At 31.8% G+C, this 144,179-nt stretch overlaps 1 protein-coding gene and 1 non-coding gene across 6 annotated transcripts; one reads left to right on the top strand and one right to left on the bottom strand.

Moving 5' to 3' along the window:
• Nucleotides 1-4,371: 4,371 nt before the first annotated feature.
• Trnaa-agc (transfer RNA alanine (anticodon AGC)) lies at nucleotides 4,372-4,444 on the top strand. Its single transcript has one exon. It is a non-coding gene; the product is annotated as a tRNA-Ala (tRNA).
• Nucleotides 4,445-43,928: 39,484 nt separating this feature from the next.
• LOC139519906 (5-hydroxytryptamine receptor 1-like) lies at nucleotides 43,929-142,551 on the bottom strand. 5 transcript variants are annotated; one of them, XR_011663749.1, is made up of 5 exons: nucleotides 142,230-142,482; nucleotides 109,422-109,446; nucleotides 62,531-62,636; nucleotides 46,865-49,577; nucleotides 45,476-46,509 (listed from the first exon to the last, which is right to left on the bottom strand). XR_011663749.1 is itself a non-coding variant. In XM_071312204.1 (4 exons), exon 4 carries the CDS (start codon nucleotides 48,869-48,871, stop codon nucleotides 47,462-47,464), a length of 1,410 nt encoding a protein of 469 aa, XP_071168305.1. In that variant the 5' UTR covers nucleotides 48,872-49,577; nucleotides 62,531-62,636; nucleotides 109,422-109,446; nucleotides 142,230-142,551; the 3' UTR covers nucleotides 45,476-47,461. The 5 variants fall into 5 exon arrangements, 3 of the variants coding, with proteins under 3 accessions (XP_071168306.1, XP_071168305.1, XP_071168307.1); XR_011663750.1 differs by lacking the exon at nucleotides 142,230-142,482 and having other exon boundaries at nucleotides 43,929-46,509; nucleotides 109,422-109,998; XM_071312204.1 differs by having other exon boundaries at nucleotides 45,476-49,577; nucleotides 142,230-142,551.
• Between the last annotated feature and the right edge of the window lie 1,628 nt (nucleotides 142,552-144,179).

Here is a 144,179-nt window from a genome sequence, read left to right as displayed (position 1 = left end):
TGGTCGTAGTATGAACGTAGTCAGGTCGTAAGAAGAGCGTGATGAGGACGGCAAGGGCGTGCTAGAATCGTACTTGGTCGTGAACAGCGTGGTATAGTCGTAGTGGAAGCGTAGTTTGGTCGCGGTGAGAACGTGATGATCGTAGTGAGGTCGTAATAACGTCGCAATGAGATCGTAGCGCCGTTTCACTGAATAGAATCACGCTTTCGCTACGCTCTCACTACGATGGTACAGCGACCTTTGCGATCTTACTACGATCTTAGTGCGCTCTCACTACGCTTCTACTACGAACTGATTTGGCCACGACCGCACCACGATTGTTTTGAACATGTTCAAAGTTGGCCACGCTCATCACGATCTTGAAGAACTCACCACGACCGTGATACGACCTTACTGCGATCTACACGATCGTACTACGATCATCAAAATTTTCATTTTTTCACAGATCGTAGTGCGATCGTGGCCTAGTGGGACTGGGGTATAAGAAACTGTGCTACGATCTCATTGCGACGTTATTACGACCTCACTACGATCATCACGTTCTGATCGCGACCAAACTACGCTTCCACTACGACTATACCACGCTGTTCACGACTATAGTACGATTCTAGCACGTCCTTGCCGTCCTCATCACGCTCTTTTCACGACCTGACTACGTTCATAATACGACCATTATTCTCATTGTCTGTCATTTTCCCATAAAATATATTAATTCTCTCCAGGATTTGTTTGTTTGTATGTAATTGGGACTTCTTGTCCATTTTCTCTAACGGCTCAACCATGCTTCTTGTTTTCAAAAAGATTAGAACGTTGGTTTTCCCGTTTGAATGGTTTTACACTAGTAATGTTTGGGGCCTTTTATATCTTGCTGTTCGGTGTAAGCCAAGGCTCCGTGTTGAAGGCCTTATCTTGGCCTATAATTTTTACTTGGATTGAGAGTTGTCTCATTGGCACTCATACCACATCTTCCTATATCTATTGACACATCTGTTTCATATCCGCTATCGTTCACTAAAATATCGTCATTTCAGCTTTATGGACCAGCAATAGGTTAACGTTGTAATTTAGGTCGGACTGGTCGGTCCGACATCTCTACTTGATCAATATTAGTTACTATTAGATATCCATCTGCCTCTACATCAACCCTAACACCACGCCCACCTGTTCTAGTAGATTTTGGTGGCTTGATTGTATTTTTTTCTCTCGAGAATTCTACGTATTAATTAGAAATAAAACTGAAGGAATGATACTGTATTGATATGGAACACGATGTTGACGTTATTGCTGAGAGCGTAGTAAGATCGCGGTTTGAACATAGTGTAATCGTGGTAAAAACGTGCTATAATCGCAGTAGAAGCGTGATTAGATCGTGTTGCAATCGGATAACTCGTGGTATGGTCGTAGTGAGAACGTGATGAGCGTAGAAAGATCTTGATAAGCGTAGTAAGGTCGCAGAATAAGCGCGGTGATAACGTGTTATAATCGTAGCGGGATCGTTGTAGAAGCGTAATGAGGACGTAGTAGCATCGTGAAAGCAACGAAAATTTACATTTTCATGCCGCTCATACCGCGACCTCACCACGATCTGAATTTAATTTAGATCGCGGTGAGCGTGGTGCGATCGTGGTCTAGTTGGACTGGGGCTTACCATAGACAGTATGTGTAAAGTGATATTCAAAAAGCGGTAAAAATCTTAAAACTAATCCGAAAGGTTCCAAATTTATTGGTGTTGTTTTCATATCTAAAGCATTGATTTGAGACGAAAATAGAAAAACATTTTTTTGGATTTTTTGAGATTTCAAAAAACACTTTTTTCCCAAATTTTGAAAAAAACAATATTTCAACCCATTAATTACAACATGAACATAACTTGATTAACATATTGAATATTTTTAAACAAACTTGAAATTTTATTTAGTACATAGAAAATTATCTGTTGATTTTTTATTCAACTTTCCGCAAAACTAATTTGCACCCTATTCTCGTTTACACGGAATTTAGATACTTTCCGACAAGTTTTGATTTTCATTATTACATGTGCATACATTGCAAATGAAAGCTTTTTAAAATAGTATATCTCATTTTGTTTTATATTTAATACTTTTTGATAAATTTTATTTCAGAGTCGTGTATCGTTTCTTTTGTTGACTAGTTTATATATCACCGTGAGCAAATTAAGTTATTTTCGCAGATATTTGTCTTATTGCGTTAATCTTCTTTACTTTACTTTAATGCGATTTTTTGCCGATTTAAGTTAATGTAAAATAATACCAAAGGGACAATCAACATCTCAAACCATGAACCATGAATCAAACAAACTTTATTAAAACCATGAACAGAATAAAATTAAAGTCCAAGAGACGAACAACAGTCCACAAAACACAGCACAGCATGAAAACGATCACACATAAGGTAAACTATGTTTGCATATAGAGTAAACGATGTTTGCACATATAGGAACGATGTTTGCCCATAAGGTAAACGAGGTTTGCACAAAACGTATAAGTTGTTTGCACATAATGTAAAAGGCATTTGCACATGACGCAATGAATGCTCACAGAGAGTATCAATTGTTCGGCAAAACGCATAGGAACTATACCATGATGTGTTGTGTTTTTTCACTGGAGATACATATGTATTAAAACAACATAACACCAAAAGACAATAATATCATGAGGTTTACATAGAATAAAGGTGTATCAAAACTAAACCTTTAGAACATTCGGCATAACAATCACATTTTAGACAGGACGCAATTTTTAATAGACAGAACATAGATGAAATAGGAGAGAATGTAAAGGTGGTTGATCATAAAGTTTCGAAGTATTCACAGAATATATAAAAGTAAAAGCATAATGTAATGCATATTTTACACCACAAACTTTTACTACTGTTTGACCAAACAAATAACTAATTTGACATAACACAGAGATGCCGTGTCATGAAATACAGACATTTGCACATAACATAAAGAAGAAACGACAGGCCGTAAAGACAAAGCGACAGAACACATTAAATATTTACACTATAAGACAGTTCCGGCGTTCCATAATCACTGCCTAAAACAATGATCTTATGAGGTCAGGAAGGGTATTTAACTTTTTCATTTCACAACTGCTTATAGTGTTTTACACACACACTGACCTGCTTTTGTTTTTAAAAGCTTATGTCGAAGCATCTTTTATTCAAATAATTATAGAGATTAAATGTCCATTCGTTTTTTATGCGTTTTGTTATTTGATTTTGCCATGTGATTATGGACTTTCCGAATTGATTTTCCTCTAAGTTCAGTATTTTCGTGATTTTACTTTTTTCTAAACACATTTAATATGTCTAACACAATTTAAAACTTAACAAGAAGCAGAGCATTATATTTAGTTCGTTTATATCTCGCTTTAGACCAAGCGTTTCTAAACAAGGTTACTTATTTCAATGTTACCTACGATTTAGTCGCAAAGTCATGTTTGCATTCAAACACGATTACAAAAAATAAATAAGTTTGACTTCGTAAAAAACATATTGTTACCTCAATTAGGTCGTATATATTCTTTTCGAACTTTAAATATCCCTTCTTTTATTATGGAAAATCATTCTCGTTCCTAATATTGACAATTAGCAATGTGCTATCTTAACATACAATAACAAAATGATCGCAATTTGCAGATGGCAGATTTTTGGGCACCGGCAAACACTTCAATAGAAAGCTGTTCTATGAAAAATTATTAATAATTGCATCATAAAATTACAAAACAAATATTCCTTGACCTAAGACATATACATTTATCTATATTTTTAGCATAAAAATATCGATTCCCAAAGATATATTTTGCTTTTGGAACAATTTTTTATTTTTTTTAGGATTTGTGATGAATTTCAGTTTTCAGGAAATATTGCGCATCTAACTTTACATTTTTTGTTTGATTAGGAAATAAATATCATGTAATTTAAAGTTCATATGATCTTTTTGAAAATTTTATGGTACAAGAATTTGAAAATGACTTTTTGTTTAATAATCGCTAAAAATTGGAATTTTTGGTCCCATTTCACTCTCAAATATGACCATTGTTCAAGGGATTTTAGGGAATGCACATTAGCGGCTTTTTATGCATGTACCACGTTTCAACCTAGCTTATTCATTTTGTTTTAACGACCGACCACCAAAGCAGTTGTAACTTGTAGGCATATCACGTAATTGTGCTAAATATAAATAAATCTTCATTAGATCCTTGATTGCCTTTTCCTTGATCACCTATTTCTCATTGTCTACAAATGTAGCTCTCGAGACTACTTCGAACTGTAGTTAGAACCGATAAAGTGACTGAATCACATCTGTACGCATAAAGCCGTTATTTAATGACATATTACCCAAGAGGGGGACTAGCTCACATGGTAGAGCGCTCGCTTAGCATGCGAGAGGTACCGGGATCGATGCCCGGGTCCTCCATTAATTTTTGAATGTCGCCAATACTCAATTTTTCGGTAGTCTTTCAGCATTGAAAATGAATAGAGTCTGATATGAACGAAATAAGGAAATTGTGTCGATTCGAGTGTATGTCCTGCCCTTACACATGTTACAAGAATTCTTCATTCATTGACATTCTCATGTTTATTTTAATGTGATTAGTTCGACTCGTTCACCACATTCGGGATATATTATAATAATGAGTAAATAATCTGTCATAAAGGATTACTGATGCAGTGATGGTCAGGTTTAGTTTATCTTTGCGTCTTTTTTCAAAAATATGCTCATGAATGCTTAAAAAGTAGACAAATTTGAAGGTTGGGAACGTGTTCAAACTTAACTGGTCGTCTGGTGAAATGAACTGGAGATGCTACGGCATAAACAATATAACAGTTGGATTGGTTTCAAACCCTCACACAGGTATTATCCGGTGTTACTATACCGGTCAAATTGACAATTAAAGAATGCAAATCCACTTTGACCTTGATTTAACAGAAAATGCACCGTACGAATTTTTTTTACGACCGGGCAAAACAGAAAGTACAGATTATTATCTTTCGAATGATATATAATAAAGCCGTGTGTTAGGTGGATGTATTAAATCGTTAACTAAGCGTCTTTTTGAAATAAGACACTCGCCTACAACTGCCTAATTTATAACGCAACAATTTACGACAGTCATAACCAAAGTCAACCACTGAAGTGTAAGATTCTGATTTTGTTCAGGCACATAAAAAATGTAGCAGGGTAAAACTTGTTTAAGACCTTTTAACCCAACCCTTAACCTTGGACCGTATAGTGAAACAGCATAACAAAATATAAACTGTATAAATGAGTTGAAGCTTGAAATCATTTTATGTTTTTTGCGGTGCATATACTCATTGCGGATACCCAATATCCATCTTTTTTTTTTATTAAACTTTTAAGTTCGGTACGGCACTATCATGTATGGTCTGGAATTTATTGTAGATCATATCATAACGTTGCTATTCTTTTCAGTCTAACTAGGCACTTACAAATCACACAAACATTTAGTGTCGTTAATTTTTGTAATTTATCTGTTTATCGAAATACATTAGAACTGACATTTGAAACCTCTAAAATGTATTGAGTGCCTCGCATAATCATTCGTTGATGTCAGCTTTGCTTTTTGTTGTTTATTTGTGATTTTGGTTTTAAACAAGACGACAGTTTTAATAACTTGTCTTTTAACATTTTGTTCTTGTATTAATACTTTTATTTGGCTTTAATCTTCATATTTTATTTTTATCATAGATGCGACTTACAAGGGAAGGCTTCGTTCTTGAGTGTCATGACTAAGGAATTGTAACAGTAAAAAATAGCGTAAAAAAGTTACACTAAAACTTGAGTGTGGAAACAAACTGTCGGAAAACAGGAAGTATGAAATATTGCTTACAAGTTACAGTTAGGTTTTTTTAGACGGACTGAGGAACAAACGGGATGACGGTTGCTATGCCTTGATTATGCCATTGGAGACGCAATAAGTCATAAATGTATAATTGTAACATATTAGATAAGTATCGACTAAACACACGAGTCAACAATGTACCTTTTTCGTTGTATGTATTGAATATGATGAGTGATGATGTGATATTAAAATCATGCACATCATACATAGGAATGATGTAAAACCGAACCGAGCTATACCGATTAAAAAAAAAGAAAATGCATAATACTTAAGCCTCGGTCACACCTTATTATATCTCTCCTCGATGTTGCCTATCAGCGAATATCCAACAATATGTGGTCATATACCAATATTTGTTATCTATCGGGTCTCAAATACAAATACTACCAGGTGACCTGTACGTGATTGCATCTCCCCTTCTTGATGTGTTTCCATTTCTTAACAGGTTACAGCCAATACAATCTCAGCCACACCAATCACAACTCAAAGTTGTTTAGTAATAAATTTAAGATGACCGATTGAAAGTTATTATATGCATAAGATTGAGTGCCAATGAGAGAGTAGTATCATATATACAAGCAATTATCAGACTCACATGAGTGTACTACTATATTTGTTAACATCACAAGTACATGAAGTGATGACAAGGACCTCACGTTAATAAAACAGAAATTCATTAAAAGGGTTTTCGTCATCGGGAAACTATTCACACCTTTACTGTATATAAAAAAAAGATTAAGTCACATTATTGTAAGTACTCAAAATAGATGTTTTATTTTTCTAGTTAGGGTTTGATAATGCATGTCGTGTATCGATCTGATTACTGATGCACACCATGATGCCGTGAAATGTATTCAGATATCATGCATAAAGACATACATTATCATTACAGAAAATGTCACATTGCTAACATACATCAAACTCCCAAATCATTGAATTCTATTTATTTGTAGTAATCATCATAATTATGAAAATTAGATATACCAATCGAGGAAATGCCGTATTACCTAAAATACTGTAAAACATTTAAAACAAGATACCATATTAAATGTAATAAAAAAAATCCTGAATTTAGTGTACTTTACTAAAAATAAAAAGATACATTTGCCGAGAGACATCCTCTCCAAAATTATTTTATACGAAAATAAGGAACTGTGATATGGTTGCCAATGAGACAACTATCCACCAAAGTTCAAACGAAGTGGATTTAATCAATTAAGAAAAATATGAAAATAATACATTGAGAAAAAAAAATTTATCAGTTTTAATTATTGGTACATTTTGAAAAAAAGTAAAAATTCAAATAATGAATCTTAATATTAGAATAATTGTCATTTGAATTTCTTTTTGTTTATTTAACTTACTTTTTTTAATTTTAATAAACACACTGTTCTGAAATTTAATATAAAACATCCAATCAATTCTAACAAATAGGATATAAATGCAACTGTTCAGTAGTCAAGCTTTAAATATGACACAATATGAACAGTCATCTGCATCCAATCTAGCATTTTCTTCAAATAAACAATAATGCAATGAGAACCTTACTGCATAGAAGGACCCCCGCACCAAAAATCAACCGAAAGGATGGCATAACAGACTTAAGAAGAGACTTAAACATGCTCACCCAAACATCTACGAGATCATTGAAGTGAATGAAGAAGTCCAAAGCACTAATAGAATGTAATATTATCAAGTATGCAGCAGGAGGAGCCCGTCCACAACAAGACGACGATACAGAGTAAAAGACAATTAAATCCAACTACTAATAGACAGATACCAAAAAGGACTCATCAACGTTATAGTTTACTCAGATGCAGCATCCCATCATCTATTTCTGGGATAAGAAAATCCTTAGTTTTTTTTTTTAAATTCAAAGTTTTGTAACCGGAAATTTTTAAAAATGACCATATAACTGATATTCATGTCAACACCAAAGTTCTGACTACTGGGCTGGTGATACCCTCGGGGACGAAACGTCCACCAACAGTGGCATCGATCCGGTGGTATAAATAATTATCAAAGGTACCAGGATTATACTTTAGTACGTCAGACGCGCGTTTCGTCAAAACTAGACTAACCAGTGACGCTCAGATCAAAATAGTTATAAAGCCAAACAAGTACAAAAAAAGTAAAATCACAAAAATACTGAACTCAGAGGAAAATCAAATCTGAAAAACCCCAATCACATGGCAAAATCAAATGACAAAACACATCAAAAACGAATGAACAACAACTGTCATATTCCTGACTTGGTACAGGCATTTTCAAATGTAGAATACGGATGATTGAACCTGGTTTTATAGCTTTAAACCTCTTACTTTGTACGACAGTCTCATCAAATTCCGTTATATTTACAATGATGCGTGAACTAAACAGACATAATAAATAAAATAGTCAAAATATGGGTACAGCAGTCATCATCGTTTTACAATTTTAAAAGAAACAATTTCTCGTATTTGACGTCAGAAAATGTATACGTCAAACATTTTTGTCGTTCAATGTTTAAACAAACAATTTTAAAGTTTCACACGGGCAATGTTAGAGTTAAAAAATCAAAAGTATGTAAGAATTAATTACAGAAATAGACCGAGATTTAAAATAGTCCATAAGTTCTATAGAATTTATAAGAATCCACAAATGGTTCATTCCACTAAGTGATTAAATAATTTTGACGTTTGTGGTCCCACGTATTTTTTGATTTATAATAGAAATAATAGAAACTTGAAGAGCATTGAGAACCCAAAATTCCAAAAAGTTGTGCAAAAAAACAGACGCATTTGAATAATAATACCTTTTAATGTACAATTTTCTCATATTGTCATATTTTGGACATTTTAAAATAAAATGAAACTCGATTATCGCCCTGGTTACATAAAATACATAATCTTTCATTTCTTGATTTTTTAGAGATTCTACTATGAGTGAACACAATCAATACTTAGTTGAAAATCTAAGACATTGTGGACTTAATTCTTTTTTCAAATAAAACTGCAATTGAAAATTATCCACAAGATGTTTATAAATAGTGCATTTTGATGATGAATCGAAAAACATATTTCTTTCCTGAGGAAAATGGTCAATCAGTCTTTGTTTAAATAAAATTAAAAATACTTCTTCGCATACAACATTCTGTGCATACCATAAAACCATGCCTAAAACCTAAGCTAAGCAACATACATTTAACATTATTAACCAATGATGACTTATTTCCTGATTCTCACTCATCATACATATCATTATGGTTGCAGTCTTGTAATTGATTGCTCCATAGGCTTACATGCAAAACAGCTGATCTTCTTCATGCATTTAGTAATGTTATACTATGATATCTTGCAAAAAAATGACACCTTGCCACGAAGAATTAAAAGTTAATCAACCTCAATGTCAAAAGTGCCTTTTTTCTACTTTCTGATTGCTGTTTTCATCTGACCGCAACACTTCTAAACATGGGATCCTCCCATCTTTCTGTTTTAATTTCTAAAAAAAGATGCAATATTTGTGTTACATTTACAGTACATTCAATTCATCACGAAGTTTTAATCAAACAGTTTATAGGCAGTGAAGAATTTTTTTTTTGAAAAGTTAGGATTATTTTATTACACTTTATGTTTTGAAATGCACCGGAAACTGAAACTGTAGTACAAGACTGGTACCTTAATTATATATAGCACTATTAAAGAATACAATTTCTCGTCCGTAATAAACGAATCCAATATTTTGATCTTTTTACTTTACGTGTAAGACTTCCATCATGTTTGTGTCCACATGTGTTGTTGAAATTGCAGATTTTTCATCCTTTTAAGACGGGGCCATTCGTGTCGTTCCGACAAATCTAGTTTCACAAAATTTTCCACATACACATTAGATAAATTATTTTTAATAGCCTATTACGGAGATTAGAGAGAAAGTTTACTTAAGTTATACGTAAGACCTTCTATTTCAAAGGAATATGCCGACATATATTTTACGCACGGCTACGCTATTTTAAACTATTTTTGAGTCTCATTGGAATATATTGATTTGAAATAATCCAAAACACAAGTAGTCATTAAATTAAGCCAAAAATATTTCCGATCTGCCTATTTTTGGACATCAATAAGATCGTTTTAAGGTTCCGTCTACCTCACAAAATCTTGTTAGACACTATAATAACATTGAAGTTTTCGTTTTGTGTATTAAGATGTAACACGTTCTGGGATAATTAACCAATATAATTCTATTATTAGCTCGTAAAACCTGCATTTAAGACGTATCACATATTCAATGTGTAATTAAGTACTGTATTATGTGAAAAGCATTGATGGTCATTTACGCTGAAGTTATTGTTTATAAATTTTTTTTTTTAAAAATCCAAGTTTTATATTATTTTAATTGAATTTTATATTTGTTAGAGATACATACCTATTTCCGGCCTCGTAAACGTTAGTATATAGCATTTCAGTGATAAGGTTAGTACTTGTTAGTGCACAATATTTATTAAACATTATAAACATTAGAATTCAAAAGCGTAAAGATTACAACGGCATATTACATGATGACTTACTTTGGAATTTTGATTACTACTTTGTTAATTTTTTTTTATTGTACGTCAATACGTCGATTCAAGAGATGAGTATCCTACATGTAACTGAAATTACGCACTCTAAAAGCGGCTTCAATAAATATGATAGAGAACCTAAGTTTTCAACGCCCTCATGCAAAGTTAACCATACATTGAATTGGCTAAATTCAGTTCCTTTTTCAGCTCTAGTTGTTTCGGGTGTTAATAATCCTTGGTTTTATAATATTCGGCTCTGAACGTTCCTGTTGAAGGTTAATCTAGAAAAGACCATTGGACGTTTGGAATTTATAACGTGTTTTTTTTTAATAATTTTACAACACATTATAAATACCTATGCGTGTAGAATTCTTCCAAAAATACCAAGGTTTGGTTTGGCTGTACCTGATTTACCACACACCCTAAATTTTCTACAAGTAGCATATTGTTATAGTGGCTCTTCAGATTTAGTTGAAATAATCCGTATTCATACTGCAGAGTGCTCGTTTAACGGATACGCTGTCATACCCGTTAATTATTGGGTTTAATGGAACATTTAACGGAGACGTTAACGGGTGCGTTAATTAACGGAGGCTTTGTGAATACGAAATAAAGTTAGCGGATATTTAACGGCAATGTAAAGAGTTCGGTAGCTAACGGATGTTAAATGTGAATAAGCTCCCTGTAAATTCAGATACGATCTGTTATATAAATGTTCCAGACCATATGAGTATTTGGACCGTACGCGTACGGTCCGGACCAAATACGTATACTCGTACGGTCCGACCATACGCGTACGGTCGGACCGTATGAGTATACGCGTATGGTCCAGTACGAGCTAACCATACATGTCATCATATGGGTTAAATTTAAACAAACGTTTATCACAATCTTTTTTTTTTTTAGTTTTACAAATTGTTATTATTACAATTAGATGGATTAAATGAACAAACGAACTATTGAAATTAAATAGTTTTTTAATTGTATATCTGAATCCTATATATTTTGGGACTCTCACCCTGTAAATTCAGATACGATCTGTTATATAAATGTTCCAGACCATATGAGTATTTGGACCGTACGCGTACGGTCCGGACCAAATACGTATACTCGTACGGTCCGACCATACGCGTACGGTCGGACCGTATGAGTATACGCGTATGGTCCAGTACGAGCTAACCATACATGTCATCATATGGGTTAAATTTAAACAAACGTTTATCACAATCTTTTTTTTTTTAGTTTTACAAATTGTTATTATTACAATTAGATGGATTAAATGAACAAACGAACTATTGAAATTAAATAGTTTTTTAATTGTATATCTGAATCCTATATATTTTGGGACTCTCACCCAAGGTGACGCTTGCTTCCACAAGTAACGTAATTTTTTTACATTTAAATGTTTGCAGTTTATGCATTGTCCTTTGCATTTACATTTTTTGGTAGATTTGCTAAATATTCGAAAACAGTTGTTCTCTCACATTATGTTTACTTCCGATATCTTCAATTTCAGTGATCTTATTCAATTCACGTTAAGTATTACTGATTGACATACTTTATACAAGAGATTAACAGATTTAAATAGCGTGAATCTGTTAAATAGTTAAAATAAAAAGTTTTTATTTCAATTACAATTGCACTTTTTTATAACAATTTGAGAGTTACGTTATGTTTATTTGTTATATGCATTTGTATTTAATAAACTTCACCAACTTCTTAATATTAGTCAGACCGTACGCGTACGGTCCGACCGTATGAGTATTTTGAAAAAGTACGCATACGGTCCAGACCGTACGCGTACGGTCCAAATACTCATACGGTCTGGAACATAAATATATTAACACCTACCTATAGTTTTTGTAAGTTAAATTTATTCAGCTTGGTCCACTTCATCTTTATTAAAAGTATGAAAACAAGTTTAATTGTGGAACTGTAATTTTTTTTACCAAAATAGCCCAAAAATAGGTAAAAAAGTGATGAAAAGTCAGAAGAAAATCATCAAAATTGGGTACTTTCAAAGGGCCGTAGCAAAAAAGGAAGTGCACCATCATATGATTTTTTCTTCACCAATTATTTTTTTAAAGTCTTATAAACCCAAAATTGGATTAAGAAAAAAAGTTTAATTCTAGAAAATTTTGGCTTCTCACAGGTGTACATCCTTAATCTAAACTTTTGTAAAAAAAAATATTTCGATAGTACCGCTTATTCTCCTATTAGTTCAACAGAAATGAATTTTTTTTTAAAGGGGGATTGTGAGCTTAAATGAACGGTGACACCATTTTTTAAATTTTATTTTTCTATTAAGCATATGATAAAGTAAATTTAAAGAAAAAATATAGCGAAATCCTATATTAATAAAAATGATTTATACCCGCGAGCCCCCTGAACTAAATATGTCCGTTTTTGATTATTATCTTGAATATTATTATAGATAAAGATAAATTGAAAACTGCAAAAATGTTGAGCCAAGTAAGGTCTATAAATCACTTTAATGACCAAAATTGTCAATTGAGTTCTTAAAGAATAATTTTACACAAATTGTTTATCATGTTCTCTACAAATCTTCTACTCTGAAATTTCTAAAAAAATTCCTACCAAATTAAAAGCTGAATGATTCTTGGGGTATCTAAATAAAGTAAGTTTTTTTATTTTCTGCATGTCAAAAAAAAACATGGCCGCAAAGGCTAGAAATAGAACATAGGGTAAAATCAGTGTTTGACTCTCAAAAACTAAAGCTTTTAGAAGAAATCAGAAAAGCAGTTGAAGTATTCATTCTGCCCATATCTAACTGCATGAAATTTAAAGCCAAATCGGGTATCTAATTTTTAGGTTATTGCTCCTGAATTTATGATTTTATGTACTAGTATATTTTGCAGTTTTCGGTCATTATCTTAAATATTGTTATAGATAAAGATAAAATGTAAACAACAAAAATGTTCAGCAAAGCAAGATCCACAAATAAGTGTTATGACCAAATTATCAATTGAACCCCTAAGGAGTTATTGCCCCTTAAAGCCATGTTTCGTTTCGTTCGCTTACTTCTCCTTTGAAAATGCTGAATCAATTTTAGCCAAACTGTAGACCGAATGAGTTTTTGAGTATCTAAGGTTGCAATAAACAGTTAGGAAAAATTTCAAAATTTGCCCGCATAACTTTTACCAGCCCCTTTTCATTCAGTGCTTTTTTGCAATATTAAGCTTACTGTTTGTGTCATATATGTGCATATGTATGTAATCAGAATCTTCCATAGATTTTATATTCAGTATGTAGAATGGTGAAATATAATTATATTTGAGTGTATCCATGGCAACAACTGCATTTATTTGCTATAAAATATTGATCAATATTGCAAAAAGGGGGGAAAAGATGTCACATATTTCTCCAAAAATTTGGCTAAAAGTAGAATTTCAATCGCTTGAAGTAATACCTTATCTGAAGCAGTTTACATATATCTTTCAGAAAATCCAATGAAAACCATATGTCTTTCATCTCATTTTTTTGTAAAATTGCGTCAAAAACTTCGTGTAGAAAAAAAAATAATTCCTAACTGTGTATTGCTACCTATTATAACTATTTTTATATTATTTTCCTTGTATGTTAAGAAACATATCAACAATGGCTGAAACGGAACATTGTGGTAAAACGCACTTTTTTTTTGCTTTTGAAGAATATATGAACAGGTTATGAGTTCAGGTTCTTGAGAGCCTCATGTTTTGTTTAAATTGTTTCGCTTGATATGTTTGAGCCTTTGATTCTGACAAATAATAACAGACTTTCCAGTTTGAATTTTCTTTTTAAGTTTTTTGTTGTTGTTATTTTGCTTTTTACAATTCACGTTTCAGAGACTGTAATAGTTGATGGTACAGTATGGGATTTCCTCATTGTTAAAGGCTACAAGAATACTATCTTAAATGCACGTCATGTGGATACGTGTATAACAGTCATACCACATCATTGATTTTACATTGTCTGCTTATGTTTTTTTGAAGACACTCTATTATGTGAAATGGTGATTTAAAGTTTCCACTATCAAATAAAAGACATCTTAAACACTGAAAACGATAGTACAGTACAGAGCACTGTTACGCACTAAGTCCATACCTTAACACCTTTGTTATAAAAAACAAAATTTATATATGATACATGTTACATTTTTGTAACATTAAAACTTCATTAATTTCAAGCTGTTGTGCTCATTTGTATTTATTTTCTGCAAATCAACCTATTTCCTTGTCTTGCGTTATTAAATATGCATTTCCTTTACCGGATAAAAAGTAATCTATTGTAAAGGAGAACTTAAATAACATTAATGGTACCAATTTTACTGCACCATATTCGCTATTTCTTAGTAATGCTGGAGGTAAAAATATTTGAAAGTCCAAAACATAATGCAAGCGTTGAAGAGATTTATATATCATTGCTAATATACACTTCATTTGAAATTTTGTGGATAGTTGTCTCATTTGCAATCCTATTACATCTCTGTATTTTGTATTATAGAACAAAAAAGAACCATACGTAAAGACAAGCGCTAAAAAGAAATCAAAAGGAACATACATTTATTTAGCTAAAACGATTACAAAATATAGTACATGAGCAAATTATCAAAATGGTACTTTAAGGTAGCACAATACAAGGATTTTTCATCCCCAATCAGACATCTTTAAACTGGGTGTAATTCCACTCATCTTTCTTTAAATTTTATAGATGAGGTACCAAAAGAACAAAGAAGGATTAATCTTTCAAATTGTGATAATTTCATTATGCCATAATTATGACATAATGAATTGTTATGTAATTAGTTGCCATATTGTGATGTCCTTACTTGAATGAATTTAGCTTCTTTGTAATTCATAGCATCCCAAAATATTTTATAGATTCTTGCACAACACAGTTTGACCTCCAAAACGGTGTCTCAGATTTTTGCTATTGTATTTCATTCTCTCATAAATCTTAAATGAAGTTTGCAACATCAATTCATAAGAGACAACTAAATTCAATTGGGTATAAAATTTGTTCTATTGATGTTTTTGGAAATCGGAGACACAGTTTTGGAGGTCAAGCTGTGTTGTACAAGAATCCATAAAATATTTTGGAATGCTATGAAGAACAAAGACATTAAATTAATTCAAGTGTGGACATTACAATATAGCAACTAATTACATAATAATTAATATGTAATAAGTATGTCATAATGAAATTATCACAATTTGAAAGACTAATTTTTCTTCTTTCTTTTGGTTCCTCATTTATAAAATATAAAGAAGGATGAAATGAATTACATCAGTTTAAAGTTGTCTGATTGGGAGTGAAAAAATCTTGGTATTGTTACCTTAATAGTCAACAAAAGAAACGATACAACTTGAAGGCATTGTTATTTCCATTTATAATGAAATAGGATACATTGTTCCAAGATAAATACTTACCGAATTGGTCTAAACTAATATTTGCAGAGTGATAATTTCTTATCAAAACTATCGATTTAAGGCAAATACGCGATTTTGTTGGGGAATTTTGTTATTTCAAAATCGTATTTTCATCCAAAACATTACAAATATCGATAATAAAACTTTAAATTTAAACAAGGTCTGCTTAAAATTGTGAATGCCTTTGTAGATATTTCAATACTTAGATCTCATCTTCGAAATGTTGAGTCGACTTTTGTCATAATTTTCCGCAAAATAAATTTGACCCCCGTGGTCAATAAGACGATATTTCCTCTCTTTCCAATTTGGTCAAGATTCTCTTAATTATATGAATTTGCTTTACAAATGAATGTTTTTCATTGTATAATTTAACAGTTTTTCCTATTCATTGTATTTTTGTTTTGTTGACTAGTATATAAAAAACATGATAAGTTATCATTATCTTGAAGCTTGACCTAATTGATTAGAAATGCAAAACAAAACGATAATTACGTAAAAGTTTCACTCCTCGTACTGTGAAAAATCAAAATTATCTTAATACTTATGAATATGAACTGTAAACTGGTCGTTGATTTCAGCTATCACTTCAAAGCTCATCCTTTATTTTGACCAGTTTTTAAAAAAGGAGCATGCTGATCAACATAATATGACAAAATTTAAAAATACGTTACTGAAATGAAAATTTACACAGTTACCATACGAGGACTGTACTAAAGGCGTGTCAAGATTGTTAAATATCTTATTGTTTTGTGCGTTTGTCGTTGTTGTTGTTGTTTGAGGGGGGGATTGTTTTCTTTTAAGATAAATTATGATAAATATTCTTATTTTCAGGAGAACAAATCCTTGTTCAAGAGGGAAAGTGTTTCAATTAAAAAACAAAGGGTAGGGGAAATTTGATAATATAAACATTCAGTTTTCAACAACAAAATATTATTCGAGATTGAGGTAAAAGAAGCTTTAAGCCTCGGTCACACCTTACCGGATAGCTCTAACGGACGCCTAACGGATATCTTTTTTTCCATCCGTTCATGTCCGTTAGACGTCCGTTCTTATCCGTTAGACATCCGTCCATATCCGTTGCATGTCCGTTAAGTGTACGTTTTATCCGTCGACGTCCGTTCTGTCCGGTGGAAAATTTTGAGCATGTTCAAAACTTTGAACGGACGTCCAACGGATAAAATGTCCGTTGAACGTCCGTAAGGTGTCCGTTTTGTACGGTAATCGTCCGTTTCGTTTCCGTTTTGTATCCGTTACGTGTCCGTGATACATCCGTTAGAGGTCTGGAAGATAAATTCACCAACGGACTTCTACCGGACATTTAACGGATAAAACGGATGTTGAACGGATGAAAAACGGACTTCTACTGGACGTATAACGGATAAAACGGATGATGAACGGATCTGAAACGGAGAAATGCCAATGATTGGTATGTCAGATTTCTTAAGGTTTATGAATTCTTATTATTCATAATCGATCTTAGAGTATAGGCACGTCTTCACAATCAATCAGTTCTTAACCAGGTCAGACACTGCCCTTTTGCGGAATTTTGAAGAACAAAGCAAAACCAGTTACACAGAAATATTTTGAATATTTATGCGATTTACATGTATTATCATTGTCGCTTTTGATTTTCCGTATATCTTGTTCATCCGTTTTATCCGGAACGCTTCCGTAATGTCTCCGTTTTATCCGGTACTCGTCCGTTGGGTGTACGTTCGACATCCGTTCTGTCCGGTACGTGTCCGTTTCTCGTATGTTGCATATCCGGTGTGTGTCCGTTATGCATCCGTTACACGTCCGTATTATTCGGTCAGTACATCAACGGACTCCCAACGGATAACAATTTTGTCAACGCACAACTTTTATATTCATCCGTTAGGCGTCCGTTCGTGCTATCCGGTAAGGTGTGACCGAGGCTTTACGGATCAATATATAATGATCCAGCTATTTGGTATTAAAAAGAATGATTTTTGAAAGTCGAGCAAAAAGTAATGATTTTGTTTACAAGTGAAGTTGTATAACAACTTGATTTGACATTATAAGTATGACTACTTGTACCTGTAATAAAAAAGTTTAAAGAAGCAATAGCAGTCGAATTAATGTTCACCGATTTGACTCAGATTTTCATATTCAATTCATAAAAATGTACAATATTTATCCAAATTAAAAAAGGTTTAACATAAATAATTTGCAAGGCATGGGGTTAATAATATGAAGCTTCGTGTATTTTAGTCTAGACGCCATCTTATTAACTATCGGGTTCACCTCCGAAGACCTTCGATGATAATATAATTGATATAAACATTAATAAAGATAAATATATGAATTGGATTTCTCTAGGTCTGTTAAATTTCATATCATGGATTAAAAATATATGTTCACCATCGTATTTACCTGTATACAAATGAGTTTTTGTGGATCGAATATGTCAATCAAATGATTTACCTTGTTTCACTTTCAATGTTGACATGCTTTTCCTTTTAATGACGAACACTCACAATGCATGCGTTATCTATCTCTAGCTAAGGGGTTAAATTAAAATCATCTTCAATGTGTTTTAGCATATTTTGAGAAATTGAACCATATTGGCTGCTAACAGCGACTTATTATTTTACTATTTCACTTACACTAATGATTTAAAAACAATATCATACTTTAGATATGTTATATATCTCGTAGCTAGTGCATCTTTGAACACCGGGTGTTCCCAATACCTTTTGAATGGTGCAAAATATTATCCCGAAGGATAAAATTGAGAATGGAAATGGGGAATGTGTCAAAGAGACAACAACCCGACCATAGAAAAGACAACAGTAGAAGGTCACCAATAGGTCTTCAATGCAGCGAGAAACTCCCGCACCCGGAGGCGTCCTTCAGCTGGCCCCTAAAGAAAATATCTATACTAATACAGTGATAATGGACGCCATACTAAACTCCAAATTATACACAAGAAACTAAAATTGAAAATCATACAAGACTAACAAAGGCCAGAGGCTGCTGACTTTGGACGGGCACGAAAATGCGGCGGGGTTAAACATATTTTTTGATATCTCAACCCTCCCCCTATACTTCTAGCAAATGTAGAAAATTAAACGCATAACAATACGCACAGTAAAAATCAGTTCAAGAGAGTTGATCAATTTATAAACAACAGGTTGTATTTCTACATGGCCGACTTGTCAATTACCTGAATGGAGGGATATTAGTTACTGATTATCCCACTGTTTGTTCTCCATTACTTTACAATGTGTTTACTTGTAAATAGGTGTCAAAATGAGAGCACTGAATTTACGCCAATTTTGCATTTGGGCTAATAAATGAAACTGCATTGTCGTCATTTTACAGGTAACATATAACGGAATAGTTTAATTATTCATTGCTACATGTATAAACATATTATGATCACATATTGAAAAAAAATGAGTCACATTCATTTTAATGTATACCCTATACGTTTTATATGAAGGATTGAATAAATACAATATATATATATATATATATAATATTATAATATTATTTCTGTGACTGTATCTTGCATTAATTTGTAGGATTTACAGTAGATAGTTGTCTGATCTGTAATAATTCCATCTTCATGCCTTATAGTTATATATCATGTACTGTGTTACGACGCTGGATTAAAACTGACGAGGAAAAGTAACACCCGGCAACAGAAAGCTCTTTTTATAAGAGCATATGTGGCCGAGTGGTCTAGCGCGTCGGGCACAGTGCAAGTGATTTGGTGCCTCGATGATATCTCAGTACATGAGTGCGAAAGCAAATTTACAAATCTATCATTGTTGGGCTTTTTTTAGACGAATTAGTTGGGCTGATGTTTAGACGAATTATATATATATATATATAAATATCGTGTACAAGTTGCAATTGTGTACAGGTTATAACATGCACAAAAATAGTGTAAACGTTATAATTTGTACAATGGCAAAATTCAAGTTATAACATGTACAAAAGTACCTCGTTCATGTTTTAACATGTACAACATATTGCTTAAAATGGTTTTAACCTGTACAAAATTTGAAAATAATAATAAAGCAGAATATACATTGACGATTGAAATGTATCAAATAATAAAGAACAATAATCAAATGCCAAAGAAGGGGCATTATTTACAGCATGCATAAAATGCTACATTTTCATAAATTTTAGAAACAGTTTTTTTTTTACTTGTTGCTACAAGACAGAGACATGTGATACCTTTGAGTTACACAAAACTTTCATTCTTCTACATTTACACTTACCAGACTTTACAAATGTCTGACAATGCACAAAACTTTGCCCTTCACTTTTTGACATCTTACGCACCATCTCTCTCAAATTCATATCACTCATTGAGACTTCAGACACATTTAAAGTAGCATTTGCAAGAAATTAAACCTGGTTTCTACATAAGTATCCCTTTAATTGTCCAACTAAGTCTTTAGTTTCAATTTTATAGCCGCCATGTTCATTCACATTCATCACCACGCCTGTTATGTTTTTCTCATCGGCAGGGCCCATGTCAATGGACGGAATAGGAATGATAACGTTATCACCTCGGGAGAGAGCAGTTTATCTAGTTTTTGAGTTTATGTTAAGGCATCAGCTTGTACCTGGTGGCAAAAAGGGCCCACTTTCGTGCACGCTTGATGTCAATATTTGAAATTTGAAACAAAACCTCACTCGTGTGCTTTATCTTTTCATTTTGCCATTTGATTAGGGACATTCCGTTTGGAATTTTCCTCTTATTTCAGTATTTTTGTGATTTTTCTTCTTAATAACCCACTCTAGGCATTAATTATAAAAGGTTGGAATGAATAGGACAGATTGCCCAATATGTAGTGTCCCCTCATCTATTATGTTGTTCCGTAGTATCAAAATACTGCCACATGTGACTTAATTAGTCCCCATCATTTTTATTTTCTAAGTGTAGAGCAGCTCCTTTACGCATTTATAAGGGATCACTATATATAGTCCAGTGGCTAAGTCTATTATTTTTGTTTCTTTTATTATCCTATTATTACATTTCTTATATTTTCTTGAAAGCTACTAAGCTACAAGTTTTCATTTTCCTATGATACCTGAAAGCAATGCACCTTTTTTTTCATTGTTGATGTTTGTAAAGCGATTTATAACTGCTAACGGCCATATTATTTAGACTCTGATGGATAATTATCATCGGCATTCATACAATGTCGACTTATTTTAGTACAGAATGATTATTTGGAAATCATTAAGGTTCATGTGGACGCTTTGGCTAATATGGCGGCGTTTTCATCTCAAAAGTTACTCTTAGTACAGCGAAACCTGTGAATCTTGAAAATTTGTAAGGCATAGCATGCCCTAGATAAATAAGATTCAAATGCATTGTATGTTTTAGAAAATTTTAAACTTAACTTGATTTTACAATACATTAATTTTCGTCCCTGTAGAAGATGATAAATAAAATTGAGAAAGGAAATGGGGAATGCTTCGTCAAATTGACAACAACCCGACCATAGAGCAGACAACAGTCGAAGGCCACTGAGGTACACAGTTTAAACCACTACTTATTGTCAGGTATCTTTGGTCCATCTATTGTCAATCAATACAGCTCACTTCAATTATAAATTGTTGGGGAGTTCCCATCTTCGCCAACTCAGGTAATTTTGGCACCTTCTGCAGGAATGGAAAAGTGTACTGCAAAATCCTGTTACGTTTTTATTTTTCTAAAACACAAAAAATGTTTGCAATTAATTTATCTATGGCATGCTATGCCTTAAAACTTTTCCATATACACAGGTTTGTTTGTACTCAGAGAAAATTTTGAGGAGAAAATGCATTCATTTAGACGAGGGGTCCACACGAACCTTAAATCATTTGGAAAACAAATATTCTGCAATGATTTACATCGTCATTTTAAGATTTCAGGTTATATACATGTATATACATAAACAATAAAATTTGGTTGTAAAATGGCAACCATGTTTGTAATTGTCAACTGCCATGACTTTCTTGTGCAAGCAATTCATTTTGATAAGGTTCCCAGAGTTAAGTATGTAGATGTATGTATTGATTCCATATTTATATTTATTTTGGGGCTATCAAAAATAAACTATAAATAAAAAAAATATGTTTTTGTTATTAATTGAATAATAACTTATTGCAATAATACGAATAATTCTGATATGTGATACTTATATTACTCTATTAAACTTTTCTGAAATGACATAAAAAAGAGATATTTGGTAAAAGTTCACAAATTTTTTGTATCTCAACCAATTTAGGCATAGGAAACTTAAAGCGCAGACTGATAACTCAGAAATGATCACGAGGTATTATTAATGAAAATAATGCAATTGAATTGATAATCGCAGTAATAAGAACATGCATTCTGTTTTGATAGTTTAAGTATTTTTCCGAAATCGGAATACTAAATCTCAGGTTTTTGACCATTCTTCAAACAATTTCTGAATACACTGTTTTTAAGTCAGCGGTGTTTTCTTTTGTGTTTCAATTGCCTTTGCATTTAAGAGCCGTTAAACACGAATTTCAATTAAATTTAAAGTTGATTCAGTATATTTTATGACATAGTAACACTCTTATTTAAAAAAAAATCATATGCAGACTTTATTTACTGATCAGCTTAACTAATCGTGCAGTATTCAATTAATAATTAAATCAAAATACTGAACAGCTATTTCGAGGACTTTTGAATTGAAATTTTAATTTTAAGAAAAAAAATTAAAAAATTTGCAATGACACGAGAAATAATGTGAATTGCATGGTATCATATTGCTTTTAGCTTTTTATTCAGTTTTCTTACGTACGGTTATCTATAGTTGTTAGTTTCCGTGTTCCTTGATCTCTTGTGAAGAGTTGTGTCACCGGCAATCATAGCACATCTTCTTTTTCATATTCATATGTTTTAGTTCCTCTTTAATTCAACCAATATCAATATTTACAGCTTTGTAACTTAAAATATCAGTCACTTCTGGTCAGTTTATTTTTGTGCGTAGTTTTTATAATTTTGACCCTGCAAAACAAATATAAATAATCAGTACAAAGAAAGATAATTCTTACTGTTTAAGATGGAAAAAAAACAAATACAGCCCTCAAATTACTGTTATGTCCTTCCGGAAAACTGTTTCTATTTTTGTTTAGTTATAAAACTGTATGTTTAAAATGTAAACCATGAGAAATTTTCTCATCATCAAGTATGTGTTAGCAGTTTTTGTATTACATTATCGTTACTTTTGTTGACCCAAAAATTTTTTATCTGTTTTCTGTTGATTCCTTTCACTTAACGTTTTTCGTTTACTTTTACTGTTTTGCAGTTTAAAAACATAAAAGTCCACTGGTTATGATTATATAATGAACAAGTATATACTGTTTTGTAAAACTTTATTGAAACCTGTTCTTTGCAAACTTTTCAACAATATTTTATGTTCTGGAAATTTTCATGAAATATAGGTGAAATATATTTTAACTCCAATCTTTAAGAAAGGAAATCCTGACAATCCTGGAAACTACAGAGGTATTTCGTTGGTGTCACATCTAGGAAAACTGTTTTCGTCGTTGATTAATTCAAGACTTATAACATTGTGCAAGATTAATAATACTCTGACAGATGCACAGTTTGGATTCCGTCCTGGATACGGCACTTGTGATGCCATCTTCTGTCTTTATTCTTTGATTTCTAAGTCATTAAGAAAGGGTAAACGCTTATATTGCTGTTTCATCGATTATATTAAAGCGTTTGATAGTGTTTTTCGTGTAAAGTTGTGGTTTAGACTAGTTAGATGTGGAGTCACTGGTCAACTTACTGTAGTTAAATCCATGTATTCAAAATTGAAGCCTTGTATGAAGTGTAATGGAAAATTCAGATTTCTTTAAATGTAATACTGGCCTTGATGCAAGGGGAATCTATCCCCATTATTATACTCGTTGTATGTTAATGATATGGAAGTAGAGCTAATTGGTAAATATGTCAGTCATATCAATTGAAATCCTTCAATTTATTTCTACTTGTGTATGCAAACGACACTGCTTTATCTAGTGAGAACATAGATGATTTTCAAAATATGATAAAAGCTGTAAACTCTTCTGCAAAGAAATATGAATTATATATTAATGTCTAAAACTGAAGTAGTCATGTTTAGAAATAAAGACAGTGATGTCAAGAAAAATGTTTTTTTTTAATAACAACCAACTTGATATATGTGACAGTTTTGTATATTTAGGTATCCCTTTTAATTAGGTCTTTCCACCTTTCCGTGGAAAGACCTATTGAATTTGTTCTGATTATTATTTTTTTTTTCTTCCGCCTAAATTTTTTTCTTGCGTAGTATTGATGTTTCAAAAGATGTTGCTTAGATATTTGGAATATGATGTTGTATAGTTTATACGCTTTAAAAATTTACAACTGCGTAACAAAATACTTTACGTTGTAAGAGTTATCTCCAAAAACACTGTTTTTCTTGTGGCCACTATTCCTTCGCAACCGTAAAAGATTACGACAAATTTATTTTACCAAATTACTCGTTACTTCTTCAGGATTAGGATATTCATTGGACTGAAGTTATCCGGAGACTCCATATGAGAGTTATTTCCCCTTATGCATTTGATATAAGTGATATGCGTTTCTAACTGGTAAACCATCAGTGATATAGGCCTAGGGTCTTTGGATTTAAGTTTCTTGGTCCAAAAAAATGAAAATAAGGTCAAGGTCAAAGGTCAAGGTCATATTCTAAATTTTGATTTTGGCTTATTTTCACTTATTTTCAACAACTGTGAAAGATATTGACAAAATATTTTTACCAAATTGTGAGTTGCGACATGTTGTAACTTCTAAATTTTGGTTGGAAGGGTGCGTAAACAATAAATGAGAGTTTTCGCCCATCTTATATTTAAAATCATGTCTAAAGTGATATAACTCATTTACCATACATATTACAGACCTAAGATCTTTTTATTTAAGGTCCTTGGTTGGTGACCTTGAAATTGAGGTTAAGGTCAAAGGTTAATAGGACATTCTAGATTTTGATCTTTGCTTTAAAAATATATTTATACATTATAAAGTCATAGGAACTGACATTTTAGATTGATTTTTAATATTTTGATAATAAAATAGATCATTACTTGTGGAAAGACCTTCAATTGTTCTTTGAACATTTGGTTTTTAATAAATTTTTTTTTTCTTCCGCCTAAATTTTTTTCTTGCGTAGTATTGATGTTTCAAAAGATGTCGCTTAGATATTTGGAATATGATGTCGTATAGTTTATACCGTTTAAAAATTTACAACTGCGTAACAAAATACTTTACCTTGTAAGAGTTATCTCCCCAAACACTGTTTTTCTTGTGGCCACTACTCCTTCGCAACCGTAAAAGATTATGACAAATTTATTTTACCAAATTGCTCGTTTCTTCTTCAGGATTATGATATTCATTTGGACCAAAGTTATCCGGAGACTCCATATGAGAGTTATTTCCCTTTATGCATTTGATATAAGTGATATGCGTTTCTAACTGGTAAACCATCAGTGATATAGGCCTAGGGTCTTTGGATTTAAGTTCCTTGGTCCAAAAAAATGAAAATAAGGTCAAGGTCAAAGGTCAAGGTCATATTATTTTCACTTCTTTTCAAATACCGTATGACATATTTATGAATAATTATTCATAAACTATAAGTTGCAACATGTCCTTACTTGTACATTTTGGTTTAAAGGGTGTGCATACAATAAATGGGAGTTTTTGTCCATCTTACATTTAGAATTACGCGTAAAGTGGTATTACTCATTAACCAAACATATTAAAGACATCGGGTCTTTTGATTTAAGGTTCTTGGTTTTTTACCTTGAAATTGAGGTTAAGGTCATAGGTTAATAAGACGTTCTAGATTTTGACCTTTGCTTTAAATTCATATAAATACATCATAAAGACATAGGAACTAACATTTTAAACTGATTTTTCATATTTCAATATCAAAATAAATCTTTACTAGTGGAAAGACCTTCCATTGTTCTCTGAACAATTGGTTTTTAATTATAATTGTAGCTTTTTACATACACAAAAAATGTCAACAAATCAAGGAAGAAAGGTTGTTTTTTTATGTAGTAAAATTGTAGATGAATATTATAACTGTGAAACTGATACCAGACTCATAAGTATCAAATAAGGAGAGTAACACAATGTTTATATCATTGAAAAAGCTTCAAATTATCTGCCTTTGGTGCATTTAAACTTGAGATAGCTTTGTTAACTCATCGGTGACTAATACTTATTATTATAATTTTCAAATAAGATGTACTTAGAGGTTGCACTTTGTAAATACAGCTGTTTCTCAAACCACGCCTCTTTTGGGGAGATTTAGAATACTAGTATTAATAGAAAATTAATTTTGTTTACATACTGGTTCAGTAAATATACATGTGCATATTGTTTACATTGAAATCTGTGGTAACCCTTCATTCGAGGTAGGGTTAGTTAAGAAAATTAGTGTAAGTGACCTTTGAAAAAAAAATGTAGTGCATATGAAGTTTCAATTCTAGGATAAGATTTTTTTTCAAAACTTCAAAGTAAAAGTGGTACAGTTTTACATGTTTAAGCCGTAAAAGGAGTTCCGATGGGAAATTACATTACAGAAATGCAACCTAGACTAAAACAACTGTAAAATTTAGGCGATTTCTGTAATTTACATGAACGGTGACCCAATTTTTTTATTTTATTTTTCTATTAGGCCACACCAATTTAATTTCTGTTCTACGGATTTTTGGACTCCAAAAATTGGGGCGAGCGAGCGATTTGAAAATTTTATTAAAATAGTATTTAATTTGCAATTTATTTAGGCGAAGCTTGAAAAGTAAAGGCGAGCGATTATAATTTGTTTTTGTTAACATAAAATAGTAGGGTTTGACAATATTAAAACTTGATTTATCACTTGTACTTTGACTTTTCTTTAATTTATGAAGTATTTTCCCCTGTTCACTAAGAAATAATTAAATAATAAAATCTGGTTTATGTATGTGTGACTGACAATGAGACAATTCTCCATCCAAGTCATAATCAGGTTTAAAACAACCCCTTAATGTTATAAATATCCCTTATATGAGGGTCAATATAAGTTATAATATATTTTTGTAAAAAAAACTTTTTAAGACAAAAGGGCTCATGATTTCCCAAAGAACTAAATATCTATCTGGTATTAAATGGTCAAGACATGTCCAAGAATTTTGTAATATTCCCGGACTTTAACCATTTTAACACATATACTTTAACAGTTTATTAGTCAAAATAAGTGGACCCCTCTTTTAGAAATGTTGTTTAAAATATGATGTTATTCTCCTCTTTTTCAGTTAAAAAAAATTTAAGTTTTCAAAGGTTTTGTATAGTAGCAATATACAAATCCTTGGTATTTCTATTTTCTTTTCTACAACAGTAAAATTACCCCTTGTCTGAGGGAGGGTTGTTCCCAACCTGATAATAACAAACACACGTCAAAGTACGGTCTTTTACACAGGGCTTTGGTCCAGACCAAACAGCAAGCTATAAGGAACCCCAAAATTATAGTGTACACAATTCGAACAGGAAAACCAACGATCTAATTCATATATCCAAACGGGAAAATACTAATGAACCACAACAACTAACGATAACTGCTGAACGACAGGCCCCTGGATCAATCAGGACAGGTGCATAAACTTGCAGCGGCTATGGATTATAGTTTTGTTTCGCCAGCATACAATATAATTGCAGTTGAAGGCAAATCCTTCAGAAGTTCTTTGTACTTTATTCTAACAACGAACAATTTTTGATAGGGAATATAAGTAAGGAGGATAGAAACCAATGTTTTGTTCTGTACAGGTATTTCCGCTGTTACATATTTATAGGGAAAACGGTACTATTTATTCTGCCATAGTCGACAATACTAATAATTTCTAATTTGACCACTTTTTATAATAAAAACCTGGATAAAACAGTTATGTGTTGTGTTAGTATACTGACTGTCTTTAAAAACGCAACACTCATTTTGTAGATTTTTTTTCACCAAATAATGTTTGATCCTCATACAACTACTATTCATGCTCATCATATGTCTTTCCCTTTCGAAAAATAAACATCTGACTTACCTGTGGTTATTGAACATACCAGATTTTTTAGATCGAGCCAATAAAAGATTTTTTCCGGTTTTTTTTCTTTGTGAAACAGTTCGTTCAATCCTTGGACACACTTTAATCATTTAAAAAATGTTGCATCTTCATATTGCCAAAACTCAGGAATGAAAAGCTGAATCAACTGATTAGAATTCTGCAAACAGGAAAACGTGAACGTGCTGCAACACAAAAAAATGACGTCAGAAACTCATCTTACTGTCCTTCCGACAATGATACCGGTAGACTGGATTTATTGAAGACCATCAAAGACTAGATCAACATGTAGTGACAATGCAACGTCAATAGAATTTGATTAGACAACAATTTGTGAAACAGATCTACGGCCGCAACGTCAACTGCTAACCAAATTGATGAATGAAATTTTGCACAGATTTATGCCATAAATGTTTCCCATTAACTGAACTGGCAAAGAATCGACTGCAGAAAAACATTTAGAGCCTTAAAGTTTAAACCGCATAATTGACAAAACACATTGTAATGGGTGGAACAACGGAAAAATCAGAAGGTGCAAAACAGAAACCAAAACGTGCCGAACAGAAATGGTTGACCTTTCTGACAATCATTTTGGCGTTTGTTACAGGCAGTCATTGCTTTTGACGGTGACACGTTCATTGGTAAGGGGAAAACCAGGGTTTCAGTGTATACCACAATATTTGAACATCGAAAATGACGTAATCAATTCAACTTTCGAACTGCATTTATTTTTCAAACATTTAAGTAATGACAGAACTTTCTATTCATAAGTTTGTTTACAAAAAAATGCATAATTAAAAATGAAAATTGAAAATAATCTAGTGTTGCGTTTCTAAAGCCGGTCAGTATACTTTATTATTCTATCTTAAAATTTGAAGCCAAATAGTATCATGACCATTTTCCAACGGAGCTTGTTTATGTTATCCATGCCCACTGTCATTTTGCAGCAAATTTATAAAATTTTGAAAGCCTTTTCGAATAATTCTCTAGGTTTTAAAATTTATATTGTAAATATAAACACTGCAGTTCTTCATGGATAAATAAAAAAATATATTGTACCCTTACATCCAATCACGGCGCTCCTAAGTTGACTTCCTTCACCTGTCTTGGGTACACAAAAGGCCAACTAAATGCTGGGAAAATGTAATAGTACCGTTTTCCCTATATCGAAGCACTCCCACTTTGGATACATTGGTTTCATGCTGAAACAAATATTCTCACAGATATTCACAGTGTGATGGTGTGTTTATGGTTTAAAATCGTTTTATACAGGTTAGACTGTGATTTTAAAAACAAATGTTGATATCTGTTTTACAAAAAAACGGTGCGGGAAATGGACATGACTACATTTCCGGATGCGGGAAGCGGGAATATAAAACAAATAAAAAAAATCTGTTTTGAAAAAAATAGGTGCGGGCGGGTCCGTCGAACAAGGAATTGAATTGGTGTGGCCTTAACTAAATGATAAAGTTAATTTATAAAAGAAGAAAAAAATAGCGAATTCCTATATTTAAAATAAATCGATTTATACCCGCGAGCCCTCTTAAGTATACAGTTATCAGTATTTAATGATTTTAACCAAAACTGATTCATTTATCTGTGTCTTTCATAAAACATTGGGTAACGTCCCAATTCACAGTAAACCATGTTGTTAACAGCAGTTTTTCGAACCATTAGAATTCGTTTTAAAAAATATAAATTTACTTTCTCTATATCATCAGCTTTATGATCACCCCACACTTCACAGCTATAATTAAGAATACTAGACACATAAGTATCAAATAAGGACTTAGCTCTTTTCAATTTTTTGATGCACGAATCAAGTTCTTTCTCTGTAAACGGAAGATCTAGTTCCTCAAAAAACTGTTTCCGGAGTATCACTCATTCAAACATTCACTTCGGGAGGTTTACACATACGTTTTTTAAAATGTTCCTCGAATTGGTTCAATGAAATGTTATTTATAACCCGCTTTTTACGTGTTTACAAATTCTTATGGAAATTTTTGGATTTTTCTTCCTTAGTGACGAGATCATATTTCTTCGTTGATTCTTATATTGTCTTTTCTTTTGAACGCGCGTCTGGCGTACTAAATTATAATCCTGGTACCTTTGATAACTATTTACACCACTGGGTCAATGCCACTGCTGTTGGACGTTTCGTCCCCGAGGGTATCACCAGCCCAGTAGTCAACACTTCGGTGAATATCAATAATGTGGTCATTTTTTTTTTATAAATTTCCAGTTTACAAAACATTGAATTTTTTCGAAAAACTAAGGATTTTCTTATCCCAGGCATAGATTACCTTAGCCGTATTTGGCATAACTTTTTGGAATTTTGGATCCTCAATGCTCTTCAACTTTTTACTTGTTTGGCTTTATAAATATTTTGATATGAACGTCACTGATGAGTCTTATGTAGACGAAACGCGCGTCTGGCGTACTAAATTATAACCCTGGTACCTTTGATAACTATTTACACCACTGGGTCGATGCCACTGCTGGTGGACGTTTCGTCCCCGAGGGTATCACCAGCCAAGTAGTCAACACTTCGGTGTTGACATGAATATCAATAATGTGGTCATTTTTTTTTTTTTATAAATTTCCAGTTTACAAAACATTGATTTTTTTTCGAAAAACTAAGGATTTTCTTATCCCAGGCATAGATTACCTTAGCCGTATTTGGCATAATTTTTTGGAATTTTGGATCCTCAATGCTCTTCAACATTTTACTTTTTTGGCTTTATTAATATTTTGATATGAGCGTCACTGATGAGTCTAATGTAGACGAAACGCGCGTCTGGCGTACTAAATTATAATCCTGGTACCTTTGATAACTATTGAGTCTGTTTTCGCAGCACTTATACTTTTGCTTCGCAAGGTTAATGTCAACTCTGTTTTCATCCGAGATGTATTTGTTGAAACTGTCTAATGCATTTTGATATTGTATATATAGTGTTTTGCATTCATCAGTAAACCAAGGCTTGTCTGCATTAGATTTATGAACTTTATCTATATTTTCACAAAATTTTTAATGTTACTTCAGATTTCGTATACTGTAAATGTATATCGGTTAAAAGATTATTAAGTCTTTCTAGATCATCAAACTTTTGAGTGTTGAGTATCATTTTACTTCTGATATTTGTGTGATGTAATGAATCTATTAAACTGTGGCCAATTACTGCCAATAACCCTCAAATCGTGTTGTCTTTCTGATCATCCAATATAATAGGATTTTAAACTAGATTTAAAATTTCTTATCCGCAGTGGTCGGGTTTATAGTTGTCTTTGTGTTATCTTAAAATAATTGCAGTATTTAGCTGCAGCAAACTTCACCAAACTCACAGTGACGTACTTCCTTTTTTCAAAAACATTGGAAGAGAAAAGACGTGTTGAAAGGCTAAGAATTATTCATTTAATCTGTGTCGATCGATGTTTAATTTGTTAAAGAAATAACTTAATATAGAGAAATACATAATAAAAGAGCTTTAATTTTGTAGAATTAACTTTATTGTATCGTTGTTTGTACAATTTAAGCGCACAATTAGAATTATATCAAATCTATGAGGCGTGCGTAATTATTTCGCAAAACGTTCACAGTTCCGTCGAATTGTCTTGTGTGGCAAGAATAATTTTCGTTTTATAAATGACTAATCATTAGTTCTGTATTTAACTGCAAAACAGTAAAAGTAAACGAAAAACGTTAAGTGAAAGGAAGCAACAGAAAACAGATGAAAGGTTTTTTTTGGGTCAACAAAAGTAACAATAATGTAATACAAAAACTGTTAACACATATTTGATGATGAAAACAACATTTCTCATGGTTTACATTCTTTATATACAGTTTTATAACTAAACAAAAAGAGAACCAGTTTTCTGGAAGGACATAAAAATATTTTGAGGGCTGTATTTGTTTGTTTTTTTTCATCTTAAATGAACAGTAAGAATTATCTTTCTTTGTACCGATTATTTGTTTTGCAGGGTCAAATTATGAAACCTACGCATAAAAATAAACTGACCAGAGGTGACTGATATTTAAAGGTACAAAGCTGTAAATAGTGAAATTGGTTGAATTAAAGAGGAACTAAAATGCATGAATATAGAAATGAAGATGTGTTGTGATTGCCAGTGACACAACTCTTCACAAGAGACCAAGGGACACGGAAATAAATAATTATAGATAACCGTACGTCAGAAAACTGAACAAAAAGCTGAAAGTAATATGATATCATGCAATTCACATTATTTCTAGTATCATTATCAGTTTTTGATTGTATTTTGCTTAAAAATTTAATTTCAATTCAAAAGTCGTGGAAATAACTGTTCAGTACTTTGATTTAATTATTGATTGAATAATGAACGATTAGTTAAGCTGATCAGTAAATAAACTCTGAATATGTTTTTTTAAATAAGAGTGTTAATATGTCATAAAATTTACTTGAAATTCATATTTAAATGCTATAAAATGCAACGGCAATTGAAACACAAAAGAAAACAGCGCTGACTTAAAAACCGTGAATTCAGAAATTGTTTCAAGAATGGTCAAAAACCTGAGATTTAGCATGTTTAGTATTCCGATTTCGGAAAAATACCAAAATCTATTAAAACAGAATGCATGTTCTTATTGCTGCGATAATCAATTAAATCGCATTATTTTTATTAATGAAACCTCGTGATTATTTCAGAATTTACAGTCAGCGCTTTTGTAAACTTTTACCAAAAATCTCTATTTTTTTGTCATTTTAGAAAAGTGGCATCGAGTAATATCACATGTTAGAATAATGGCTCGTATTATTGCAATAATCATTCAGTTAATAAAAAAAACATATTTTTTTTATTTATAGTTTATTTTTTATAGCCCACAAATAAATATAAATATGTAATCAATACATACATCTACATACTTAACATTGGGAACCTTATCAAAATGAATTGCCTGTACAAGAAAGTCATGCCAGTTGACAATTACAAACATGGTTGCCATTTTACAACCAAAGTTTATTGTTTATAAAATTGAGAATGGAAATAGGGAATGTGTCAAAGAGACAACAACCCGCCCAAATAAAAAACAACAGCAGAGGGTCACCAACAGGTCTTCAATGTAGCGAGAAATTCCCGCACCCGGAGGCGTCCTTCAGCTGGCCCCTAAACAAATATATACTAGTCCAGTGATAATGAACGCCATACTAATTTCCAAATTGTACACAAGAAACTAAAATTAAAATAATACAAGACTAACAAAGGCCAGAGGCTCCTGACTTGGGACAGGCGCAAAAATGTATATATAAACTGAAATTTTAAAATGACGATGTAAATCATTGCAAAATATTTATTTTCCAAATGATTTAAGGTTCATGTGAATCCCTTGTCCAAAAGGTTGCATTTTCCCCTCAAAATTTTCTCTGAGTTCAGACAAACCTGTGTAAATGGAAACGTTTTAAGGCATAGAATGTCCTAGATAAATTAATTTCAAACATGGTTTATGTTTTAGAAAAATAAAAACTTAACAGGATTTTGCAGTAGAATTTTTTGCCAAAACAAACTAAGTTTGCAAAGAGGTTTGAGAACTCCCCAACATGTTATAATTGAAGTAAGCTGTATTAATTGACATGGAAAAAAGATACCTGACCATTATTAGTGATTTAAACTGTGTACCTGAGTGGACCTTATCAAATGAAACTCATCTGTTTGTTAATTGTATCATCTTCTGCAGGGACGAAAATTAAATGCATGGCAAAATCCAGTAAAGTTTAGAATTTTCTATAAAACATACAATGCATTTGAATTTTATTTATCTAGGACATGATATGCCGTAAAAGGTTTCGAAATTCACAGGTTTGGCTGCACTAAGAGTAATCTTTGAGGTGAAAACTCAGCCATATTAGCCAAAGGGTCCACCTTAATGATTTCCAAATAATTATTCTGTACTAAAATAAGTCGATATTGTATGATTGCCGATGATTATTATCTATCAGAGTCTAAATAGTATGGCCGTTAGCAGTAATAAGTCGCTTTACAAGCATCAACAATGAAAACAAAGGTTCATAGCTTTCAGGCAGCATAGGAAAATGAAAAGTTAGCCAAGGACTATATATAGTGATTCCTTATAAATGCTTAAAGGAGCTGCTTTACACGTAGAAAAGAATATGTTAGGGACTAAGTCGCATGTGCTAGTATTTTAATACTACGGAACAAAAAAGTAGATGAGGGGACACTACAAAATTGTCACTCTGTACTTTTCGCTCCAAGCTTTTATAATTAATGCCTAGAGTGGGAATTAAAAAGGAAAGTCACAAAAAACTGAACCTTGAGGAAAATTCTAAACGAAATGTCCTCATTTAAATGGCAAAATGAATTCGCACGAAAGTTTCATAAAAAATGTACTAGTTGTTATGACATGTGCATGCATTGAAACATAGTGAAGATAACTATGATTTTTACCGTCAAAACAATTTTATACACAACATTCCAAAGGTGTAACACAAAATACATCCCACTTTTGTAACGATGGATGGTAACGTATAGCCCTTTGTATAACACCAAAGTCATTGAATAAGCTACCCGAGACCATAAATAATTTGCATATTGATGTACGGACACACGTTTGTGTCAGCTTTTGTTTTGATAGAAAAATGTTATCATTGGAATCCGCCATTTCGACATAGGAAAACTCGCAAACAAATAATATCATAGTCAACACTGCATGCAAGCCTCAAAACAACACCGAATATCTCCCATCAACGACAAACAGCACAAACAGCCCAAAAAGTGACACACCTATGTTACGAATATGTAATACTGATATATATATACGATTGTATTCACAATGCCAATCCCAAAAAATATTATGACAATGACGGTTATGAAAGACAATCTTATAATTGTTTGGATTACAAACGATAAGACATAACACATTATCCAACCAAAAAAACAAAAATAAACATTTGAATGTTGGATGGACAAAATACCAAGACACGTCGAATAGCAATGCAAATTCACAACCGGTAAAACAGTCATAATCGGTAAAATTTAATGTTCGGTACTTAGTAGACAGACGACATAGATGTTTACCCCAATCTAAAACGTGGAAAACGGGGTAAAAATGTCATTAGTTAGTTAAGCCACATTACAACGTATAGATCAACAAATTTGTGATGGTGTCCATGAAATTAACGGAGTTTCATTTTTCATCTTTCTTTCACATAACTCTTTTGGAGCAGTTTCTGCGAAAAGAGCACAGTCTTGTATATGAAGTCCGTGTAGTGTTAAAAAGCACGAGCATAACGTTTCAGTTAAGATATGTTAACATCATAAGACAGAACAGAGGGTATATGTTACTGCTGAAAATTAAGAAATTGATATTTGGGAAGTTAAAATCATCCCATTTGTCATAGATTTTAGTGTAAAATCGTCCGTCTGTGTCAATATTGAGGAAAAGATCTTTAATTTCATGTACAGAGATGCAAGTACTACTGACTGAAATATGGATTAGTCAGTGATTGGAAATCATCAATATATCTACAAATAAAATTAAAGGATTTTGCCAGTTGTTTTTCTTTTTGTCCTTTAGAAGGTTCTGAATGAATTCTGCTACAAACAAGTAATTAAACAAGTGGGCCAGAAGACCGATTCCAATTTTTATAGAAAAAGCTCTGTGTAATGAGATGGTGAAGTTGATCTTTTAATTGAGCAATGCGAAAAGTAGTGAATAATGTAGCAAAATTGCATAAACGACTCTTGAAGATTACTTGACTTATCCTGCGATACGCTTGGTTGCTCCTTCAGAAAAGTTTCCCTTTCTACTGGAATTCCTGATAGTAACCATGCGTGCATATGATGAAGATTATCTAGACCCTGATGAATATTTCTTCCCTTGAACTGAGAAAGAAGTCTAGAATGGGGAAAATCTACGTCTTTAACTTGTGATTCAGACTAGTGACAACAAGATCTATATGAGAACGATCCCAACGAAGAATGATGTCACGAATCACTGATGAATGAGGTTTCCATTCTGTATTCACTGGGACATGCGAACAGGAAAGAGCAACCGTTGGAAGATTTTGACTGCCTAGAACATTATTGAAATACAGAACTATATCGAAACTGTGACAGAGAAGAAGAATTTCCTTACTCGGAAGAAACAGGGAAATGGAGTGAGTAATCCCCTGATTCTGAAGATTAGCTTCTACTGTGGAGTTGTACGTGGTATGGCAATCAGAGGTGACTCAACCTAAATCACAGCCTGAAAATGAAGGAGAGAAAGTAACACAGGTCTCATGTCTAGAAAATTGATGAATTCCTCCAATTGATCACCTGATCAAAGACCTGAGGCTGTTCTGCTCTCCAGATGAATGTTCAACCTCACCAAGCTGGCATCTGTGAACAGAGATAGACTTGGGTGTCGATGATTCAACCCTTTAGAAGATGTTTTTTTTAACCCACCAATCATGATGAGGTGACAACCGAGGCAGAATTGGAACAGATGCCTCCCACTTCTGTGAAATTGGATGCCACAACTCAAACAGATACAACTGGATGTGTAGACGTCCTAGTAGAATGACGTCCATGACTGAAATCAAGAAACACACCAGCTGAAGAAATTGACGAGCTGGGACATTTGAAAACTATATCAGAGCACTTGCCAACTGAAGTACCTTGATTATCTTTACTTGTGGAGGAAGCTCTAGACCATATCTGTCAGAAAATATTGTTCCAGGAAAATGAAATTTTGACTAGGAATTATTCAATTTTTTTTATTGGCAGAAAGTGAATTAGTACACCACGGTCTGAAAAAATCCTGGTAAAAACTAGGGGAGCTATAGACCAAAAGGCTTAGCTTTAAAAATTGTATACCTTGAAATGACGAAACTTGGGAGAAATTGGATTGTTTTTTTCGTTCCAAGGTTATAATTAGTAACAGCTGATCTCTTCATATGCTGTGAAGAAGAAGAGAAAGAAGAAGCCCTGGGATGATATTCTGAGAAGTCTTGACAAATCTTTTCCAATCAGTGACCTTAACATCCCCATTGACAACAGGAGGAGCCTTATTCACACCATCCTCTACTGATTCAAGGCAACAGAGAGCAACTTGTCCTTAGGCAGAGGAGAAGTGAGAAATCTCTAATGAAGTGCTTTAGAGACAGTCAATGATGCAAAAATATCCTGTCTCCTATCAAGAGTATAATTGACCAAGGTAACAAGAAGGAATTGAGACATTCCAAGACTCCTGTCTACCTGTGGAGGCAAAGACTTCAAGTCTGTAAACTCCTCCCATCTGTCCTTTAAAAGAGACCCAGCTGCCGAAAAATAGTGTGAAGATGTCTCAAGATCAAAACTAAGACACCTCAGATTATTCTCCCTCTTTACATAATTATGATGACTCACAAAGTCTGAAACTGTCTCAAGGTTTCATACCTAGTAAACCAGAACAAGCCTTATCCCAGATAGGCGCCGAAATAATCAACAAAGATCCATGAATCTCAAAGTCTTCAGATCTGAATTTGCCTGGATAAGAGGCAGGTTCGAAACCAGATAACTTACTACCACCAGTTTTACTAGTGTTAGCATGGTTCTCAGCTAAATAGTTATCAAAAGTACCAGGATTATAATTTTATACGCCAGACGCGCGTTTCGTCTACATAAGACTCATCATTGACGCTCAGATCCAAATAATTAAAAAGCCAAACAAATACAAAGTTGAAGAGCATTGAGGACCCAAAATTCCAAAAATTTGTGCCAAATACGGCTAAGGTAATCTACTCCTGGGGTAAGAAAATCCTTAGTTTTTCGAAAAATTCAAAGTTTTGTAAACAGAAAATTTATAAAAATGACCATATAATTGATATTCATGTTAAAAGCGATTTAACTATATACAAAGCTGTTGTAAAATGACCCGACCTCGGAAAAGAATGAACCCTTTCAAATCTGGCTCGACTAAACCAGAGCAAGCAATAAAATCTGAAGGGGCAGGATAAAGCCTTGGTGAAGAAACATGAGCATGTCCGACATATACCTACGAAAACAATAAACTAGAATCCTAAAACATCCAGAGGGGTTGCATGAAGAAGACTCCTTAGAAATCATAGTATCTCCCTCTGTGCTCCCAACACTGTCATTACCAGAAGAAGCACATTGATCTTCAAGAAAGTTACTAGCTTGGCTACTGGAAGCCAAGGAAACAGAATCATCTGCCACCAGATGTCTAGAAGGTCTGGATGGGTCCTAAGACAGACTCCTATACTCCTCAAGGGTGAGCCTGTTACCAAACTCAATGATGAGTTAAAAATTGCTTGTATCTTATGGATGGAAGTGATAAGAGTCCTCATCTCATTCTTTAAAGAGAAGGATTCTGAAGACGGCTTACCACCGAACCCCTGACTAGACCAAACTGTCTGAGCCGAATACAAATCGAAGGGCTGAGGGTAAGGAGTCAAGTTCGACATACAAATAGACATGGGATGGTAGGAAAAAATCATAGGCCACATAGTCCTTGTAAGTGGTCACTCCTGACGCACGCTGGTAGCGTCTCGTGAATACTTTTCGTGAAAGAAACCGTAGACAGTGATATCTCAGCAGGCCTAGTTACAGTATGTGATTAGCATGCAAGGTCTAGATAACCTCGATTGATTAGTATCAGAAGTGAAAGGCACAGTCATGACAGGGTCGGTGTTCTGTTCCCGCCTCATACCAGAAACACCAGAAATAATCTCTATACTTCTGTCCAACAAAATCTTAATAACTGGCCGATGCCAAGGGGATAAAACACCACTAGTGTGTGTGTGTATGTCACTTACCTCTCGCGTTGACGAATTTTGTGATTTATCAACCATTATTCAGATAAAGTAAACAAATTATCCGATTAAAACAAATAAACAATACAAGTTACAGTACTACAAAGTAATATAAATATAAATCTGTCTACAAAGAAGAAACGTGGTTTAGCAATAAACCTTTTCCTTTTCACAAACGTGCAGCATGAATTATGGAACCGGACAAAAATGATGAAGGTTTATGGCGTGCATGCGTCAGGTGGAAGAGATTGTCACAGGTAAAGAGAATGGTTCTTTTTTCTGGTTCTTTTTTGATAAATTTTCGAAGGTGAGACATTTAATGTAATAAAATCTATGTGTTCTTGATTTTTCAAACGCATGCTAAGCTCGCCTCACCTGTTAAACATCCTAAGAACAAAAGGCTTAACAAACTTGAAACTCATACAATCATATTTTTCAATTGACTTTAAAGTGTTGCAAACTAATGATGGATTTAGCTATTATTCGTGTTTCCCGTTTGGTTATATAGGTCCATAAATATTCAAATTTTATACATATTTGGCTTCCTAATTTTTTGGTTTTAGCGTTCCTAAGGAGTTAACCCAGAAAAAGATACAAAGCCTTCAGGAAACTTTCAAAAAGAAGCCCAGGTACTATAAACAAATTAAATAATTAATATGAAAAACATAAGGAATAGCATGAAATTTAGAAAGATGTAAAACAAGATGAAAACGTAGACATGGTATTATATATATACGTACAACTGCTTAAAATCGTTGCCTTTCTGTGGGCACTCAGGCTTCCTTCACCAATAAAAACTGATCGCCACGAAATAGTCATTACTGCTGAACGTGGCATTCAAAACCAATCAATCAATCAAACCAATGGCCTGATTAAGGCTAAAAACAAAATATGTGAGGGCTCAACATTACCCTTATCTATTATAGGGACACAACATAAGGAAAATCCGAAAAAATCAGATGTAAAAGCCTTAACTCATCCGATCGACACAAACCACAGAAATACATATGGAGCGGAGGTGGGAGTATTTGCGTTTCCTGAAACCTAGTCAATTCAAATTCCAACTAAAAGTAATAGATATAATCAAAACATTCCTAAAATTTAATATACTAGTAAATCATTTCAGTTCACATCAAATGTAGTTTCACGTTGGTTCGTTTGACCGTGTATGCTGTGACTGCTGTCATGTATCAATGTGCAGCCACGTCCGGTCAGACATGGGATGTTAAATCCCTGTGCTTCGTGAAAGAAATTAAGAAGTTGACAAGTTTTTGGCGCGTTTAAGAACACTTTGAACAACTGTTTGGCCTATTACGAGACTAAATGTCTGTTTATATTTAAAATGCCCTCATTTTCCAGTTCTAGTCAATCTTTATCAATATGGTTTTAGTTTTTTCTCATTGTTGAAGACCGTATATTGACCTGTAAGTGTTGATATCACAATCCTTTGATTAATAGTTTTCTCATTTGCAGTCATACCGCATATCACATTGGTAAAGGAAATATTTTCCACAAGGCGTTCAGCAAAGAATATCTCAATCACAATGAACTATACTGTCGCATCAGCATGCTATATATTTTCAGTGATGATTAAAGAGATCAATGTATATAAGACTAGTATACCGATACTTCCAATTCACATATATGTCAATTGAATAATTGGTGACATTGACAAGGTCTTTTTATATCGAACATTTTACATTTTTTGCCATCAACTTTTTCCTGACCATATCGGTGACTGTTGAAGAAACCTTACACTGATAATCTTAACATGAAAAAGGAGTACACCAATGTTTGAAGACAGAAATAAAAAACATCTTTTTTCAGTATTTATATATTTATTATGCTTTGAACCATATGAACTCTAAATTCACGTTATTATATGATCAACAATGCGCTAAACTGTTTTATACAAAAATATTATTTCAACAGGCCTTTACAAGCATCTAATATTTCAGCAGTAATTTCAAGGAGTATGCCCAGACGATTCAATTGACCTTCACTGGCAGGTAACGATCAACACTTAAATTATCTACTAGTATCCTATCTAATTTGATTAAGCCAGATATCTTAAGTTTTGTATAGAAAGGGGAACATTCAGATTTTCCTCAGAAAATGACCACGTTGTCACTGCGCAAAATTTGAAGCGTTGAGACTGTTGTCTATACAATGCATGAGTAACTCATGAGTTAATATTATAAAAAAAATCCTAAATTCGTTAAAGAACAGATTAGTCAAATTGATCGCTAGAAGGAAAAAGAATATCCTTTGCAAATAAAACTGAAAATAAAGGAGATTAATACCAGTTGAATTCGATGGTAATGGCAATCAAAGAATTTAAGAAAGCGACGTACTAACATAAATAAGAAAATTACAAAATTGGCTTTAAAAATTATTTCTTATCATTGATACATCACTGAAGCCGTATTCAATATCAGTACTTTGGAAGAAAATATAAATTTTATATGTCCGTGTTACCTGTTAATTGTACAACAGAAGACATAGTTGCACGATGAAATATAATACATTGACTGGTCATCCAGATTACTTATATAGCAGCAGTTACATTGCTTGTGGCAACAAGTTTATTTTCTGAATTCCGAATTTTTCTGCTTGGTACAACAGCATGATAAGATAATAATTGTCTAGATTTTTTTTGGCTTTTAGTTTTACTTATTGATTTTCTTTAAAAAAAAAAAAACCCAAAGGTTCGAGGTAAATCTGAGAAGGACTTATGTGCAGTTTCACAAGTGCGCCTTTCAATCCTCTGAAAGGTTAAAAAAAAAGACATTACCGAAAGTCATCTCGAAAAATGCAAATGTTCACTTATTTCTAACATTATCAGAGAAATATTTTTTGCTGCTTCGGTAATTTGCAATTTGGTGAAGAGAATTTTAATCATATTAAAATGAAGAAAACGAACAATAAAGATAAACTCATCGAAAGAGTAGTTTCGAAAACAATTGACCCTTTATCATACAGTCATTTTCAAGCTATGTAACACATTAAGCTCACTTTAATATCTAAACATAATTTTCTTTTCAAACTGTTGTACAACTGCTCTAACGCGATTATAATTTTACTATTTTATATAAAGTTCAATATTCAAAGAATAAAATGTAAGTTAAGTATAAAATATTTGAAATATATTAAGTACATACTGTCATTGTCTCGTTAGCAACTCCTACCACATCATCTTATTTTTGCATACATTTTTATTTTCCAAACTTTTAACCATCAGTCGCGAAGTTTGCATTATACCATGAAGGATAACTACTAGGCTTGTACAATTTTTACTAAATAATTGTGCCTGAACAAATTTATTCCTTTCATGAAGCGTAATGATACAATTGTGAATTAATTTTTCAATAAGCACATACAGATGGCGTTGGCGGTATCAATTCTTTTTATTAATTTGTGTAATTTCGTTTGAAGAGATTGAAAGTCTTAGTTTAGTCAGAGGGTTGTACCTTTTAATAACTTATGTGCTTAGTTGTGAAACTTTTCATAGATTTGAGATGACAAAACCTGAGAATATGAAGAAATAAAAACTGACGCAAGTGACCAACGTTTCTAATGGTATCGACTAGAAATGATAGTGAGCAATATTTTACAATATAGAATGTATATGTTACAAACTAGAAAATCAATAATTATTTATATTAAGTTTATAACAGTTGTAATTACAACATAAATGTTCTAAATAATTATATAGGTATTTGTCACAATAGATGGTTATTGCTAAAATACATTTTTGAATATCTCTCGCGTTCTTCTCCCATAACGTCAACAAGGCCAATGAATTGGTGACATGTCAATCTGTCATCATTATTTGTTCCAAAGTAGATAAAAACGTATTAAAAAAAGATAAACTATATATGATGGAACCTAGTATCAAGAGTATAGTAATATTTCATATCAGACCATTTGACAAAAAAACCTATTCTATTTTTTTGTTGTTGTTGATACCTTAATACCTTAAGTAAAATAAAAGGCTTACAAGAAAAGACCTCTCAGTTTAAAAGTTTTGGGAAATAATGCAGAAACAAATTCAGAAAAAAAATAAGTTAAAACATACCATTTAATGTTTGGTCCAATAACAGTTGTAATTGGTTTTTGAAACTTACATGCACATTTATCTTAATAACTAGGTGACATTTTAGCAAACGAAATATCATCCTTTAAAAAATAGCTGTTCCATTATCTCTCATATGAATAAGTATTAAAAGCAATAGTCAAGGAAGTTTGCTGGCAGTTTACCAACCATTTGTTTGGATGTAAACCCATCTAATGTCCGAAGCTAACATTGCTCAGTGTACATGTAGTTAAAATTAAAAACAATATATGATAAATTGTCAAAGCAAATAATTTATAACTAAACTTTATAAAACCTCATCTTATCAACAGTAATAATCAGTCATTTAGCTGCTTTTAACTCAAAAGTTTAATATGGCAAGATGTATAAACAAAAACAGTCCCTTCAAATTAACACACAAACAAGCAAAAATAACATCAAATACACAAGTAACACTGGTTACTAATGTTACTGAAAAATTAACAAAAAAGCTTTGATATACTAAAACCGTCTGCTACAGCAGTATCACTGCTTAACAGAGTTAACACAAATCACAAATGCAGTAAAAATTTCGCTCAGGAAGAATATTCCAGAAATAATTATAATATTTATAATATACAACAAAGTAGTTAACGTGTCAACGCATATGTGTAACTTTTGAAACATGCAATATATTTAGGAAATGTTAGCGTCAAATGAAAATTTTAGGACAGAGGATCTTTCTAGTTTCTTTAAATCATAATGCTTATTTCGAAAAATAATTTTTTTAAAAATGTATGAAATTAAAATAGGTGATAGTTTGCCTGGGGTCTAAATTGAAACTCATTAGATTATTTAAGTCTTGAATTGATGATATTTCTAGTCGATTGGTATCAGTTGGTACACAAGTTTTCGCAAACTATGTAGATTTAATCAATTAAGATTTATAATTCATAAGATTCAAGTAATAACTAAAACAGTACATCACTAACATTATATCAATTATAAATACTAGTAGTTGCAAAGAGCAGGCAAGATTATCATGAAAACCTTTTATAAAAGAGTACTTTTCGTAAAAAAAATATTGGATTTTGAATTTTCTTGGAATTTTTATGTCTTTATCAATTAAATAAATGGAATGTAATTCTACGTGTGACCACTTCGTTTTCTACCACATGGCGATAAATGCAATTTCTGTAAAACTCGTTTGTACTATGGATGATGAAATTAAATATGATGATTTATTTACAAATCTTTGCTATTGCATGCTAATAATCAGCAGTAAAATTAATAAAACAGCTTAGCTGCAACACAAATAATAAAAATAAACCATTCTCTGTGATTTTTTTTTAAATTTTAGGCTAATCTTAACTACTACATATTTGGAATTTATGACATAAATACTGTATTGAAAAGAAAATAAGACAATAACATGTTCATGTACGTCTATACTAGGAAAAACACATAACAATATCTTGTTTCTCTGCAGTGCATAATATTATAAATAAAGCGAGAATTAACCACGGTATATATAACGTTTGAAGAACTGACAAATTAAAATATCAATAAGTCTTAACTATAAAAATCTAACGGAAAATTTAATTTTGTTTTTCTTTAGAGCAGTTTCAATTAATTGATGTACACATTTTCCCAAGCAAAAGGTAAATAATGTAGGCCCATGTGATATATATATGGACTTTTATACTATACTTACGGTCTTTCCACTACGTTAGAAAACCCCTTATTGCTTTTCTAATTGGCTTGTACAAATGTATTACCTGTTTTACATACAGTGTAGATCAGAGAAAAAAGAGTGTTTTATTTAATTTATAATAAAGTGTGTGTTGCCCTGTTGTTAAATTGAGAAGAAGCCGGGACATTTTTGCGAGACATTGTTAGGAAGTAATTTTTCATACTAGAACCATGTACATATTTAATCATATTTATAACAATTATTTCATTATTACGTAAAAGATAATGCTATAAATCGACTGAGCTGACAATAACATTACTAAATGGCTTATAGTTATTACAAAAACTTTGTTTGTTGGACAATACCCCAAAATTAAGCTGGTACTTTTTGTTTATAATACTTAACGACACAAAAAGAAACCCGTGATAATTAATCGCATTGTCGTCTCTCGTACACATATGCTATGTTTTAAATAATAACACAAACACTGTTACACATCATTCAAAATTCTATGTGTAGTGACTTGTACATGTATTGTTTAATTTAAAAAAATGTTCTTCATTGGTCGGTTTAACGACATACGATAGTATGTGTCTTCTCTGCATGTCATTTTACTAACATATGTATCTTTAAAAAAAAAACATTCAGTTCTGCTTAGTTTCAATTACTAACATTGATTTACACTTTTTGTAATAATAAAGGTTGAAATAAAAACACTTTTACAAATTTAATGACAAACTTAACGCACGTTGTTCTTACCAATAATTTTTATTACGACCAGTTATGACTTATCAAAAACCTTTATGAACGATCAACAAATTTTGAAAGATTATATTCGGCTTACGATTTTCAAATACTTTGACCTTGAGAATAACTGAAGATATATAACATATCAAAATGCACATCTGGTGAAGTAAAATATTATTCTTTTGTATATATCAGCTCTTCAAATTTGTATACCTTTTTTTTATTTATTTTTTGGCATGGAGTGTCGATGAAAAGACATTAAAAGTTTAAATTCGCATCGTGTGTAGTTTAATCGATATCGGCAATGTTTTGAACAGCGGTATACTACTGTTGCCTTTATTTATAAACTCAAAAAACTATGTTCTTTCCCAACACATTCGTTATATGTATGGTGTAGTCTAGAGAAAATAATTTGATATTTTCCCAGAGATTCATCTCTATGTTGCTAAAACATGATTGTTAATCTGAACCGCTTTGGAAGCACAAAATTTTTATAAGATTTATTTCCATTTATATTGAAAATTCAACAAAGACGCACTGAATCACAAGCCGATTTGAACTTCTTTCAGCGTTCTCATTTCATTTCTTCAAGCTATATAGTTTTAAAAGCATTATTTTTTAAAGCCAAATATAATATGTGCTAATAAAAGCAGCAGGACATACCTATTAAAAGAAGTTTGACCAAAGCTCTATTGTAAAGGTTGAATAATATTTGCCGCAAGAGTTTTTTCAAATGAATTTTATATAAAAATAAAAATATTTTAAACCTATTTGTAAAGTGTGCTAATTGTAAGATCAAAATGAATCTTCTAAATCTACTCAAACTTAAGTAGGTTAATTATATCTAAAAGAGTATCCTTGTTTTTTCTGTCTTTTCTTTAAAAAAAAAAAACCAAAAAGAAAAACCGCATACATTATAAAAATGCAAAAAGCAACAATCTCTTTTGAAAAAAAGTTTAATTATTTGATTAAAATAAATATATGTCATAATATGTGTATTAATTTCATATCTTAAGTCTCTTACATGAATTGAAATCTAATCTAATGACTTTTTCATATTTCGTAGTCTATTTTGTAGCGATTGTAATAAGTATAGAAATGAATCATTTGCCTCCTAATATCTACTTTATAATAACACTTAGCACCAGATTTAGTCAGACGTACATGATTATGAAGTGTCTGAACAAATATAACGGTTAACGGATAAAAATTAATAAATTTTTTTCATTCTTTAAATAAACAGATAACCTGCAAAATCGTCGTTATAGTGTAAATAAAATCTTGAATCTTCGTTTATTTGTATCAATTCATTTAAGGTGGTACCTAACACTACAGGGAGATAGCTCTGTAATATCAGCTAAACGTTTTAATTACGTTGCGTTGTGAAGGCAATATAAAGCTTCTTAATGATCAAAATTAGTGTTTGTCAAACTGCTATATAACCAGTGTAATTTTTCTGATAAAACGCTTGGTTCAATTTTTTTGAATTTTTTATATTTTTGTTAAAGGGTCAAAGTAAATACTTTGTCAAAATTTTATGAAAATTAAACGAGCCAAATTAATTTTAGTGAAAGTGTTGGGTACCACCTTAATTTGGTTTCACCAAACTGTACATAATTTAACGATAATAAGTTTATTTTCAAAAATTTGAGCAGCCTAATAAAACAATATCTACCATTATTGATAGGTCATTATGTAGGTCGAGCTGATAATTTCAAAACAGAATTAAGAAACAAATATTTGAAAACACGAGGCAATTGTAAAAACAAAAACAAAAATATATTGTTTCGAAATTGAAATTAATATAACCGTAAAAATCACAGAGAATGTAAGTATATAAATAAGGGATTTATAATCCGCTGTGACGTCAGCACAGTTTCAAACGTATAAAATGTATTTTACCTATACTGTAAATGCTAACATGTAAATGTATATCATATTCTGTCGTACATAGTAGACAAAATGAGTTTCTCTATTGTGTTTATAGCAAGTTTTATCACAGCTTCTTAAATATACAATGAGCCCAAAACTACATTTTGGGTCACAAAAAAGTCATTAAATAACAATATACAAATCTCTCGTCAGTTTATATCACAGTACATGAAGTCGATGAACTTGTCGAGAACACCGACATTCTTAATGCATGCAGGTGTCATCTTTGGAGACAGAGTATAAGCTTTATTAAGATTGTTTTGGTTCGTCATACTTTACTTTCAGAAGGCGTCGAACCATTTCCTAAATGAACTTCCGTACGACCTTGACTGTCGTATCGAACAACCGAGGAGGTAGGAGGTCGTAAACAATCTCTCAATCTAGGATCTGGTCCATATTGCTCGACGTAGCTTTCTGAACGAATTCTCACATTAATTCCCTTGCAACGCAAGCATAATATTTCCTTGAAAGGAGTTCGAAAATCCCTGTTGAACCTTGCGTAGATCACTGGGTTCAGAAATGAATTAAAGTATCCTAGCCAATTAAAGACACTTATCATGTGGATTGGAATGTCGTTATCTCCTACGAATGGTCTAATAACGGCAAGAATAAAAAATGGCAACCAACACGCCGTAAATCCACCCATTATAATTCCTAGTGTTTTAATGGCCTTCGAATCTTTATGCCCAGATGATCTACGACCTTTTGGTAAAATACTTTTAAGTGTAAATCTACGTCTTTGAATTGAAGCACTATTTTTTGCAAGCATTTCTACTCTTTCATCTTCATCTTTTTCACTATGGCAACCATTTCTTACGTTACCGTTAGGTAAAACAGTACATCCCGTTTGAACGGAATTCGTCTTTACTCTATTTGAGTAATGAGCATTGCTTTGGACTTTGTCAATACTGCCAAGCTGATTTGTACTTTCTTTTTTTGCTAATCGAGAAGATACTCTCCATATTCTGTAGTAAACTGCCAACATGACGAAAAGTGGAACGTAGAAGGCACCTAAAGTTGCATAGATTTGATAGCCTATATTCTGGCTGATAATACAATGCCATTTAGGCGGGTCTTCTTTCCATCCAAATAAAGGTGGAAGAGATATCAACACAGAGGAACACCATACACCGGCAATCATTATGCCCATTCTTTTTGGTGTTCGTTTCATTGCATATTGAAAGGGCCGTGTAATTACAAAATATCGATCAACACTTATCATACATAAATTAAGGATGGATGCTGTGCACAATATGACATCTAAAGAAGTAAACAAATCACAAATCACATTTCCGAACGGCCAATAGCTCAGCACTTGGTATGTAGTTACAAATGGCATCACTAATACAGCAACTAAGAGGTCCGAAACGGCTAATGATAAAATGAGAAGATTTGAAGGTGTTTGAAGCTTTTTCACTATTCCCACGGCTATACACACTAAGCAATTTCCAACTATTGTGCCTAAAACCATTAACGCAAGTACTAACGTCACTAGTGCCTGCTGCCATGGCGTGTAAATAGATATTGGCGGGTCGTCAGAAGAATAATTAGTTCCTGATGTATTCGGAGGTATTGAAGAACTGTTCTCGCCAATGTGTCCGATAGTAAACTCACTACTACTATTAAAAATCGGCAATATATCGTACGATGATATACTGGCCGAAAAATTTGCACTCATTTCTACGGAAGAAAAATATAAGTAATGGTTGTTTCCTATTCTTCAACGCACTCCATGTTAAGAATATCGTTGGCGCATCTGATATTTATTTCAAACATCTTTCGTGATAAATTTTGAATCAATTCGGACGGTTACGAAAGTTACCGACACACCTACAATTATTGATTTGTATGTCAATCTGTGTATCAATTTAAGAAAGTTGACGTATTTTGTGCCGTATGCATGATTTATGCACTCGAGTATTGGCTCCTATATGCAAAATAAAATCACAGTTTTGTCGTTTAGATAACAATATTTGTCTTTGAGAACTTTCAATTATTGTATTGGATGATTCGTTCACTTATATTCCACCTGGTATAGTGTTGATACGTTTGTTACACAGTAGGGTCATTAGTATTATAATTCAGCCCTGAATTAAAAATGTTTGCAATAACGATAATCCTCTTGATATAATCCCTGTTAATATATACTTTAATTCATCCTTTAATAGTTGCACTCGAAGAGAACTTCTATTCAACTTTAATAAAGTTTTCCGTGTGTCTACATCTTAGGTATTGCCATTTTTACCCACGTTTACAACATATTCACAAATGATATTATAAACCCATAATTCACTTAATCCTTTCGTTCACTAAATAAAATTATTTCTTCAGTTAGGAACGTAGCGGTCGATGAACGTATCGTGATTGCTCAAGCATAACTGTATCTGAAAAATATGAAGAAATACACATTTTAAAATATTTTCACTTTAATTAATGATGATAATGTGTTGACGGAAACAAGTCGGGATGTCCAAGGGAGGAAATTATGGTAATTTGAAGAACCACAGTGTGAATTACTTTCTTACTAAAATACGAACATCTGACGTGAATATTTATTGAAGTTCTTTTAATGTTGTTTAATCCATATGAATATTTAAAAGTCTTGCATACCTCGATATTTAACTATAAAAGTAGGAATAAAAATAACCAACGGATGACCGAAAGGATTTTATGTTCGCAAGTGCCTTTATAGTGGCATGTTCTCGACTACATTTGTTTGGATTAACTTGTGTTTACATCGTATGCTATTGGATTCTAGTTCTACATAAAACTCGATAATGTTGAACCTGTTTGTCACCAAAACTAACAAAATCTTTCTATGTACCAATTTGAATCTACCAGCTTGTAACTTTTTTTTTAAGTTGCGAACACTTCTCCCTCCCCCCCCCCCCCCCTAACTTTTATTTATATCAATTAAGATAGAATAAAGAATTAAGCCTCAGTTCGAATTACGATATAAAGTTTAGCACACTTTTGAAACTCCATGTGATATATCATATTCATTTTTAAACAGTATTTGTCTTTAGAACTTATGTGTTTACAGTTCTTTTACTGTTAATGTTTATGAAGACAGGTCTTTAAATGTTTATCAAGACAGTTCTTTTTTTATTTTTATCAAGACAGCTCTTTGAATGTTTATGAAGACAGTTCTTTAAATGTTTATGAAACAGTATTTGTAATAATGTTTATGAAGATAGTTTTTTTTATAAATGTTTATGAAGACAGTTCTTTAAATGTTTATGGAAACAGTTCTTTAGTTAATTTAGTTTATGTGCTTCACTCGGTTAAAGTTTGTTACCAGGATTTGTTTTGCTTGATCGAATTATGACTATTGGCTGTTGTCTTATTTCTTTACCAATTATTTTTATAAAGTCAAAGTTAAGTTTGATAACAATTGCGACCTATCTTCACTTAAAACAATGCAAATAATGCCAGTCAAAAGTTCATATATAATATTCATACATGTATAAAGTTATAATATGCTAACGCAAATTTACAGATGTATCATTATTTGGCTGAAATTTAGACGAATTATATATACAAAATGTATTTCAGCCTTGTATCCCCATCACTGATGATCCGATGGATAAAATCTGTCGTAGAGTTGTCACTGATTTAGACAAACTTATTACATATATATATATATTATTTAATAAGTCCTTTGTTTGCAAAGAAATCGTGACGACAATATAACAATGTAATTATTTATAAATGGAATAAATAATATACAGGGTACATTAGTAATACCATATGTTGGTAAAAACTTGGAAGTACAATATAAAGTTCTGCCAGGGTACAACGATTTTTTGTGAATACTTCATATTTACAGGAGTGCAAGGGTTTCGTTTGACCCTTCTCATACAAATGTATCAGTGCTAGTCCTGCCTGATCATACTATTCCAACTATTTTTTGTTATGGTTTTCCTAAACCATCTGGTTTAATCCCAGCTGATTTGTTTGAGGGGTAACTTTCCTTTTGATAAATTTCTCCCAACAGAATTTTTACGTTTTAAGTCGAATGGTCTATGATTGCCATTAAAAAGTAAATATCAATGTCGTAATTGATTTGGTCTTTTGATGTTTTTGGTTCAAGTGCCACTGGTGGATCGCGAATGTGGCGTACACAAATCCTAACCCTGTGGCTCTTTTCACAAAACAAATAAGAGAAAAAATTCTCGCAAGTCATACGCATTTCAGTATAACGTACGATCAATTTTATTCGTAAGAAATTTTTTGAAAAGAATATGTCTGTAGTAGTTTTTTTAACTGAATATATTGTTGCCATCCGGAAACAGATAGATCTGACTCAAACGAATAAAAAAACAAAGCATGTGTAAAGCATATCTACACTTATAGCGAACAACTAAACATGATCTAGTAGTTTTGAAGAATTACTACATATAGTATATGAAGGTTATTTTATTTTTATTTCAAAGAATCATTAAAATGTATAGTTCTCATTGTGCGTTCATTCTGATAAAAAGGTAGGTTTGACGCAGGATTGTCTATAGATTAATGGTAATTATAGTTTATAGATTTAACTTTTAAATAATATATTTACTAACCATTCAGCCGAAAGCACTGACTGAACTTCGATTTTAAAATACATCAAATGTATAGTATCCGCCTCAAAAAGCGATAATTGGAAGAAACTATTTTTGTTTGACCATACTAAGTACTGAAGTATCGACCATCGGATGCCTGCAAGTTCTTGAGGATGGTCACAAGCACTTTTCTCAGAAAAAAAAACACATCTCCATACCTGGAAGTGAGGTTAAGGTACATGTATTTTTTTTCTGAGTCTAGTTCGTGCGAGGATGATAAATGAATGACAGGGAAGCCCCATCAAAAACCGGGGTGATCTCATGTGCTGAGAGGGTAAGCAGCTTCATATGTGGCATCCATCATATTGCTCATATTATTACAAACTCTGTAATAAGTCTAATTCAGTAGGTCACAATCGGGAAAAGGGGACGAGATTGTATAGTTACGACATTTTTAACATATATATGCTATCATCTGTGAAACGGATATTCCAAGACTGACAACCAACTCTGAATGGCGTTGTAAAATTTGATAAGGGTGAACCCCAATAGTCCAAATCAATAAATTATATAGCAGGTACACAACTAATTGTATCGTATAAGAAAGTTTCAATATAATGTAAAAAGGGGTCTAGAAGAAGTTGCGGATACAAAATCGGAACCTCTATTCCCTTAAATAGAGCAATTGTCCGTCTTGCTGAAGGAAACGTCAGAAATTAAAGGACCAAAAAACAAAGTGGAACAAAAATGTTTTTATGGTTTTAAATTGATTGTGAAAAATGTCAACTGTAATAAGGGTTTAAGGCGGATACAAAATTGGTACCCTTCAAGGAAGAGTATGGGCAAATTTTCCTGAATTTATTTCATTCTCAGTTTATATGAAATCAAAATCAAAAAGTTATTCTGTGTTACACATTGGTATTTTAAGGCAATTTTTTCATACATATGCCAAGGACATCAACCTTAACAAAAATGAATTTATATGTATTGTTTTACATTGAATTTCGATAGAACTTAAGTTTTATTTATGGTGTCGTTTTTACATTGAGATGACCGTGAGGGCATTCAGATGTATTGCTATCGCCTACATTTGCACACGTAACTTTCGTTACTGGTTTGTAACCGATCTATAAACAGGATAAATACGCGGATATTGACTAGTGCAAACTAACATTCCTTATCGTTTGTTATAAATACATCAATGAATACTGATAAAAATATTTTTGTTTAGAACATAAATTAATAATATAAAAATGTTTTGTCGTTAGATGAAGCCAAGTTGGTCGAGTGGTCTAGCGCGTCGGATACAGCGCAGGCGATTTGGTTTCACGAGATCTCAGTAGCATGAGTTCGAATCCTGGCGAGGGAAAAATAAAAAAAATTGCGAAAGCAAATTTACAGATCTAACATTGTTGGGCTGATGTTTAGACGAGTTGTATATATATATTGTATCATATTTTCCCTCCGGTTTATATGATCCGTTCATCCTATTTTGACTCTTTAAATTGAAAAGTCTATCCTAAATTGAGGTAAAGTATATGGCCTTCCAGATACCGTTTCGATCCCTAACATCACTGAAGAGACATTTATTGTCGAAATCCAGATCTGGTGTACACATTTTTTGCACCTTATGTTTGTGGTATAACATCTTTGCCGCAAGTTATTGTTTTCTGTTTAGTATTAAATTAAAGATCCATTTTGTTACATCTTGTGATAAATTGTATTTGGCAATCGCCAATGGCGGTCAGCAGAATTTAAGAACATCAGTTGTTCGACCTGTTAGTCAAATGCGTTTTGTTAAAATATACTTTTTCGCTATTTTGGTCTTTTGGAAAATGTTGTTTGAGCTGTATTTAGACCCTTCTACAACAAAATTAGTTTTTCATGCACACGTATAAAAATTGCGGTTTTTATCCAACGCAATCATAAGTTTGAACGTAGTTTTCAATTTAGACTTGTTTATATTTTTTTGTTTGGGCTTGTATGATACCCCCCCCCCCCCCCTCCCGGTTTATATGATCCGTTCATCCTATTTTGACTCTTTAAATTGAAGAGTTTATCCTAAATTGAGGTAAATTATACCTATAAACTATATATAATAGTCAAATGCGTTTTGTTAAAATATACTTTTTCGCTTTTTATTTGGTCTTTTGGAAAATGTTGTTTGTGCTGTATTTAGACCTTTCTACAACGGTATATATAAGTAAAAGATTATTAATCAGATAACATCTTTGCAAAAGTACCGAAAATTATGTTAAAGCATGCGGAAGAATATCTCAAGAACGTTTTTGCGACAATCCTGGCAAGGACCAGTAACTCTGTAATTGTTTTTGCGGGAAAATATGAATGCCTACTTATGACCAATCTTTTAGAAAAATCGATTTGTATAAAAGAGTGTCCACCATGCACTTGAACTGCATTATTATTAGAATAGTAGAATAGAATGCTATACACATGGATGAAAATTATAATAACATGTTAAACTGTTATATTAATATAATATATAACAACAAACCAGTGTATACTGATTTGTATCACTACAATATAATAGTAATTACGGTGCGGATGAATTTTCTGTCGTTTATTCATCATCCACGCACGAATTTGTCTCAAAAAAAAATATATCTCTGTACATTAACCTCATTTTCAGGTATAGAATTGTGATATTTTTCTCTGACAAGTGTTTTTGATCATCCGATGTTCAGAACTTCATTTGATTATTCATTTGTTTCACAAAATTTGTCAATATCAATCAAAATGGCAGTGTAGAGCAACCTTTTATTATATATGTGATGTTTTAGTTAAATATTGGGATACACGACAAGATAAAATTGCACAACAAAGGCGAGTAGACTAGACGAACTTGAGCCACACCTCATAAGGGAGTTAGCACATGACATATCACGTATACTATATCTTATATGGGTCATTTTCAAAAAAATGTGGATATTTCAGTTGTGAAATAACAATACAAAAAAATATTCAATTTTCAACTTTAATATATGAAATTGAATAGTTTAACAACAATACAACCTGAAATAAAAATATGCAATCTTAAATGCTACTACAAAAATATTTTAAAAAATAACATAGAAACAAGTATGGGACATATGTCAACTACATAACGGATTTAGTTTCCGTCCCTAATTTTTTTTTAATAATATTTACATTTTGCTTGATAAATATTTCCATAAAAATCATCACACTTTTTTCAAAACAGTTAATATGGTTAAAATAACACTTTTTAGAAACATATTTTAAAGTGAATTTAATTCAGCATTGTCAACTACATAATGCTTTTTGTCAACTACATAACGATTCACTGCGTTATGTACATGTAGTTGACCGTTATGTAGTTGACCTATTTGTGGTTTTTGGATGTTTTTCTTGACCCTAATACTACCAGATAAATGGTTTTTATTGAATTAGAGTCAGTATTATAGACTTTGAATGATTTATGTAAAAAAAAATATTTATGCCAAAATTTATCAATGTTTTTGCCGTTACAAAGTTGACATAGAATAAAATTACGGAGTAATTTGTACTCACCAAAACTAATCTATAATGAAATGAATCAATGATGTCATCCTGTAATTTTAAGCACGTCATCAGAGGATGAAGAGTAAGTAGAGAACACTTCCTTAGTTACAAGGGATATAATCAGTTGTTTATTGGCAACATTATTTCATTTGTGTTATGAAGTTGACATTTTTTTAAGTACGAAATGAAAAGTAAAAAAAAATGCTAATAAAATCTAATAATTCCCTGTATTTGTGTATACATACCTGCAGTGATACCTATATATTTATAATAACAAAAGAAAAATAATAATTTCCGCTGGGTATTAAAACCAGCATTTAAAAAAGACTAGTTTTTCAATTTCGTACAAGCAATTTTGGGGTTTTTGGACCCTTTGAAACCCACTGGAAGCAATTTCTGTAGCTAAATTTCATATTGAATTTGCTGGAACTTATTACACACACCAAAAACTAAATGGTGTATCTAAAAATTGGATAAAAATATTTACACTTTTTTAGAAATATTGATTGTACAAGAAAATCCACATTTTTTGAAAAAGGCCCATATGCAAGGAATCATTAGACATGGACGAAGACACCACTGACTGGCGAACTACACAAATCTCCCCCATTCTCAAAAAGGGTACAAATATAACCCAGAAAATTAAATATCTATTTCTTTAATATGTTGCAAAATTATTTATCATGTTGTAGTCAGTACAACGATGATAACACACACAGACAACCATGATATCATGTACCCCCTTCAATACGGCTTTCGAAAAAATAGATCTTGTGAACCTCACATTTTGGAATTTATAAATGATGTCACTAAAATATTAGAAAACTCAAAACAAAAAAATGTACTTGTAACAGACTTTTTACAAGCTTTCGATAAAGTTACTAATGATTTATAAACGCACAAAATAAATCACTATGGGATACAGGTTAAAACAAATGCATAGATACAGGGTTTCTTATCATGTCGTACCCTGGCAGTCATCATAGAGAATTCAGGTTATGTCATTGTTAAGTTGTTAGTGCCATAAGGATCTGTTTTGGGCCCGAATCTCTTTTTGTTTTACATCAACGACACTATATGCCTATTTGTAGACAACACCATTGCGTATCTGGTAATTACAGCAATAGCAAAACCCTTCATACACTAGGTTATTTTTGAACACATCTGGACAATGGCTTTTCAATCTGACAAGTGTTATGTTATGTCCATCAGCCAAAATAAAAATCCATTTATATAGAATTATACTTTACATGGCCGTTTCATGACTATATGTTGACAAGACAAAAAACCTAGGCGTTACAATTCAATTAGACCTAGAATGGCGCATAAACACCATCTACAATAAGGCTAAAAGTGCACTAGGTTTTCTCAAAAGGAATCGTTACATCAGTTTCACCTCAGTAAGGCAAATAAATCATTAGTCAGACCATAACTAAAATATACCTGTTCAGTGTTGAACCCAAACTTTAATTAAGATATAATCTACTAAAACACTCAAAGAAGGGCTGTTAGATTGTTCATTTACCGACACAGTAACACCTAAAAAAATATGAAGAAATCTTGCACACAGAAGGACAGACGCACGCCTTGTAATGGTGTATAAACTTTTATATCAACCCATTGTACTCACAAAAACAGATTAATACAACCACTAAGACAGATTCGGAACATGAATACTCTCTCATACCATATTAAAAGGAAAATAATGTGCGCTATGTGAATTTTGTTATTAATTGTGGAATTATTATTTTTCTCTGTACATGTACATGTATTACGTTTCCACTACCGGCGTACAAGTGACGTAAACTTCAACATGTCAGTGAAGGCGGTCAATACGAAGTCGCCGTAGAATAACAGCAAAGAACACAAATGAAACTGTAATTCTGTGAATTTTAGTTAGAATTTAAAAACTTCACGAAAAGATAAATGGTCTGAATTAAATTCAGGGGGTAATTGTCCTTTTTAAAACAGCTATGACTTATTTAAAGTATTTTTCGTGACAACACTTTTTCTGATCTGTATACTAACGATAAAACATGAATTGGAACTAAATTAAATTCAAATAAGATCAAAATCTTTTTTTTAAATCATTTCTACTGTTAAAGTCGGGATTTAATTTCAATTATATAAATACACCAACCAATTTTGTAAATTTTAAATACCCTTCGGAATTCTATAATGCTCAACAATAATAACTAATCTATTAACAGATAAAACCTTATTAGGCATTAATTTATTCCATGTTATAAACAAACTGAATTGTTAATAAATAAAGCTCTATTCGATCAGTATATTAGTAAGTATGTTGGCGACTGAAGTCCATACCCCGTGTATTTATAGAATCATTTGAACTATTTTTGCCATTTCAATGAGTCTTATTTTTCGTTTTATGGTTTGAATTGCTCCTGATGTGTAGCGTTACAAAATTTATAGTGCACGATTACTATAAAGACAGATATATGCTGATTAGCGTCAACGAGAAATTTAGTGTCAACATATTACCTCCCCTGCAAACTAAAAAATGTTGTCTTTCAATATTTGCCCCGTCAAAGCAAGGCCCTTATCTATGGTAAATCGTTACAATGAACATAAATTGAAATACAGACAAATTGTCAATATTATGTCATCATTTCCCTCTTAAAATAGCAAACGAAAACGACGAATGGTTAAAAAGTTGCTATACGATATAATTCCTGAAATACCAAATTCAATTTATTTTTTCTAATAGATATAGGAAGATGTGGTGTGACTGCCAATGAGACAACTCTCCATCCAACTAACAATTTATAAAATGACTGTATACCTCTCTGGTAAATTTAAATTGGCTGTATATGTATGCAACAAGATCAGAGAAGTCCATGGAAAAAAAGAAAAAAAAAGAATCGATTGATATATTATCACTTTTTAAATTCAGGTACTAAGTAATTTCAAACGGATCATGTCCCAATGTGAACATTGAATGCAAATGTACACGAACACTACTCGAGACAACCTGAAATTCTTAATAGTGTTCAAAAAAATGTTTTAACGGATAACCTCCTTTGTTAAAATATATATCTTTATTTTCTTAAACCGGCACAAGTTTTAAACCGTTATATTCACAAACAGATATTATTTCTATATTGAAAGGTAATGTGACAAAAAAGACCGGTGTATCCGAAAACCTATATTTGAGAAAATAATAATAATTTAGGAAATTGTAGAATGCTAAGGAATTATATGGAAAACGGAAAATAATTTTGGAAATTGTAACATGCTAAGGAAGGATAATAATTTTGGAAATTGTAACATGCTAAGGAAGGATAATAATTTTGGAAATTGTAACATGCTAAGGAAGGATAATAATTTTGGAAATTGTAACATGCTAAGGAAGGATAATAATTTTTGAAATTTTAACATGCTAAGGACTATGTGGAACATTATGAAAATTTATGACTTGAAAGAGCTTTTAAAGTATGTATTTACATGATTTTCTTTATAATTGTTTTTAATCTATATTCAGTAAAGATTAACTTTATCTAAATTTCAGCTTCGAATCACAAGCTTCTAATGCAATTATTTTGATAGATATTGAAAATAAACATCATATATTTCATGTACATTTCTAATTACAGACCATTACACAGTTCAACAAACATCATGGAAAAGGTGGAAAATGAGATGTCAATTATTACTTAACAGTGTATCATGTGTGTTGTTTTCTGCAGTTATCTTTCATATACATGATATATGTAATATTATGTTTGGATTGCCATAGCATGTACTTATATGCTTATTGCAAATAAACCCATTCTAATAAGTATCGCCACAAGCATTGTTTCATACATTTACAAACACACACACACAGAGTCAGTTAAACATTTGTGAAATAGGTCTTTAAATGTATAGAATGTACGGAAAATGCTTTTTTCACTTTAAATTGCGTTTTGATAAGTCAACAAGTTTGGAATTGAAATCATATGATGTGTGTCAGTAGATCTATACTAGTCTCGGTGTGAAGCGTGAACAAGGGATCAACTCGACACAAAAATCACGTTGATCAATTTCTAATGCAATCACTCATACTGGAATTACAGAGACAGCAAATATACTATACTGTATCAATAACAATTTAGATAAAAGACAAATTTTAAGTGCACAACGCCGTTATATAATAAAAATTTCTGGAAAATTCATTGCAATTCTGCCCTTGGATAGGGAAAGATATCAGAGGAATAATCAAACTCATAAATCGAAAATAAAAATAAACTGACCACGCCTTGGCTAAAAATGAAATAGACAAACAGACAAATAATAACACTCAAGACATAACATAGAAACCTAAAGACTGAGCAATACGAACCCCACCAAAAACTGGGGGTAATCTCAGGTGATCCGGAAGGGTAAGTGGATCCTGCTCCACACGTGTCACCCTTCGTGTGGAGATATGCGGATACAGAGTATGAATAGTCGAACTTACGGATACAACGAATAAAATGCAAAATACACTGCTTCATTTAGCAGGGATATAATATAATAATAAATAAGGTGTTCCCCTTTCACAATATCGATTTAAAATTTGAAAGTAATAACTCTCTTACAATCAAAAAAAAAAAAAATGTTAATAAGTTTAGTTAAATGCTTTGGAATCCATGAAGGTTAAAATCACAACACTTGAAATTTATGACTATTGTATAATTCTGACTCAATTCTAAATATTAAAGTAGAAGTATAATAATTGTTAGAACATATAAATGTGCAATAGTCATGAATATTTTCATACTTTACATCTGATACTAAATACTATTAGATAATAACTCCTGCAGTTTAAATCTCATCTAATAGATGACATACTTTAATTGCAGTTGGTAAATTTCGTAATTCACATGGTTACAGAAGGGGTCTTAAACCTTAAAACTATTTGTAAAACCTGTGGGATGGTTTGTCGAAAAGTTTTAAATTAATTTGTTTTTATATATTTTTTTAAATATATTTTAATTTTAAAAGACAAACACTCTCTTTGTAATAGTATCTCGTGTTATCAACTGGGACCAATTATACATGAATGAAGCAAAGTAAGAAGATAGCAAGGGGCAAAACAAGTACTAGGTGACTAAGGACAGAGAAAATTATAGTAAAAAAAAAAAGACAAACATAAGTTGACAAACTACAATATTTTAAAAGACAAAAGAACTGATACAGCACCCACGTATTTAACCATAACTACATGTAATAGGTTATATTATCAGAAATAGTGTAATCTTTTCCATAAAACAGGTCATATCTGCTTTAAAAAATGTATTGTGACAAATTGAATGCTTAAATCATATTGGTCTGCATATTTAACGTTTTAGATATTTTTGGTAGTTTTTACAAAAGTCATATCAAAGACTGTTTTCTCGTTTTTTGAATGTAGCAAAGTGATGATATTTTGTTGGGAGCATCCTCTATTTGATTCACATTGGACAACTATTGGACATCCGGGATCTAATATAAATTAAAGCATTCAAAGGAGCATTTCATTCGGAAATCTGATAAATGTCTTGTTTGAATAGGAATGGTTAATTTGCAATTGTGAAAAATTAATGTTGTAATTTAGTATGTGTAACGAAGAATCCATTTTAGAAGTCCTGGCTAATTCATGGTTTAAAAGAGGGCCACGTTTTCCCACCCTTCCTCCTAACAAAATATTACTAAAATCAAATTGCATGGTTGATTTATATGTCGACCTCCTCATTGAATTCATAACAAACTGTAAATAGAAGCCTCAGTATTTGATCTCAGAGAGACAACAGTTTAAAATTGGTTGTAATTTTAAAAGCTTCTTCACAAATAGCATGACCAGGTTATCAGCAAGAATACATTCGGCAAACAAAAAAATATAACGATCCTACACGGTTTTTGTATGATATAATTGTAATTTTCTGCATTCAAAATGCAACTCATTTGGTACTCAATAATCCTATTTTAAAGATTTCCTTGCTATGATCTGTTTCCCCCCTCATCCAGTGCAAGATTTACTTTATTGATTGTTCGTGATCTGATTGGTCACTAAATGTTATGGAAACAATCCACACAGGAACATCTAGTATCATCAATCGAATAATCGAATGCTAATTCCAGACGAGAGAAGTTATCAAAGTTTAAACTCATTTTCTTGCAATTATTCGAAACCTACTTGTATCAAAAGAGAGGCGAAAGACATTCAAACTCATAAGTAGAAACTAACCTGATAAAATATGACGTAAAATGAAAAAGATCAAAAGAAAAACGACAGTACACAAAACACAACAGTACACAAAACACAACAGTACACAAAAAAAGACCGAGCAAAACCGACTTTAAAAAAACGAGCGCGACTAAATATTTTTACTACATTTATTTGAGACTATTGTTTGTAACATGAATAAAACCACAGCGAGTCAATGTCCTGTCATACTTGTACATTTAAAAATGGTTAGAAATACAAACTGGTTTGTGAGAAAACTTTTATGAACATAATAAATAATCTTTGTTGAAAGTTGTACGATGATGACCTCTACATGCTTAAATATTCTTCATTTGGACTTCGGTGGATATTTATCTCACTGGCAATCATAATACATTCTTTTTTATTTCATTTGAGTAGGCTCCTTATTTTTATATAATTTGAGTTGTCTCCTATTGTTCATAAAAATGAAATAACCTACCAAGTTTTCGTGTTAATTCCAACACTTTACTTTCCTCTCTGACACTGCGGAACGTTCAGTAATTTCCTCGGTATATTTGTAAAGGGTATTGATTTATCATATTGTGGGCATTCGTCCATGATTGGTAATAGCCAAATAGAAAACAGCTTATGATATTATGAAAAGGGTAGTCAAAAGTGGACTTGTAATGATACATCTAACATACTTCAATCTAATCTAAAATAATATATAAATATTTTTATACTGTCTATGGACAAATGAACATATACAAAAGAAGTCCTGCTACGATTGATTGGATTTGCTATCATATATTTTTTAAATAAATGATAATCTGAATGATATTAAAGAAAACATTCTCAATATTTATCATATAACACAAAAATGTGTTTATGTAGATAAATTTATTATTTCTAGTACATTACACAATATCTTTTTCAAAACAAAAATTGCCCATACATGATATAAGAAAAAATGTATAAAAGTCTACAGATTTGTGCAAGGATACTGGTAAGATATACTAAGGTCATTAGAGACATATGGACAAATGGCCGATAAGGCAAATGTACTATTATATACTATACTCACGTGAAATTGTCCGTCCTATGAATAGTTTACAATATTCCTATGTTGATCATCGTGATAGATAAGTGTAGGTATACAGTATATAACTAACTTCTTTCTGAAGATTTACCTGTAAAATAATTGGATCTATTTGGTATTGTTACTCTTAAGATGAAGACAGGCAATCTCCTTAACGTTCAGAATACTATAAATATATTTAAACTTTCATCAACACATTTAAGGTATCGGGAGTATTTTTAATAACTCGATTCATCATGTGTATACTCCCTCTACTTTATTGTTTTTCTCCTCCTGATACATGTTAACATCGTTCATGACTTGTCACAAAATATGAATTTTTGACAGGAGGAGAAAAATGTAGAACTAACGAAAAAGGAATGTTTACCCTTCTTTTACCACTCTAAGTTTCTAATAATTCAATTTTAGATGTAACGTGTCTTCTGATTGGCTGACAGTGTTTTGTCTATCAGCTCATAGACATTATTTTCTCATGTGACCGTGACGTTATTGATGATTTACTCCGTCTTGAAATGGAATCTAGAATTTAACTTATAAGGAATGACTGCGACATTATTTTTTGTCTATTCGAAATCACATCTAAAACATTGTGCACACTTTAAAATAACCCGCTGAGCGGGTAATTGACGGTGTGCACCATATTTTTTATGTTATTTACAAAAATATTAATGTCATTCCTTAATTATTCTCATTATTATTTCTTTTATTGCCAATAACTCTTATAAAATAAATTATATTATTTCATTGTCTGATGAAAGTAGTGAGTGCCAATTTGAATTCTACTTCTTTGGTTTTTCTCGTCCTGTTTCGCAGCCATACACTTTCATGATAAAAAAAAAAAGTAACCGCGCTTCCGCAATTGTTTGGTCCGCGTGCCTCGCAGAAATGAAATTTCTCATTGTAAAAAAACCAGTCTAAATGGGAATGCTAACAGTTTGTTTGTTTAGTAATGTGGATAAGCAGTTATTGAAGCCGCCATTGAACATACAGTGGTCCTATGTGCTTCCTGCTTTACGTGTGAATATATGCTATACGAAACCAAAACACCATGACATCATTTCGTTCGATGATCACAAACCGTGACATTGATTTTTGGACATCGCCAGTCCGTGACTAAATAAATACGCAATAAGTTTCAGCCTGGATTTTAAGTATTCTTATTGTTATTTGATATAGTCGTGCTTTTTATAAGGTGTAGTTTTCTCTGCTTTCAAAAAACTTTATGTTTTTTTTTTTCAATCCGAAACTATTTGTAGAATATGTTCTTTTGGTCAAGAATAGAATATAGTATAAATCACTATAATAGAGGAGCTCGGGTTTGATTGACTGATTAGATCCACAAAAATCATTCATATACTAATATATATTTTTAATCTATAATATTGAATTGAACAGACCTAGAAAAATCCAAATGCACGAGTCTGATATCTATTTATATCTATATTTATTTTCGGTAGGCAACTTAATTTAAATTAAATACATACAAAACGAAGCTACATATTATCGCGCCAATTGTATGCCCGGTATATTGTTTATTTTCGACTTTTTATAATTTTGATAATTGTTTTAAATTGTTATAAATCAAATATAAGAATTTGATTAAAATCGGTGAACATGAATTTGACAGCTAGTGACCCTTTGATGTCGGCGACCGTAGCAAGTCGTCACAAAATTTAACGTTTCTTGGAAACAAATGTTTTCGAATTTATAAAGAACAACCATTTCACCTGATGGTTATTACCCCCTCCCCCAGAAAAAATCTTTAATAGAATTTTCAACGAAAGACACGTAACACGTGCGAGAAGCTTAATTATACGTAGCGTCGCACGATTGAAAGTTGTGTCACAGTACAAGTGTAGTGATCAAGGCATGATTTATAAGATCTGGATTTAACTTCACAATCTCTAATTCGTGTAGTAACAGCTCTATTTCAATGTTAAATAAAGGCAACAGTAGTATACCGCTGTTCAAACTCATAAATCCTTGGACAAAAAAAACAAAATCGGGGTAACAAACTAAAACTGAGGGAAACGCATTAGATATAAGAGAACAACGACACAACACTACAGTGTAACACACACAGAAACAGACCAAGCATCAGACAAAATCCCACGAGAATAACAAATATAAGACAGTTGTAAAATACAGACTCATTATGGAAAGTTTATCAGTAACACTAATATGAGTGGACTGGTGTACTTAAGTACCACATAAATTACTTCTTTTATTTTCCCGTTATGACACTTTTAACATTTTACAATTCCTTCATTTGACAAAACTTGCGTTTTCTGACTAATTATAAACCGGCACATACACATTTGTGCATTACTCAAACGAATACTTGTAAAGCATTACATTTAATCTTCTTAGGTCTATAACAAGTTCATGGACCGGCTAATGGTCAATTAATTTGTAAACAAACTGCTTAGTGTAATAACTTGTTTGATGTCCCTTTTCAAGCGAAAACAGGTACAATATGCAACTTGTAAGATTACAACAGCCAGTAATAGGTAAGTCAAGAAATAATACGAATTGCGCTGTAATACAATATACCCTATTGAATTAAGACTTAATTTTGAAGGAAAAAGAATATGCAATATTTTATTATCAGAATGAATTATTTATTTCGTTTCATGCATAATCATAACCAAAAAAAAATCGTGACTAATTATATTGTTCGTTACCTTATAAATATAACTCACGTGCTGATTGTGAAACAGGTCTTTATCCACCCCCCTCCCCCCACCCCCCACACACACACACACAAACAATCAACATACCACGACATTAAGTGACCATTTAAATGTTCTTAATCATCTAATAGAAGTTCATGTGTATGTTTCTTGCACAAATGTTGGAATGTCAATTCGTAAATTTTCGTTTCCTGCTTCACCAAGTTTGTAACTATGTTTTCGCCTCCACATGAACTGAAGGGAGTTTAAGTGCTACCATTGGTCAAGAAAAATGTATTCAGAATGTGCGTGACTTTAGTCAACCGATACATGGCGCAACATTGTTTATTTAGATATTTAACGTCACTTTCAGAACTATTTGATATTTTATGGTGGCCAGTTTGTACTGGAGGAGGATAGTGTAGAGAACCACCTACCTTAAGCAGGAAAATTAACAATCCTAGTCAATTACGCGTGAGCTCTTTATTTTTATCAACGAAGACATCCCAGCAACTTTCACGAGGATTAACTACAGTAAAAGCTTTAGTCTTGTTCTTTTAATAGTACATAAACTACTGTGCATGGATTTGAAGATTTTGAATTATTGCCAAACAGGTAAAATTAAATTGAATGCTGTATTATATTTGAAAAATCTTATTTTTAACGCATGCTGAATTAGGCTTCACCGTATGCAGTGAACTCAGAGAGACTTTTCTTGTAAAAATCCGGTGATCGCAATATTCATGGATCTATCATTGAAATGAACTATTATCTTATTGTACATTTTATACACGTGCTCAATATCCATGTTTTTTTGTTGATTGTTTATTATAAGGTGACAATCGGTAAACTACAGCTTCAAAACACGACAATTAATTAGCGGCCATATTTCAACATCATAACAGACCGAGAGTGAAAAAAATGACGATTGTACGTTATGGATGCGTAAAAAATGATAAAATCGTGCACAGAACAGTAAGTTTATGATATATACAGGCACCGTGATACAGGCATTGTTTCAAGAATTGTTTCAAGAATTGGTTAAACAGTATTTTTCAAAAGTCACTCGTTTCATATGATTTCAAACGGAAAATGAGGATACCACTACAATAGTTAACACAACCTTCAAGTTTTGGAAATACACATATACAAATTAAGCATTGAGGTCTTCAATAAATCTGAACGTTCAGTTGCTAACTGTACACATGTTTTAGGTGTTTAAACAAGAAAGCAAACTTATTATTATGATGTATTGTGATAGATGTAAAATTTGTAATTTAATTTGTCAAAATCGAATACTATAATCGAAATAATTAAAAGTGACTCTTTACCAACAAACATACACTGTACATCCCTGATCACATCAATATTATATTGTAGTTATATTTCTGTCAATTGTAAACAAGACAGATATGTGGGGGGGGGGGGGGGGATTATAATTTACCAATTCTCGTCAATATCGAATGAAGCAGTTTTTGAATGGAAGATAGTATACTTTTGTGTGATTGTTTCTAAGAATATTTTAGTATAAATCGATGTACTGTACACTTAAATATCTTTTTATCAAATCACTTATTTTTTTGTAGATCACGTTTCAATGTACATATTTGAATAACACAGTATAGTTTCGAGATCACCAATGTTGTTGATACCATCGTGTTTTAATGAATCTTAATTCTCGACACGATTCTGCCTTCAAATTGATCAGGATTAAAATCATTTGACTGGTATCAATCAATTGCGTTTTCATGGTTTTCCTGATTACACTGCAGTCTCGTTGTGATTACATTGAAGTATCGTTCTATTTTTAAGGTATTGGATAGGCTATATTATAATTTAACAAGTTCAATAAATCAATCCTAACAAATAATATAGTTATAATTGAGAATGAAAATGGGGAATGGGAATGGAAATGAGGAAAGTTGATTTTTATAAATAAAGGAGTTGGAGTTGATAACAGATCGTTGATTATCATTTGTAAATCTTTCTTAGATTAGATTTAGAGAACGACACATTCTTTGACTGTGTTCACTTTTAGATGTCTTTTATGTATAATATATGTCTTAGAAATGCTGTCACATTGAAGTATAAACCACATCACATTTGATTTTATTGTAGAGATCTGCTTTTCATTGTTATTTTTACAGCTTTCAAAAATTCTAAATAAAGTTTCACCATATTTATAATGAACACTTTATATTAACTTTATTTTTGTATCAAAATCCGTGGTGGTGGACTATTTATAATCGAGAGCATCATCAGCTCAATAGTCAGTGCTTCACCATTATTTATTACATCTCTTTCTTAATTATTCCGTTTATACATTTTCTTATTGTACAATTGTAAGTAATACAAACTTATTAGACAAATGATTTACTATTTTTAATGGTCGATAGCTCTATAGTATCAAGTAAGCGTCATATGCTAATCGTAGCCCGTAGATTTTGTCAATATGTTGTCATTCAGAGAAAATGTACTTGGTTAGATCTCTAGATCTGTAAGGAAAAAACGGATTTCACATTACAAAAAAACTTGAAGTACAACACAAACACGCAACTTTCTTTGCGAGTGATCTTGTGCGCAAACAAAGGGTAAATATGTGTTAAAGAAGATCAGGCATGTAAGATATACTTCATCTAACTGCATTTTTGACACTTCAGTGCATTGATTCTCTAATATCTTTTATTTATTACTACAATTCTGCATGTTAACCGGTTTTTAGTGAATAACTTTATAAACCCTTTGGGTTAAGAATTTCCGATTTAATCATGTTTTTTTTATATGCTATTATGCAGCGATCTAAGAAGTCGCAGCTTAAAATATGTGGTTCTTTCAGATTTGAACTAACTCATTTGATTTTCAATATGAACGTGTCGTCCTTTCATATTATCCATTGATTGATTCTATTTTAGAAATTTCAATCTCAAGACCAATTGATCCGAATCGTTTGGTTTAAACAAACCTGTTTCAATAAGGAAATTCAACTTTGACCTTTATAAATGTTTTTATCATCACTCATCATACTAATCAAATCTGTTAATTACTTTAACAAAAGGTAGAAGTGGGTATCCTCTAAAAAAAACAAAATAGCCTCTAAAAAACAAAATAGCAGATCTTTGACAGAAAGATAATGGAATTCTCGATGTAAGGCGCTTTTTATGCGGTTTAAACTGCACTTACTCAAAGTTCATGTTTTTTTTTTTAATGAAATGTTTTATCAAAGGTTGCAACATCCGGGACATATTGGTTTAACTTAAAAACGCACATATTAGTATTTTTACTTGAAATACAGCACATCTTGATATCGTAAAGTATGAACGAAGCTACCAAGTTATTAACTATACGTATTATCTTAGTTCTACCCTCATCATTCAGAACTGCAAATTATAAGGTTTGCTTATAATTTCTTCTGGTATACATTCTTGTCGAATAACATTGCTGTAGATCGTATATTGCCTTTCTTTAAATTAAAGTCGATATATTTATACTCTATGGTTCATTTGAATTTCTAAGCTTTTCATCACTATAACGTGCTAGTATGTTATTTGCAATCAAGGGGGTTGCATTTTATTCAGGAAAAAACATAATTACTGTCTCTCTATACGGGAATAGAAGATGCAGAAATGTTCTTCTACATGTATGAAATTTCGTCGAGTTATAATTTCTTCTTAGTATTCATTTTAGAAAATCGAGGCTATCAGATAAAAGAGATATGAATGATTATAAAATGGAATGAAATTATTTCGAAAATAATTTTTTCGACGTATTACGTTTTACCAATGCGTCATTTTCAGAAACATTCAAAGTTCTACAAGAGTCTTGATCGTTCATCTTACTCTAAAGTATCCCAACTTTTCAACACAACGACGACAATAAAATAAAATCGATTAACTAGAAGGACAATTATCTTTCATTATTGATGTATAACTCAATACTAATCAAAGCACTGACGTACTGTTAACTCGGATGACTGACTTATAAAATAATTCAATCTCACTGTTAGACTATTTTTAAGTAACTTGCAGTTGTTTTTCATATTGCTCACAGTCCGATCAACGTTTCTTCTTTGATAGAATGATATAAAATGTATGAGATGTGAATTATTTTAGCGGATTAAAATGTTTTAACAGGCGCCAACTTTCACCCTTACCTGAAACAGTAGTGTAACATTACAAAAAGACAATTCAAATCTGAAACAAAATGGCGTTAAATAAAATAACGTTCTCATGAAAATTTTAATATAATAATTTTGTTGTTTTTTAATTATTTTTTTTTATATATTTTACCAAATAAATAAATGTGTAGTTCACAGTACGAGTACAAAAGTGAAAATGTATGGTCATACTAAATACAAAGTTGGTATATATTTAGAATAGTGAGACGATATATAACACAAACTAAGTAAATATTGAATAACAAAAATGCATTAAAAATTGTGGTAACAGGTCAAATTAACACGAAAGTACGATTTGAGAGAACTTAAGGTTACTGAAAGCTATAGGTAGTTAATAGCCAATGACAATTAATGATAAAAAAAAAATCAAGCATCAGAGACTAAAATTAATTAAAACGAATCCTAGGGGTTTAGTGACCGGTGAAACTTACATAAATGAAGAGATAAATGAAAAATGAACAGATTGATACCCGATTTATATAATTCCAAGGCCGCCAGTCGGCACCAGAAGCGACGAAGCAGCGCATCTATTTTGGGTGGGCAAATATCCACTTTTTGATATGGGACGAGCCCTCACGTCCCACGGTCCCAGCTTGTCTGGCAAAACAGCCGTTGGACGTCAGAGTAATCTCGGACTAAAACACCGTATGATGGTGCCTAACACGATGACTAGACTGTACTATAGCTTTTAACAGCATTCAAAACGTTATATATACGCGTAACATAGAACGAGGTAGTCCTGATTTTCAAGAGTAATATAAACTTTTGTGCAATATCACGCGGGGTAGTCTCAACCAATAAAATATTGATTTTGCTGGCTATATTTTCATGCAAAGGAATAATACCAATTATTTTCCATATCAGTCCCGGTATCCAATATAACCCACGACACCAGTTTTGGGTTTATTATGTGTTCGAGTGATAATACTATAAGTTTCAAAAGCATTTAAGTGTCCATTGTCATAAACTGCATATAATATGTAACCAGTTTTGAATTACACTGATGGCAAGTAACGAATTTGTCGATCCCTGTGAAATCAGTGTTAATTGATTGTATTTTTATCAGATTGGATGTTGTAGAAATGAACACAGAATACATTTCTTGACCCCGAGCATATAAGCCATAACACAGAGTAAATAAATTAATATATTGCTTGTTTTATATTTTTTCCTTGTTTAAAGAGTTCCCACAAAAAGCCCCATGCAAGAATTGCTTCATGAATTGATCACGATACGTCGATATCCATTTAAGATAATACCGGTTGAGAGAAAAACGTTTCTTTCGGATTTCTGAAGTAAAAGTATACTAAATTCTGGCGTTGGGAATAATGTGATTTGTCTGCGTAATTCGTTGAAACATTATTGCTCTAAATTCTTTGACAGACTTCACCGTCAGATCAATGGGAAATTATAAAGGATCGTTCAAAGGTTCGATGTTCAGACATCGGAAACGAGTAGAATTATATTGGATTGGCACTCATACCATGTATAACTATCAAATATACCAAAGCTTTATAGCCGTTTTGGGAAAAAGTCCGGACACCAAGAGCAACAATTTGATATTTAAAAAACGAAAAACAGTGATTTAAATCTCGAGAGAATGATCTTCATATTGCATCACATATGATTGATGGATATTTCGCACATGTTTAATCCTAATCATATTTGCACTTCACAAGAACAATAATTCATTTTGTAATGTGCTACCGAAAAGAATATTCTTGGGTTTTTTTTTCATGCAAAAAGTTATATAAACATGTACATGAAAAATGTGAGCTAAAGGCGAAGTTTGAAAATTCTAAAAGCACAATTACTAAAATGTGTAAGTCTCCGGGAAATATATATCATATTATAAAAAAAAAATCTATATAACATGAGATGTGATTCTAGCAAGTCGTCAAGAGAAAGAACGACTAATATAATGATCACTTCCGTGTATTTGTAAATTTCAAAAATCTTTTAACGAAGGTAAATCCAGAAAAGCGCTTCGGACACAAGAAATTATTAAACGTGTTGTTTTCAATTTTTTTCCACTCTGTCAAATGAAATAAAATAGTTAAATTAAAAATCTGACACTACAGGCGGTTCAGTGATGCATGTTTAGCAGGATATGCTTACTTTGTCGACCGATCACTTATAGTGCTGAGTTACTTATGTGTGATTCAAACCATCATTATTTCCCTTTTTGTTTGTTTTGTTAACTCTCTGATATAAACTTATCGTCGTTACACACACTTATTTTATGTAATGATTGTAACAGTGTGATGTCACGGATACAAATGGAGACTTTAACTGTCATTTCATTCATTTCATTTTGATAAGACAAAGAAGAACGTACATGTGGTTACTAGGATTTCATATATTTTCAAAATAATTAGATATGCTCATTTAAAGGGGTGGCCAATACCATAAATATCTCAAGGGATCATCATTAAAACATATTGTAAGTTGCTTTTAAGAAAAAACTTACGAACGTCTTGGTATAGACAAGAGTGACTACACAGCATGGGGTTTTCTCGTTGTTGTAGGCTACAGTCTATATTTGGTTACATTCACTTCATTTGAACTTCGATAGAAATTTGTATCATTGACAACCATATCACATTTCTTTATTTTTATAAGAAAAGCCAAATTTGATTAAAAACAATGATGACAGTTTTTCAGCATAACAAAAAGTTTTCACATTTTCCGATTCTGTAATCACGGATCATCCTACGGTCGCCAAGGAAATCTAATGTATTTGTCCTATTTTTGAAGATACTTTTGGATTATTTCAGTTTTGTTCTCTTTGACGCACATGACATAGATTAAAAGCTACATTCTGATGAAATTGTGTTAAAACATACTTTCAAATCATTTTTTTTTGTATTTTCAAGAAGTAAACAAACGCAGTTTTTCACCATCATCTTTTATCCTACAATATAGACATACTCGCATACGACATTGAAAATAAACTATCTTGATTCGCACTTTATATGCACACTGAACTGCATGCGTCTATTTGCGTTCTAAATTGGCTTTTACTCCACCAAAATTCTGCATTTTGCATTATCTTATCGAGCTATTTTTAGCTGCAATGAGGCTTCATATAGGAATCGTCCCGATTAAAAGATAAACACAAGCGCATAAAAATAGCAGTTGAGTGTTTTCTTAACTTTTGTCGGGTGGAATATATACGAATTCAACCATTTAATTTTTCATCATTATTTTATTAAGGTACAAAACCTATGCTTGCTACAGCCAAAAGTTAAAAATAATGCCTCTCACAAAAAAATGCAACTCAAACCTACCGTTATTATAAAAGCAACAAACTAAAATAACAAATGTTCTTACAGCTCTTGTCCATCTGCTTAAATAATTTTGCTTGGTAATTGGCTGTCATTCATGCATACTACTTGAGTGAAATCCATGTACCGTTCATTTATCAAAGAACAATCGTATATAATTTTCTGTACTTGTCTAACGATATCAACACTTGCTTAACACTATATCTGATTTATTTATTTGAGATCCCCTCATTAATTTGTTTAAGGACATTCACCAATGAAGCGGAAAATAATCTTTCCTAATACCCTTTTTATAAGCTTAATGATAAACAAAATATCACACCCAATTTATGTTTTGCGTACGCTTTTAAAATTGTTCGCTTAATCACCGTCGAGTACTTGCATGAACTAACTTTGCGTAACATACAAGTATCAAAACAACATTCAAGATTTTACATACACGAAATAGTTCTAAAATTTATCTGAACAATGCTACATGTAGTTCTTTAATTTGAATTAAATAGACAATAATAGTGCATTGACTTGCCGTATTAACGATATTAGGATGAGGCTTAGAAACGGAGAAATGCGAGGCTCCGACGAGCTTTTCCCTTGTGTTTCGGGTCGAATCCTTATATCGTTGATATGTCAAGTCAATGCTTTATTATTGTCTTTATACTGCAATTTAGAAGAAAAAAACATTTTCAATTGTTGTTTAATGTGTTAATGTTATTTATTTGATTTAAATATGGGGGGATATGCCCCTTTTAAAGGCCTCATATCAGGCGGAGAAATATACATATTTCGGCCCGAAATGGGAAAAAGCTCAGCAGAGCCTCGCATTTTCCTGTTTCTAAGCCTCATCCTTATATATATATCGTTGATATGTCAAGTCAATGCAATATTTTTGTCTATATATGGTTACATACAAAATACAAAATTTAAATCCTGGTATCTATGATGAGTGTATTTACAAGGGAGAGATCCGTTTGCGCCACAACTTTTTTTCTCCAATGCTACGTTTGCGCCACCTGTTTTAAATTACATTGTATCATTTGCGCCAAAAATAAAACATACGATTGCGCCAATTAGAAGAAAAACGACGTCCCTCCTTCTTTATTCGGACTTGGAACCAGCAGTTTACACGTCAAATGTTTCCTTTTCTGACACACACTTTCTTCTTACTGTTGCTGCATGTGTACTTCCCAATTTAATGTATGTAGTGACTTGTAACTTCATTTTATTGTCCAAAAAGACAAACATTGAAGAATGAAATGCCTAAAACAGTTCATAATAATTCCTGTGGAATGCTTCTGCTCCATTACTGGTACGTCTTGCGGTAGATATATGTACAGGTAAATTGGCGCAAATGAGCTCCGATTATTGGCGCAATTGATACATTTGGAAAACAGTAATTGGCGCACAAGGACTGCTGCCATTTACAACGGGCGTATGACATTTGCGCCGATTTTTAAAAGTTTCAGTCTTTCATTTGCGCCGATTGTGGACAGGTAAATTACAGGTAAATGTTATTATTTATTTATCAACATTACGTTATTTCGATTGCCGGATAACAGCAATTGCGCGTCCTTATAAAATTGACATTCATCTCACAATGAAATGTAACAATCATGATGACACGAGGTCACAATAAAGTGCACAGGTAAATTATAGAAAAACTTGACAGAAATCGTGTTTCATGATCCGAGCTAAAAAATGTCAGTATAAGTATTGAATTCATCTTTTTGTAATTTCATAAGGTGTAAAAGCATTATTTAACAATTTGATTCATAATTTAAATTTCATTCCTGATTGTAGATTTATACAAATGATTGATTGAATTTATTCCATCATGGCAAAACTAGTCTACTAGTATGTTGAATATCACCTTCAAAATATTGGAAGACCACATGAAACTGGGTATCACGGTATTTATTAACTACAGTAGATTTATTTCAGCGTTGATATTAATTCATGAACGATGATAATATACAGGTAACTGACAATAAAATCCAGTAATCCTTAACCAATACTGCCGTAATCAATTTCCTGAAACGGTGAAAGGTTCACCAACATTTCTAAAACACCGAAGGAAGATTAATTTTATTAATTTAGAAGCTTTGATAGGTAGAAAATAAGTGGGTTTGAAGAAGGCCAAAAGAAAGGGAAACAACATTTAAAATCATGATGATCGAAAGTCTTATTCCAATTTCCCTTATTTTATTTTTTTATTGAATGACAATTAATAATTAATTGTTGCACACACAATAAAAAGATATTGCTTTGATAGAAATGTCCCTTCCTCTATCCCTTGATAAAAGTTACCTATGACAGAATAACATGATTGAGTTATCCACAACATGACAAGTATTTAGAGACTTTTCAGGCTTTCAGTTAGGTTAAACGACAACAATTGCACTGGGAACATATTAATCAATATGTGTTTGTAGGATTGACGTAAATGTGAGGTTACAATCCACGCTTAAAGGCAACAAAACTAAATGAAACACTTTATGCCATATACTGGAAAAAAATTGTCAATTCAACATACAAAATGTTATACAATATCAGCTATTGATATCAATCTAAGAAGGAATGTTTAAAGTTTTCCGATAGAAGATTAATTTTGTTAGATTCTTTTTATGGTTTCTGTTAATTGTTGACAGGAAAAGAAATCAAGTATGAAAAAAAGTTAGAAATCAAGGAAACTACACTTAGCACCAAATTACAAAATTAAACAATTCATAGGACATTAACCTTCCACGTATAACAGTCTTTATGACACCAAACAGTGTGCTACGTTATTTCTATTCTATAAAAATTTAAGATGATGCCAATACCAGTAAATATCAAAAAGGGAAATAACTTTAATGTTTACTGTTATGTATATGGTTACAAGAGCATTATTTGTAATGCATTTTCCATAGGGAACCATTAGTGTTCCGTATTTTTTCTCTCGAAGACTACACAAAATAGGGGAAAACGGGTAGCAGCTCCTGTTACAAGAAATGCCAGTGTTGCATTACAACCAAAAAAATATATAGGGTCATGCGGCTCAAATTGACTTAAAATGCAGTTGAAAAGGATCGTCTACTTTTTTCGCCTAATGAAAAAGGCATATTTTTAATGGCTCCGACGTGCAGAAATGGAAGATATTTTCTATACTTCGTAAAATGTGAATATGATTTTCAGCAATTTTTAAACCTAATTGGATAAACTTTCGATTAAATGTAATTCCAATCCGGTATCAACCAATCAGAAGCCGTATAGGATTCTATTCTGAGTACCATCTTGCCGGTAAAATGTAAACAAATAATTGCGCTCTTGTAACCATATAAAGAATGCGACATATATATTTAATGGCCTTTATTTATTCTTGACGTCATATCTTCAATAATTCACAATGAAAGTAAGAAAGAAGGACCAAGAAGTTGCTTTTGTACAAATCAAATATTTTTGTAATTACAATGGTATAATATTGTGGTGTCTTCGTGTCTAGAGTACTATCCTTAATATATCAAAAGACAACAACATCCTCAGTATTAATAAATCATAGTTACAGATTTATATCATATACATATAACCATCTATATCATTGTCAAACAGACAACTTGGCTCCTGTTTACTCAAAATGTGGCAACAATGGGATATAACGTTCTTTTAAATTGCCAAGAGTATATTCAAAGTGTGAATACAAATACAAAATAAACGCAGAATGCACCTAATTTTATTTCCTATAGGGTCGAAAAGTAAGTGAATTTGATGCAACGCTGCTGAGTTTGTACACAAGGCCATATGTATGACCCTAAAATTCTGCTATATTTTTATTTTTTTTAAGTTTTTTTTTTTAAAGTTTTTAAATAGAGGAAACTTGGGTACTCTAATGAATGATTTATGAAAGCTTCTCATTTTCTAAAGATATGCTTGGTATACATATAGTCCATTTAAATAGGTTCGTGTTGAAGTAAATGTGATATCTTTTATTGAATGTACGGTAACAATAAGTAATCCGTATATTTCAAAGCACCTAGAAGATTAGGCGTACAGTTTGAATCTATTCAAACCTATCTTTAGATATTTAAACTAAGAACTATTCTAGACAGTCTCTTAAAATTTCTCTTAACACCTCCAAAAACATTCATCAAAGCTACCATGGTTATAATTTGATACGCCATATGCGCGTTTAATCTATATAAGACTCATCATGGGAGCCCAAATCTGAACAGTTTGAAAAATTGTGGTAAATAGGACTTAAACATATTCTGTCAGATCTACCATGCCTAGAACAATAACATATTCTGATTGTTCTTTTATTTTAAATTTTCTAAGTTTAAAACTTGATTTTACATATGTGCATGATGATATTATGATCGAGTACTCTTTCTGTGAACGACATTAACGTCAGCACCCATCTCAAATCTGAATAATTAATCACGGGACACAATTCTGAATACCTTTGCATTGGTTATTACTGTCAAGTCTATTTTTATTCACAGTTCCATTTGCGTTGATATGTGGTTATTTATATATATATATTTGTCATAGCAAAAATGCACATGTTATGTAGGAGAGAAATATATCTCATGACACATAATAAGTTTCTCCTTTCAGCAAATGCAGAAATATATACATCTCTTTCAAATCCCCATCAATCTTGTGTGCCAAAAGATAACAAAGAAAACAAATAAATAAACCTCAAGGTCAAAATAAAGTAAATCATACACATCTATACACAACAACAATATACTTTATGGTAGGAAATTGGTTAACGATAAAAGAGACAACTAAAAAATCAATGGAAAAAAATCGGTTCTTAAGGAATACGTGTTCATTAGTAAAGTACATTTTCATAAAGATTTTCAATTACTTAATTTTTATTGCTTGAAATTAGCTTTCAATGAAATAAGACAAGAGGGGCGAAAGATACTAGACGTGTTGCTTATGTTATTACAAACCCGATAAATAGTCTAATTTGGCAGATCACTTTGATGAAAAGGGAAGGGGATATCATCTGTGAAACGGTTATTCAATAACGGTCAACCAAGTCGAGATGGCGTCCGTAAAATTTACCATTTGGAACTCTTGATTTAATAGCTTCCTTGTGAGCAGCAACACTCTATCAAGGAAATCATGATAGGAAATACAAGCACAAGGATATCGTAGCAGTTGGGAGATATATACTTCGTATACAAGCGCTGTTGAAATGTTGCTACATAGAAATGGAAAGTTCACAATCGGGAAGCTAAAATCATCTCGTTTGTCGTAAAGTTATGTTTTCAACCGAACCTCATTGTCAATTTCTAGATGTTAGTCAAGATATGAGGCAGACTTAACTGTATCTGTTGTATCATTTAAAATTATTTAGTGAGAGAACATCATCTATACAGTGGAAAGTATTATAAAGTTAAAGGATATTTCTAAATTCTAATTTTTCATCCTAAGAAGTTCCTGTATGAAGTGAGCGTCTTAATAATAATAAAAAAACAAGTCGGCAAGATGGGCACAATTAGTACCCATTGCAATGCCGACAGTCTGTTGAAAACACGTCCTCTAAACCTAACAAATGTGTTGTCAATCAAGAAATCAAGCATCTTGTTAATGTAAGAAAAAAACCGTTCGGTTACGTTTGTTTTATGTGCGAATAAAAAACAACAGGTTAACTGACGTCGATTCCTCCATTGCTTTCAACCAACTATATCATAACCTAATATTCACTTATTTCGAATGTAATTTTAACCGGTCAATGTTTTTTTTATACATTTTTTACACGTATATATATATTAAAGTGTTTTCTGTTTGACCCGAAAAGTTTGTAGTATAGCATGCAGCTGCGTAGACGGAAGGGGATTAAACAGAAAATGTGAAAAGTACTAAGTCGTTAAATTCTATAAATAGTGTTACTAAAGACAATTACACTCGTACAAAAGTCTTGCCCGTACAATTCGCTTCTTTGTAATTTTGCAATGTGAATTTTATAACAAAGATTGTTTATGAAACAGATAAAAGAGAATAAATAAAAATATCAATATACCAATATTTTCATAAAGAAGATTCTGTTATTTCAACTTCATGTAAACATCAATATACTTTCATATATAAAGTTTCCAGTTCAATTGCATCTTTATCCCCTGTACATAAATTATACTGAAAGAGATTTGCCTTGATTATTTTTACCATCCCTATATGCCTTCTGAGATCCAGATAGGTCTGCACTTCTACAGAAAACAATTTAAATGTAAATGAACCGACTTATGTTCATTGCATAATTGCATTGCAATAACATAATATTCTTTTTCATGGAAAGTATCTTCTAGGTACAGATATAGAAGGTAAAAGCTGTAGACCAAAAAGCAATATCGTGTATCTGTCTTCCAAATCGATACAACCAATATCATTTGTCAATCAAAAATTGGATTGTGACAGACATCTAGTAGAATTTTGCATTCAAATTCGTGCTTCTATTGAAAACCTTGCAATTATATTCCGCCATTCTCATTTCGACCATATATAGTTAGGGTATTGAATAAATTTAGAGATTTAATAAGGAAGCTAACAACGATGACTTGAGAGATTCCATCGGTGCAATGTCATAGACCCAAATGATTATAAAAGACTAATGCATGCTTTTATTAAGTTTCCTTAACATAATTTCATGTTTACGAACATAGAAACACTACTATATCTATATATGAATTATGTTTAACGTCTACGCCTTAGGAATTCATATGAAGATTATAAAATGCCATGCGCTTTAATTCTATTTACTACCTTTATCATATTAAAACAAATTCAATTATCCATTATGCTCTATACTTTTAAAAGGAAACGACATGAAAACAATATTATGATTTAAGTCTTTTCTTTTCTCAGTTTGCTTGGTAACCGTCGATTTAATCATTATCAAGCTAAGTTGCAATACCTTTCCAGTTAGTATAAACAAAAATTAGATATAAACAATATATAATAATTGAATGATTTAAAAAAAATGTTTGCAATGTTTATTAACTTAATAGGAAAATGTAACTTAATAGGAAAACGTTGGCATCGCATAATATAAAATGTTAAAACAAATATATAGTAGATGCTTTGGTAACACAAAAAAAACAAACCCAAAAAACAACAACAACAACATCCATCATCCCTAATTTTTTCATGTTAGCTTGCAAATTTTGAACCGATCTATTGCGAAGATTACTTTTCCTGTAAAGGATCGCGATATCTTTTAATGATATCATTCGATTCATTGATCACGATATTGTCATTACACAGTTATACATGTTTATAATTTGGATACAGTATATTTCCACCCCTACCCACAAGCGGTTTCTCTATTTGTAAAAGGAGAGAAGATACCACGATAACACATTATAATATGTCGAAGTGAGCGGTATTATCCCTCTAGTAGCATGCTTGCGTCGTATTTCAAGGAGAAACCCGAATATTTGAGACACATTGTGTTAGTCGTTTATACAGGTATGCATTTGAACGTCACTTCAAACTTGCTTAGACTGTTTCTCCGGATTGTACAGGATATCTCACTGTTCTTCGAGTTTATATTAATCTTTCATTCTTCGGTCTACGTCGGTTTGAATCAGACATTTCGTAATCAAACATTTTTCTATATTTTGCAGTTGTCCACCATTGTTTGATTGGTATTAAATGACAGATGCTATATGGACCAGTGGATGCCCTACAGTAGATCACAAAATATGTTGAGGAGTCTGGTATTCAAGTGTAAAGACGAACGACATGAAGAAAATGACTGCCAAAGATTTACTTATCTGATGCACAATCGTAACATTTAGATGAATAACGATAGCTCAGCTTCCATACTACAATGTACCTTAATCTTATTTTTTGTATGTGTAGGATCTACAATATCTTAATCATTTTAAAACTGTTTCCATAATTATTAGTCAAAATAAAAGTTGAGTGCTTAAAATTTACAGTTATGATTGTAGTAGACCTATACAGTTTTATCCTGATGCAGTTAAACCCCAATCATCCATTGGCCTTCCCTCAACTTTCATTAAAACATATGACAAAGTAGGACTGTTTTGGCTGCACTGATGTTTAAATTAATTTCGTTACAAAATCTGCGTTAAGGAATCCTATGCATCGTGTAGAGATAGTATCAAATTCTCTTCACGTTTAGAATCCTTGCAACAACTATGTGAGGGAATCGTAGGCGGCCTGTTGCAAAGCTGTCTCTTTTCAGTATTCCATAATTTCCCGCCCATCATTCGTGGTCGACCCCGATCGGTTGGGTATTTTACCTTTCGTGCATCGTAATGAACAGCTAGAGAATGTGTGTTGTTTCTTGAAAACCTTTATTTATTAAACAATAACCGATTTAAAAGAGTTGCTTTGGTTAAGTATTTATAAATTATTGTGAAATTTGGTTATATGTTAATTATATATTAGAGCAACACAAAAACTAGGAAGTTTTTCATATACGTCGAGCTCTAAATAATCCCAAATTAATTTTGAATATTTGTGAATTAATTAAACACAAAATATTAAAAGATCTGCCATAAAGATACATTTTTCAAACCCTCCCCCCCCAAAAAAAAAAGACAACAAAAAACAAAAACAAAAACGTCTGTTTGATATGACATAACAACTCTAACGAGGTTAATGTTTTGGTCATATAGATTATCAACTGTTCAGTTCTTATACATCTTTCGGCTTTCAAATATTCGGGCGTTTCTACATTCCTGATGAAAATAGATCCAGTAGATCCAGAACAACTCGATGTACTCATGAGATTAAACTCATCATAGATACCAGGACTAAATTTTGTATATACGCCAGACGCGCGTTTCGTCCATGAAAGAATCATCAGTGACGCTCGAATCCAAAAAAGTTGAAAGGCCAAATAAAGTACGAAGTTGAAGAGCATTGAGGACCAAAATTCCTAAAAGTTTTGCAAAATAAAGATTTATAACAACTTTTTTTCATTTTTTCGAGACAAATCTTTTCCGATTTTTGTATGTTTAAATGTGCCTAGAAAAATAAACAAATATTACTGAACCAATCTCCCATTTTTCTTATTAAAAAGAGAAATCCGATTAAAAGATTGATCTATAGTTTATCAAGTCCGAACAGTCACTTAAGTACCTGTCTTATATGTCTTATAGGTAACGATAACAGCCGCACTAGATTTGGCCATTGACATGTCAACATGGTCAAGGCAATTTATTTGACTTTTTTGTACAAAAGTTCCTATTTGATTGTATTTGTTATGTCAGTATAAAATTGAATCAGAACATGTAAATATGGTATTATCACTTTATAACGTTTGAATACAGGATTAAAAGTGTTTGAAGGCAATATTGATTTTTTATTGTTCTCTTCCATTAAAATAAAGTTGCATCATTTTGGTTCGTTGGTTCTCAGTAATAATGTTGTAAAATGTAGTGTTAGATAGAGAAAAATATGTTTAATTGATTGCCTGATTATCAGTAATGCACAGCTAGACCCTTGATTTTAAAATCTTATAGATCCAAATTACAACTAATCTGCACTGAGTAACTTCGTTCTAGGAAAAGGTTTTGATCCATTAAGAAATTATTCTGTTTCTAGTTCAAAAGTAACCACCAGAGAATGACAGACAACGCCCTAGCCAATATTATTAGCATATACATAACATCGTTGATTAAATATTGATGTTTTTATTGTAAAGCAGTCAACACACAATTTGTTATCTGGAAGGTAGCACTGCGAATTTCACACATCCATGTTATGAAGGTGTTTTTTTATAAATATAAGTATATATATTTTCAAAATGAAATGTTTGGCTTTTGACATCGGTATGCAGAACCGACACGCACGCAAGGAACTGAAAGAAGATCCAAACCCTACTAATGTTAATTTACTTGAGTGAGTTTCATAATTTTAAAGTTATATAATTAACTCGCATTTTACATGCTTTGTCAAAAAATAAAATAACAACCTATCTTTCTTCTACGAATGGATAAAGTATATACAGGAAAGGAAATACATTGTATATGTCCAGTCATCACCTTTGAGCAACGCGCAATCAAGAAGTTGTGGTTCATTTGAAGATCTATTTGCGGATTATCATTATAAGACAGCACATTTCTACAGTATATAATTATTTTGTAAGTCTGAAATTGTTTGATTAAATATGAAGTATCTTTTAACGAAGATCTTTCAGACAAAGGTCAATGTATTAGATTGTATTTGTTCAAAATGGGGTTTTCAATGTTGTTTAAAGAAATAGACAGTTTTTAGTAAACAGATTTTAGATAAGTTGAATGAATATAAAAAAAAGTTAAAATGATGTTGCAAAAAGTATAAATGACTCGGTTTACGAAATCAATCTGTTGGGGGGGGATCAATCAATTAAATATAAACAAGTGAACATACAATAATAGCAAGGTCTGATAATGATTTTTGAATGTGTACACCTCTGTAGAATCTTCGAACGTTAGATTCATACTTATTATGACACATAAGAAGATTGTATTTCCTTTCTCATCAGAAACACCCTTTTCAGTTACTTATCCTCAACAATTACTTTTTCGTTCAACCTTTATTAAGTGTCAAAAGATACCATACATAGATTCATGATTCACTCCTTTTATGTTTCGTAAAATGGTATATGTACTATGTTTGTATTATTTGCCTCCTTGTTATATAGTTTGTACATTGTTTTAAGTTATATAGGCTAACAAAACATTTCTTTTAATAATCACCGAAATGAATAAGAAAGGCATATATCAGAAGTAAGTAAAATGATTTATTTCTTATGCAGCAAAAATACTTCAATCTGATTGGTTGACTACCCCGGTGTAAATAACACCCCACCCTTGTTCACCCGGGGATAAATAAAATTTTGCCAAAATTTAAAAAAAATAAAATTTTGCCAAAAAATATTAAAAAATAAAATTTTCCCAAAATAAATAGATAAAAAAAAAAATAATTAGAAAAAAAATAATTACAAGAAAATGCTAAAAAAAAGATAAATTTTAATTTTTAAAAAATATTTTTTTTTTAGGTTTTTTTTGTAAACTCAAAAGAACACAAAAATTTTCAGAATTTTTCCAAAAATAAAGTAAAAAAGTGTTTGGCAATGTGCAGCAACATGGACATTGCAATAATATTACGCTGGAAATTTTTCACTACCATTTTTACAATTTTACGTCCTGGTTTCAAAATGAGTAAAGGAATTGTTCATAAGAAATAAATTCGTTATCTTGGTGTAATCAGGGGTGTACGGAATTTTACACCGTTGTTGAAAATTCATACACCCATTCGGCTGCGCCTCAGGGTGTATGAATTTTCAACAACGGTGTACAATTCTGTACACCCCTGATTACACCAAGATAACTAATAGTATAACAAACTTTAAAGAGAAATGTATGTGCTAGCAGCATTCTACCCACTTCAAGAATTTTAAAGTTACTAAAATGATTTTGAAACCAGCTACATTTTCAAGAAACTAGAAATGTTGTTCAGTCGTTTTGAATACAAATGGAGGGAAATATTATTGCGTGATTCTGTCTGCCACAACATCCGACGACATTGTTAGCAGTTGACGTTGCCGTTGTTAACCTATCTATGAAATGTTGTTGGTAATGAAATTTATTACCCCCGAGGGTATCACCAGCCCAGTAGTCAGCACTTCGGTGTTGACATGAATATCAATTATATGGTCATTTTTATAAATTTTCTGTTTACAAAACTTTGAATTTTTCGAAAAACTAAGGATTTTCTTACCCCAGGAGTAGATTACCTTAGCCGTATTTGGCACAACTTTTTGGAATTTTGGATCCTCAATGCTCTTCAACTTTGTATTTATTTGGCTTTTAACTAGTTCGATCTGAGCGTCACTGATGAGTCTCATGTAGACGAAACGCGCGTCTGGCGTATAAAATTATAATCCTGGTACTTTTGATAACTATTATTAAAGTGGCGTTGTCTCCGTAATATAGAAATGCACATTTTTACTGAGTGCAAAGAAACATTTTACAAAGAAAAAACTTTTAATTCATGTATCGGATTCCAACCTCGCTTTAAGATATTTGTGACACGTCAATAATCCGGGATGTTCAATAGTCAGTCAGGTATTGAATTGTTCTAAACAGAGAGAAGAAAGCTACGCATTCATGGCAAATATTTGAAGATAAATCATAACTTTGCAAAAAATCACTAGAATGTGTGTTGCTTGTTTGAAGTACGTCAGTATCTTTAATGAGTTTTATATAAAAAAAAAACTCTGAAATATTCAAATTTCACAAGCTTATAACACTTTCTTGATTTTAAAACTGCGAGCGATAAAAAATATAGGCAAATTGGTCCTACTTTTTACTTTCAATAGCAAACAAGAGTACAAGTAAGCAGTTTTCATGCAGATCTAAATAAAAAAAAAACATCACATATTCTTTGACATGTTTTTTGTTTAGTGACATTTACAATGAAGCATCAATTATTAGAAAGTATACACCAACGCTTCCTGAAATGAAGAGTAAAATTAAGTTAATACAAAAAAATGAACTTAAATTTTCCAGACAATTCTGAAGGATATTGAGTAAATGATGTATCGAAGTGATAAAATCTGTCAGCAAGATTATATATTTTCTCCCAATACAGAGTCAGGTTTAATATGCAGATATTGCCTAAAGATTTTTATCGTACATTATCCATCTTTAATAGTACAGATGTAACTTTAAGTCGGATTATTTTGATCTATGCGGTTACACTTTCACATATTTTTTAAGGAAAAAAAAATATGATCAAAGCTCAAATCGATTTTAAGTATATATGGGATAGCAGGTAGTTTACAATTAAAGAATTCATACAATAAAGCAAAATGGGCTCATACGCCAAGTGGTCTAAACACTTTTTCAAAGCAATCAACAACTAGTATGTCAACATAACACTGAGGTTGTGAGTTCGAACCCCGCACGTGACAGTCCACTCCGATCTTAATTTACTTGGATTACCAGGGAAAGTGCTGAAAAGAGGCATTAAAAACAAACAACAAATCAATCATATTAAGTGAAATCAAATGCTTGATTAGTTTGAAAATAGTTATCAAAAGTACCAGGATTATAATTTTATACGCCAGACGCGCGTTTCGTCTATATAAGACTCATCAGTGACGCTCAGATCAAAAAGCCAAATAAATACAAAGTTGAAGAGCATTGAGGACCCAAAATTCCAAAAAGTTGTGCCAAATACGGCTAAGGTAATCTACTCCTGGGGTAAGAAAATCCTTAGTTTTTTCGAAAAATTCAAAGTTTTGTAAACAGAAAATTTATAAAAATGACCATATAATTGATATTCATGTCAACACTGAAGTGCTGACTACTGGACTGGTGATACTCTCGGGGACGAAACGTCCACCAGCAGTGGCATCGACCCAGTGGTGTAAATAGTTATCAAAAGTACCAGGATTATAATTTTATACGCCAGACGCGCGTTTCGTCTACATAAGACTCATCAGTGACGATCAGATCAAAATAGATCAAAAAGCCAAATAAATACAAGGTTGAAGAGCATTGAGGACCCAAAATTCCAAAACGTTGTGCCAAATACGGCTAAGGTAATCTACTACTGGGGTAAGAAAATCCTTAGTTTTTCGAAAAATTCAAAGTTTTGTAAACAGAAAATTTATAAAAATGACCATATAATTGATATTCATGTCAACACCGAAGTGCTGACTACTGGGCTGGTAATACCCTCGGGGACGAAACGTCCACCAACAGTGGCATCGACCCAGTGGTGTAAATAGTTATCAAAAGTACCAGGATTATAATTTTATACGCCAGACGCGCGTTTCGTCTACATAAGACTCATCAGTGACGCTCAGATAAAAATAGTTCAATGCATTATACACTTAATGTTGGTACAATCGGTGCAAAACCCTATCCTATAAACTAGATTTCCTTAAGCATTTCCTCTTATATAGGCTACCAATTCGATATCATCTGTATATGTATACAACGAGCAATTGCCACAATTCTTTATTTCAATAAACTTAAACACTTACTAGATAGATTTCAATAGGACAATCTTTAATCAGAGGATAAAATAATAATGGTATGACAAACATGACACAACAAAAACATAGGAACGTGGAAGTGGTTGTGAGCTTAATTAATATCTGTCACACATACAAACATGTATTTATTACAGTACAGCTACAACCCAACCAACCAGTCTGCTAAATTTTATATTTTCTATAGGTATTTAAACTAACAAAAATGCATAATAGATAGTACAAAATAAGGTAGCAGAACCTCAACTTTTTAAGTAGGTGTATGTTAACCTTGCTGACTTTAAATACATCATGTTTACTTTGCTGACTTTAAATGCATCATGTTAAACAAACAAAGAAATACTTGTAGAGAAATTCCTCATAGGAACGATCGGCAATTATTACATAACTGTCCTTGTCCAGTTTTAAATAGACAATGGTGGGTTGAACTAGATTTTACAGCTAATCAAACTCCTGCTTGTATGACAACAATCTTGTATTTTGGAATAAATGTCAAAATGATTGCTATGTATCACTAGCATAAAACTAATCAAAGTACTGAAGTACTGAACATCGGATGACCGCAAGTTCTTGTGGATGGACAAATGCACTTGTCACACAAAAAAATACCTAAACTGAGGTTAATGTACAAAGGTTTTTTTCTGAGATAAGTTCGTGCGTGGATGATGAATAAATGACAGGAAATTCAACCTCACCGTAATAACTATTATTACTATTAGGCTAAACTAAAACAAAAACAAAAAATATATCACTAAAAGAATTGACCAATCAATGCATTGGTAATTTCCACCTATCTCTCGAGAGCCGACAAACAAATGATTTTCTTATACCTATATATCTACAGCAGACATAAAAGTAATCTAAAAGAAGGGAATTACAATATGGTGACATAATGAGGCGCGTTGTAAAATTGTTCTTAACGTATAAGAGTTCTATTATGTTTTAGTTGAAAAATAGAATTGTATTATAGATTTTCATAACGTTTGTTTATTTATCAATACGCCAATATTTACGTTCGTTCTATTTTTAAGAAAAGTCTGATGATGAATTATGTCATTTTATTGGAAACTTGTTTCATTAAATAACTAAAGAAAAATGTTACACTATTCGATACATGAAAACCATGCGATATCGTATGGTTGACGTGATCCAATCTTTGCCGTAAGTATAAGAACACAACTTATTTCATTGGTTGCAATTAAATATTAGGAATTTCCTATAAAATAAAACTAGTTAATCTCACTCATCTGACGTCATGCATCATACAATGAGGTTGGTCAAGACCTCGTATGGTTGACGTGATCCAATCTTTGCCGTAAGTATAAGACAATACTTATTTTATTGGTTGCAATTAAATATCGGGAATTTCCTATAAAATAAAACTAGATTAATTTCACTCATCTGACGTCATGCATTATACAATGAGGTTGGTCAAGACATTGTCGATGACGTTGCGTCATAACGACATGAGGGTGCGTAGAAAAGAAATATGATTTATATAACATTTTCTGTATGATTTCTATTTATTTGTCCATGAGCGTCGTAATCAAAAGAATAAGTTATCAAAGAATTTAATATAAATTAGCTAAACTGTTGACAGTACAAGTCAACACTGATATTAACTCATGCGCTACGCACTTTCTTGAATTAATGTGTTGTTCTGTCACTCGTTAATATAATTCTATATTTGAATTCTTGGGATAGACATCTTGATTTTTCTGATGTGTTTATCTGTGAACATAACAGTCAAACAATACCGATGATACGAGTAAACTAAGAACAAGACTAATTCGAGAAAATCCAGAAGTTTTTTTTAGCACAGCCTACACATTATTTTTGCGCCGAACCAAACTGAATTTGCTTTCAGTCCTAAATATTGCTTGCTTGGCACAGAAGCAGTAGGTGCAAGTTTAAAAAAAAGTCTTGATTTGACCCGACCGGGAACGCCATGCAAAAAATCTTCCATTTGACCTTGTGGCCATGAATGTGTCTCTTGGAAAATCTGAATAAAGAACGCACACGACTTAATGTATAAGAAGCATTGTAGTGACGAGATTGACATATCTATGATGCCTATGGTGCCTTAATCGAAAGAAAAAATAACTACACAATTAGTTTCTTTTCAAATATTTCTCTACTGTAAGGGCATTCAAATACACCTTATCGCTAATCCCGGCTGACCCGGCCGCTTGAACTTATCACTTTTCCATTGTGGCGTCAGATATTTGTTTTATGACGTCAAAATTTTACGGGAACCTGTGCGAAATCCAGTAATGGCGGACAAATAGCGATAAGGTGTATTTATTCATTCGTCTAGTGATAAAGGTACAAAATATTGTATCTTGCAATTGTCTTCTCAGTTGTTACTTATTTACATTAAATTCGTAGTTTGACTATTTTTTTATAATAATAATAATATTATTATCGTTCAAATCTTGATGACACCCGTATAAATGTGTTGCTGTTAACAATATTCAAAAATTTCACTGAAATAATGAATCAAAAATGTGAAATGTAATACATAAATTTAGTGATCAATGACAATATAAATTGAATTTAAGTAACGAACTTGATAAATGTAAATTTAAATGTTCAAACCAAGTCAAAGAAGTTGAATACAGAAGCTTCTTCTGCTATAAAGTACTGAGAAATAAAAATATTCATTACAATGTATATAATTAAAGATAGATCAAATTCTTCTAAATACGAGTCTGATTGCTTCTAAATGCCCGTTCTTACATTATTCAAATGGATGGCGGCCTTTTCATCGACAAATGAACTGAATAGATAAACTATTGGGAAAGAAAAACCGAAGTAGTATAGATGCCGGCGTTTTTTCGAATAAGTTTTTGTTGCTGGTAACATCAATAGGATTACAGTAATTTCCATAATAATGAAACCGATATCCCAGTCTGACGTTTAACGTGCTCTATGGTAAAGCAATTATTTCTGTTTGATCAGTTAAATGTTGCTGCTCGAATGTTTGGCATTGATAAAGAAACGTGGTAAATTAGGTGTAGTGAAAGTATACTTCTAATGAATAGGAGAAAGCTTTAGAAAATAGGATGTTTTATGAACGTTTGCTTTTACTTTAATATCCAGCGCAAGACTAACATACATCATATAATGAATACATTATCATTGAAAATAGAAGTGAAAATGCAGTTTCACCGAAAAAAATTCTTCAGTGAGCACGTCTATTGACTCATTCATGCATGAGCAACATTAGCATCGAAATAGAAAATATTGCGTCAATTAACTGTATACAGGATTAGATAACCCTTAACGATTTTGTTGCCATAAAATTCTTGTACTAATGTTCGTTTTTTTTAATTTTCAAGAACCGAGAATAAAGACAAATGTAAAAGACTATCTTCTCAAATTGAAAATTGGGTCTATCATAAACGGAAAACAATTGGCATATTATCAATAATTCTCTAATTTATTGCTTCGTCAGTCATGTATGATATCGAATTTTACCTGCATTAAAAAAAACGTATCGGACATCAGAACCATTTATACAAACGATCTCTCCAAAAACAGACGTTTCCAATTTGAAAATGGATATATATTATAATAATTGCCAAGTGTAATTGGACATAATAATGTCAACATACTAAGCCCCGCCACGTTCTGTATATGTGACTGTTCCTAATCATTTGTTGTGTGTTATTTCGGGCTTCTCTTTATTTTTTACCCTAATAAGACCGTTGAATTTTTCGTTTGAATTGTTTCACATTTGAAATATTAGGTCCTTTTTTAGCAGACGATACAGTTTGAGTTGCCCCCTTTTTTGAAGACCGTACGATAACACCTGGTTGATTTAATCAACGTCATTTGGAACTATGTGGGATAGTTATCGCAATGGTAATCATACTACATCTAATAAATTAAAAAAACGAATACAGGATATACGAGGTAGATGGTCTGAATTTGTATTGAAAATGAATGAAACGTTACCGAAATAAATCAACATTTCCTTGGTTCTGGGCATTTCTAAAACAAATGTATCTAGTGCATAGAGCTCCGCATATTTCGTACATTTCACTTGGTTTTTCGGGTACACGTAGATACAAAGATATTTTTGAATCTCTTTATGGTCAATATAAACCACAGGAAAGCTACCATATAGAGCTAAATGGAAATTTTTAAAGCACATGTCATGTTACAATAAAGGCATATATATGCAATCTTTTGGTTTGTTTTAATGATGCGTCATTCACAAAAAAATTTAGTCCATTCTAACTAAATGATGTGCCTATCAAAAGTTGTGAACTTCTTCAGTGAGTGGTGATCTTTTATATTTGAATGTTTTTATTTTCATCATTTAGGGAATATAGTGTGTATGACAGATATGTGATGGTCCTTATTGTACTATAGTTTGTATCTTATCTAGACTCGGGGCTATTTACAGCATGATGTATTGCCTAGACATATAACACAGTTGATGAACCGTTTACTGACCTTTGTATGTCTTTCAATTGTTTTGAGTTGTTTGGTTTCTGTCCCATTGAATGATATTTCGTACTCATACATAAAATGACATTTGACAAATACCCGATACTGCTTTCCACTTTCACTAATTATGACCATATGCACAACAATAGTTATTAATTTCAATATCCAGTAGATTTTTAGATTCAATTTATTTCTTTAATGTTGTCTATACATATATTATTAGAAGAAGTTCCTACCACGAAAGTATTTTAAAAAGAATAAGAGCAATGCAATCAATGAAATAGTAAGAGATAGAAACCACCATTATGATTAAATAATTCTTATCGGGTCCGTACTCAGTAATTATTTTCCGATCGTTAGGCTAACATCATAAATGACGATCTATCAAACGATCAACTTAATGAAAAACGGCGTTGGCCTCCAAATAGTGATATCATAAACTAAGACATCCTGTATATGTACGAAAGACCTACATATAAAGACTTCTGTTCTCAGCAGATTGCTACCAGTTCATAAAACGTGCTTATACATTTGGTTGTCTATTCTTTAAATTTTTCAAACAACAACAAATTTATGAACCCGTCAAGTATAATACTTTATGATGTATCAGCTGCTCAAGGGTGATGGAGCAGCTCAGGTTTTTTCTTGTTTACAAGGTATCCTATTTTCCATTGATTGCCTCAATTAGAACAAGGAGTGACATTGGACATCGAAGCTAGTTTGATCAGATAATATGTTTCTGTATTGATCTAGAAATGGATGTGATCTGCAAGTTATTGCAGAAAATACAGCTTCCTAAATTAATAAGAATCAAGTATTTGACAAATATGGCAGTTAAAATGTTATCTAATTCTAGAACGTTGAACCCACGAAGAGTGAATCAAAACTTTCAAAACTGTGCCTCCCTTATTACATGTATGAAATTAAAAGTTGCAATAAATGAATTTTCAGCGTAGTTAGGATTCTTTACATAATACTTATTTATTCAACAAAACCAACCCAAGGAATCTATCACTCCTAGTGTTATCAACTTTGTATACCTTACATATGGTCAGTGTATAGATTCATTGTGTTTTATTCAGAGGCTGATTTAGGGTGGGGTAGAGGGTCCTACCCTCTTTTAGTCGGAACAATTTGGTTGATTATTTCAGGTAATCACTGAAGAATGACTGCAGCGAGCCCCCTCTTTAGCATTCAATTTCCTTCCTTTTTGAAAATTTCTGGATCCGCAACTGTTAATCTCCAAGCATTTAGTTTATTCAGAATACCTTTGTGTTTGCGTCGTCTTTTCTATTTTATCCGGATTTATAACATTGTTGAATCTTGGAGTATTACAATAAATACTATCAGTCACTAATATTTCTGTCAGTTTTATGTTACAACTCCTTATTATGAATCTCCAATGCAATCGAGTAAGCCCGAAAACTCATAATATAATAACAAACAGAAGAATATAGGAAGCTCAAGGGAAATTATGGCTAAAAACATTTACTAACGGAGAAAACTTTGGAAGCGTTGCATTAGGCACGATAACAACTCATCAAGGATTAAATGGATATATTTTATACACATATTAATTAACACTAAAGATTATTTTTGAACAAGTTCGAGTCAAGGGAATACGAACCAATCGATACACATCACTAGACACTTGTTTCCTTGTTGTAATGTGTATTTAACCTACAGTTAACTGACCATTAACATCTTAGGAAAGCAACCTGATTATGGCAAAGATTACATGCACTTTCTAAACAAGTTTGAAATATCTTATTTATCTGCATCAATCCTCTTTGTTAAAAAAGAATCATAACAATGATCTTATGACGTACTGAAAGTTATACGATAGACAGACTTTCTTATGAAGTACTGAAAGTTATCAGTATACTAAAATGCATCATCTAGCTTTTAGTGGTCTTTCGGATGAACAAAATACTGATGCAAAGAGGACAATGAAAAACCCATAAGTCGGAAAAAGTGGACACATCATTGCAAAAAGAAATGAAGAAAAGACAGTTCATTGATGATTTAATATTTCAACTTAAAATAAGGTTTAAATGTTTCTCATTAAAATAAATGAGTAAAACCAAGAAAGTTTAACAAGAAACATTTGTTTCAATTAAGAAAATGTAGGATGCTAAGACCGGTAGAACGTTGTTTATAGATCTAGAGATATAGTTCAGTCACACGGTAAATGGCCTTTCTCAAAGATTTTAGTAAAATTTGACATACACATTTGACACGATGAAGCATAACTTCATTTTTTTTAATTTCTGAAATATAATTATTGTTAAATGATTTCGTCTTTTTTTCTTTTAGAATCAATTAACACTATCTTACTTCACAGTTTCATCCCGGCCTTTCCCTTGCAATCTTAATTTCTCAACAAACCAAATCATTTTTGTATAAAGATACACACGTTAGTGTGCCAATTCTGTATGAAATGATCAACAAGATTTTTTTAACAATGAAATATAGCCATTTTTCACATCATACAAAATATTGGGTATCCCACACAAATGACAAACCAGATTCATTAAGGAATGGATTTAACATTTTTTAATAGTAATATCATTTTTATATTTATACAATGAGTACTTGTATAGAATTTCAGGAAGTTTTTCTTGTTTTCCAGACAATAGTTTTGTCCAGTATTTAATTATACGCAGTGTTATATTAAATCCAAAGGATATCTGCCCTACTCTCCATATGTCATAAAATTAAGTGTAGAATTTTAACCTTTAGCAAAAGCTTGCCGAATTTCATATGAACCCTTTCCATAACAGATCTCGAATTATTACCAAAACCCCCATAAATTAAAATAGGTTTTACAATCTTGTAAAATAATTCCATTTGACATTCAATAGAAAGATTATTCAACCGTCATTTTTTGATAATGTCGTACATAGCACATATTGCTTATTTGCTTGTGCTATTTAAGCATTAAAAAAACTACTGATTAAGACACCTAATGTAGATAAGTAAACTCATTAACAATTTCAAATACAATATCGTTATAATTAATGTATATATTGTTCAACTTAATATTACTAGGTAGTCAACGTACCGAGAGGTCTTGAGGATAGATCACTGCAATGGTAAAGCTTTCTGCGAATTACAGCAAGGGAGGACAATAGTTCAAAAATTATTAGCAGTACATTTCTTAAGATTTTAATATGAGAAAGAACAAGTCCATGTACACGTGTTTTATAGTAAAACTTCCATTCAGGTTTATACAAAATCTTTTTTTTTAAATTTGAAGTACCATAAGAGTTTAAAGATTTTATGTTCTATTTACACAAAAGTTCACCTATTGGAAATAAATTCAATCAATAATATATCAGCAAAAGGAGATACATGAATAACCTTCTTAGAGTTCAAATTTATAATACCAATGCTCTATGCAAGATATGACAAACATCTATGACATGACCTATTAAATAAACTCATCATAGATACCAGGACTAAATTACTTGACTTTAATCAAATGTCTTTTTATTTACTCTTAACAATACGTTCGCGACAAGATTGTTCTTTTAATTATTTTCCAGATTTATTTAAGGGTTCAATCTTTCGATGTTTAGTAAGTGATATAATCATTATGAATAAAAGGAGAAATGGGGTAGACGCAAACGAAACAACATCCAAAACATGCAAGACATCAATATAGGTCAACATTTACGTGAAGAAGACATTTTTCATTATAAGCTCTAGCAGGAAGTAAATGTATTATATCACAACAATTTGTAAACAATCATACATGCATCGATACCCAACATTATGTAACAACTAACAATTTGCATAGTGTCTGAATTGTCTGCATTTAACTGTGCTTTTATCAGATGAAAAGCTTTAGGACCAAATTTGATGGTACTTGGATGTATCAGTTGTCCTTCTCATCTGAAAGGGGGCGGGGGTCTTAATTGATTATATATCAGGCCATGCTATCATTATTCATTATAAAACGACAACATTATTATAGTCAATAAGAAGCTTTAAGAAACCAAGCAAAATATGAAACGAAAGCAAAAAGCCGAAAGAAAAAGACAGGTGTATCAAAATTTAAGCAAATCAGCGTCCAATTGCTATTCCGGTTGTATAACATGCTGAAAAGGTGTTTGAAATCCACTTTATAATAATGAAAATAGAAGGACGGTAATGGTATGCAAAACCTAAATAACGCTATCAATATGTCAATGATTAAAAGGACATTTAACGAATTCAACATTTATGTCTTGGTAGAATTACAGACTGTGAAACATTCCATCACTCATTAGAAGGAATATGATCCATCTAAGGCTTATTATCCTTAAGTATGTATGTATCAGCATAGAGAAATTGAAGGAAGCATAAATTGGGTCACCTTAAATTGTACCATTGCATAGCTATCAGATGATAGGGATAAACAGGAAGCAGTCGCTAATTCCGGAAGCGACACTGCCAGTCAATAGTAGTCTTTCAATGTTTTGTGAGGAAATGATCGAGAAAATTTGTATTATCGAGAATGCTTAAACAACTTAAAACATCTTTGTGAAGTAATGATCGGGAAAATTTGTATAATGGAGTATACCTTACTAACTACATGTACAAGTATTTAAATGTACAGTTATATGCATCTATTTACTTTTAACATTCGTTTCCTAAAATTGATCTTGAATTGTATCTTGGATAAGTATCTTCAATTAGTATGTTATAAATTTGATCATCTTCCTAGAAAAGTCATCATAAAAATCTGTTTTTGTGTGGGTTTTTTTTTTGTGTGTTTAATTACAAATCATTTCAAAAATGACATGATAACTACTTACAATAGAGGTCGGTCATTTACAAACGTATCAACCGTATCGTATACGTTTACGTATCCGCATCAGTCGCCCATTTGCATTATTGAAAGTACATAAAATTAAAGCTCGGGATCTTGTAGACGAAACGCGCGTCTGGCGTATATACTAAATTTAGTCCTGGTATCTATGATGAGTTTATTTACAACCACTTGGTCGATGCCACTGCTGGTGTAGATTTATTTCCCCGAGGGTATCACAAGCCCAGTAGTCAGCACTTTTTGTGCTGACATGAATTGTCATTGATATGGTTATATTTATAAATTTACTGTTTACAAATTTTTTAATTTTTTGAAATACTAAGGCTTTTCTACCTCAGGCATAGATTACCTTAGCTGTATTTGGCAAAACTTTTAGGAACTTTGGTCCTCAATGCTCTTCAACTTCGTACTTTATTTGGCATTTTGAACTTTTTGGGATTCGAGCGTCACTGATGAGTCTTTTGTAGACGAAACGCGCGTCTGGCGTATATACTAAATTTTGTCCTGGTATCTATGGTGAGTTTATTAACAACCACTGGGTCGATGCCACTGCTGGTGTAGATTTATTTCCCGAGGGTATCACAAGCCCAGTAGTCAGCACTTTTTGTGCTGACATGAATAGTCATTGATATGATTATATTTATAAATTTACTGTTTACAAATTTTTGAATTTTTTTGGTATCTATGATGAGTTTATTCATATACTGTTTTTTGGTATATCTGCAAATGCGGATACGTCAACGTATATGATACGGTTGATACGTTTTAAATGACCGACCTTTATTAATAACGAACAAGAAGTATTTAAAGATCCTTGTCTATGTAATTTTCAATATTTTTGACATGGCTTTGAACCAATTGCAAGTTATGCTGGTTGAAAATATGTAATTTTATGTCTGAATAGTTCCCAATAGGATTTTCTAAATTTGGAAGATAAAATAGTTAGGATTGTTTTAAACGCTTGTGTATAAGCAGTCGTATTGTTAAACATTTTTTGTTTGATGTATTGACAACATTAATGGTACCAAATACGCGTTTCGACACTTATATCTTTTAAATGTATATATGTTTAGGAAACGGACAAAAGGTTTTGGAAATTTTCAAATGTTCACTCAAGTGGTCGAAATAAGATGTGCTTTTTGTTATAACGGTCAGCATTATCATTATGTGAATAGCACAGACGACATTGGATGTTAGAAATCAAAATATGCATATATACACATGTGCTCAAACTTGCACAGGTCAATAACAATAAAAGGTAATCAGTTCCTTGAATAATATTGGCTGATTTCACCACTTGACAATATATATGTAAACTATATTTACTAAGCAACATATTTCCCGTCTACAATCTCGAAGCTCTCTTATTGTCTGTTGAATTTTCGTCGTATAGGTTGTTCAAATGTGAGTTACCTAAATTTCTAATAACGTCAAACTACTTAGAAAGAAGAGAGAAACCTTTAATTGCTGTTAAAAAATTAAGAACCGTTTTAAATACCAGCTTATACTTATTTTGTCGTTCCGTACTTCTAAAAAAATCAATATATCACCATCCTCAAAGTAATCAGTGAAAGAATATCAAAAGTGTTTTTGCAAATTTGAAACAGAATTAAAACTCAAACCCATCGAGGCCATAAATTCCCATCGAAACGCGATCTCAAAATGCTTATGGTCATGTATGTTATAAGGAATTAACGATAGCTGAAATATTGTGTAAATTACTAGCTTTCAATGATTAAGAATAACAAGCAGTTTTGTGTCCGTAGCCTAGAGCCATCAAAAGTTAATTGTCGAATCAAATATATTTCCATTAAAAACTTAGAAACTGAAATGCAGTACTTTCGATATTCAAAATTGTCTATTTTTTCGAGAAAATTATAATGAAAAAAATAAACTCTTAATAATTATAATAATTAAATAAAACTAGTTTCGGGACTGAAATCCCCAGAAAATAGCGTCATCTCCTTATGTTTATATGAGGTAAATGGGGGGGGGAATAAAATAGGTGAAGAACATTTCACCGAAAGCTAAGTATTGTAACTACTGTAGTGTACTATGCTGATTCGCATTTTATTGACAAGATTATAGTTTGTCACACCTTTTTTTCAATAGAATATTTTCGCTGAATATTGTATCCGTTGATTTTACTATTTTTATAAAGTGAGTTATTTTGGGATACAAGTATTGTTATTTCTTACTGTAATGTTGATAAAAATCAATCTAATTAAAAACCGATTTCTCATCGCTCCTGTTTCTGATATGTCGCGTGGGAGATCTAACGAAACCGGCTTTGAGGTCACATGTGAATGAACTAAAAGTCATGAATTTATAAAGATATGCTAATGAGTTGACGACCTATTAATAAGCCAATCAAAAAAGTTTATGAATTATTATGACTGACGATTTCGTCGTAAATAAAATGAGTTACATCCCTTTGCCTTACGTTAAACTTCCAAGATCGTGGAAGACTCAATTTCATTGGTCGAAAAAGACACACCTACGAGGTCACTCACATGTGACCTAAAAGCGGGTTTCGTTATATCTCCCACGCGACATATTAGAAACAGGAGCGATGAGAGATCGGTTTTTAATTAGATTGGATAAAAATGAATATGATATGTTTAATAGTTAGACAGTGAACACGTTATTTCAATAGTGCTTATGTGCTTAGTGTAAGGTTAAGGAAGTGTACATCTCCTTTAGATTTTATTTTTTTGGAAGAATTCATAAATACTATGAAAAAAACTCATGGTATATTATAAATTCCAAACAGAACGAGAGCGGTTGTGTTTGCAAGACAAGTGTCTTCTATTAAGCATACATTACCAGGCAAGCGAATCCAGACATGTTACAATCAGAAATAGAACTCATTGGTAATATTATAGTTATCAAAGGTACCAGGATTATAATTTAGTACGCCAGAAGCGCGTTTCATCTACATAAGACTCAACAGTGACGCTCATATCAAAATATGTATAAAGCCAAACAAGTAAAGTACAAAGTTGTAAAAGTACAGACCCAGCTAGAAAACCAATCAAACCACACTCGCGGTTCAAAAGTTAAAATTTTCACCACCTAGTTGTGTGCTTTCACTTATATTAATGCGTTCACATTCAATTTATTTTCAAAAAGGGACACCAAAACTCCCTCTCACTTTGAGCATTCGCAAATGCATTTAACATTATAGTCATATTTATAATTCCATGATGACCTTATTATTTTGGATTTTTAGTTATGTTTGCCTCTTTTTAAAGAGAAATGTAAATAAAAAAACCTGTTAAGATTGCCAATGAGACAGTTATCCACCATCGTAAGCATGGATAGTTTATCTACGAAAAACAAAACATATAATCCCGTTTTAACGAACAAAAAAAAACGCATAGCCTTATCTTTCACGATCTTTGTTCCTGTATGCCATTTATTTCATGACAATATTATTAAGAATTAATTCTACTGAAAACAAAATAAATATCGGTTAATTTCCAGAGAACAAAGGTCTGAATTTTCAATTTTCAATTTGAATATAACATGCATCCTTAAAAAAAAATACCAAAACATCCGACAGTTATTAATGAAGTTGCAGAATATCTAGACATGGAGCTTAATTTACATGGTTTAGTGACATGTAGACACACAACCAAATTTTATTGCATCACAAGTTAATCTTTATACAAAGTCAAACCGAAAAAAAATCTGTTAATGCAACTATTGCACTGGCTAATCAAACGAACAAAGAGACTTTCAAAATTAAAAAAGATTATTTTGTTTACTAAATAAACTCATCATAGAAACCAGGACTTAATTTTGTATATACGCCAGACGCGAGTTTCGTCTACAAAAGACTCATCAGTGACGCTCGAATCCCAAGAAGTTGAAGAGCATTGAGGACCAACATTCTGTCATAAATTTAACTTCCATTAAATTAGAAAAGTGTGTTTCATTATAAAGGAACCCATCCTCATAAATGTTAATAACTATAATGAAATATATACATTCATCTACTGTCTATAAATTAACCTTGAACGAATAATCTCAATACAATTCATATGATACAATATCTGCTACGCTTTTATTAACACCATGCTGTCACATCTTGGTTGACATTGTGGAGTTTTTATTATTATACAAATATTTTGCAACATGTTACAAGCTTAACTTAAATAAATGTGTAGAAACCTCAAAAAACATTAATGTCGTCATCTTCTAGGGCTTATTAGAAATGTTATTTCTAACCTTTCATATAAAGTGGTTGCACATCAAAGATTGAAAAATCATTTATTGCAGAATAATGAACTGTAACCAATAGTATTTAAATCTTAATAGTCTGACATAGCTCTAATAGTTTAGGTAGGACATAAATCTGACGATAAATTTTAGAACGGTTAAACAAAATAGAGAAATTATCAAAAAGGGGAAAGAAAAAGAAAGATTTAAAAATTGAAGTGGGAATTAGAATCATTTTATTTCATTTCATAAATAAAAGGAGGAATGCAAAATCTATAATACGTTTTAAATTGATAAGAAAGGAGGTTGTAATGACTGCGCACAGGATTTTCATGAAACTTACTACTGTGTATTGTATGTAAGAAAAAAATAACAAACTTCTTGAAATAATTAGATATAAGCGAAAAATAGCCAGACATAGATTTTTTAGAACTGTGTTATCAATCACGTTAACACATATGGCACATATACATGTGATAACACACATAATTAATTCTGAAAGTCTCTAAAATGTTCATTCGTAAATATTTAACCCTGGGTGGTAATGTTCGTGGTCCGGCGATCGACATTTGTCAGCAATGCCAGTATTTTTGCTCACACAAATTTTCAATTAGTCTTAAGATTGTAATTTTCATAACATTTTCACGCATTTCTTAAAGCATTCAACAATGTTTAAAAAATATCTGTATAGAGTTTTACCCATCTATGTGTTAATATTGATGTTAAATTCAAACATGAGGATCTAGAAGTGTTTATATGGTGTTTATATAGTATACAAACTTTACACAACAATTACTGTATTTCAAGTTTCAGTAGAGTCAACTGTAAAATATATAATAATATAATTGTGTACGCCCGACATACTTCTTAATGTATATACAAACTTTGACGAGCACATTTTTTGGGGAGTTAACCTCTACTACTGCTATTTTCAAGCCTACTTTGTGTTGTTATTTATGTTTTATCATATATATTTTAAAACATAAGAACACCAAAGAGGCAGTTGTGATGGTCCTCCAAAATTTGATGTCTTCGACAACATAATACTAAATATGAAGACCTATTAACTATTGAATTTACCATAGCTTGGTACCATATATCCTTTTCTTACCTATATGAAATAAAGGAGACTGTGTTAACGTCAATGAGACATCAATCTTCAATCATAAAAAGCCAAAAACATCAAATTTAATTTACTTTTTTTCATTTTTGGAACAAACACTCCAGAAAGTTTTTTGTTACTTTGATCAATTTAGTTTTTTATAGAAATTAAAAACAAGCTAAGACAATCCATTGTTTAAATGGTATGAATTGATTGGAAATGTATGCACACACAGTAACAAAAACTTACAACGTATATTTATATACATTTTCTTGAAACTGTGAATTCAATGGGAGGAATTTATGCAGCCTTTTCTCGAAAAAATGCATTAAATACCAACAATCACGTATCTATTTTGAAAATTATTCAACTTTTCTTGCGCTATTAAAAGTGATAAATTCGTTTTCATGTTTTTACAACTAGAAATTTCAATTGTAGTTTATTCAATTTCTTTTAAAAAAATCATGTTCTTTACTTTTTGACGTAATAGATATTGACTTAACTGTATTCTGTTGTGTCTAAAATGTCACAAGTCATGTCAATTTACCTGGTACTATTGAATAAAACGTCAGATGGAATCATCTGCACAAAGAATAAAAACATTATTTACCTTCGGTTGTCTTCGTCGTCATTCTCGATATAAGGGATCGTGTCATCGGACACTTTTTATTTTTATCCTCATTTTTATATTCATTGTACGTAAATGACATGGAAATAGAACTTATTAGAATGAAATTCAAAACAGTGTGGCTGTGGCCATTGAGTGACACATTAAATTCATCCATTGACTGTTTACGTGAACGTTTGTCTGTAACGACCACTGTTCACGACGTACCTACGATAGACATTTAAACTGTGGGGTCACCAAAGGTTTCTTAACGCCTTTAATTATAAAATAATTCGAAAAAATTATCAGGAATAACCTTTATGTTTTGATTTATATAATTGATATAAATCAAAACATCGTGTTATTTCTGATTAATTTTTTCGAATTACTTTATTGAGGTGTTGAGAACCTTTGGTGACCCCATAGTTTAAGTGTCTTTAAAAAGTACATAGTGAGCAGTGGTCGTTACATACAAACGTTCACCTAAATTGTCCCAGTCAATGGATGAATTTAATGTGTCAATCAATGGCCACAGCCACACTGTTTTGAATTTCATTATATTATACCTCAGTTATTATTTTCTATTTGAAATAAGTACACAATATTTTCACTATCATAGTTTTGAAAATTACAAGCTTAAAACTATTGGACCGGTCAAAAATTTCCAACTATTGGAGCTGGATGAAACTATTTGACCGCAAGCGTCGTTATATTTCGCGGAATTTTTAATGCAGCTACGCGATTGGAGGATTTTGAAAATAACGCGGGAGTAACGACGTCGTGTTTTACCTATTGTATCTAGTATAGGGTTGACGCCAGTGCAAGACGTAGCCTTAGCATTTGAACATATCTATGAAGTAAACTTATGTTTTAATTTCTTCTTTTACAATATTACGATAGTTGATTTATCACCGCCATTTGTTGTCTGTTGTCTTTTTCGATATAATAAAAATTCGTGGAACAGTAAGTTTATTGTCAATCAAATACAACTATTGCCTTCGGCTACGCCTCATGACAATAGTTGCTCCTCGGGACAATACACTTACTATTCCACTCATACACAGTCAATAAGTATACATTAGTGAAGGATGTCAACTGTACGAGTTAAAAATGTTGAACTTGTATTTTCTTATGTATGCAGATGACACAGTATTCTTCAGCGAAAATTTTGAAATTTACAAAAGATGATTAATTGTTCAAATGACTATTCTAATAAGTAAAATTTATTTATCAATTGTTTAATTCAAAAACAAAATTTTTTGTATTCAGAAACAGAGGTCAAGTTAAAGCAAATGAGAGATGGTATTTAAGTTGAAATTCAATAGATATGTGTGATGAACTTTTATACATTTGTATCTGGGTATCTTATTTTGATATAATGGTTGTTTTACATATACCACAAAATCATTAGCAAACATAGGTCGTAAAGCATTATTTAGTTTGTTTAGTAAATTGTAGACTGACTGTTTTATTTTTGAAACTATTGCTGTCATTGTTTGACACGTATGTAGCAAGTATTTTGAATTATAGTTCTGAAGTTTGGGGTAATCACAAATGTGATGTTATCGAACCAGTTCAAATGAAATTCTTAAAACGTATTTCAAAGTTGAAAGCATCTTCTGCTAATTATATGGTTTATTGTGAGTTTGGACGATACCCTATGTTTATAGAAAGATATTGTCGAATGTTAAAATATTGGTTTAAGTTATTATGAACTGATAACTGTATTCTTAGATGCTGTTATGAAGAAATGCTTGATAGATGTAATAAAAAACCAAAAGACATATATAACTGGGCCTATCGAATTAGAGACATATTATACATGTATGGGTTACAGGATGTATGCATGGTTACATCAGGGTGTTGAAAATGTGGATTTGTTTGTAATTGAATTTAAAGGTAGAGTAAAGGGTAGCTTTCATAGTGAACTGAACTCATTTTTTGAAGATTAGCCAAAATGTAGGTTTTATAGATATGCATTTGACCCTAATAGGTTACAATTTTATTTAGATCATGCTGTAAATTATATTTATAAACCATGTATTTGTAAATATCGCATATCTGCTCATTGTTTGAATATAGAAATTTGTAGATTTTAAAATATTGAGACACATCTGAGACTTTGTAATATGTGTGATAAACAAGTAATTGAAGATGAGTATCATTTTATTTTAGTATGTGAAAAGTATAATGAACTTCGAAAGAGAAAAACCATCGTATTTAAACTCGTACAATTGCTATCTGTTCACAGTGTACAGGAACTATTAAACAATTAAGGGAAGTCTATGTTTTTCACAAATTAAAATTCATACATACTATAATTCCTAACATCCACATCATTTGAACTCGAGTGGTTAATTGTTTTTATTGGCAAACATACCACAACTCCTTTTTGTATATTGGTACATGTTTATGTTTTACCAAGAACGATGATTGACATTTACTATGCAACAAATTGTTTAGAACAAATTTTTGTTATACAGTTAACATAGCTACAGTTCATATATTGAGGGAAGTTATAACCCTTGTTATTAGCTATCGCCCATACACTGCTGGAAGTTATGAAAAGTGTTGGTCATGTAACTACCGCTCATATACCAAGGGTTCTAATGATTGTTGTAAACCTTGTGACCAGCTACCGCTCATATGCTGAGGGTACTAATGATTGTTGTAAACCTTGTGACCAGCTACCGCTTATATGCTGAGGGTTTTAATGATGGTTGTAAACCTTGTGACAAGCTATCGCTCATATGCTGAGGGTAGTTATAAACCTCACTTCTAACTACCGTCAGATTTGTGAGGTGAGCGACAACTAAGCATTATGGTTACTGAATTTCATAAATCAATAAAAACGTGTCTATAGGACGTTTTTATAAAATCTTAAGAGGCTGAACATTTGCAAACAACAACAGAGCTGCCTATACTAAGAGTAATGATTTTCTATATGGTCAGATATTAATGTGACTTCAAAGAAAAGACCAATAAAAGGTTATATCAATATAAACAATAATTTATTCTTCATAGTAGAGCGACGAATAGACCAGGTATGCCAAACCCAATAAATTGTGTGTTTCTCTCTAATGCAATTCTTATCTTAATATCGGTTAGACACTTGCTGTAGGCAATATAACGAAAAGACAATCGTGAAATTTGTCGATAAATGTATTCGCATAGAACTATAAAACATCCCTCAATTACTGATCTCTATTAACTGCGGCCATTATAACATGACAAACATAATTATTGCTGAGAACGATATAGAGACGTTATGCTTTTAATAAAGAAATTCCTAATATTCCCGATAAAGTTAAATTATGACTGCTTTGGTGTCGTAATGACAATAAAAAACAATATTGACGACATAAGTAAAATTCAATGTGTCTCAGCAGAGACATATAATACATATATATATATATATTATATTAAATCTCTGGTCTCAGTATTCGCTCACTTGAATTATCTGACATAACATTTTAAAACTCTGTTCATGCATATTCTATGTGCGTTTTTTTCTAAATGTAGATCTCGATATTTTTTCGGTTTATCCAATTAAAACCCAACAAAATGTTTTTTCTTTCGTATTCCGTACGAAGTAAAAGGAAACATGTTTCTTGGACGGACTTCGGACTCAAATCATAAATAGGCAGCTCAAGTTAAAATCGTATAGTACAGAAAAGTAAAAAAAATCAAATTAATTATTTAAAAAGCTTTATTTGAACATCATAATCAACACGACATGCATTCAAAAATATATCCCCTCTTATTTAAAAGAAAATATTGTTCCATTGATATACAAATCTATGCGAAAGAGTTAGTACCACAAAGTTATACATATTTACTCAATTTGCACTTCTGGAATATGAATTATACACTAGTTCTAATTATATCACCCTCACTCTTAGTGTACACAAATATAAAACTTGCTTCATTATTCGTATTTAAAAGTTCACTGGAACTATTTCACTTAATTATTAAAGCTACAGAAAATGTTTGTTCTCTAATTTAATTTTACTTTTGTACATTTTATACTATAGTAATCTATAATTCGTCTTCTACTTTTGAAAGGCACAAGGGATATAGTTTCCAATTTGTACTTTTCCTATAGCTATCTATATATTCTAAGCGAATTTCCGTTTAATGATTTATATTCATAAAAACCATTTTTCCCCAATAATTTAGACAGCTATCATTTAACTTTAAAATGAATTGCACACAAATAAACGCCTTTTAGAAAAAAAAAGGGTTCTGATTTTCACAAACATGTGAAAAATTTATTGTCGATCTTTTTTTGTCATTCCATTGGGTAAAATGTAGTCGATTGTACGATAATTGGTTCATGTGCATGCTGATCTAATGACTGGTAATCATGTCGATTGTTTATCTCTACATGTTAAGTGATAAATTAGATTTCCAATTAACATCTAATAAAATTATATTATTGGCTTGTATTTCATTACATCGACGGCATCAAGTTTATTGTGATTTATGCTGTTACAAATGTATATAACCGGAGGAAAACTACGTTAGAATTTATTATATTAAGCCTTTATGAAATAGCTTTGCGATTCAAGCATCGGTTTTCCTAAACATTCAATAATATGTTCAGTAAAGTGAAGAAAATTAGTTGCAAATATAGAGATGTTATTTCACAGCTGAGTAAGCCACTTCTATATATATTTCCAAGATATTGTAGTCTGTTCCATACATCATTGTTAACGGAATAATTAATCCGATTTACACAACGATAAAAACTAAAAGTTTGATACTTCGTTTAAAATGGACATTACAAGTTTTTTTTAAGCAATAGCTTTTATGTGACCTAGATTCATGCGGCTTTGCACCGACTAATAGATATTTGGTTAGATACCTTTAGTACCAAGTATATATTTTAATGGAACATCATTTTCTTCTTTTTAATTTCTTTTTATACCCTTTTCAATTAAAACTATGAATACCAGAAACTGAATAGTTTTCTCTATTCAACTAAACGAGAAATAATGTTTCTTTTTGTTTTTATTTTTATCAATTTTTTTCTATAGATATGCCGCGTGACCAGACTGAGTACTAAATATTTGGGAAACACATTTTTTGATAGTTTCTCGACAAGTGGAAACACGCACTGTAATTGTTTATGCCAATTTGGAACATAAACTAACACAACTGTAACTATAATGGTATTCTCAGACTTGACATAAACAATGGAATTGTACAATACATTGTTTTAAACAATTATATCAAAGGGTTAGATAAAATAAACAACATTATAATTATGTTTGTCAGTTTTTATTTGGAAGCATAAGTGCCTAGAGAGACACCCCCTGTTGACAGTGAAACAATAGTACCGACTACTTTGAGACTAGCTCCAAAACATTATAGCGCAATGACTGACCAAGCACTTATGTTTAATGTCTCACCATATTTGCTTATCTGTTTAAAAAAAGTAGTCACTTTTCCTTGTGATGCTGAAGTTATCAAAATCAATTGCCTCAGTCTTTTCTGTATTTAATCAATACAGTTTCCGCTGTATTAGTATATGGTCTAATTCTTTAATATAAAAATGAAAACTAGTACAAATCACCAACAAAACATTGACTTTGCTGCAATTGCCAATGAATATACTTCCTTACCAAGTCTTAATTCCTCCCTTCCCTACAAAAATGCTTCACAGAGATTGTGTTTCTTGTTTTTATGATAGAAAAAAATTACCGAATGAATTTGGCTTTCCGTATTTAAGAGGAAGAACATCTAGGCGAAGAGAAGTGAAGAACACTTAGGCGAAGGAGAAGTGAAGAACACATAGGCGAAGGAGAAGTTAAGAACATAAGTGCGATTAATTGAGCCTGTGAACAGTCGAAGGCTACCACAAAACTTTTTTGTAGAATAAACAAAATACAAACAATTTTCAGCTTTAAAAAAAACAACCGCCTTCGCCTCTCAACAACACAAATATACATGTAGTTGCTAGCCATGTTCGTTATCTTGAGCTATAATTAATAATAAATGAAGTTCTTTTCGATTGAGGTTAAAAAAAAAACATATAAAGATCAAGAAATTTTTAGCATTCCCTGAAAGTCCTATCTTATTTTTTTCTCTCCTTTTTATTTTGGAGGGGGGAGGTAAATCAAATGTTTTAAATTAATAAAAACATCGTGTAATAACTGTAAAAACAAAAACAAATTAAGGCTATCAATCATAAATGTAAAATTTTGAGAAAATTGATTGTCTAAGACAAAATTTTAAATAAATAGGAATGATGAATATTCTGCATAGCATGTAAGAATAGAAAGTTGCAAACAATATGTGTAAGAGGTAATAAATCATTAGGTAAGCTAACATTTTATCTCTAAGCTAGTCAGTTACTATACATTTCGTCAATAATTTATATATATATATATATAAATACTAAATACGTTTGGCAAGGAAGGTTCATTCACCCTTTATAAGAATGGGGAAACGGAGCAACAAATGTCAACATTCTCGTAAACAAATATTTCCACTAGATATATGTGTTGTTTAAGAACTGCACCTTTAGAATATGCACCTTACGGCTATCGGTTATACCAACTATATAGTTTGAATAATACAGTGGATCCAATAATCAGAAACCGAAAAACATGTTGCATGAGCCCATGTTTTTTTTACATGTTAACGACGACAATTCTGTAACAGATAATTAATGTTTGTTACTTCTTATCAGAAATATTTCAACAAAGAAAATAATTATAGACCATAGATATAAACGACAACTCTCCATCCAAGTCACAATTTGTAAAAGTAAATCGTTAAAGGTCAAAGTACGGCCTCCAACATATTTTTAATGGACAAGATTTTAAATTATTAGTTAACTTGTGGTTTCTTTTATTAATATCATCGTTAACTGTTTTTATACTATTCAACAATATGACCCAACATTAGTCATTCTGTATATATATAAAAAAAAAAAAAGACATATGTGTCACTTTTTCTTTGATATTACGTTAAAACTTAAAAGGAAACGAAATACGTTAAAGTTCTGAATCGTCAATAACACATGTGGATAGATCTTGCAACATAAGTTTGTATATTATCGATTAATACATATAATTGTTTGATAATTAACCTGTTTAATACAATGTCCTTTGAGACTTTACAACATATAAATAAATAAAATATTATTAACATTTGAGATATTAGGTATCTTTTGTTAACTTCAATTATACATAATTCTGCAGAATAGATAAGTTAAAGGGTGTGAAGGAAGACAGTTCCCGTCACATATATACTGGTAGCAGAATTTCTTTAGAAAATAATCACTTCATCAGGATCTATAGAATATTAACATTACTTTCAATTTTTGCCATTCTTCCATAACATTTTAATTTGCTGTAGTTCTGAGATGACATGGAGTATTTACAGTCTTGATTACATGTGACCTCAGTTATAACTGAACTTGAATAACATGATTACATTTTTTGATAGAAAATAAAGAAAGAAGAAAGCAAACAAAAAATAATTCTATGTGTTCAATAATTTTAAAAAATCCCCTTACCTTTGGTTGTTAACTATAGTTCGTCCTGAAGTGAAAAAAAAGAATTGTTATATCACCAACAAAGAAATCTGTTTTGTCACTTAACACACATAAAGCATCATGTAAGGTTTCGCAGACATCCTGATAAAAATAACCTCGTTTGCCAGCGAGTGAAGATTTTAGTGAAGTTACGCTAGGTTTTTGTTAATATTCAAACGCTACTCGTCAGTTGACGATCGATCAATGGAAGAAATTGATCATCTTGAGAGGAATTCAAATGACAAACTGAACAGCATCAGTACCGGTAAACAATGTATCTCAAACTCAAATTAATCTACGGACTGCCTTAATACTGATGTATAGTAACTTATAGAATACATCAAGATATTGATTTCATTTGTAGAATGTTTATTAGTTAACTTTTTTATATTTCCATTTCAATTGAAATGTGTGAATTGTATAATCCTCTCACGCATCGTTTGTGAAGTTTCTAACCAACTCATCACGCTGATTGCCTCCTAAATAGTCGCATCTTCACGGCTGACGGTTCACGATTTCTTAACACCAACGTTAAACGGCTTAAGGCTTAACTATCTATAGATGTATATAGAAAAGTTAGGGTGATTATCTTATGAAATATACATTTGTCTTGTCATCTGTCACATATTGATTAAACTGTGCACCGGAGACACATTGTATATACAACATTCATTAATACAGTATTGTAAATCGGAATTGTAAGTTTTAAAAAGGATACAAATGAAATTTAAATTAATTCATCAAATGAAGAAAAAGTGTATAGCAAAGAATAAAATGACAAAAGAAACAATAAGATAAAGCAAATATCATTGAAAAAAATAAAAATATTGACATTTCACCATTTTAAACATGTACATGAATGGAAATTAACCAATCAAATTCCCCGAAATATTTAACATATGTACAAACTTTAGTAACCATATAACCTCAAGTTTTCAAAATATTCTATAGAAACCTCAAATTAGAATTCGACCTATTTTTGTATGCAACCGGTTGTGACGTACCATGATTTGGTGGTATTACACCTAAAGAGTTGTCTCATTGACAATCATACCAAATCTTTTTTATATTATATCTGATCTAGACCTTTTTATGCATCATAGTGCTTTTATAATTAGCGTCAGCTCCATCATAAAAATCTGCTATACTGAATCAGCATTAAGCTATTAAAAAATATTGTAAGGGTTCCACATAACCCAGTGTCTCGCCTACTTTTGCTGTTAATCGCTGGCTCAACAAAAATGAGGAAGAAAATTAATAAAAATATTCTTCTCGATTTACCAAATATCTCCTTTATAAATAAAAGAATACCTGAACCAGCTGTGTTTTGCACATATATCATAGGCTTATAAATATTCAGTGTGTGTACATACTAGTAATAGAGTTTAATCATTAGAATAATGTCGTAATGGTATAATCTAGATGTCAATACAATATTAGAAGTACCGACAATAGTGAAGTGATGCATGAAAATTTATTAAAAATGGACAGAACACGTTACGATATTGAAAAAAATTATATGAAAGTTCAACGTTCACACTTCAAGCTCCCTATAATTATAGAATAACGTACGTAGTGGTTACCATGCCTTGACTTGACATAGATAAGCCAAAAATCAAAACCCGTATACAGTACACGACCCGAGAACAAGATGTGTTTAGCCGTGTATCAACTTGTATATATATAGTATGATCTTGCCATGTGAAGTTTTGTAAATGTGCTTGAATTTACCTCAAGAAAACTATACTGCACTTTACTATAACGATTGTTATCCAATAACTTGTCAGTCGACAAGGTAAATAATCAAAATCACAAGTCCAACTGAATGTAAAATCATGCTATTTTAATCTTTTTTCACATGTACAACATGTCAAAACTTATCATCTTTAACAAAACTTTTATAAAGCCATGTAAATCCAAAGACAATAGGATATTATACCCCTTTTTAAAAAAAACAGCATGAAATCGGAAATAATAATATGAAGACGTAACGATTTCCATCATGAACAAATAATCAATTTCTAAATTAAAATTAAACTAGAGGCTCTCAAAGGCTGTCGCTCACCTGTTGCTTCTTTGGATTTTGAAATCTTATAAAACAGATTAAAATCATAACAGATACCTAATAATATTTTTTAATTAAGTTTAATATTGACCCCATTATTTATTCAAAAGCAGACGCTTTTTGTAAAGTTTAAAGAAATTACCAATAAATTCATTAAAGTTGTAGAAAATGACGGAAGACAGATCAGCTACAAAGCCTAAAGAAACATTCATACCATGTTTGGTTTCAATTCATGAAGCGGTTTCCTAGAAGAAGACATTTGTATATATTTCCCATAAGGTCCTTTGTTAATCTAAGTCCCCTGTTAGCAGTCATCTTTGTTGATGGATTTGCTAAAATGTTAAAACACTTGGTCAGCACCTCATAAAGAACATGCATGCCATGTTTTATTTCATTCCATTAAGTGGTTCTTTAAAAAAAAAAAGACATTTAAATGTTTGACCATAGGGTCCTATGTAAAACTATGCCTGGGGATCATCTTGGATGGTAAATCGGCTTCAAAGTAACAAACACTTGATCAGCACATTATTAGGAACATTTATGCCATGTTTGGTTTCATTTCATTTGTTGGTTCTCTAGAATAAGTTCAAAATGTAAAAAGTAAACGACGACGGACACCAGGTGATTTAAAATGAATTATTCAAGTCTTGCATCGTGTTTCAATGTTATTCTGCCTGTTTCCCAGTTTTTATGCTTATAGATTTGAACCAACCATATTGCATCACATTAAATGTGTATTTCGACAATACTACAGGATTCCAACGCAAATTTAAACAGGATATATGCTATACCATTCTCAAGCAACCGACGATTTCTTCATAAGAATAGTAGTACTATTTAAGCACTAGTTAAATGAATTATTTCCAAACAACATTAAATAGAAATTCAATAAAATTGAGAATGGAAATGGGGAATGTGCCAAAGAGACAACAACCCGACCATAGAAAAAAACAACAGCAGAAGGTCACCAACAGGTCTTCAATGTAGCGAGAAATTCCCGCACCCGGAGGCGTCCTTCAACTGGCCCCTAAACAAATATATACTAGTTCAGTGATAATGAAAGAATGCTTTACAATCTTAAACCTTTTCCCTATATATTCGTAGCCCTACATCGAAGTTCACTATTTAAATATACCAAAAGATCTAAAACAGTGAAAAGCCAACGATTGTATAGTTGTCAAAACAGATTTCCCCTTTCCCTATGGAAACAGTTTACTACATTTTTGTAATGTCACAGTTTTGCATTGAAACGTCGTTTTCGCAGTCCCTTGATATTTAAAGCTGTCAAATAAATGTCACTCAGACAATTCTCCAAATCATCATGAAGCAACTTCAATATCATTAGCAACACCTCTCTTATTAAATCACGTGCTGTAAATTTATTGCCCTAAAAGCGGCTAATCAACAGACAATGTAATGGGCAAGGAATATTTCAAGGAAATGTTATGATATTGATTAGGGAAGCTAATAGCTATTTTACAATGTCAGAAAAGTTCATGGTTGTTATATAATGAACTGCATTTCCCTTGAATACAGAACATAAGAACTAATTCCATTCAAAGTGTTCTCTTATCTTAAACATTACGAAGCGTTACATGTGAGTACCTCAAATTATTGTAGAAGTACTTGCAATCACCTACTATAAACCTTATTAATGAGCAGATGATAAAAAGATGAGTTAATTTCAGTTTTTTGGTTCGTGTTGCTTAGTTTTAAGTTAAATATAAATTGTTGTGAAACTGCTGTTTGTATGAAGAAATTGAATATGACAAACATGAATATGAACGGAATAAATATATGAACGGATAAAGTCGGTCGTATCAGTCCCCTAAACCGATAATAAATGACAATCAAAGTTGAAGTAACAAACCAGTAATTATATTTAGTACTCAGCTGAGACATGCTAATATTAATTAGATACATTTCATATGCTATGTTTAAGCTGTAATGTTTATCAATCGACTAGATGTCTTATCATAGATCTTAAATTGGACATTATTCTAATTTTGTTTAATTGTTTATGAATATATATCTGTAGCTATTATATAAACTTGCTTCAGAGTAAACTTGCAATGAAGAATGCCCGGTAGTTGGTGATAGTTAGTTGATTTATGCATTAAGGTCTAACAGGTTTTTAGATACTATTTTTCGTATAGCCATTACACCACCACGCTCATGATTCAATGACCCCTGGTTAAACGGCCAAAAATAGTATAATATTGCTCTGTAATGGTATGATCTAATTCATTCCAGGGGTATATAAACAACCGACTGTAGAACGTTTGGCCATTAAAGCAGCCGTTGTGGAGTCCAAACTGTACAGAAACACCAAAATAGTTTTTAAAAAACCCATTACAAATCACGTAAACAAAATGGCCGCCTACCAAAATGGCTCCTTCTACCTGAATGACATAATCTGCAAACAGAAATTGTTTCACGCCCAACAATCTCCTTCGGGCACTGAGTGTCGACCATACGAGAGCTTTACAGTCAGTCAATGTCGTCAATATCACTATCATCGTTTGGATCCTTTTTCAAACAATCTCAAGCACAAACAAATAAAGACAAAAGCCGAATATTGTTTCGTATATTGAAGTGATTGCCGAAATCAAACCAAATGTACCGAAACTTAGTAGTAGCATTATATTGAGGTATCCAATACAGTAATAGAAGATCAAGTGTATTTTTGGTCAAAGTTTCAAGGGACATTAAACAGACCTATGATTATACAGGATTTACTCTTTATTAAGGTGTCGTGGGAGTAAATGTTGAGTTTCCAAGTGAATTGTCCAGACCTAATTCATGTATATATTATATACCGCCAGGTCTAATGATTGCCATATATTTTCTTGCTTTTTTATATCGATATTCTTAATAAAGTATGAGCGGCCATCGTCAATCAGAAAGCAACCAAAAAAAAAAACAAATAAAAGAATTAAAAGCATCTAGTAGACAAAACTCGTTCATCTTGATAGTTATCAAAGGTATCAGGCTTACAATTTATTACGCCAGACGCACATTTCGTCTTCATAAGACTCACAAGTGACACCCAAATCAAAATAGTTAAAACGCCAAACAATTATAAAGTTGAAGAGCATTGACGACCCAAAATTCCAAAAAGATGTGCCAAATACGGCTAAGGTAATCTATGCCTTGGATAAAAAAAATCCTTAGTATTTCGAATAATTCAAACTTTTGCAAACAGTAAATTTATAAAAATGACCATATAACTGATATTCATGTAAACACTGAAGTACTTACTACTTGGCTGGTAATACCCTCGGGGACAAAACGTCCACCAGCAGTGGCATCGACCCAGTGGTGTTAATAATCAAAAGTACCAGGCTTATAATTTATTACGCCAACCGCGCATTTCGTCTACATAAGGCTCATCAGTGACACTCAGATCAAAATAGTAAAAAAATCAAACAATAAGAAGGTTGAAGAGCATTGGGGACCCAAAATTCCAAAAAGATGTGCCAAATACGCTAAGGTAATCTATGCCTTGGATAAGAAAATCCTTAGTATTTCGAATAATTCAAACTTTTGCAAACAGTAAATTTATAACAAAATTACCATATAATTGATATCCATGTCAACACCGAAGTTCTGAGATATTTCATTTCTTTTTGATACATTTTCTATTTTGTTATCGATAGTTACTAGAAAGGACAAGGTACAAATTGAAGCCAAATAGGTCATTAAATTGAACATACTGTATTTCAATCTATAATGCTCTTTCATATTTTAATGTTAAGTGTATATGTACTTAAATAAAAAAAAAAGTACATTTAGGTTGATTATTTTCCCTTTTTATAAGTCAGACAAACATGAAATAACAGAAAATTCTGTAAAATAGAAATCATTATCATTATTGCAGACTTAATAATGAGGGGTATTTTTTTTTCCTGTAGATTTACATTGATTATGCATTGTTTATCATAAAAGTACTCGGTCTATTTTTTGGTCAGTTTTAGACAAAATTTTGTCATACATATATAAACTTTAATGTTTAACGATTACAAGTTTACATTTCCTGAAATATTTTAAAAATAAGTTTACCTGCTTAGGATTTTGCGCTATTGATTAGTTTATTATTAATAACACTTCCTGCTTTTGAAGAGTTCATGGCACTTTAACGGATAATTTTGATTTAATTCTACAAATAAAGCGGGCTTTTATATATTGCATAATATTGCTATATATTTTTGTACATAAAAGAACACAGTTTTCATTACGCTTCAAGAAATTTGTTTTTGGAGACATTAGGATGAATAGCTAAACTTTTCAAGCCCTACTATTGTCCTTTTTTCATAACATAATGCAAGTCTTCGGTTTGTCGTAGGTATGCCTTCTACATAAATGTCCATCCCAATTCAATCCATTTCTATCTCAGTCATTACAACTGACAGGACATGCTGGGTTAGCTCATCTTTATCTGCTACCTACGGTGTTAATTTACTGATAGATGGATCAACGACTTTCTACTTTCGATGACAGAAATAACAGTCGTATACCGCTGTTCGAATTTCATTAATCGATTGAGAAAACAACACACAGAAACGAACTAATAAACGAACTAATATAACAATGTTCATTTTTTCTGACTTGGTACAGGACATTTTAAGAAAAATAAATGGTTGGTTGAACCTATTTTTGTCGCATGCCAAACCTCCCGCTCTTATGGCAATGTTAAATATAACATTAAAATGACAACATTACATGACAGGACTACAATACAAATAAATGGGAGAAAAAGAGGGACGAAAGATACAAGAGGGACAGTCAAACTCATAAATCGAAAATAAACTTACAACGCCATGGCTAAAAATGAAAAGGACAAACAGACAAACAATGGTACACACGACACAACATAGAAAACTAAAGAATAAACAACACGAAACCCACCAAAAACTAGGGGTAATCTCAGGTGCTCCGGAAGGGTAAGCAGATCCTGCTCCACATGTGACACCCGTCGTGTTGCTTATGAGATAACAAATCCGGTAAATAGTCTAATTCGGTAGGTCCCATTTATGAAAGGGAAGGGGATTGTAGTTTCGACGTAAGGAACATATCCGAAATCATTTGTGAAACGATTACCATAACGGTCAACCAACTCGTGATGGCCTCCGTAAAATTTACGAAGAATTGATTTCAACTTCACCTCTTGGAACTCTTGATTTAATAGCTTCCTTGTGAGCAAAAACCCTCTATTAAGAAAATCATGATAGGAAATGAAAGCACAGGAATATCATATTAATTGGGAGATATATACACCGTATGCAGGTTCTGCTGGAATGTTGCTACTTAGAAATGGACAGTTCACAATTAAAAAGCTGAAATCATCTCTTTTGTAAAGTTTTGTTTTCAATCGACCCTCATTGTCAATTTCTAAATGTAAGTCAAGATATGAGGCCGACTTAACTGTATCTGTTGTATCCTTTATCCCTAGTTTAATGGGATAGATGCGTTCGACAGAGCATATAGGACAGGTTTAAAATTTAATACGTCAGACGCGCGTTTCGTCCGCACAAGACTAACCAGTGAAACTCAGATGAACAAAGTTCGAAAGCCAAAACAAGTACAAATTAGAAGAGCATTTAACCTATTCAATGTTGTACAGTCTACGTTGATACCCGCTTCAGTATATACTCAAAAACCCATTTTGGATAGTGAATGTTTTGCCGACTGACTTCCAAGAGTATATCTTACGTATCATCGGATTTTGTCTAATGCTTAGTTCATTTCTGTGTGTGTTACATTGTAATGTTGTGTTTGTGTTGTGTTGTTGTTCTCCTCTTATATTTAATGCTTTTCCTTCAGTTTTAGTTTGTAACTCGGATTTTTTTTATCGATGTATGAGTTTCGAACAACGGTATACTATTGTCGCCTTTATTTTAGTGTTAGATAATGGACCGCCATTTCACTGTCTACCTACAATTTTGGTTCTGATAATGCTTCCTGTCAGCGTTATTACTATTTCCGATACTCGTCGACCAGTACCTCGTCATCGTGGTAAGCGGGTTGCCAAGCTGACGAACCCTTGCTCTGAAACCAAAACAAAAATGGTGGCCGTCCTTTCCAACTGTTCCTGCATTTCGATCTATGGCAACAGATAATTTAAATACTTACAAAACGACTTCGGGCACTGAGCCGACCGTGCTAGGGCAGTATAGCCAGTCAAGGTCGTTATACAATTCCATCATACTTACATGTTGATCGACAAACAAACATATGACACAGGTAGCACAGTTCACAAGTTCATATTCTCACAAATTTTTTAGCGAGTTTTTACCAAACATGACAGGAATACTGTATTAGAAGTCTTTTATAAATGATAAGCATTTGGTTTCAATTGGATTAAAACCATGGCATAGATCGATTTATGAATTTCGAACAGCGGTATACTACTGTTGCCTTTATTTATAGACATTTCTTATTGCAAATGACAATTTTTCCAAAATCTTTTTTCTCTTTATCAATTAGGTGAAATGTTTCGAAACTGTATGAGGATTATGATTGAAACCCGAAACTTTGTCCTAATTGAATACTCCGGCTTCTACAATTGATCCTTCGTGAAAATATGCCAGTGAAGAAGAAAAAAAAACATGTGTGCGTTGCTCTTTAGTTTTATTACAATTCGACAAATGTTTTTATTTTAACATTACTCATGCAATAATTAATATATAAAGAAGACTACATACACGTTATTTAAGTCTTGGCGTGTTTTTATGCAGCTCATTTGTAAAGTCTAACATTTTTCATTTCCTTTATTTTTTCTTGCTTTTATTTCATGAGCTGTTTGGGGTTTTTTTCCATTTCATCTTGAATATGTATTTATCTCCTTTTAATTATAAACTATTATTACTTTAGTTGTTTACAATAAATGACTTGGTTATTTTTCAAATCGGTCAATTTTGTTTTGTTTGGAAAACGGAGCAAATTATTCTACAATGCAAATCCTTTAAGATATATAGATACAAATGGATACAGTTTGTCTATATATTGTTTTGAACAAGGGAAAAAGTAATTAAAGCCGGATTTCAGACAATTACTATTCGGATTTTTGTTTTGTAATATAGGAATTATTCTATGACGACCCAGACTAGATGGATTTTAGTAGAGATGTTGCTTGTCAACTATAATAAATACTAGGCTAATATTTCTAAATTAGCTATACTTTTGTTCTTTGTTAATTAGACGGAATGCATGTGCATATTGATGAGCAGTTTCAATACCCTTTTCTAAATAAAGATAATCTTAGTAATTGAAGAGTCACCCAGCTAAAAATAATGGGTAAAATATTAAGTATGCATCAAGCAATGTAACATATAACACATTTCGATATAAAACCAAAATTAAATATAAAACTTCTATTGAATCATATACATTTATTCCCCGTGCCTGATGGAGATATGAAGATTTGTTCACCCAAGAATATTCATATGTCACGAGGGCTTTGCCCTAGGGAAATATGATTGTTCGAGGGTGAGCAAGTCTTCATATCTCCGGAAGACAAGGGAAATGAATGTTTAATTCTACTGTTTTCTTGTCAAGTTTTTTGTACCTCATGATCGCGGTATACCATCTTTTTAACAAGTGCATTGTTTATTGTTTTCTGTTTGGCATTACATTAATAACTAAAACCATTTTATTACATCTGGTGATCCGTTTATTTTGCAATCGCCATGACAGTCAACAGGTTTTACGAACATATGTTGTCTGACCTATTTGTCAAATGCGTTTTGTTAAAATATACTTTTTCACTTTTTGGTCTTTTGGAAAATGTAAATAGATTCAAACGGTGTTTTTAATCTAGACTTGTTTATATTTGTTCGTTAGGGCTTATACAACACATGGGAGTTTTTAACGACCTTGACTGGCCATACAGCCCTTGCACGGTCGGTTTACGGCTTGTATTATATTTCCCTTCAGTTTTATATGATACGTCCATCCTATTTCGACTCTACAAATACAAGAGTCTATCTTAATTTGAGGAAAATTATATGGCCTTCTGAATACCGTTTTGATTCCTAACATCACAGAGACATTAATTGTCGAAATCCAGATATGTTGTACACATTTTTGCACCTCATGTTTGCGGTATACTATATTTTCCGCAAGTTTATTGTTTTCTTTTTGGTATTTCATTAATAGTAAAGATCCATTAGTTTGCCTTTTTAAAAATGTTTGAATCGAGCGTCACAAATGAGTCTTTTGTAGACGAAACGCGCGTCTGGCGTAAATATTAATTTCAACCCTGGTATCTATGATGAGTTTATTTTGTTACATCAGGGGCCGTGTCAACGAAGCTGTCCTAGGACTAAGACATTTCTTAGGATGGTCTTAGGACACGTCTTAGTCCTAAGTCGGGTTAACGAAAGTCTCATAAAATAAGATATGTCCTAAATTTGGTCCTAAAGTTAGGATATACAATAAGTTGTGTCTTAGGATAGTCCTAAAGGTGACATCGTGCTAAAACGTAATAAAAACAACAAATATGGCATAAACTCAATACTAAAAATACTAATACAATATTAAACTATTATTAGATAAAATTAATAAAAAAGAATATTGTTTAATGTTTGGTAAAGATTTAATTCTATTATATTAAATTATTTCGTGTTGTCTTTTTTGAAGCCTAAACAATACTATCATCATAAGCAACATATTTTAAATAATTCAAACATGGGAAAAAGTTTACTTCTTTTTTTACCTAATCCTGATTCGATACATGTAATGAAATCGAGTGGACCTAAGGACAAAACTAGTTTATGTACTAAAATTGCAGCACGAATATCACAAAGTTTTATGACCATTTACTTTTGTTTTCGTATTAAAATCATTTATATCTTTGATCATATTTAATAACGTATTTATTAGTATTCCGTAAAAACTTTAACTTTTATTTTGCGTTAATTGTTTTCTATATAAGAGTCATCCTCCCTCTCTTTACATATAGGTTCTAAAATACAATTCAATCTATGTCATACAAATCTCTACAAATATGTGTTAGGATGGTCCTAGGACCATCGTAGTTAGGACTGTCTAAGACAGCTTTGTTTTACATCCTAAGACATGTCTCAGACACGTCCTAAGACCATCCTAAATAATGTCCTAAGACCAGAGGCGGATTTAGGGGGGCCCCCCTTTTTGGGAAAAAATTTGGTTGCTTATATAGGGAATCACTGAAGCGTGACTGGAGCGGGCCCCCTCGTAGGTCAGTCAGTGGGCCCCCACTTATGAAAATTTCTGGATCCGCCACTGAAGACCTATCTTAGGAATTGTCCTAGGATACTTTCATTGACACGGCCCCTGGTGATCAATTTATTTGGCAAACACCATGGCAGTCAGCAGGTTTTAAGGAAATCGATTGTTCGACATGTTAGTCAGAGAAGTTTTGTTTAAAATATACTTTTTCATTTTTTGGTCTTTTGGCAAATGCTGTTTGTGCAGTATTTAGACCCCTCTACCAATACATTGTTTTGGATGCACACGTATACAAATTGCAGGGTTTTTTTTATCCATCACAATTATAGGTTTGAACGTTGTTTTCAATTTAGACTTGTATTCTGATGATCCGCTAGATAAAAGCTGTCGTAGAGTTGTCACGGCTTCAGACGAACTCGTCGGGCATAATGAATGCGATTTGGTGCAACGATATCTCAGTAGTATGTGTTCGAATACTGGGCAGGGAAGAAAACAAAATTTGCCAAAAAAATTGTTGGGCTGATGTTTCGACGAAATATATATATAAAGCAAAATCCAACCGTACAACATACATGACATTTACAATATGATAAAATGTAAATAAGTATAATAATCCAAAATGAATTATGCAAACTATTCCCATTTTCAACATTGTGCATTATATATCGACTTTTGGAATTGACTAAAGGAAAGAAAAAGTCATATTTATACAATATGCTTGCACGTTTGTCATTACTGATTTCCATTCAACATGTTGCTTCCGTCTAATTTTGTGACCTGCAAATTGTTTTGTTTCTCTTCAACTTCAAGTTTAATGATAAGCTTCAACAATGCAGATGTCTTTCCTTAATTTAACAATTTGTCAATTAATGTTTGCTCAAGTTACCATTAAAGACTGTCTTGTAGTTCTTGTCAGGTTCTGAACAAACTGCCACCGTGCAGCGACTGTAACAGCATACAAGTTTTAATTAAAATTCTAACATGTTCAATTATAAGTTACTGCAAATAAATACTGTTGTCAATTTGAACTCCAATATAAGTACATTTAAAATAAAAAGAATATACAGAGTCAAAACCTTTTCAGTAATTGAACATAGGAAACATTAAATATAATAATGGCTATAAATTAACGGTACAACTGTTTCTTCACCAGATGTGCATTTTTAACAATTATTTTTTCTTCACCGACACTAGGCAAAAATATTTGAAAATCAATACCTAATTCAAACGTCCAATTACCGGTTTAACCTAAACTTTTAGTGCAACACATTACTGTCAAATTTTGCAAATGTTTATTCACGACATCTCGAATTTAGTGAGTCTCTAAACTCTCCATAAACGTCAAGCGTCTTTGCAGGAATACACCTATGTAGTGTACAAATAAAGACATGTGGTATATGTATGATTGTAAAAAAAAACTGTCAATCAGAAACCAATGGAAGAGTATGTTGCTTTTCAAGTGTTTAGGTATAATAATGTATGTAATTCTTTTTGTTACAGTTTAAATATAAACTATGCTTTCGCTCTCTATATCTACAAGTATAAATTGAAAACAACTTTCAAACCTCTGATTGCGTTGGATAAAAACCGCAATTTTCATACTTTTGCATGTAAAACAAATGTCGTTGAAGAGGGGTCTAAATACAGCACAAACAACATTTTCCAAAAGACCAAAAAAGGGAAAAAGTATATTTTAACAAAACACATTTGACTAACAGGTCGGACAACTGATGTTCTGTAACCCTGCTGACTGCCATTGTCGATTGCCAAATAAATTGATTACAAGATGTAACAAAATAGATCTTAATATTAATTTAATACCAAACAGAAAAAAAATTGCGGCAATACATATCAATAATACTAAAATAACGAGGTCAAATTTGTTAGCCGTCATGGGGTAAAAATGACAAATCAAAGAATTCAACTTTATATATAGCTTATATACGACAATGGTGTTGATTAAAAATTACACCACTCTAGAACCTTTTGTTTTCCACATAATTAATATTGCCAATAATTAACAAGTTCCAAGTCGAATCCGATACCGATACCGATACCAATAGTATATTGACCTGTTACCTATACCTTAACTGTACGTTCCGCATCTGACAGGCGCACCACAAAACCGTGTATTTAGGATTTGCTATTTATAACTAACATTTGACAATGCTGTTGATAACAAATTACTAATAATTGATAAGTTCCAGGCTTACACAAAGTTATATACTATAATTCAGTCACGGACCAGCGATTTCACGGTTGTGTTCTAGTGTATATAAAAATATACTGCTACAGACAAATTTAAGAATTTGAATATCGAACATTCTTTTTAAGATTATGGTGATTTATGTGAATAAGCCATGGTGAAAATTCCAATAATCTCATATTTGAAAGAACTCGTTTATTTCCCACTCTTGAGCTTGTCCCACCTTTAACCAGATGTTCGCTTGTGACTTACAACTGAAGATTTAAGCTTTCATTTTGTTAAAGTGTGACACATACATGTAGCAAAGATAGATAATAGTATGGAAAATAAGACCACTTGTAACCATACGCCTCTATGGATTAAATGTGCACTCTAAGTCATTTGACCGAACGACAAGTTATCTAGATATAACTTATCAGAAATTGATCAAAAAATGAACATCGGACTAGAATGAACATAGACAGAAAACCAACGATGAAGCTTTTACACTCATCAGGGCTAAAGACCATTTCCATCGTTGTTCTAATGGACGATTTAAAATATTTCCATTGTATATGGTCGATCGTCAAAATGATAGTCTCCCTTGTATGTATTTATGTGACTTATGTATACAAGTCACGTTACCTGAAGATCTGTGAAAGCAGTGAAAGTACTAGTAAGAGTGATGAATTTTTATGTTATTTCTTCATTGACAGAAAAAAAATATTACAGTCATTCCTTTAATAATTTTCTTGTTTATATATATAAGAAAATTATCTGTGTAGAGTTGTCACTGGTTCAAGCGTACTTATAAATATAATTATTTCTGTGACTATATCTTACATTAATTTATAGGATGCTTTACTATAGATAATTTAGCTGATCTGTAAAAATAACATCTTCATGTCTTATATATCATGTACTGTAGTACGACGCTAGATTAAAACTGATGTGGAAAGGTAACACCCGGCCACCGAAAGCTTCATTTTAATGAAGCCCAGGTGGTCGTGTGGTCTAGCGCGCCGGTTACAGTGCAGGCCATTTGGTGTCACGATATCTCAGTAGCATGGGTTCGAATCCCGGCGAGGGAGGGACAAAAAATTTGCGAAAGCCTATCATGTTTTAAAAATTAACTACGCAATATACATGTAGTATAGTTATTATATAGATGATGATTGATATGAATTTCTATTTTTGATAAATTCCAATCTCGCATGTCACAATGTGAAATATCTCGTTTACCTTCTCTCTCGAGACTTTTACAGGACCTCTACTTGATACTATAATTGATTCAGAGACGGAAGATACCACAGGGATAGTCAAATTTCAGTCGAAAACAAACTGACAATGACATGGCAAAAAAACTAAAAACGATCGAATGACGAAAAATGTTTCCATTCTAAATTTTAACAGTAGCAAAACACAATGTAGTTTTACGGAAAAAATCACAGTAAAATAACAAAAATACCGAACTCCGAGGAAAATTCTAAACGGACAGTCATTACGAAAATGTCAAAATAAAAAGCTCAAGGAAGCTCAAAGAACTATAGGTCACCGTATGGCCTTCAACAATGAACAAAGCCCATACAGCATAGTCAGCTATTAATGGCCCAGAAATAACAAATGTAAAACAATTAAAACGAGAAAACTAACGGCCTAATTTATGTACCACAAAGGAACGAAAAACAAATATGTAACACATACAAACGACAACCACTGAATTACAGGCTTCTGACTCGGGACCGGCACATACATACAGAATGTTGCGGGGTTAAACATGTAAGCGGGATTCCAACCCTCCCCCTAACCTGGGACAGTGGTTGTCTCATTGAAAATCATAACAAATCTAGCTCCTTGTTAAATTAATATTATACATGAATTTGGTACATAATACCATGTTTGATATGGCCGACTTGTAGACGATATTAATTGTGCCCGACTCTGTCATAACGACTTGTTCAGATATGGAACCTAAGGCCACACCAATTTGATTCCTTGTTCGACGGACCCGCCCGCACCTAATTTTTTCAAAACAGAATTTTTTAATTTTTTTTATATTCCCGCTTCCCGCATCCGGAAATTTAATCATGTCCATTTCCCGCACCGTTTTTTTTTGTAAATATTATAAAAAGAACAAAAAATTGGTTACTTTCCCCCTTACTTATATTCCCTATTAAAAATGTTCGTTTTTAGAATAAAGTACAAAGAACTTCTGAAGGATTTGCCTTCAACTGCAATTATATTGTATGCTGGCGAAACAAAACTATCAATAGCCGCTGCATGTTTATGCACCTGTCCTGATTGATTCAGGGGCCTATAGTTCAGCAGTTATCGTTTGTTGATGTTGTTCATTGGTATTTTCCCGTTTGGATATATAAATTAGATCGTTGGTTTTCCTCTTCGAATTGTGTACGCTAATAATTTTGGGGTCCTTTATAGCCTGCTGTTTGGACTGTATCAAAGCCCTGTGTAAAAGGCCGTACTTTGACCTGTGTTTGTTATTATCAGGTTGAGAACAACCCTCCCTCAGACAAGGGGTCATTTTACTGATGTAGAAAAGAAAATAGAAATACCAAGGATTTGTATAGTTCTTCTATACAAAACCTTTTAAACTTAGAATTTTGTACTCAAAAAGAGGAGAGTTACATCATATTTTAAACAACTTTTTCTAAAAGAGGGGTCCACTTATTTTGAATAATATTAAACTGTTAAAGTAAATGTGTTAACATGGTTAAAGACCAGGAATATTACAAAATTCTTGGACATGTTTTGACCATTTAATACCAGATAGATATATAGTTCTTTAACAAAATATGAGCCTTTTGTACAAACAAATATATTATAACTTATATTGATCCATCATAAAACATGTAAAAGGGATATTTATAACAATAAACATCAAGGGGTTGTCCCCAAACTGATTATGACTTGGAAGGAGAATTGTCTCATTGTCAGTCACACATACATATAACCCAGATTTAATTATTTCTTGGTAAACAGGGAAAAAATACTTCAGAAATTAAAGAAATGTCAAAGTACAAGTGATAAATCAAGCTTTAATATTGTCAAAACCTACTATTTTATGTTTACAAAAAAAAATTATAATCGCTCGCCTTTACTTTTCAAGCTTCGCCTCAAAAATTTGCAAATTAAATATTTTTTTATTAAAATTTTCAAATCGCTCGCTCGCCCCAAATTTTGGAGTCCAAAAATCCGTAGAACAAGAAATTAAATTGGTGTGGCCTAATTACGTTTATGATTAAATGAGACCAATTACGATAGTTTCATGGACATTTGTTGACTGATTGTGCTATTTTCTGAAGAATTTCGATATATCGAAATTAACAAGGTACTTGATTGTTCTAATACGGTACAAAGGGCCTTTACCGTAAAAAGTGTCCGACTTGATGTAGATTTTCTAGATATCATAAACTTTCTAAACATTGACTAATATTCATTTAGTTTCAATTATACTAGAACACACCCGCGAAATCGCGGGCATTCAGAGCGGAGTTAAAAGTATGTAAAGTGTTGTTAGAAGTTTTATACCTCCTCCTTCATTTCCAAAATTTCAATATGAACATACATTTAGTATGTTATGAACATTTAAGTAAGGAGCCTGTAGTTCAGTGGTTTTCGTTTGTTTGTGTGTTACATATTTGTTTTTCGTTCCTTTTTTGTACATAAATAAGGCCGCTAGGTTTTTCGTTTGAATTTTTTTACATCGTCATTTCGGGGCCTTTTAAAGCTGAGTATGCGGTATGGGCTTTGCTCGTTGTTGAAGGCCGTACGGTGACCTATAGTCGTAAATTTCTGTGTCATTTTGGTCTCTTGTGGAGAGTTGTCTCAACATGGCAATCATACCACATCTTTTTTTTTTTGTTATCAATGAATTTTGTAAAATATTTAATGAATGGAGAATTTCAGAAAAGGTATCAAAAGTTCACATGAATAATTTTAGCGCTTATCTGTATTTTACTATATAAATAAGGGAGCTACCATTTGATTTTTATGGGGGGGGCTAGGATGAAAAATTTTGTCCTGCATTTTTTTTTAGTTGTAATCTCTGTCCTGCCTTTTCATTTTTCATTCTATTCGGTCCTGCCTTTTTTTTTTTAGTTTATCCTAACTTTTTTTTACCTAAATTGTCATCCTGCCTTTTTTTTTTGCAAAGGGTCTCATCCTGCCTTTTTTTTTTTACTCAAAACTCCTGTCCTGCCTATTTTTTTCAAATTTCATCCTAGCCCTCCCATAAAAATCAAATGGTAGCTCCCTAAAGTGTATTTACTTTCAATTCTTAGTTTAGTAATCGATCCATGGTGGTAAATTGACATAGTATACAGACCCTCTCCATTTAATAAACTCTGAACAGAATTAAAATACACTTTATTCGTACTATTTGTTTGTTCAAAGTATACAGAAAAACGCAAACCGGAAGTATAATCTGACTTAAAATTTCGTCCAATGACGGGACAATATCCGGATGCCTTTTTTCTCGTTTTTCTCCCAAAATAACTCAATCTGAATAATCATATGAATGGATGACAAATGCGACTATGCACTGTACATATAGGACACAGAGTCGTGTTGATTAATTTATTGTGGAATGAAGAGAAGCGACACCAAAAATGAGGTCTTCTCGTTTAATAGTATAGATGGAGATTTATTGTGGAAGTATAGGTCCTACTCCAGAAATAGAATTAAAATACATTTACAAATATGATGTATTACACTTAATAATGCAATATCATATAAACCCATTGCATAGTAAAATAATCATACAAATATCCAAAACTTTGTATTTTACGATTTTTATCATTATATCAAAAGATTTTTAACACGCATTGATATATTATTAATCTTCAAATCAAAAACAGTCTTTTTTTTAATTTAAATATGTTCCTTCAATTTATATTGCTTTTAACTATATGCTTCTTATAACTTTATTTATATGCTTCTTATTACTTTATTTACTGTTGAGAATCGAAAGACGTAATATAAACGTCAGTGAGAAAACCCTACAAACAACAAAAGCAACGGAGAACACCTTCATGTATGATATATGTAACATATATATATACAACCACATTGAACGTTGTTTTCAAATTAGACTTATTTATATACAACCATAAAAATGCTGCAAATGTTTTTTTCTACCGCACATCTGCATTTCAATAGTTGCAATATGTTCCAAGTCAGACATAGAGATGTAAGTCGAAGTCTTGGAGATTTGAAATAGTTCGCAATAACTGCGAGTAATCTTAGACTTTTACTCTGTGTTTTTGTATGCTAGTTGTGTTATGCTTCGTGTCGATATCATTAGTTTGTTCTTATATGACATCATATTCCGAAGTTAAGTGTGGACTCACAGAAGTGTTTAACTTCGTCACATACTTGTTCTTTGCCAAAGTCATGTCTTAGGAGCCTGTAATTCAGTGGCTGACGTTGAAGTCTATAACATGTTTTTTTCGTTTATTGTTTTGTCATTCAAGTCAGGCTGTTGGCTTTTTTTTTTACCTATTTTGCCTCAAAGAACGTGTTCAAATGACAGTGAACAAGCATTTACTTGCCACAGAACTAATACATGTCTATTAAAAATCCGAAAACAATACAAGATATCGACCTACTCTATATATACTTGTCTATCAGTGAGAGCAATAGACTTAACCTTTGAAAAGGATTAAATTTCAAGAGCATTATACATACTGTTTTACAAACAATTATAGTTTTAAAACTATTTTTATCGGTAACTTTAATTACACTCTATTTTTTCAGCTTGTGTTCTATATATAGACAAACTTGTAATGCGTCAAATATTTAAAAGTTTAACTTGTGGGCTAATATTGTCCCAAGCCTATCATGATTTAAAGATTAACTACGCAATCAAACCAGTATATAAATGCATGAAAGCTGATGTTATATTGCAGTAAGTCAACATAAAAAAATAATTATACAAATTCAGTCATCAGACAAATGATCGAATGCCGTTTCGCATCTCAATTTGCATACGACATGGCTGACAACTGAATAAATTATCTGCGATTCTTTGTAGGTAAATAGGATAAATAACTTCTATTAAACAACAATGTTGACTATTACTTCTGTTTAATTTGGCGTTAAATATCACCTACCTCAATAAAGGTCAAATTCTATTTAAAGAATGGTCTGCATGATCACAAGCGTGTGGTTGCATGGTCTTTGCTCGGTCAATGCTAAGTCAAGTTTGTACTGTAACTCTTTTGCAAGTAATAAGGGACTCTTGCATTCAAACAATTTATTCATTTTATGTTGTTGTTTATCGGAATAAAATCAAAACTACACATTTTCTATTGTCTATCATATGGATATATTAGCACATCACACAAAATAAGTTGATGAACTTAAAGCGGATTTTCAAAAGAAAGATATACTTGTCAACAAAAGAACGATACACAAGTTTGAACTCAAATTTATCATAAGATATAATAAATTGGAAAAACTGTTAAATTATCAAATGAATCAATTGCGCCACTCTCTATTTTCTGATGGTATTAATAGCGCCAATAAAATTAATACTAGGAGACTCAAATTGCGCCGCATTTACCTGTATATTTTTACATACATGTATAATCCGTTAACCTATCCACTTTTGATTAAAAGAGGGACGAAAGATACCAAAGGGACAGTCAAACTCATAAATCTAAAACAAACTGACAACGCCATGGCTAAAAATGAAAAAAGACAAACAGAAAAACAATAGCACACACGACACAACATAGAAAACTAAAGAATAAACAAACTGAACTCTTCAAAATTAAGAAAACTCATCAATACATGTATAAAATTGAGGAAGGAAACGGGGAATGTGTCAAAGCGACAACAACCCGACCATAGAGCAGTCAACAGCCGAAGGCCACCAATGGGTCTTCAATATGTAGTGAGAAACTCCCGCACCCGGAGGCGTCCTTCAGCTGGCCCCTTAAAATATGTATACTAGTTCAGTGATAATGGACGTCATACTAAACTCCAAATTATACACAAGAAACTAAAATTAAAAAGCATACAAGACTAACAAAGGTCAGAGGCTCCTGACTTGGGACATACGCAAAATTGCGGCGGGGTTAAACATGTTTGTGAGATCTCAACCCTCCCCCTATAACTCTAGCCAATGCAGAAAAGTAAACGCATAGCAATACGCACATTAAAATTCAGTTCAAGAGAAGTCCGAGTCCGATGTCAGAAGATGTAACAAAAGAAAATAAACAAAATGACAATAATACATAAATAACAACAGACTACTAGCAGTTAACTGACATGCCAGCTCCAGAACTCAATTAAACTGATTGAAAGATTATGCCGTTTTCATCATATGAATATCAGGCACAATCCCTCCCGTTAGGGGTTTAGTATCATACTATCATAAAATATATGAGAAGAACATAACCCGTGTCATGCCACCAACTGTTTTTTAAATAAATGTGTTTAGTTCCGGTGCAAAGACCCTATAAGTGAATCAATATTAAAGCCAAAATATGCAATCTTTAATGACCTGACAACAGTATCGTAACTATATCCCTTCTTAATAAGTCTGTTTAAAGGTTTTGTAAGCTTTTGAGGTGAATACTGAAATGTTTGTGCTTTGTAAAGAATATTACCATAAAAGATTGGATGTGAAATACCTGAACGTATAAGATGTCTGCATGTTCAGTTATATTTACGAATTATTTCCTTATACCGATGATAAAATTTAGTAAATGTTTTGACTAGTTTGTGATATCGAAAGCCCTAGTGTTATAATTTTTCAGTAATACATAAATTTCTCTCGTTAAAATCTAAGCGTGTACCACACACACTATAGATCTAGTCAGAATTTAGCCGAACGCACATTCCTCAATATCTGCAAATCTTGTATAGTCATACGTATACGCCTCATATTATGTGTCAATCGGACTTTCTTTACATCACCATATAAGCATACGCATGGAAAAATGTTCTTGTGCAAAGAATAATAAATTCAAGAAAAAACGGATTACTGGTATCTTATTATCTAGAGCGAGTTCAAACTTCTGTGAGGACCTGGAAATTCTATGCTCGGTGACTCGTTCTCCTTAACTCACAGTTTAAACAAACAGTTTCAATTAATTTCCTCCCTCAACATCGTTTGTTCACACATATTTGATTTCAAAGTCATCTCTCGAGAGACGATCTTCCTTGTCTTGTTTCCATCATTCAACGATCATTGCCTAGTATGTATAACGACAGAGCACTAACCACAACAACAGATTCGATCCTCGAAAGAAGAAGTTTCACTAGCGTTATCTTTGCTAGACGCGAAAACTTTTTCATTAGCAAATGTCTGTTCTAATCAACGTGTTTAACTGTGATAATGGTGTTTTAAATATTAAATTGATTTAATTCATTCGCAATTTAAACACAAATGTTGCATCAAATCTGTCCTTCCTCCGTGTCAGTTATGTTGTTGTACCCGCAGATAAAGCACCAAACATTTTTTTGTGAGGAAAATACTTTACATGAAATGTTGAATAAATGAATACGGTATTAATTCAGACGGAAACTCAAATATACCCCAACATAACTTTCAAAGAAGGAAATCCTGGATAATCATATGGCTGGTCTAGGGACATTGGATTATTATCTTCAAACACTACTGCTAATATATCCAGACCATAACTCAGTTATACTACTAATCTCGAATATTCAAAATGCATACGGTTTCCGGAAGGGGGGGGGACTATAAATATGGCAATTCTTTCAAGCAAAGTCAAACTTGGGCAGTTTTTTTTATTTATTTATGTACGCGCCTTTGAATGGTATGTATAACAACATAATAGGGTTTAAGTCAAAAAGACACCAAACCAACGACAAAAAAGACATATATAGGTTGTAATCTTTTTGTTTCATCATTTATTTTGTTAAGTACTATTTTTATTATATTGTTATTGAAAATTAAACATTTTTGAATATATTATAATTTATTTACAAAATGTATACACTGATTACAATAGCACTGGTATATTCTTCCTGAAGAAATATATCTTCTGTTCTACTGCATTATTTTGGTAAAATTGAAATTTCTTTAATTTATCGTAACTGTTCGGTTATGGTGTCTGAATAACACTAGTAATGAAAGATAAATTATGATATCAATTCATTCGAGAAAAAATATTTAAATACTTAACATTTTGATTAAAATATATAAATAAAGACGTCAAATAAATATTGAAAACTGAATTCATGATGTCATGCTAGAGTTCATATCAATAACAAATGTTGTAATCCGAGTCAATTTATATACAACTTTCGATTTAAATTTTTATTTCAAATTCTAATACCTACACCAAGATGTTATTTTCACAGATAGTAAAATAATATATGCTCTCAGTCGTTATCCCTTTGACAAATTACATTTTAAGGTTGTTCTATAGCCACATTGAAAGATCCCTGTCGATTTGTCAAATAGAATTGAAATGAGATAGCAAAGCTGTTGAATACGTGCAGAATAGTTCTACCTGAGAAACACTCCTGTAATAAACTTTTCCTTAATATGGTGTAAACAGAACCGTAGGTGTCTGTTACATCTAAAAGCATATTTTTTCACAGTTAGAGGTTTAGTTGTATTCAGGCCTAGGCGAGGATGTGAATTACTTATCTTTAAATTCAAATGATACAATACATACTTGTAAGACGAAAACGCCTTCATTAAAAGATATATATATTTTTTCAAGATTGAATGGTTGACTAGAGAATATACTAAATACGTGACACGGTTGATCGAAAGATAAATTCTTTTAGATATTTCTTTAAACATCGTTTAGCTTTTTAAAATCATGGTCAATATATGGAATGGCCGTAAAACATGAAAGGCAAAAAAATACAATAAATCAAAATGCTTTAATTAGAACAGTTAAAGATAAAATTTTATTAGCATTAACAATCGCATAGATATTTTGAAATTTAGAAACGGTACATGTATTAATGTAATCCAAGTTCGGATGTTTAAACATAAATTACTTAAATAAAAATAATTCAGATTTCGTCAATTACACTGTAATGTTTCGGCTTAAATGTACACGACGAGGGGCGGATTCGGGATTTTTCAAAGGTTGAATTCCCGAAAACTGAATATATACATTATATGCACACACAAAAATATAATCAAATGTGTTTTGAGTCCGCCCCTGCTTCCATTTCGGGTGAAAACAAGAATTTGAAACACTACTCATTATTATTTGTCATGAATAATCCAATTACATATGTTATATGCATTCATATTTACTTAATGTAAAACAATGCAGATTTGGATGTTTTAATGCATAAAATAGCAATTAAGCTACAAGTGATGATTTCGGCAAATTGAAATATTTCATTTGCATTCAAATCTCTTATAATAAATGCATGAATTACTGAAATGAAAACAAAAACATTCTATTATGTCAACCTGCATCCAGCAGTAACATAAGCATTCATTCATATTGTATCCATGATCTTGCTTAAATTTAAATGTTTATCACTTTAAATTAATACAATAAACCAACAGTTTTATTATCTATTCAGCATAGATTGTAAATTAAACTTTACTTTAAAAACACATTTTCATTTAATGGAATAAATTGATACAAATCAACAAATTTGTATTTTTTTTTTATAGCTGAGCTGTATACATGTATGATTCCATAGAATACACATGCGTATCGGGTGATTCAAAATGATTTCACTTAATGTTTTCTGAATATCTTTCTGTAGAATTTTGAAAGGTAAACCAAACTATCTTCAAACTTCAATGTTAATCAAAGTACTGAAGCCCTGAACATCGGATGATCGCAAGTTCTTGTAAATGTTCACAAGCTCCTGTTTTAGAAAAAAAATTACATCTCTATACCTGAAAGTGAGATTAATATACAGAGATATATTTTTTCTGAGACATTACAGATTAACTTCTATTCACATAAGTAATCATATAAATAATACAAGATAACTTATTTATTTTAAAAGATAATTCTTATTACCTTTATAAGATATCTTTAAATTGAATAAACATATAATGGCTTCCCATACATGTTTACTTGGACAAAAGAAGATGTGGTATTAGTGCTAATGAGACATCTCTCCATCCAAGTCACACTTTCTCAAAGAAAACCATTATAGGTAAAAGTACGGTCTTCAACACAGAGCCTTGTCTCACACCGAACAGCAAGCTTTAAAGTGACCTAAAAAAATGGCTAGAGTAAAACCATTCAAACAGAAAAACCAACGGTCTAATCTATATAAAAAAAAACGAGAAACGGGAAAACATTTTTGAACCACATCAACAAACAACAACCACTGAACATCAGGTTCCAGACTTAGAATAGATGTAAACAAATGCAGCGGGTTTAAACGTTTTAATATGTACAAATCTTCACCCTTATATACGTACTATACCTGAAACAATAGTGTAACATCACAACATTGAAAGACAAACAAATATTTAAACTTCCAACGATTATTGAAGAAGAATTAAAAAGACAGATAAAGTAAACTATACATTAACCCGAATAGCATTTACGTTTTCAAGTGACGGTGCAAACTATCAACGTTTTCTTTCATTAAACAATTTCCATTTTGACGAGGTAGAAGGGTTTTTTTTAATGATTACATGTTATTATTTCCACTAGAAACTGATATGAGTTTTACTTTTAAACCATCATGCCGTTCCATTGATGTATTGGTTAACAAAATGTTGGTCATGGGAACGAAATATCATTGAAAACTCGTAGTGTTCCTGTGAATAAATTACACGTCCAATGCAATTATACCTTAAAAGACAACTTCAGACTTCTATGGTTCTACACATGTCAAAATAATTACTTTCCATAAAAGAAAACTTAATGTCTTTCTGTTAAACGTTCAAATTCATGAAAAGGGGACAAAATATCATTAGGTATGATGGTAGCCAAATACTGTAAACCACATTATAAAACGAAGACAACAAAGGTTATGGTTTTAGCTAGCGGAAAAGTAATAAAAATTTTGAATTTTTATTACACGACAAAATACTTGAGATTTATAGAAATTTGTTCTTATTTTGGTGTTCAAAACTTTAAATATAACGGTCGGTACATTGTTAGATACCCCAAAAAAAAAGACCAAGCGCAAAAATCGATGCATTTTATACATCGAATTATTAGAAACGAAAAACATCCGATAAATTTGCAACAGATTTTTTTTATTCTCGGATAGAAACAATTCTTTTGTATGGTACTGAGGTTTTGGGTTGTAAGAGTTTGGAAATTATTGAGCAGGTGTACTTGAAACTTTGCAAAAGAAATTTTGAAAGTTCGAAATACTAAACCCAATTTTATGATTTTAAGAGAATGGGGAAGATTTCCTTTGCAAATTCGAGTTTAATGTAGAATGATTTCGTACTGGTTGTTAACAATAGCAATACGCTCAGGGATGCTTTGAACAGGCTGATATTATCATTGAAGAATCATGGTCATTATGTTTTCAAATGGATTAACTGTTTAAATATACCTTGACCAGAGAGAATGTGTACTTTATATAATGGATTTGTTGCTGGCGAATTTCATGTTTCATTTGTATGTCAATATGATTCTTTTGTTAATTATAAAAACCAATACTTACCTACATACTACACTATTTATCCACAATACATTAAACTGGAAGTATTATTGTCCATATGTAATATAGAAGTCTATACACACGACTTTTATTTTTTATAAAGAAAATTGCTTGTTTATTCTAAAATATTCACAAATTTATTTCCATGTGTTTAAATAGTACTGCATGCGCATTTCGTCATTTAATTGTTTATGTATTAAAATTCGACCTCACTTAACACTTTCGTGTGTCTGAGCATTACATGCATTACATGTCATATATAAATAATTCCTGAAATCTTGAATCACTATACGGGTCACCAATAGAATTGAAGAAAAGTTAACAAAGCCACAGAAAACTACATAGAAAACTAAAGAGCATTATCAACCCAACCAAACAAAAGGAGGAAAGAATTGTTGGTGGCATATTCATGGTCATCTGTGACACAGATATTCCGTAATGATCAACCAACTCGTGATGGTGTCTGCAAATCATTCTTCAAATGGTCAAATCATTCATGTTGAATTATACAAAAGTAGTCGTACGTTCGTAACCTTATTTAAAGGTGATCTGCGAACTCGTCTGTGATGTGACTTTTATATTTACTTCGCTGTGATCGTTATTTAATTGTTAACCTTATTGGGGGTGCGACATACACTTGAAGGTTCTTGTTTAATGTCTACTCTACTAAACCGATATATTTAATTGTTAACCTTATTGGGGGTGCGACATACACTTGAAGGTTCTTGTTTAATGTCTACTCTACTAAACCGATATATTTAATTGTTAACCTTATTGGGGTGCGACATACACTTGAAGGTTCTTGTTTAATTTCTACTCTACTAAACCGATATATTTAATTGTTAACCTTATTGGGGTGCGACATACACTTGAGGGTTCTTATTTAATGTCTACTCTACTAAACAGATATATTTAATTGTTAACCTTATTGGGGTGCGACATACACTTGAAGGTTCTTGTTTAATGTCTACTCTACTAAACAGATATATTTAATTGTTAATCTTATTGGGGTGCGACATACACTTGAAGGTTCTTGTTTAATGTCTACTCTACTAAACAGATATATTTAATTGTTAACCTTATTGGGTGCGACATACACTTGAAGGTTCTTGTTTAATGTCTACTCTACTAAACCGATATATTTAATTGTTAACCTTATTGGGGGTGCGACATACACTCGAGTGTCTTGTTTAATGTCTACTCTACTAATCAGAAATATACCAACAATAGTCTGGAAATTAAACAAATGTGGCAACAATGTTTATATCACTTTAAATATTTTCACAGCACAACATTAAAAGTATTACTTGTCTTTTCTTACCTTCATGGTAAACTTTAATGTACTAAATTCCTTAGGTTTTTTAAATATTTCCAACTGAGATTCACTTTACCCAAGTCAAAGAATACACTGCATTGGTAAACTGCAATTTGACTTAATTTATGTATTTGTTTATTTCTGCACTGACAATTTCTATATATTCCGAACATGATGGGGCGCTTTTGAACATATTTTCAATTTTACAACTATGGGTTGAGTGTAAGTGATAGCAAATAGGATTTCAATTTGCATATACATTCAGTTTATTTCATCGGGGTGAAACTTTGATGACAGAAGTTGAAATGATTTTAAGATAGCATTTTATTTTCTAATTTCACATTTCATCGTAATAATTTTGCCATTTTGTCACATTTAAGCAATATGCTTGATATCGAGAAAATCTAAATGGAAATGTTTGATTCTTTATAATCTCATGAAATGAATCATGTTTTTGTTAGGAATATATCTGGGGAAAGTATTGTATTTTAACTTCGGCATGAGAGTCTCAGTTCAAATTTCTTATGTCAGATAAAATCACCAGTGTATGGTACAATAAATAGCAGAATCTGATTATTGCAACACAAAATAAACCTGACAAACCTCGACGGACGTCCCCATCGTTCAACACTCCATAACACTAGATTGAAATGTAATTTGAATTCTAAATAGCTTTTCAATGTTTTTATGAAAATACTTCTTTCTTATCAACCCTTTATAAATTCTGTTAGAATAAAATGAACCAATACTGCTCAAATTTAACTTTGTTATCAGGAAACAAAATTGAATAACACTCTTGTTAGAGATGCGAGATGGAAATGTTCTCTTCGATAAATAACGTAGGCTGAAACAAATTTAAATTTCATCGTAAAAAGCAGGCTGAGATTTAATCAGGTTGCTGACACACTGAAAAGGCTCTCTATATATATATAGTCTGAATGCATCGTACGAACGTCAGTTATTACTCCATGATTAAAAGAAAACATTTTCTTTCACAGACAGATAATTTTACAAATTTGAAATACTTTACCATATATACTTGGCATTAAGGCTCATATAAGGGACATTTACATGTGTGAATTTACACTTTACACCAAACGTTCAATTGATACATTCAATATGAATTTAAATCTTATTACAAAAAAGTATGTACTTTAAAAAATTTCAAACTGTTGAAATTTCGCATATAAGACTCGGTAAAACCCTTCGCTCTTATATGGTTCCTGTAAACAGCTCGCTTTACTACATGTATATGCAAAATTTGAAATGGCAAACATCTTGTGATTATAAAACAAGATAGCAGCTGTTAGATTTCAACATCCTTTGCAAACGTCAGTCTTTACATGAAAACTAGTGTTTTGAATAATACATAAGCATTCTTGAAACACTATAAAACGTAAAAAAACGAATTCATCAAAATATCAACTACAACATGAATTTTTAATTGAATGCAAACACGATTTCTACTGATAATTCAGCAAACAAGAAACATCATTTCATTCTCAGTATAAAGTTATGTTATATATTTGCAACTCCTTGTTCAAGCTATCATCTCATTGAATATATCTACATAAACAAGTTTTGTTTGATGGTGCCGACATAAACAGAAAGTCACTCTTCAAAGGTATATAGTTGTCACTATGGAGTAAATGATTAAAATGCAAATATTATACGATTATACACTTATGAAAATTGTATTTTATATGCGCAACCTATGTACCATCGTAGTACTGACAGATATATAACGCAAAACTAAGCAATTGGTAGTCAAAAATCTCATCAGAGTTAGTTTTGTAGGAGAAAAAACAGACACAGAACAATTGGTAAAGACAACGATATAAAAAGAAAATACGCTATGAAAAATCTCACCATTGAAATCATATTCTAATTAAGACGGATGTTATTGTTGTATAAAATAAAACGTGAAAACCATTGCTGTCATTTGTCTGCTTATTATTTTGTTAATACATTGGAAAACATAATTGTGTCTTTCAGTTTTCAGTAATTGGTTGTGTATTACAACAAAACAATGTTTTTCGTGATTTAAAACTGAATTAAATCTATTATTTTGTTCTTTATCATTGCAAGATTTTTAAAGTTATAAATGTCATTTCTAAGTGTTTCGTTTTTCACAAATGATATGAAAGTATTTTGTATTCATGAGATGTTGTAAATTTGATGAAATTTGTTGTGATTGACTTTACAATGATATTAAAAAGTCATCAATTTTAAAAACCATTACTTCTGCAGACAGGCAAATTTGTTTTTATCTGACAAACTATTTCTTTTCTGGATATTTGGTGACAAACGAAAGATCAATGCAGACCGATGACCCCCCCCCCCCCCCCCCCCCCCCAATTCACCCTACACCCTATAATGGGTGACTGTTCTTCATATAAGATATTTTTGAATAAGTAACAATACAAGAAGACATGATTGTGTCCAATTAATGTACAGAACAAACCGTACAGAATTTCGATGAAGAAAAGCAAACGAAACATTTTATGGCATCAAACTATGAATTAACTAGTTGAATTTCATCCCCCAAAATACCAATGTTGTGATTGAAAACCAACAGTTAAACTTTACCAAATGAGTCCATTAAGCCGAAAAACAGCTGTTAAACATACAAGAGTGAGACAACGGTACATTATCGTCAAGGAAGGTAAAATTAACAATAGGATATAATTATGGTATGATGATTATCACGAGAAATTAAAAGATTAAGTATTATATAATACATAACGATTAACACTTACTATTTGAGCGAGAAAAAAAAACTAATAGGGGGCATTTGAGCGCCAACATTAGAGCCCATTTAAGCGCCGGATTAATCCGCTCACCTGCATTTTCGATAGCTCATTACAAACAACAACATATATAAAGATACGAAGTCATTACAAACAACAACAAATATAAAGATACGAAGTATAGAGGAATGTGCACCGCAATCGAGAAAATATCAAGAGAAAGAGCAGTTCCTAATGCAATTCTATGAATATGAGTTTGATATAGGATGTGTTGTGGTTAATGTTATTCATTTGTTTATTTTGAAAAAATGCAATGTTTACAGAAAATAAATCGTTAACTTATTTGCAGGTATTAGAAAATAAAATATAATTGATCTCTATCTATAGAAGAAGCTGTATAGGTATGCTATAATGACTCTATGCTCATATTAAGTGGCCATGGTAATCTGTATGATTAATCTGGTAAAGAGAAATGTGTTTGAAAAAGACACATTCCAAATTTTGAAGTTGAATTTCATCAAAATTAAGAATTTTAATAAAACTGATGTAATTGACGTAAGATGGTGCTGACATAATATTGCTTTGTAATAGCTCTGGAGTAAATGTTGCCCTTTTTACCACAATTAATTCATGTGTACAAGTGAACACATCATTTTACCTTCAATGCCAAAAAAAAAAATCATTTTGAAAAACCATACTTCAATTGAAAGAAAACTGACATGGGTAAGATGCTTTGTGGAATATACAATCAATATCATCAAAGACAGACATACAAAACAAGTAATAAAAGGAAATGGGGATTACAGAACAAGTAACTAGATTATTCGGTAAAAGATTTTTTTTAATCTAATTTTTATATTATGGCAGAATCTCACTCTTATATAACAAATTAATATATATAGCTGCTAGTTTTAAAGGTTCAATTTCTATTCAAACATGTAGTAAAAAACATTAAATATCAATAGAGTTTAGTGAATTAAAATATATATGCATTCATCCTGTAAATAAACTCATCATAGATACCAGGATTAAAGTTCCATATTTACGCCAGACGAGCGTTTAGTTTACAAAAGACTCATCAGTGACGCTCGAATCAAAAAATATTTAAAAGGCCAAATAAAGTACGAATTTGAAAAGCATTGAGAACCAAAAATTCCTACAAGTTTTGCAAAATACAGCTAGGTCATCTATTCCTGAGGTAGAAAAGCCTTAGTTTTTTCCAAAATTTAAAGTTTTGTAAACAGTAAATCTATGATTATGAACATATCAATGATTACTCAAGTCAACACAGTAATATACCCACTTATATGCTTTCTGTTGAAATGAAACTGAAAACAATCGCAGAGAATTGATCATACCCTTTTTGTTTAAACAATCATTGAAAAATATGGCCGACATATTAATAGTTATTTCTGTACCAGATTGTTGGGTTGTTGCCTATCTGACGTTTATCCCATCATTTTACTTTATACTGACATAAAAATAATGGAAAACAACAAAGTTAATTTAATGTGTCAATCCTCAATATACTATATGATATCTCAACTTGTTTTACTATAATTACGGTTTCCATTGTCTTGTCAGTTTCTATGTAATTGCAACCCTTTTTGGGTATTGATTTTAGAAAACAATATTATATTTTGATTCTAAAAATACCAATCCCAATTGTACAATGTTGAATGATTGTAATTATTTTGCCAGGATTATATGTTAAGTTGGTTAAATGGACAATACCTTGACAGGCCTTTTTCATGTTTGCTTTAGAACAAAAACAAAGACGTTATTTTTCATGGTTCAGAAGTTAATTTTGCAACGCTTTGCGTGCACTATACACTACGATTTATTCGTTTTGAAAGCCCTTACAGCTTACTATAAAGTATATTTCCAATTGGCTGGTTATTAACAATGTATTCTGATAATTACAATAATTAAAACCAGATAAATGGAGTTATATAATTATCATATTATCTATACACTATTCAGTCCAAATTATCGATACTAATATTATAAGCTATTTTTAGCAAATCTAGCTATAATTTTTAAACATTTTAAGTGTTTAACTTCAATGAAATAAATATGGTTTTTAAGTGTCATTACTATCCAATACACTTAAATAAATGGGTTCAAAGTTATATATGAGTCAAGTATGCATAAATTTTTGTCACAAATTAAAATACAAAATGTTACAAATAATGTCCTCCGTTTGCTTATACGTTCTAGATCTTATCAGTATTTTATAAATATATCCCTGTCTAACCTTGTTTAAAATTAAAAGGGCGTCCTGTTGTTTTTATAGTCTAGAAAAGAAAACAATTTTAGTTAGATTATTAAGTTTCATATTCACCCTAAGATAGTAATTTACGACAGACCCTGTATACTCAGTGTATGGACTACCTGACTATTTCCTCTTAATTTAATCATTTATAAATTATAATAGAAAGAATACTTTACAGTTTCATGCAATTACTAAAATCACTTTTAATTTCATAGGTATGATTGGCTGCATTTTCTTATGGTGGAACGTTGATAGGTTTGTGAAGACTAGGGAGGGTAGTGGATTCGAATAATTCATTTGAAGATGATGCTGTCATCAATTGAAATCAAACATTGTGAATCTATCTTAATAGAGAAATAATTTACATACCTTCTAAAAATTGAAAAGTTTTATCCATTCCGTATTAAATAACTATATTTGAACTTCTCACTTATTAACTGAGTTACACCGTTTTACATTGATACGGAAATATATGAAATGTGTTCAACATATACAGAAAATAATTACACAAAATTAATAGAATTCCTCACTGTCATTGAAGAATCACCCTGGCACTTTTTCCTATACGTCGAAACTAGCCGGATATGTGACATTAAAGTTTTTCACGCATGATATATATTATGCAGTGGTGTTAAATAGCTGACTGTTGGATCTTTAATGTTACTGTTCAGTGAATACAATATCAATTTATGACAATTATATCAGCTTTAACTGTTAAGTCCTAACAATCATTTTACCGTTATTAGAAAATGAACACTTTATTGAAGTTGTCCTGGTGAGGGCTATAGTATGCTTTAATTTTAGAATAAAAACGAAAGAGTAAAACATAAACGTAATTAACTGACATAATTAATTTCTGAAATGTCGAACTTTAGGTTATAAGTCCATTGTTTATACTAAAGATAATGGACGTATATCGTCTTATTTTTTAAGTTGAGTTTCATCAAATTAAGAATGTTTATAAAAATTTTAAGAAATTCGAACAATATTATAATATATTATTCAGGTCATCAACCTCCTACACGAAGAACAATTTAAGACTTTTGCAGCTGTCCTGTAATTGTCGGTGACAGTTATTTATTCAGGTCATTGACTTTCGAGAGATTGCTACTCCGGCCTAATTAATGTACAAAATATACAAATATGTAACACAGCAACAATCGACAACCACTGAATTACAGGCTCCTGATTTGGGATAGGCACGCACATACAGAATGCCTATGTAGTGGGTTAAACCTGTTAGCGGGATCCCAACCCCTAACCTGAAACAGTAATGTAACAGTGCAGCATAAGAACGATCTATAAAAATCAGTTGAAAAAGGCTCATCAGATGAATACAAATAGAAATACAACTTACAAAAAAGACAGACTGGACGTGGCTTGGTACTTGCACATCATAACAACAACAAAGCAGACACTATTTATGTATCTAAGACTTAATTATCAATCAGAGCACATCCAACACCAAATAGTTTAGTTTAAAGACATCATAACCAGTCAGAGAAAACTTGACCTTGTACAATGCTAAGATGCAGAAATCTACAGATTGTAGATCAATGAAAGTGCATAATGGTTACATGTATATGTTTATAACCATTATATACTTTGTTTTCTTTTAATTTACTGATAACAAAATCAATATTAATACCAATAAAAACAATAGTCAAAGTACTATAATTACAGTGTTGAATTGGTACCGGTTTTAGAATAAAATTATTTAAAGGATTGATTAGTTGCCAGGATCGTTTCTAAATTTCCGGGGATAGTAAACAACATTCCCGTGAATGAGGAAGTCCTATCCCGTTTGAAATCTAGATTAGTGTTTTGATATGCATCGAGGTTCATTAACCTACATGGTTATAAAACATAAGGATGAAACGTAAGTATTTGTAGGATATCATGAAGACAATAATAGATATAGAGAAAATGTTCCAGATCGTCATATATCGATCTATTATAATGAATTTTGCCTATTATGTAAAAGAAAGGCATAATCTGTCAACATAAAAATAGGACCACAATACACGACATATAATTAAGTCATATGTGACCAAAAGTGAAAAATGGAGGAGTTGATGGGTCTTTGAAATTTAAGTTCATGATTACAACTTGTCGTATGTTCAAACTATTTATTAATTTGAGATGCAAAACCAAGTAATCTCAAGTTGAAATCATCCATTCGTAAATTTTACGGACGCCATTACGAGTTGGTTGATCGTTGATCACAGAAAAAGACGAATGTATGCTCCAGTAGCTTTTCTCCGAATGTGACCCACCGAATGAGACTTGTCACCGTCTTTAAATTTACATAAAGCAACA

This window comes from Mytilus edulis, chromosome 4, assembly GCF_963676685.1.
Source record: "Mytilus edulis chromosome 4, xbMytEdul2.2, whole genome shotgun sequence".
In the NCBI taxonomy this organism is placed as follows: Eukaryota; Metazoa; Mollusca; class Bivalvia; order Mytilida; family Mytilidae; genus Mytilus; species Mytilus edulis.
This window is presented reverse-complemented; position numbering and strand designations above follow the sequence as displayed.

Coding starts and splice junctions, on each gene's coding strand:
- LOC139519906 (XM_071312204.1), bottom strand. CDS start 48,871: ATGAGTGCAAATTTTTCGGCCAGTATATCATCGTACGATATATTGCCG.